Source organism: Arvicola amphibius, chromosome 1 (genome assembly GCF_903992535.2).
Source record: "Arvicola amphibius chromosome 1, mArvAmp1.2, whole genome shotgun sequence".
In the NCBI taxonomy this organism is placed as follows: domain Eukaryota; kingdom Metazoa; phylum Chordata; class Mammalia; order Rodentia; family Cricetidae; genus Arvicola; species Arvicola amphibius.
Window position 1 is genome coordinate 111,252,826 of NC_052047.1, and position 121,896 is coordinate 111,374,721.

The following is a 121,896-nucleotide window of genomic DNA, read 5'->3' on the forward strand; positions in this document are numbered from 1 at the left end:
TATGACTCTTTCATGTAGATCAGGGATCTTGAATGCCAGAAAGCCTTCCTTGACAAGTGTACATGCCTGTGGTTTTGCAGATCTCTTTACTAACATACTTCATTATGGTGAAATTGTGTTTTCATGTGAAAGCCCTGGATAAATCCAGGTTCCCCACCCCACCCCAGCATGAGGAAAATAGTCAGGAATCTAAGCAGGAAGAGAAGAATCAGAAATCTGGGATAAACTGGTTCAGTGACTGTGTTTCAGGAACTAGCTGAAGGTAAAGTTAGATTGTAATCTTGAGAAACAGGGAGTTTCCCCCCTTGTGATTATCATTGGTATTTTGGAATACTGTTTCAGGATCTAGCTGATTATGACCCTGAGAGTGATCTTGAGAGGCAGGGAGTTGCCCCCTTGTGGTCATCACTGGTATTTTCGGAATTTTCTGTGACACCCTCCCTGCCCCTTTCGGATCACTGGGCTGTGGTTTCTTCCCTTAAAAACCCCCTCTCCTGGTCACTCGGGGTCGAACTCTTCCCCTGCATGGGTTATGAGTCTTGGCCCCAGTGCACTGGTTCCCATCTCATCGATTAAACCTCTTGTGATTGCAGCAAGAATGGCCTCTCGTGAGTTACTGGGGGGGTTGTGTTATCCCGAGACTTGAGTGAGAGTCTCCCCACACCGGGGGTCTTTTCACATGTATGTCTTTGTGCTCCCACCCCCTACCAAAATCTTGTGGGCCCTTTGAGCACAGGAACCTTTGTCTTAGTATCTTTGGATCTGGAGACTGAGACCAGGGAAAGAGAAAGGGGAGGAAAATAAATTCCTTTAGTTGTCACAGTGATAATAGGTATACTCGAGTCCTTGCTAGATTTCTTTCTGACCCTGAGAGATGAGGCTGAGATGCCCAAAGTGCAAATGGCAGAACCATTGCATAGCTGGAGTAGATAAGGAAAGACCTCTGACCAGGATCTCTTTAGAGCCATTCAGCTTATACCGGCACTCATCTGAGCATCTGTCCTCCCTGCCTTTTTCTTGGATTTCCTGTAAGTAGGTTTTTCTACTCCCTTTCTTATTTCTATTGCCATGCTAGGGATTGAGCCCAGAACCTCACACATGCTAGGCAAGTTCTTTTCCACTGAGCTGCATCTCCAGCCCCCACTCCATTCTACCACAATATCTGAGTTCTCATCTCTTAGTAAAGCAAGAAAAAAAATTCTCTTGTAGGCAATGATTAGGAAAGCAAGAGAGCCGTCTCCAATCTTAAAGTCAGAATTTGAAGCCCAGGTGATCACTGTGCCATGTGCATTAGTCAGTTTGTGCTGCTGGCCACGTTGGGGCGGGGATGGGGTGGGGGAAACAGCAGGTGGCAGTTGAAGTTCATGGTGTCAGCCCACCAGGAGAAAACTCTCTAATGGGTCAATCTGGGTTAGGCAAGGCCCCCAGATCACAGACCCAGAATGTCTTTTGCTCCTACTGTGCCTGCCTTGAGTGTTTGGTGCTGCTATCTTTCTCTGGTATCTGGCATGGTGTGAATGTGGGGGGAGGGGCACCCGCACTGCCTGTAATTTAGTGCGTTTATCTCTTGGAAACATCCATTCTGCCAGGCATTTTGACCTGAGGCTTACTATGAAGATGATTCCTTCCTAAGCTGTACTCTCTAATTGATAATAATTATGTTAATTTAAATAGAATTTTTATGATTAAAAAATAAAAAAGGAAATGCCACACAACTAGAGCACATGAGTTTCCATTGAGGAGCCGTATAGACTACAGTTTAGGTTAATGATTAAGAAAAACAACTGAGTCACGGTAGCCCAGTTAGCTTAAATTCTTTAGCCTTAATGATGGGAGATGTGTTCACAGGTTTCGGAGTGCATCACACCTGAAAAAAAGTTTTGAAAATAACTTAAAATTAAACTAAGATGTTTTTGACAAATAGCTTTGAGGTGAAAACCCGAGAAGACAACCTGAAGTTTTAGAAAGATGCAGAGTTGGATGTGGAACTCATTAAGGGAGGAACAAGAACAGAGCAGCCCAGTTATCAGTACCTTTCTTACTGGGACTGGTTGATGACCAAAGGTGATGATTAATTCCTTGTACCCATTTTTGCCCTTAATCTCCTGATATAAAAAACTATTGATGAGTGGGGTTTGTACCCTAAAAATTTAAAGTAGAGCTATGATGGAGGAGGGTCATCTGTCTATGTGTTACTTTCATTGGTTAATAAAGAAACTGCCTTGGCCCTTTGATAGGACAGAAAATTAGGTAGGCGGAGTAAACAACAGAATGCTGGGAAAAAGGCAAGTGAGTCAGTCGCCATGCTTCTCCTACCCAAGACGGAAGGTGGCTAGAATCTTCCCGGTAAGCCACCACTTTATGGTGGTACACAGATTATTAGAAATGGGTTAATCAAGATGTGAGAGTTAGCCAATAAGAGGCTGGAACTAATGGGCCAAGCAGTGTTTAAATGAATACAGTTTCTGTGTAATTATTTTGGGAAAAGCTAGCCAGTGGCCGGGAGCTGGGCAGCGGGAAGCGGCCCACAGCTCCTTCAACATTTGGCGCCCAACGTGGGGCTAAATCCACTTAAAAACCTGAGAGGGCTTAAGAGAGAGAGAGAGAGAGAGAGAGAGAGAGAGAGAGAGAGAGAGAGAGAGTTTAACACAGCTTTTTGCTGTTTGTTGGCGGTGTGCTGTAGACAGATTTCCTCTTTCAGCAATAGCGGCAGAAAAAAAAAGCCACAATCATTTTAAAACGCACTTCCTGGGGTTGTGCTGCCAGTGCAAACTCTGGCTTTAAAGCATTTCAATGGCTTTTATGGGACTGGATGTTTGTGTGCCCACTTGGGATTGGGAAGAAAGTACTCTGAGACCATGCCAATGGCTCAGCGCTCCCTACCTGCACCTGGGCAGACTGGGATCAGGCTTAGGCAGGTGGGAGAGCATGGCGGATTTCTGCCACCATACAGAGAGATGTTTCCAGGCTGCACAGTGTTCTGCATGTCAGATTTGGCTGTAACTTGGATGAAAAGAGTTTCTATGCCGCACGCTCAGTCTCAGAGGTAAACTGCTGAGTGCGGCTCCTACCTGGCGGCACCAGAGCTAGTAGAAAATGTTACATCCTCCGTTCTGAAATTGGAGAAAGGTGGAGCCAACATCCAGAACAGCCCAGGGCCCTTTGACTCAGGCTCAACTGATTCAGAGTCACAAGCTGCTTTTCCATGTTAGCTGTGCCATGAGCATGGCTCAGAGGCACGAGCAGAGAGGCTCCACCATGCTGAACTATGCTGACCTCAGGCAGGAACTATTGTAATTACCATAATAACAGCACAGTTAAGGTTTAGACTGGGTAGAACACAGGCGGTACTGTATTACCTTTACATGGTGCAACTTAAATTTTTAAAAAGTGCTTAGCATTTTAAGAAGTGCTCCTGGATAATAAAGAATTACAGATTCACAATAGGACAGATTCAGACATAAAAGACCTTTAAATGGGTCACAGTGTTGGATGAGTGTACGTAGGCTTGGGAGAGAGAAGAAAAAGAATATAGAGAATAAAGTTAATGCCTTAAAATGGGTAAAGTCTTTAAAGAGACAGAGTACAGATAGTTATAGATTTAAAAAAGTAAAGAAAAGTAAGCCACGTAAAAATGGAAAATTCGGGGCTGGAGAGATGTCTTAGAGGTTAAAAGCGTTGCCTACTTTTCCAAAGGTCCTGAATTCAATTCCCAGCAACCACATGGTGGCTCACAACCATCTGTAATGAGGTCTGGTGCCCTCTTCTGGCCTGCAGTCATACACACAGATAGAATATTGTATACATAATAAATAAATAAATATTAAAAAATGGAAAATTCACAGAGTCTGGATTCTTTGTATTATTGTGTTTTCTTTGAATTTTTTGACTGTAAAGGAGCTAAGTACAGAGAGACATTTCATTATATGGGCTACCAAGCTAGACCAGAATGGATATAAGGGTATAACTTCAGAATTTGGATCTATTTGGAAAAGAGGGCCTTTTGTTTTCACAGAGGATGAGACCCTATGGATTGCTTCTATCCCAATATGGTATGATAGACCACGCCCTCCTGAAAGGTTGCTGTGAACACCCTCAAAAAATTACTTCACTCAACTGCCAACTGAGATGAACCTGGCACACAGGTTACACCATGAAAGACCTAAATAACAGCACCCCCATACAGCAGGAAGAAGTTTGAAGAGAAATAACTATGTTCATATTCCCAAATATTGTTTATAAATGTTCTTTTACATTTAAAGGGGGATATGATATAGATATGAATAATTTACATTGGTATAAATCTTGCTTTATTGATAGAAATTTAAGGTCAATTTTGTTATATGTATTTCTGATAATGATTAAGGTATCATGATTGTATAGTTCATTTCAAAATGTAATGTATAATTAGGAAATATAGGTTGTTAATGGATAATCATCAATAGTAGTCAAGCTTATAGTCATGTTAGATTTTCTAGATGTGCATAGATATATTTCAGATAGGCATTCTTCATATCTTTCAAAGACTACAGAATATAGCATTTAATGTTTTAATAACTTAGGGTTTTTTATGACAATGAGACATGTCTGCTCCTGTCAGCACCAATCTACTTCAAGAGGAAGATGGGCATCGAAGAGGCTCCTTATGGAGTTGGTTAGCCATTTCGGCAAGAAACTGCTCTTGCCTGGACTGTTACATAAACTGGACACAAAGAACCCGCAGAGAGAGGACTGCTGAACTTGCCCAAAGGTGAGATGTTCTTTCGGGGTTCCTGATTCATGAAAGAGTCTACAAGACATTCTGCAGGACACAGCAGATACTGACTGAACTGCTTTTGATTTCCTGCTTCATGGAAAAGTCTCCTGGATACTATGGGCCTGAAGGCTGAAGATAGATGCCCCAACGGTACAAAAGAACTTTGGGTGACTTTCCAGGCAGCGAGTTGTCTCTGTCATTTCTAGAGTTTTGGAAGTTGCTTATTTCTTGTTTGCTTAGGTAATATTATATCCTTCTGGAATCTTTGATGGAGCTGAAGAATAGATAGATAGCTATAGTTTTTCTTGGTTATGATAAGAGATAAAATATAAATATTGTAACTAATTCTTGCTTGATAACCGTTTTGCTATATGTAATTTTACTATGTTAAAATGAAAGCCTTTCTTTTTTGTTTAAACAGAAAAAGGGGAAATGATGGAGGAGGGTCATCTGTCTATCTGTTGTTTCATTGGTTAATTAATAAAGAAAACTGCTTGGCCTGATAGGTCAGAACATAGGCGGAATAGACAGAACAGGATGCTGGGAAGAAGGCAGTGAGGCAGACGCCTCAGGCAGACGCCATAGCTCTCCTCTCCAAGATGGATGCAGGTTAAGATCTTTCCCGATAAGCCACCACTTCGTGGTGCTACACAGATTATTAGAAATGGGTTAATCAAGATGTGAAAATTAGCCAATAAGAGGCTGGAACTAATGTTCCAGCAGTGTTTAAATGAATACAGTCTCTGTGTAATTTTGGGTGTAAAGCTAGTCATACGGGAGCTGGGCGGGAACGCAGCCTGCTGCTCCTTCTACAAATTGTTTTTCATATATAAAAGTTATTTGTAGCCGGGCGGTGGTGGTGCACACCTTTAATCCCAGCACTCAGGAGGCAGAGGCAGGCGGATCTCTGTGAGTTCAAGGCTAACCTGGTCTACAAGAGGTCGTTCTAGGACAGGCTCCAAAGCTACAGAGAAACCCTGTCTCAAAAAAAAGTTTAGGTTTGTAATTCCTTTAAGATTCCTTATAAGATTACCATTTGATATAAGTAATAAAGTGATTGGCCCTTTCTTTGTAACTGCAAAATGCAGCCTGCCAGTAAAAGACCTGATTAAGAATAGCTTGCTTGCCTACATGTTTATAACAAGTTGCTTGGGTTTGAATAAACATGGTTTCTTGGGATAATTTTTTTTACCTGTAATACATAAAATGTTTAATCATGCAAGGAATATGGAAAATTTGCTGTTTTTTACGGTTTGTTTTGTGTTCATTGTAATTATTTGCTTGAAAAACAGAATGTAACCACATTGTAATTTTTATATTGCCTGAAAGATTTTGCTGGGGTATATAAGCTGTAAGGGAAAGAATAAAGATAGAATTAGAGTTACAATGGGTTAGAAGGAAAACATCAAGAATGAGAGAAGGAAATCACCAGGAAAATAAAAAATAGAGAATGCAAAACAAGAATAAAGATCTGAAGGAAACCATTGAGAGAGTGTGAGTGCCTTTTCCTCTAACACCCTCAGATAGGAAAGTCTAGTGCACATAGTTGATCACATGTCCTTGTGGTATGAATGTGCCTCCTTTGGGTATATGCCTAAGAGTGGCATTGCTGGGTCTTGAAGTATATTGAATTCCAGTTTTCTGAGAACTCTCCATACTGATTTCCAAAGCAGCTGTACAAGTTTGTGCTTCCATTGTTCATAATAGCCAGAACCTGGAAACAATCTAGATGCCCCTCAACTGGAGGAGATAAAGAAAATGTGGTACATTTACACAATGGAGTACTACTCAGTGATAAAAAAAACAAAAACATATTGAAATTTGCAGGCAAATGGACTGAAGTGGAAAAAAAAAAACATCCTGAGTGAGGTAACCCAGAACCAGAAAAACAAATATAGTATGTACTCACTCATAAGTGAATATTAGGCATAAAACAAAGGATGACCAACCTACAGTCTAAATCACTAGAGAGGCGAGGTAACAAAGAGGGCCCTAACAGAGACAGACATGGATCTGCTAGGAAGAGGAAATAGACATGATCTCCTAAAACCTTCATCCAATAACTGATAGAAGCAGATGCAGAGTGGTTGGTTGTGTAATTAATCACTGGACAGAGCTCCGGGAGTCCTGGCGAAGAGAAGGATAAAATGAGCAAGAGGGTCAAGACCATGACAGGGAAGCCCACAGAGCAAGCTGACTCTGGGCAACTAGAAAACCTGCGTAAGACTGATCTAGGCGCCCCCCAAAGGTGACAGTGGGTGGCTTGCGGTTGGTGGGGGCACTGGCAGTATGACCAGGAGCAATTCTAATGAATGATCTGGCTTTTTGGAGCCCATTTCCTATGAAAAGTTGCTCAGCCTAGACATGAAAGGAAGGGCCTCGGTCCTGCCTCAATGTGGTGATGTGACAGAATTAGTTCACTCCCCAGGGGAAGTCTTGTCCTCTCTGAGGAGCAGGTGGGGGATGGGGTGAGGGGAAGGTGGGGGAGCTGGAGGGGGAACTGGGATTAGCATGTAAAAAAGAATAAAATTAAAATAAAAAGTCTAGTACACCCTGACACCATGGATTCAAGCCCTGTGCTGTCTGAAGGCTGGCCCCCCAGACAGCAGGAAGTTTGTCCTTCTTATTTAGTCCCCTGAAGTGTGAGGTTTTTCTGCACTCTGAAAAAGGGGTTAAGAGTGCCTTACCACACGTTATCACTGACTAGTGCCCATCATAGTCCCAGTAATCATGGGGCCAGAATATCATTTCTGTTCCTGTAGCTGCTGGTGCCACTATGGCTGCTAAATTCTTGGGTTCCTAAAATAACAAAGCAGCTGTAAGTGCTGCAGAGGCGGGCAGTGCCCAGAACCACTGACTGAGCCATCTCTCCAGTTCCCCAGCCTCTGTGATCTTGAAATCAGAGCAGCTGTGACTACCTGCTCCCAACCTTTCCAATAAGACCTTACCTTAAAGTCTAGCCAGACTCCTGTCCCCTCCCTGCTGCCAGAGGCACAAACCCTGTCCCAGATGATGTGGTTTGGGAGGCAGAGTGCTTGGAGAACATAGGTGGTGGAAGGTTGACCTGGGTTGGAACGACAAGTGACGGCTTTGGGGAATTTCAATTAGAGCCACCCCAAGTCATCCATGCTTCTCTGAGTCCCCACCATGAGCTCACGGTTCGCCAGCTGCTGGACTTGAGTTTCTTTGTGCTGCTGATGTCCTCTGGGGGTAAAGAGGTATTTCTGAGACCATCCTAAGAAAAGTTGCACATCATTAATTTTTATCCATGTAGTAGCGCAAGACTTATAATGAAAAGTAGCAGGGTCTGTCTGCTCGAGCCCTCTACACTTTCTCATCTCCAAAACTCTTTATATTGCCATCTCTGAGGTTTAGCTCTGTATTTCTAAACAGCATAGTTTCTGTTGCTGTTGGTGGTGCTGGGAGTTGGGCTGAACCTAGCTAGGGTCTTGTTCATATTAGTGCAGGGCTCTACCAACCCTCTTTTAGAGATGAGGGCTAATAGTTTGGGATGGTCTGGACTCGCCCTGTAGCCCAGATTTCAAATGTACCTTAAATTTGAAGTCCTGCCTCAGCCTCTCCTGAGTAGCTGGGATTACAGGCCAGTACTTTTATGACTATTGTTTTTGCCATCCATTGTTAAAGAGCCTGCTCTGGTAAACTTTGGACGTTTTTCACAATTAGGATAAAAAGCAGAAGCAATCTTTTGAGGTGGAGTGGCAGTGCCTCCTGAGCAGCAGGGCATAGTTCTAGACTGTGAGAGTCACAGCCACAGTTGAAACACACTGCTTGCTGGGCTTCTTCACCATATGTTTAAGTATGAAAGATACATACAAAATAAATAAATGTAAACTAAAAATGAAAAAGATACGTATCTCTAAAAGGTAAGTTTCTACCATGGGCAAAATATTTTTTTGGAATACCAACTAATGACACAATTATATAGTAAGATTAATTCGGCCCTTTCCCTGCCCAAACCTCTCTCATTTGTTATCCAAATAAACACTTCCTTTTCTAGAAGTAACTGTTCTCTCATACACTGCTAGTTGGTTCAACATAAAAGATTGTTCTTACACATGAAGGCTTGGTGACTACCCAGGACTTTATTTTGGATATTCTCACTTAACACTGTGAGTTACTTGTTTCTACTTGTTTCATAGACACAAAGCCAGGTTCAGTGAGATTCTCTAGTCTGTCCAGAAGGCCCGAAAGCAGAAAACCAATGCAGTCAGGCTGTGCCCTGGCTCCTCCACCTCCCAGTTTGGGACCCTGGCACAGACACCGTTAGACAAGCACACAGAAGGAAAGATTCCAGTTTATTGATACATCAGTGTCACAAATAAGCCAGTACAGTCAGAAACGCTGAGCAGATAGAGTGCTAATGCAGAGAGGCCTGGCAACAGAAGGAGGGAGGAATCCAGCTCATCTCCTCCACGTCCCCAGCCTGAAAAGGTATTTCTACTACACAGAGCAAGGGTAGCTGGGTAATCCAATCTATAGTGCTCTGAGCTAAGGAAACACAAACTCATACTAGTGGACTGTGTGCAGAGCCAGGAAAAGGAAAGTCAAAATATCCTTTCCTTAGACATTCCTAGACATAGAAATATCAAAGGTAATTTTTTTCAACTTCCTGGATGTGCTATCTATTAAGGAATGAGACAGGCAGCTCTCTGTGAGTTTGAGGCCAGCCTGGTCTACAGAACAACTTCCAGGACAGCCAGGGATGTCTACTACTTCCCTGGGACTCAGAACTGATGTAGCAGACACTTTCTTACACCCTTAGGAACACTAAATTCCTGACTAGGAAAAACTCATTTACTTCTTACTTTGCTAGCTCCCAAAAGCAGAGCCAGTATCCCCTGTGAACACTGGGGAGACAGAAGCTGTAAGAGAATTTGGCAGCATTTTAAAAGTGTTAATGACAGGAGGCAGTTGCAGATGTATTTATGAGAGTTCAAGGCCAGCTTCCTCTGTATGTTGAGTTCCAGGTCAGCCAAGGCTACATAATGAGATCCTGTCTCAAAAAACAAAACAAGTATTAATGAATATCAAAATTTCTTGTACTTATCTCAAAGCATTTTAGGCGTCTATTATGCCTGGGAATTAAAAATAACCTGGTTAAAGAATTCAGGCTATTTGAACAAGCTGAATGAACTGGACATCAAGTCCAGTTCATCCCAGTTGTTTCTATTTCCAAATTAAAAAAAAACATCACTGACTGATTTTTGAGACCAAAAGGAACACTAACAATCATCTATTGATCCTCATGACATACACCACTGAATACAAAAGGGCCAGCATCAATTGCATCTTTCAGGAGCCTGAGAATTCCTGGCCTCACTTGGTCCTCAGGAAATCCAAATAAGGAGACACTAGAAGGAGTCTGCAGTATGCTTCCCTTGCAGCCTAGAGTCAAAGCTTGAAGTGGAACTCTCAAATAGGGAAATAAGGGGTGATACTTTCCTGCTCTGTCCTGCAAGAAGCAGACTGGTGTGATTCTGTGATAAACAGAAGAGCAGGGAGGCCTCAGTGGGAAACGCACAGTCTTCCCACATATGGGAAGCCGCTCATAGGCAGGCTGACGGCTGGAACGCTAGACAAGATTCAAAGTTTGAGAACTGCTATGAGCCAAGGATAGACTTGGGAAAATCTTGAACTCATAGTTGGGTAGTTTTCTGACTTAGCCAAATACTTCTATAACTGAACTGCACAGGGGACATTCCATTAAAGGTACCTCTATGCCTGAGACAACACACTAGCAAAAACAAAATAACAACAACTACCCTGTGATGTCCCCAAACCACTGAGATGGGTCAGGAAATACTTGGCAGTTATAAAGCTTGTTCTGTTTTGTTTGTCTTTTGAGACCGTGTATTCCTGACTGGCCTGGAACTCACTTTGTAGACCAGACTGGTCTCATACTTGGGGATCTGCCTGCCTCTGCCTCAGCTTCCTGAGTGCTGGGATTAAAGGCGTGTACCACACCCAGCTCTTAATGGTTCTTAACATTGCCAGCTGCTGTTCCTTCCTTGTACTGAGGGGTTTCCCAATCGTCAATTCCCTACCTGGAGGTTTCAATCCCAGGAACGTTTCCCAGGTAGGCTTTCCCACTGAGTGTACTCATTCTCTTTGCCCCTACTCTGGTCCTACTTTGGCTTTTGTTTTCCTTTTTACCTCTCTTTCCAGCTACTTGAATCACTGTGACATGTAACAAGACAGACAGAAAGTCTGACTGGTTCTTAGGGTAATCAGTATCTGATGGTGACCATTAGATTATTAGTGGTATGTCTGGAGCTAATAACCCTTCCAATCTGTAGTTTCTTTCTCTCGTGTCCAGTTCACTGTGAGAGACTTGTCTCATTTTTGCAGCCTGTTTTTATCCCCTCACTCTCATTTTTTTCCTGTGGTGTAGAGCTGTGCACCTGTGCACGCTCACAGGCCAGAGGGACATGTTGGGTATCCACTATTCCTCTGTCACTCCCCACTTTGTTCCTTTGAGGCAGGGTCTCTTCCTGCCTTTCTTTCTCTCTTTCTCTCCCTCTCTTAGACCGGCAGCTACAAAGTCCCAGCAGTTATCCTGTCTTCAGCCCTTCAGTTCTGGGGTCACAGGCATGTGTAGGACTAGGTCCAGCTTTTGTTTGGGTACCGGGATCCAAACGGCAGTCTTCATGCTTGCGCAGCCAACACTCTCTACCTCTGGTGCTGGCGACTGAACCCAGGACCTTGTGCACATCAGACAAGCACTCCAACACCAGCCCAAATCCAGGACCTGTGCACATCAGACAAGCACTCCAACACCAGCCCAAATCCAGGACCTGTGCACATCAGACAAGCACTCCAACACCAGCCCACACCCAGGACCTGTGCACATCAGACAAGCACTCCAACACTAGCCCACACCCAAGACCTGTGCACATCAGACAAGCACTCCAACACCAGCCCACACCCAAGACCTGTGCACATCAGACAAGCACTCCAATGCTAGCCCACATCCAGGACCTGTGCACATCAGACAAGCACTCCATCGCTAGCCTACATCCAGGACCCCTCCTTTTTTTGCACTCTGACCTTGCTGCCTTCCTCTTAAGGCTTGGGGAAAATGAAGCAGCACAAAGCCTTGGTGTATATGTCAGGCTGATTCTGGCTGTCTTCTGCCACTGACTTAATATGTAAGTGTAGAAGATATGCTTGCCTGTCTCTGTATTCAAATGAAATGTCTGGACTATATAGATGATCTCTCTGAGACATCTTTCAGATCAGGTCACACTGGAAAAATCAATCACTTCATTAGAAGAGATTCTAACTTCAAGACATGTTTCTATATCTCTTTGAAATAGCTAAAAAGAGGTTCCTATTTACTATATGTTTTACTATTTAAAGAAAGCATTATCTGTGGAGAAATAGAACCTGGCAGCCCCTACACTGGACTAATAAAAGCAAACCCTTGTAATAAGCAGAGAAATAGGCCACAAATGAGACCTGGCAGTGTCCAAAAAGGTCTATAAATTAAATATTCAAAGAGGTAAAAAAACAACGGGTGTTTAGCCAGACAAGATCTCTAAGCACAGACTACAGTCTAGAAAGGTCTGAGTGGGAAGAAGCCCTGCAGGATGTACTGGAGGGAAGGACTTGGTCCATAGCAAGTTGCTACTGCATTTAATTCAAACCCAATTTTCTCAGTCTGTCAACCTGGTGTGTGTGCACATGCAGACACGCTCCGGGCTGCAATTATGCTTCTGAAGTGCTGAAATGAGAAAGAAACAAAGAATTGATAACAAATTCAAAGAAGTTAATCTGAAGGCAAATAAACTGGCTTAAGAACTTCTTGTGCATACACCTATAATCCCAGCACTTAGGGACTGAGGCAGGAGGCTTATGAACTCAAACCCAGCATGGGGTGCATACTAAAACCCTATCTCAGTGCCTCCACTTCCACCGCACACCCCATTCCATGCCTGGAGTACATACTGAAATTTTGTTTCGTGCACACGCGCGCGCGCACACACACACACACCTTAAAAAGCTGTTCATTTCTGCCTCTATTCGGTGTGCTATCATTTTTTATTATAGCATGTAGTCTACAGAGTTCTGTGGGACAGTGAGCTCTGCTCTGGGGAAGGACAGACTGAAAACTAAAGATGAGCTATAACCCACACTGAGTCCCCCAACTCATGACAGAGGGATTCAACTTCAGTACTCACTTGTCTTCACTCAAAGAAACTGTCTCCACGAAAGGGATTTCTTCTTTGTCTGTCTTCCCAACGATCAGCCGATGCTTATCCAAATTTATGATACACTAGAACAAAGGAAGATCCCTCACTGGTCACTTGTCAGTGACACTTCTCTCAGGTCCCTGCCTCTGAGAGGAAGCATCAAAGGGAAAGCAGAGTCGGGCCTACCTTCAGGGATCTAAGAGTCTGAAGACCAAGCGACAAGTTTTTTTCATTATCATCTATTAAAAACAAAACAGTAAGATTCAGACATTTCCATGTTGGCTTAGATGTCAGCCTAATCACTGTTAGGTTCATTTGTCCCATCCATCCATCCACCCACCCAACAAACCAGCCAGCTAAGTAGCCAATACACATCTGTTGAAAATCTATTATTGAGTAATTTCTCAGATCAATATAGTTAAAAGAAGGTAAAAGCCAAAATTAAAATCAGAGTCTTTTTTACTCTAGAGGACAGAGGCCTTCAGCAAAAAATAGGCAGGTAGTCTATCTTAGAACATATGAGAAGCACAGAGGGAGAGTGGGTATTTATGGCAGAGAAATAAAAAGATTGTGCCGTCACCAATAACAAGTTCATAAAAAGTGCCCTTGAGGGAGGGAGCTGGAGATGGCTCAGTGGTTAAGAGCACTGGCTAACCTTCCAAAGAACCCAGGTTCAATTCCCAGCACCCACATGGCAGCTCACACCTATCTGTAACTGTAGTTCCAGGGATTCTGACACCCTCACAAAGGCATACATGTATCACTGAGCATAAAATAAAAATAATAATTTTTTAAAAAGTACCATTGGAGGCATTAAAATATCTGGCTTTGGGCAGGTAAAACTGCTCAGTGGGCAAGGTGTTTTCTGCCAAGTCTGAAGATCTCATTCAATCCTTGAATCCACATAGTGAAGGGAAAGACCTGACCTCTGACCTCCATCCAAGTGTCATGTCACATGAGCATATCCCCCTCCCCAAACAAGTAAATAAGTAAATGTAGAAAAAGTCTGTTTCCTTGTGGCCTGTGTGCACAATGGAATTTTTCTTATCCCTAAAGAAGAATGAAGCTATGTCATTTGTAGGAAAATGGATGCAACTGGAGATAATCAAGGAAGTAAATTCAGTCAGTCCCAGAGACAAATACTTCATGTGTTCTCTCACTTGTTTGTCTTAGATTTCAGATGGACACATAAAGTCATAATAAACAAATAACATAAAATAGTGGAGAATCTGCCTAGGGAAACAATGGGGTCTAACTGGAAGAGGAGAGTGAGGAAGGGAAACGGGGTATGTTCAAAGTATATTTATATACTTGCATAAAAATAGCCTTATATTGTCAAGTATAATTTTTATTATTAAAAATTTAATTACATGTATTTATTAGGGGAACACCTGGTGCAGAGGATCACACATGGAAGTCAAGGGACAATTTGCAAAACTCAGATTTCTCCTTCCACCATGTAGTTCTAGGCATCAAATGCAGGCTGTCAGGCTTGATGACAAGCATCTTAATCCACTGAACAATTCCACCAGCTCCATTCTATTTTTAAAGATTTATTTATTTGGTGTTTATACATATGTATATATACCATGTGTGTGTACAGGAGCCTGAGGAGGTCAGAAGGAAGTGTCAGCTCTCGTGGAGCTGGAGTCACAAGTGGCTGAGAGCCATCCTGTATGGGTGCTGGGAACCCAACCTGAGTTTCTGCAGGGGCAGGAGACACTCTAAGCCACTGAGCCATCTCTCCAGCCCCCAGTAAATACATATTTAAAAATTAAAAAAAAATGTGCTGGGTTGAGCATGGTGATACATGCCTTTGATTGTAGCACTCATAAGGAGGGACAGGAGAACCTGTGAGTTCAAGGCCAGCCTGGTTTGTATTGTGAGCTCCAGGATAGACAGGACTATAGAGATAGACCCTATCTCAAAAACACACAGAAAATGTGCTGGGTATGGTGGCGCTTCAATTACAGCACTTGGAAGGCTAAAATTAGCACAAAGGTACACAGCGCAAGGAAACAGGAAGCTTGAATTTTTGAAGAAGTCAGGAAGGTTCATGTCCACAGGTCTAGTCCCCAGTGTAACTCACCAACCACAGCTGCTGGGCAATCCAGACGGAGAGAGCCCACTGTAATCAGCAGGTGCTCAATCTGGCCTACTACTTTGAGATGCCGTGGTAGAGAAAGTTTTTCTCCTTCATGCTTGTGAGATTTGACATGGTCCTTTAGTCTGAAACACAGAGAGATATCATAATCTCCTCAGCAAAGGCTTCTGATTCACTGTCGGGGCTCTCTTGGCACTTCCTGGGCTAGCCAGCTTGTGTTTGCTTCAGCCCTTCTTCCTAAACATGCCAGAGAAATACAAAAGAAACCACAAGACTTGTTTCCTATTTTTAAGAAGCTTACATCACTACCTGCATTTGTGAAGAGAGGAGCTGACACATTCAGAGAATTCTGCTTGTATCCTAACCTCCCCATATGTGTGTGAGATAGTTTAATTAGTGTGTCTTTTACCCATCTGTAGATAACAGATATCAGAGGACAAATTAATACTAATTTAGAAAAAGCTTCGTTCAAGGCCCCATTTCCCCCTCCTTTCTATTTCAGTCTATCCCTATCAGATTGTCTTAGGCTATAAGGCTAATGGGGCAGACATTTATTTGGTAAGTGCATTGATACTGGTATCATCAGAGAATATTATGGAGAAAATTCTCACTAATTTGACTTGGCTTTGCGGGGAAGGAACGAAAAGAATGGAACCAAGGGCTCATACAATTACATAAGCTGATTGGACTAGCTAGCACCCAAGCTATTATGGTTGGTGGATAAATGCTTAATTATGGACCTCTGTGCCAATACTTCTGCTCCCCTCCATTTCCTCTCTTTTGGTGTTTCAGCCCATCCAAAAGAGAACTAATTGCAGTTTTACAGACGGCTATTAGTTCCTCTAGAATCACAGCAGCCTGCTGCCTAATTGTGCACCAGGACCTTATTAGTCTTTCTGGAACCATCATATTGTACACACCTCATCTCTCTACCACATTAAAAAATAAGATTCTTCCCACTTGAGTCCCGGAATCTTCTTTACCCCAACGCTATATAGTAATCTGCAAAATTCACAGAGCCAACTCCAGGGAGTCACAGCAGTGATGGGGACTAAGAACAAGGCGGATGTAGAAGATATGTAATCCAATCATTAAGAATCCAAATGAAGCCCTGGGTAAGCCCACTTGAGAATATTCATGTCTTGGATGAAATTCAAAATAGGCCACTTGGTCTGTCTCAATAACTGTTTAATTGCAGAGATTTGGTCTGAGGAATGATTAACTATCTACAGGGAAATATGGAAAACAATACTAGGTTGATTCTGCTCATTTTAGGCCAGATACCCCCCAGGGGCCATATGGTATTTTAGAAGAAAGAGTAGGAAGAAGGAAAGAAGTAGCGGGAAAGGTTGAATGAAATGGCGGTAAGACAGAATGGCTTTCTCTGCCCAGGAGAGGGAGAACCCTGGGCTTTCTCTCTCACACCCACAGTCTAAAGTCTGCTCAAGATGTAGAAAGCAGGAGTTTGCAGAAGGCCCAAGGTGTCCTGGATCTCTTCCGCTGTCTGACAACCGCCTAGATTAAAAAACTTTGCATGTATCTCTGTACTTCTGTGGATTATATTCAAGCGTCTAACCTTAAACCAGAGTCAAACAAGGAATATAATTACATCTGACGTGCACCAGCACAGTGGCTGCTTACCCCAATCTGTCCACACAGGCCGAAGAAATGAGATTATACTGACAGCCGGTGTCAACCAACGCTTTCATGTCCTTTCCTGCACACTGTGGGAAGGAAATATGCTCCTTAATAGGATCCAGAGAATCAAAGAGGAGAGAAGCAAAGAGCAAGAAGCAGCAAATGTCAAATGGAAGGCATGGTCTGAGAGCCACCTTCCAACTGATCAGTCAGTGCTATCCCATTTTCTCTTGCTGCTAACTCTGTCTTTGGATGTTTTTCCTGCTAACTAAGGCTGATCCAATACCCATAAGGAACTTTTGGGGTTTCATTCTATATACTAAATATTACATACACAATCTTTTTAAAATAATTATTCTGGGGGTCAAATAGAGGGTCTTGAGTATGCTAGATGAGTTTTCTACCTCTGAACTACACCCCAGCTCTTTAAAAAGATCACACATCCTTTTGTAAATCTGAAAAACAGCTTTGGTACCTCTTTTCATTCAAATATGCACATATATAAAGTATTATATACATTTCTAATATATAGAACTTTAAAACACATTTATTAATTCTATGCTAAGACCCACTATCTATAAAGTTTTGAGGAGAGGACCTTCTGTTGGAATTATAAAGGGCCCCCAAATCCTATTTTCTAGAAACTTCTATAAAAGCTGTTCCCTGAACATTACCTGGCAGGACACTAAAATCATGTCATCATCTTCACACTTCTTTAGCCCTTCAGACTTTGACTGATTGAATTTGTTGGTCTTGGAGGCCCAAGGGACACGACTGCTCCGGAGCTTGGACAGGTTGGTTTCCATGAGGCGCCTCTGCAGAATGTTATGAGGTTGCTTGAGGGACAGAAAGCAGAGGCTTCTTACTGCCAGGCCAGTCGCTCCTCTCCCAACACCCCCATCTCTACCCTGGCTCCACAGACGTGATGAGGAAGCTCACATAACAGCTCCAGCTTTGCCTCATATCCTTCCCTCAGGTGAGGATGTCACTGGTATTGTCACGGCAGGTACTATAAACTAGCATGTAATAGACTCTGGAGTGTGCTTCTTAAGTTTTTTCTCAACCTGATACAAGCTCAGGTTATCTGAGAAGATGACCCCATCAGGTTGGCCATAGGAAAGCTCGTGGTACATTTTCTTGACTGACAATTGATGTGGAAGGGCCCAGTCCACTTCCCCTAGGAAGGTGATCCTGGGGTCTACGAGAAAGCAGGCTGAACAAGCCATGAGGAGCAAGCCATAAGAGCAAGCCTTTAAACAGAATTCACTCATGGCCTGTGCTTCCGTTTGTATCTCCAGGAGGTGTGGCATTGTGGGAGGAAGTATATCACTGGGGCAGGCTCTGAGGTTTTCAGAGCCCTGTGATAAACCCATGGTGTCCTCTCTGCTTCCTGTTTGTGGCTGAAGATGTGAGTTTTCAGCTCGCAGCTTTCAGCTGCAATCACCAAGCCTGCCTATCACCACGCTTCCCCACTGTGATGGTGATGGACTCCAGTCCTCTGGAACCCTAAGTTCAAATAAACCCTTCCTTTAGTAAACTGCCTTGGTCATGGGGTTCTATCACAGCAATAGAGAAGTAGCTAATACATGGATGTAGGGACCAACTATGGCTTAAGAGAACTGAAGAGCCCTGGCGATGTGGACTTCTGCCTTCCTCCCTATACAAGGGCAAGTCAGGACAAAGAAGCTTCTTTATTCTAGAATAAGTGATCTCCGTATTTTCCTGAACAACTCTAAGCCAGTGCCTTATAGAAAGGGCAGCTCATTGGCATGGGCACTCAGAAGCTCTGCTCACTGCTATGTTAGATGTCCCCCCATTTAGTCTTACTTTTCATATCTGTTTTGCAGGTGCCTTGTGGGCCTGGCTCTTCTGAAGGTGGAGTTACGAGCTGATATACATTTTGGAACCAGGCAAACTCCACAGGAACCATCCTGACAACCTGCAGCCTTGAATACTTGGCCTCCCATGTTATTCATTTATCCACTTTTCTCCTCTCCTCCTCCTCCTTCCTGTCTTCTGTCCCTCTACCTTCTCTTTCCACAGTTGGAGGATTTAACCTAGAGTATGCTATATTTGCATACCAGTCAAACACTCTACCACTAAGTTTAGTGAACAAAAAAGCAGAAACAGACACTGACCAAGAAGAGAACTTAACAGCCTCTATGTGTGTGTCAGGAGCGAATGCTAGGAAACAGATGACAGGTCTGCACTTCAGTAGAACTTGGTAGAGTTTCTAGATAGCGGTCCTCTATTCCTGTTCAAAGTGGCCTCCAGTCCACTTAGAACACTACTTCTTTTCTCTTTATAGTAGATTAAGTCATTTGACCTGAGAAATTTTCTATACACATGTATCTTGTGCCCATTTTACAATAATGTTTCAAAACTCTCAAAGGACAGCACTTAATCCAGATTCTAACCAAGCACATTCCTCCTCTGATTCAAAGAGTAAGAAGTTTTTCTTAGAAGTCTAGATCCCAGAAGGTCCTAGGGAAGGGGACAGCAGAGGGGAAGGCTTTATAATAAGCTACCTTGCAGAATTCAAAACAAAGGAGTCAGAGCTGTGACTCACTATATCTCTAGTGAGGAGAAGAAGTAGATTTCCAAAATACCCGATTCTTGGCAAAGCAAGTTATAAATTAGTATCCTTGAGGAAAGGAGAGGTCGAAGCACTGACGAAGGAAATGCTTGTTTCCTAGCTTGATAAGGGTGGCTGGAGAAAGTGCTAACTCCATCAGATTTTGTGATGCAATACTGAGAGAACACTTTGCTGCTCAAGAGAAAGAAATGCCTCATTTTTTTTTCTCTTTCGATAGTAAGATGGATCCTAGCTGAAGCCATAGTAAAGCAAGGTGGTGATTTCTCCAAATCCCACTTAGCGGGACTGTCCCAGACAATCTGAAGCCATCCTAAAGCAGGGTGGTGATTTCTCCAAGCCCCACTTAGCAGGACCGACCCAGACAATCTGAATTTGCAGATGCGGCTTTCAGGGCCACTTGATCAAGCCTGCTCACTCCACACTGCCATGCACACACAGCTGAGAAGTCTAACCACGGCCACTCTGAACTCACTCCGGGTGTCTCGTTCTTCCGCATTTCTTCCCCTTCTCCTGGAGCCTTCCTCTGTAAGCTAAGGAGCACACTTGACATTCCTAGACCCTGGGAAAAAACATCTCCACAAAACTCAAAAACATATAGTGGATACTGTCTTGGAACTCACTATGTAAATCTAGCTGGCCTCAAATTCAGAGATCTGCCTGCCTTTGCCTGCCAAGTGCCGGGGGTTAAAGGCATGCACCACCAATTCCTGATCTATCAGGTTTTTTTAAAAAGTAAAATATAATATGGGTCATAAATCTGGTTTCAGTTCTTAATCTAATAGAAAAAATTCAATACAATGAAATAATAAAAATAAGAGAGCAAGACGTAAGAAATATATATGATAAATTTCTACAGCAGATTTGTAGAAGCCAACTAACCCACATTCAACTCAGACACATCATTTTATTATGTCTACATATATTTTTACAATTTATTTATTTTTATTTCATGTGCATTTCTGTTTTGCTTGCATGTATGTCTGTGTGAAGTTGTCAGATTCCCTCAAACTGGAATTACAGGCAGTTATGAGCTGCCATACGAGTACTGGGAATTGAATCTGGGTCCTCTCAAAGAGCAGCCAGTGCTCTTAACCACTGAGCCATCTCTCCAGCTCCATGTCTACATATTTTTAAACTTTATTTCTTTGTTCATTTTTATGTGTTTGGGTGTTTTGCCTGCATGTATATATGTGAACCATGTGCATACCTGGTACCCTCAGAGGCTAGCAAAGGACATCAAATCCTCTGAAACTAGAGTGACAGATGGTTGTGAACCACCATGTAGGTGCTGAAAATATTCAACCCGGTCTTCTGCAAGGACAGTCCGTTCACTTAAGCATTCAGTTGCCCCTCCAACCCCAGGCCTAGACATTTTAGGAAGCTACAAAAAAGAAAGAAAAAAAAAGAAAAGAAAAGCCAAAATCCCACAAGAACAAACAAAAAAACAGTAAGAGAAAAAGAAAACAATAACTAGCTTAGACTAAGAAAATCTGAGTGCCACACACTATCTTACTTCACAGAGCACAGGAGCAGCAGGGGCTGACAGAGGCTTAGATCCTCCTTCCCTCCATCTTGGGCAGTTAACTTTCCCATGGCAGAGCCATGTGACTGAGTTCTAGAGGACAGAATGGGAGTAGATATGCAGGCCTTTAGGACTGGCCCATAAAAAGGCCCTGAACATATCTCTTCATGTGTTTTTTTGTTTGTTTGTTTGTTTTTTGAATTCTGAATGGCTAGCAGAGTTGCCTGCCATGGCAACCTTTTCAGAGGCCCCTGTCAACATGGGTCTCTGGAACTATGTGCAAAGTTACCTTGCTAAAGTCACTCGCAGAATCTATCTCAGGACCCTCTGCAGATATCAAAATGCATAGATACTTGTCTCTTATATAAGCTCATGACATTATTTGCATATGACCTGGTCATATCCTCCCCTATATTTTAACTATCTCTAGAATGCTTACAATACATAATACAATGTAAATTGTTGTTATACTATATTGTTTAGAGAATAATGGCCAAGAAAAAAGTCAGTCATGTTGGTACAGAAGCAGGCTTTTTTTTTTTTTCTTTTTAAAACAGGGTCTCACTAAGTAACTCTGACTGGCCTTGAATTCACAGAGATCTGCCTGCCTCAGGCTGAGATTAAAGATATGCACTACCACTTGCAGCTCACAGGTTTTGTTTTTTAAAAATATTTATTTTATTTTTAAATAATAATTTAATTTTAATTGTGTTTGTGTATATACACATGTGCATGTGTACACATGTACACACATGAGGACAGGAAAAGGTGTCAAATTCCCTGAAGCTGAAGTTATTAGGCAGTTGTGAGCTGGTCAAGATGGGTACGGGGAACCTAACTTGAGCCTTCTGGAGAGCAAGTGCTCTCAACTGCTGAGCCATTTCTCTAGCCTCTATAAACAGTTGTTTTGTCTGTTATTTTTTTATGTACAGTTGGGTGAATCTGTGGATACAGAACCCACAAATATCAAAGGCCACTTATACTGATACTTAAGAGAATTACATTTTAGCTATTACATGAATAATGTGTCTAGCTGCAAAAGCAGTTTTCTCAATCAACCCAAAAACCCCGGCAAAGCTGAGAAGCTAGAGGTATTGTAACTTCTACCATCTGAGGAAAAGTTTGCTTATTGAGACAAACAGCAGCCAGACCAAAATGTAGCATGAATTCTAATTTTAAAATGGTGTACTGAACTGAACAGAGAATTCTCAACAAAAGAATTTTAAATAGCCAAAAGACACTTAAGGACATGTTCAACATCCTTAGCTATCAGGGAAATGCAAATCAAAACAACTTTGAGATACCATCTTACACCTCTCAGATTGGCTAAAATCAAAAACACTAATGATAGCCTTTGCTGGAGAGGATGTTGAGAAAAGGGAACACTCATCCATTGCTGGTGGGAATGCAAACTTGTGCAACCAGTTTGGAAATCAGTGTGGCGGTTTCTCAGAAAATTGGGAGTCAGCCTACCTCAGGATCCAGCAATACCACTCTTGGGATTATAGCCAAAAGATGTTCAATCATACTACAAAAGTATTTGTTCAACTATGTTCATAGCAGCATTATTTGTAATAGTCAGAACCTGGAAACAACCTAGATGCCCCTCAACAGAAGAATGGATAAAGAAAGTGTGACAGAACACATTGGCACAGGAGACCACTTCCTAAATATAACCCCAGCAGCACAGACACTGAGAGAAACAATTAATAAATGGGACCTCCTCAAACTGAAAAGCTTCTGTAAAGCAAAGGACACAGTCAACAAGACAAAATGACAGCCTACAGAATGGGAAAAGATCTTCACTAACCCCACATCAGACAAAGAACTCAAGAAATTGGTCACCAAAAGAACACATAATCCAATAAAAAAAATGGAGTACAGACCTAAACAGAGAACTCTCAACAGAGGAATCTAAAATGGCTGAAAGGCACTTAAGGAAATATTCAACATCCTTAGTCATCAGAGAAATGCAAATCAAAACAACTCTGAGATTCCATCTTACACCTGAAAGAATGGCCAAGATCAAAAACACTGATGATAACTTATGCTGGAGAGGATGTGGGGGGAACTTCTGCCTTGCTGGTGGGAATGCAAGCTGGTACATTGTCAGTGTGGCGATTTCTCAGAAAATTAGGAAACAACCTTCCTCAAGACCCAGCAATACCACTTTTGAGTATATATCCAAAGGATGCTCAATCATGCCACAAGGATATGTGCTCAACTATGTTCATAGCAGCTTTGTTTGTCATAGCCAGAACCCAGAAACAACCTAAATGCCCCTCGACTGAAGGATGGATAAGTACTACACAGCAGAAAAAAATAACAACAGCTTGAATTTTGCAGGAAAATGGATGGAGCTAGAAAACATTTTGAGTGATGTAACCCAGACACAGAAAGACAATTATCACATGTACTCACTCATAGGTGGTTTTTAAAGATAAAGCAAAGAAAACCAGCCTACAAACCACAATCCCAGAGAATTTAACAACAATGAGGACACTAAGAGAGACTGACATGGATATAATCTACATGGGGAGTAGAAAAAGACAAGATTACCTGAGTAAACTGGGAGCATGGGGACCTTGGGGAAGGACTGAAGGGGGGAGGGGAAAGGCAGAGAGGGGAGCAGAGAAAAATGTAGAGCTCAATAAAAATCAATAAAAAAAGAAAGTATGACACTTCTACACATTAGAGTACTGCTCAGCAGTAAAAAAGAATGACATCTTAAATTTTGCATGCAAATGAATGGAATTAGAAAACACTATCCTGAGTGAGATAACCCAGACCCAAAAATATGAATATGGTATGTACTCACTCATTAGTGGATACTAGCCATAACAAAGTACATTGAGCCTATAGTTCATGATCCTAGAGAAGCTAAGTAATAAGGTGAACCCAAAGAAAAACATATATAGATCTACCTGGAAATTGGAAGCAGACAAGATCACCTGCCAAAATTTGGGAGCATGGAGATGGGGAATAGAAGGAAGGGAAGAAAGGGAAGAAGAGGCAAGAAGGGGAGGACTGGGGAGAGCTTGAGGGAATGGAATAGTTGAGATGGAAGAAGGACAGATATGAGAGCAAGGAAAGAGATATCTTGATTGAGGGATCCATTTTGGAGTTAGCAAGAAACCTGGCTCTAGAAAAATTCCCAGGAACCCACAAGGATGACCACAGCAAAGACACTAAGTAATAGAGGAGGGTGCCTGAACTGGCCTTGCCTTGTAGTCAGACTGGTAATTATCTTAAATATCACCAGAGAACCTTCATCCAACAACAGATGGAAACAGAGGCAGAGACCCACATCGGAACACCGGACTGAGCTCCCAAGGTCTAGTTGAGGAGCGGAGGGAGGGAGAGTATGAGCAAGGAAGTCAAGACCATGAGGGGTTCACCCACTGAGACAGTGTGCCTGAATTAATGGGAGCTCACCAACTCCAACTGGACTGGGAGTGAACGAGCATGGGATCAAACTAGTCCCTCTGAATGTGGTTGACAGTTGGGGCAGACTGAGGGGCTAATGACAATGGCACCGGGATTTGTCTCTACTGCATGTACTGGCTTTTTGGGATCCTATTCCCTTTGGATGTATACCTTGCTCAACCTAGATGTAGTAGGGAGGGCTTTGGACTTTCCACAGGGTGGGGTGTATTGCTCTCTCTTAGGATTGGAGGGGGTGGAGTGGGAGGGTGTATGGAGGGAGTGGGAGGGGAATGGGAGGAGGGGAGTAAGTGGGAATTTGGATTGGTATTTTTTTAAGTAATAAAATAAAATAATAATAAACAAATTTTATTTTTTTTTTATTTTTTTTTTTTTTTGGTTTTTTCGAGACAGGGTTTCTCTGTAGCTTTGGAGCCTGTCCTGGAACTAGCTCTTGTAGACCAGGCTGGTCTCGAACTCACAAAGATCCGCCTGCCTCTGCCTCCCGAGTGCTGGGATTAAAGGCGTGCGCCACCACCGCCCGGCTAATAAACAAATTTTAATGAACTTATAATAATGTATAGTTTTAGAGCATTTTACACTGAAAATTAAGTAAAGAAAAAACAAGAGAATTTTGGAAAAATACATAATAAGGAAAAATCATAGTACATTTGTCTCAACTCTGAACAATATGAACAAAAGTCATAAAATAAGAGTAAATACTGGTTTGTTCCAAAATAATAATTCATCAGAAAATTAATATAATAGGAGAGAGGATATGGTGGGAAGGTATAAGAGAATGAAAATTTTACTGATTCAAAAAAGGTTTGTTTTCTTTTTCAAGACAAGGTTTCTCTGTGTAGCCCTGACTGTCCTGAAACTCCTCTGTGGACCAGGCTGGCCTCGAATTCAGAGATCCGCCTGCCTCTGACTCTTGAGTGCTGGGATTAAAAGCATGCACCACACTGCCCACCTGTCTAAAACATTTTAAAGTTTACTGCATGTGTGTGCCCATGTGTTGCACCATGTATAATGGGGCCAGGGACAAACTTCAGGAGTGTGTTCTCTCCTTCCACTATCTGGATTCCAAGGAGAGAACTCAGGTCATCAGATCAATTGGAAGTGCTTTTACCTGCTGAACCACATTGCTGGTCCATATTAATCCATTTTTAACAAAACCAATTTAGTAGTATGTGCTAGTAAAATAAAAAAAATCTGGAAGTTGAGCATGGTGGTACATGCCTATGATCCCAGAAAGTCAGGAGGCTGGGGAAGAAGGAGCACACGTTTATGGTCAGCCTAGATAATATAATGAGACTTTTTCTAAAGAAAAAAGTTAGCACATCATCGTTTATTTAGAAATATGAATGACAGGTGGAGGAGCTGGCTGTCCATGAGAGCAGGAGGGCTGTCCCTGCCTCTCACCAGCCACAGCACTCGGGAGAGTGGCCCTTGCACCCAGCCTGGGCAACACAGTGGAGTTGGCCCTGATGGTGTAGGTGTGGGAGAGCCTACCCTGAAGGCAGGAAGGCAGGAAAACTGTTCCGCCCTTCGCTGCCGCTGGGGGCAGAAGCTCATCCTGGTGGTAAGGACAGGGAGAACTGGCAGGCTGACCAACCCTGCAGCTGCCCAGGCCCAGAACCGGGGTTATGACTTGGCCCACCCCAACATCCACCCCGTCTATGATCTGCTAGAGCACATGAAGGGGCCTGACCTGGAAACCCAAAGCTGCAGGATCTCCACAGCACAGGGCAACAACAGGATATACAAAAAGAGTCCCAGTAAAGGCCCAGCATTGATAGTGTAGTAGAAACCAGAGGCTTGGAAACAGACCAATGACTCTTTACAATGAACACTTGCAAGTAAAAATATATGGGCAAAGGGGTTGAAAATGAAGAAGAAATATGGTGATCCCATATCATAGGAAATAGTGAAGCCACGGGAAAGCCCATCTTACAGAGGTTTAAGTGGAGTGTTATTTTTCTAAAACAATACACCTGAAGGTGGACACTGTGTAGATTAACTCAGCAGGTTAACAATTTTGGTTCTCTTGCGCATGTCTGCACACTCACAGCAAGGTGCCCTAGCCCCAGGCATTACGTCCACATTCAAAGGAAGAGAGGAGGGGATGGAAACCGTACTGATACCATCCATCCCTTTTGTCAGGACAGCAAGTATTTTTTTAGAAGTTCCCTTAGCAGTTTTCCCCCTATATCTTATTGATGAAATTCAACAGCCATCCTCACTGCATGAAACCTTGGAACAGAATTTAGCTTTTCTAATCTCTATAGAAAGTCAAATAGAAAAGGACTGAAAACGGAAACCAATTCGATAACTATAGCATCTGCTCAAGCATGCAAAAACTATGTGTTTATATGCATATACGACACACTGTAATTTTTCAAGATTTATTTAATTGTTAAGTATATGTAATTGTGTATCATGCATTTGTGTGTGTGTGTGTGTTTGTGTGTGTGTGCATGTATCTGTGTCTGTTTCTTGATTGCAACACAAGGTCAAGGGCCTCAAGTTCTTACTACCTTGCCTTACCTGCCATGAGCTAAAATAAATCATTATTTCCTAAAGTTCCCTTAGTCAGGCATTTTGTCACAGTAACAAGAAAAATAACCGATATACCTGCTTACTATCTTTTCCCTCACAGATGTCCTAATGTGTCAGGGCAGGGAGTGCATGCACATGAGCGTAAGTGCCCTTGGAGAACAGAAGCTAGCACTGGCCCCCCTGGATCTGGAGTGGCAGGCGGTTGTAACCACTCCATGGAGGTACTGCTAAACAAACTGAGGTCTGCTGGACCAGCACTGTGTGTCCATAACCCTGGGCCTTCCCCCAACCCACACTTGGAGCTATCATCTGCAGACACTTGAGTTTATTACACAAACATATATCCATTTAACTACTTAATTACTAATGGATTTCTTGCATATTTTTGTCACCAGAAATTCCGCAGTAAACTCATTGTTTTCTTGAACATCTCTTCCAACTAGCTTCTAAAGCCATCGGTCTGTTTATTCTTAGCCTTGTCTACTGGTTCCTTTGCTTCTGCTCCTTTTTAAAACACCCATGTTCTTCAGGGCTCTATATTTGGCCTTTTTCTTACTCTATGCATTTGCTTGGGCAATTTTATCTGTTTTCATTGCATAAATTACTACCTTTTTAAGGACTCTATCTCAAGCTCTTGGGTTTCAGGCCCAGAGCCAAATGTACCCCCTACTTGGACATTCCACAAGCACTTCAGACTGGACTTGTCCTACCCATATTTACCAAAAGGTTTTTTTTTTCTTTATCCCCTATCCTGGTGAATGAAATATATTACTCTGTATTTCTACTGCTAAATCTAAGCATCTGTAACCCTAAAACATTACCTTCATGATCTCTTCCCTAATAACAGTCCCCTTGCCGGCTGGGTTAAACAAAAATTCTCAATTTAGCCGTCAAGATCTACCAACTACAGCCATCCTCCCTCCCCATCTCATCTATTTAATTACCCCTGCGGGAGGGCTTTCTACTTTTAGCAAATTGCCACTTGTCGCATATTACCTGCGGCAAACCACTAATCTAAGTCTTGATTTCTTTTTCTTTTCTTTTTTTTGAAGATTTATTTATTTTTATTTTATGTGCATTGGTGTTTTACCTGCCTGTATGTCTGTGTGAGGATGTTGGATTCCCTGAAACTGGAGGTACAGTTGTGAACTGCCATGTGGGTGCTGGGAATTGAACCCTGGGTCCTCTGGAAGAGCAACCAGTGCTTTTAACTGCTTACCCATCTATCCAGCCCCAGATTCTGCTTTAACAGTAACAGAGGAAATCTGAGCTCCCCATTTGGTCAGTTACTTCTTCCTGCCAACCTTAGCAGAAGACACCACCATCTGCTTGGATGAGTTTTATTTGACTAAGTTTTGAGATGGGTCTCACTATGTTGTCCAGTCTAGTCTTAAGTAGCTTGGAACTACAGGCAGTATACCCAACTCATACACATTCTTTTTTTTCTATTATATATTATGTGTATGGGTATTGTGCCTGCATGAATATGCAGCCAGAAATGTCAAAAGAAGGGAGGAGTTGGATCCCCTGAAAATGGAATTACAGAAGGTTATGAGCCAACATGTGGGTGCTGGGAACTGAACCCCAGTCAGTCACAAATATTCTCAAGCACCGAGTCGTCTCTCTGGCATCACACACATTCTCATTCCTTTCCTATTCTCCCCTTCCAAGTGCTGCTGCTCCTCCTCTAACCCACATCCTTTTCTCTTCTTTACCAACTCCAATCTAACCAAGCTACCATCTTTCCTACCCATAATGCAACAGCCTAACTTGTCATTCTGATTTTTATGTTTCAATTCATCCTGTATGCAGTGAGCATAGTAATTTTTTAATACATGTCAGAGGTTGGGGGTGTAGTTAGTGGTAGGATCCTCATCTAACATGTACAAGGCTAGCCAATCCCCAACGTGGCAGAAACAGATCTAGCCTTCCTTGTTTGTTGCTCTAGCCACACTGGCCCCTCTCAATTCTCAATTATGTGAAGCATCCTGATGGCCAGACTTTGCACCTGCTGTATCTTTTGTCCAGAAATTCTTTCCTGACACATTTTACTGCCTCATTTCCTTTTATATCTCCATAAAAGTAATTTTAAATAGTACTTTATTTATTGACAATCACATACATGTATACAATGTCTCTTGACCATATCCACCCTTGTTCCTCCCCCACTCTCTCCATCCCATCACAGTCCCCTCCAGAGGCTGGTATTATACTGGCATTTAACTCCTTTTCTATGGCTACAAAGTTCTCTAGTCCTAGACCTGTGGAGTTACAGGCTGAGCTACTCTACCTGACAGAAACCTGTTCTCCTCAGGTACTTAACAGTCAGTGTCCTGCACTGGGTTATACTATCCTTCCCCTGGCTTTAACCCTAGTTAGTTTGGCTAAAGTTTTTGGCTCTATGCAAACTCAAACATAGGAAGGAGAGAAAATTTCTTCCTCTGCTACTAGACAAGGAATGATATAGCCAGACAGGTCAGTAATAACAACATATGAGAAACACAGCATATCATTACATGACGTAACTACTTTCAAAAAATAAAGTCTTTAGTACAAGAACTTTTATTAGCATGATAGCCAAAACAAGAAAAATTACAATAGGCAAAACTCAAAATATAAGGATGCTTTTATCTAGCTCTGTCAGTTTTCTGTTTTGTTTTTGTGTGTTTGGTTGGTTTGGTTTGGCTTTTACAGACAGGGACTCTCGTTTTAGCTCTAGCTGTGCTGGAACTCACTCTGTAGACCGGGCTGCCCTTGCACTCACGAGATCCACCTGCCTCTGCCTTCCAAGTACTGGGATTAAAGGTGTGCGCCACCAATGCCTGGCTCTATCAGCTTTTTTTAAAAAGTCAAATATAATATGTCTCATAAATCTGGTTTTAGTTAATTAAATACAAAAATCCCAATACAATGAAATGATAAAAATAAGTGAGCCAGACACAAGAAATATGATTAATTTCCATAGTAGACTTTGTAGCAGCCAACTCCACACACAAAACAATTGGGTAAAGGCACTATCGTGGGGCCAAGAGAGCATGACCATCTTTGATTACCTTACAGGTGCCATCTGCCAAACCAAAAATGTTAATATCAAACCATAAGCATTTCAGAAACAGCATAGTACAAGATAGATAATTCAGAAAAGTTAGCACCATAATTCAAACACGGATACCTGTATGATAAAAAATAATCCACGGTCTTAACATTGTTCAAGCCTCAGAGTCAATAAAAGCTAAATTTGTATCCTCCTCTCAAGCCCCCTTTTTGTTCCTTCCTATCGGGGTTGTTTGGTAGCTACTTCGAATAAAAACTGCAGCTAATTCTAATGCCCTCATGGAAAGAAGTGGAGTCAGCATGATCTACCTTGTCTGTAAAGTGAGTTGATGAGAATGTGTTTCTGAGATCATGCTGAGGCTGTTTGTCAGGAGGCTGCTCCACCCCAGCACAGGTGGCTCTCCGGCCCTTCTTCAGTCAGCCTTGGTTTCTGGGATGTGTTCTGGTCCCTCCCTTCCAATAACTTTCACATTAAAGGTGTGAGAACAGTGAGAGAAGGAAATTATGAAAATGGGGTACAGAAAGCGTGAAATGTGGTTCAGGGTTTCACAGTCAACTGCTGGGCGCTATACCCATGGCTTTCCTCAGAAAGCCACCTCTTTGTAGCCATCAGCTAGGCTCTATGCTGTCCACTCCTCGTGCCTTAGCTGTGACAGAGGGAGTCAGAACAGCCTTACATAGTTCCAAGTAGTATAAGGAATGTTAGGAAGAAGGATGCTGTGGTTATTCTCGTTAGGGAATGCCTTAGCACCCGTCTCCCAGAGAAGCCAAACATCCATGCCTTAAATCCAGCACCTTACAAGCCCACATTTTAACTCTTCTCATAATACCCCCCACCTTACTGAATAAGATTACTTTGTTGTGAAGGAGAGAAGATTTGGACTGAGTTTGCCAAATGAATACTGGATGCTTCAAAGTGAAAGAAGGCAAGAGAGAGTTACCTCTTTGGTAGGGTACGTCTTAATCCCTCAGCACTCTGGGTTAGCACGACTAGATCAACTATACCCAGGCTCAAGCCGAAAAGCAGCTTTTAAAAAACAGAGTAAGAAACCCTGTCTCGAAAAATAAAAAAAAATAAAAAAATAAAACAGAGTAAGATAACTGGAGTGGCTCTGTCCCTTCGTGAGAGCATCTAACGAAGGGGACATCTTTAGTAGTGATGAATCATTAGAATGATTTTAAAAAAGCAGAAGCACTAGCTTCCACTGCCATACTGGGACCAGAAATAGCAATTTCAGTGAACCAAGGCTAACAACCACATTCAAAATTAAGTATTTCAGACGCTCAAAATATAAAAATACTAGAAAGATTATCTAGAGCATTTATTTCTGTTGCAAAGACATTTAATTAATGTTTCATAAATTTCTCCTTGGATAATAAGGAAACTATAGATACAAGAAAACAATCAAAGCTGGCAGTGGTGATGCATGCCTACAATCTCATCAATCATGCAACTGAGGCAGGAGATTCCAGAATTAAAGGCCAACTTGGACTGTGTATCGAGGGCCAAGTCAGCCTAGGTTACATAGCAAGACCCTGATATCTCATTTAAAAAAAATCAAAGTACAAACTCCAGATAAAACTACAAAATTAGATATAAATTTGTGAGAAAGGGATGAGAATTAAATATAGGTCAGATCCCTCAGTCATTTACCCTTATTCAATAGATGGAGGGCGATATGGTTTTGGATTCTGACCCACGTCCTGGACTTCTACTTAATACCAAGAATAATACGACCGGAAATAAAAAGCCTACACCAACCCCAGCTCCAACTGTGTACACGAATTAGTTGATCTGTGAGACGGAGCAGTCAGGGCTTCCTCCCTCTGCTCACTCTTTAGAGGGAAGACTGAAGAGGAGAAATCAGAGGGATGAGACGTTTAGGTTCTGGAAATATTCAAGCTCGACTCCCTTTCCACCCCGCCCGCCCCACCCCACCTCCACTCAGGGTACAAAATCAAAGATAGATTAAGGTCAAAACTCAGACTTGGGGCGGCAGGGAGGTGGGCGCAGTAGAAACAACCAAAGTCATCCAGATTCAGAAACTGTCACTAAACCTCGCTTTCCACTGTTCCCCAGTCACCCACTGCGAGTCACCTCTGTCTGGGACACAGGACTAGCCACGCAGCCTGCGAGGAGGCAGTGGGAGCTGAGACTTGGCTGCGAGGCTCCAGCCCCGGGAGCCAAATTCAAGATTCCGAATAAGCGGGAGGAAAAGAGATCGGAGGGCAATGGGGCAGGGCAGGGTCTCTTTCTTCCTTGTACTGGGGAGAAGAAAGCCGGGCTCCCGGGAGGAGGCTGCGCTGAGGGAGAACAGGCGAGGTCCCCAGGGGTGTGAGATAGGGAGGGTCCCTTCCGAGCACCCGCCGGGGAGAGGGCAGCGATAGGCCTGGCCGGTGACTCAGTGAAAGCGGCAGCGAGGGCCTGGGCGAGGCCCGGAGGCCGGAGGCAGGCGTGGCCGGGGGTGGGGAGCTCACCGTGTCCTTGGACGAGCCCAGCTTTTTGAGGCCGTCCAGGGGCAGCAGGTCGGCGGAGTCCTTGTGGATGAACTGCACCGCCTGCTTCATCCGGCGCTGTTGCCGCAGGGACGCCGCTTCCCGCATGTCGGTCTCCTTGCGGCCGCCCTCGGTGAGGAGTCCTGAGTAAAACATCGCTGAGGCGCCCGGCGGCCGGGTCTCCCCGCCCCGAGCACCCTCAGCCTCGAGCTCCTTGACAGCGCCGCGGGAGCCGGGCTCCCGCGTCTTTTATAGCCGAGCGTGACGTCACGGGGAGCAGCCAGTGCGCGCGGGAAAGGGCGTGGCCGGCACAGCGCCCCGCCCTCTCGCTCACTGTTGTGGAGGTGGGGGTGAAAGGGGGCGGGGTGTCCAGCGTCAGTCACCTATCTCCCCTCCATCATCTACCCTGAGGAAAAAGCCAGCCAGGAGCAGCCCGCGGTGGACCGACCAACCCCCGGCGCGCTGAGTGTCCAACCACTTCGCACAGTTGTCCCCTCTCCCGCATGAGTTGCCCTGAATGTCTTGCACCAGATGGGCTGTATGGCCCTGTGCTCCAGGAGCCTCTTCCACCCCAGCCGCCACTCCCGGACTCCCAGCTCACCTGTCCACGCCGCGGCCGATCCGGGAATCACTGACAGCTGAGCCATGCTCGGCTTCTCAGAGTCGTGCCTCCGTGCTCCGAAGTTGGGAGAGCTTCGGATTCCTTCAACTTCAGGTCGGTCCCCACCCACAGGGCCACGTGACTGAGGAAAGGGGGCAGGAGGACGGGCTGGATGGGGCCTTCCGGGGACCCTCCTCTCCTTGGCACCAGCACCAGAGGTGGGGAGGCAGGTCTGGTCTGAAACCTCCACCGGGCCGGGACTACACCTGCTCTTAAGAACACCAAGAAAGCGCCTGGGTTTCTCTGCAAACGCTCGGTTTTACCTTTGGGGATGGAAGTGGAATGTATCCTTGTGGGAAAATTGAAAGCCGTTTTTCTTTGAGACTCATTCATACTTCCTAGTCATTCTAAAAGGAGTATTCTGGGTTGCAGTCTTGACATATGACTTAATACAAAGCACGTTTCTACGTCTGGGAATCACCACACCTCTCTTCACCTCAAAGAAGCAGGCATGATTCAGAAAGATCTGCAGCCTGCGAGCACTATAAGTCCCAATAACGACACTTACCGAGCTCTTAGGGTTGCGAGCGGGATGCTGGAATGAACACGTACAAGGAGAGTCGTAGTGAAGGACAGCAGCTATGAGATAAGCATCACTATTCTCTTTATACCGGCAAACACCCAAACCACCCACTCTGCCTCTAGATTGCCCCTGATCCCTTCCTTCCCGTTGCTCTCCACACTGTTAAAGTATTCCCCAGGTAGCACCATCTCACAGTCTTGTTAGGAGCACCCCAAAAGGTGACTCTTCTTAATGAAGAGACCTATACACCCTTTTTTTGTGGTTGCATTCTGCACTTCAGCCCCCTGAGTTTTCTTCCAGTGCTGTGGAGAAGTCTCTCCCTGTGGTCAAGTGGCTTGCCTTTGAAGTGCTCTCTGAGTGGGCTTTCCCCTCTCACCCTCTTCGGTGATGTGTGCTTCTAGACCTCAGCTCAATTTTTGCTTCTTTCAGAGGACATCTTTGACTTTGGTGCATTCTAATCGCTTAGCATCCAATCCCCAATACCCGGAAAGCTATCAATAAACACAGTTAAGGTCGTGTCTGTGGAAAACAAAAAAAACAAGCTGCAGGGTCTCTCCTTCAAACCCACGCTGAACTTTCCAGACCTGGACTGACTGGCCTTGACCTCATGGAGCTGCTCATTTCCCTCTGCCCTCCCTTCAACACCTGCCCTAGATTTTAGAGCAAGACTGCTTGCAGGAAAACCAATCCAGAAAGCTTACCTAGCTTCAAGGAAGGCCCAGGACAGGGGGCTTTTCCACATGCAGAGAGCAGGTGGGACAGCTCATCTTTCAGTCCTCTGGCACACTTCCACAGCTGCTGTCCTGGTTCCTTTGTCCTGTTGTTTGGTCCCCTGCCTTGCTTGCTCCTCCAGTGGGTCAGCTAGGGAACTGGAAAAGACAGCCCTGCCTTGTCTCTCTAGGAGAGGTGCCTCCAAGACTGGCAGCTTGGCCAGACAGCCTAACACAGAGGGTCCATGTGGCTTGGATTGGAACGTCTTTCCTCAGAAGAAAAGCCAGGCATGTAGATGCTCTGGGAAAGGAGCTAGAATTCCTGAGACAGTTCAGCTCAGTGTTGCAGCTTTTGATTCTAAGGATGTTCTGAGAAGAAAAGGGCTCTTGTCATAGCCGGACTCCCCCTGGGAACACCCGGAAGCAGATTCTGTCTGGCTAAACTGGAATTTGGCCATATCAAGTGTTGCTGAAAAATCAGTGGGCCTGGCTGGAGCTGGGAACCTTTGTGTGCACACAGAGCTCAGTGCTGTAGCGGGGCTTGTGTTCTGCAACTGGATCTGTGGTACCCATTGGTCCCTTAGCTCTTAAAGACCCTGCTTGCCAGACGGAGTCCATCACTGTTCGTCTGCACGGTTGATATGATGAGGCTTGCTCCCCCATATCAGCACACACGCTGAGTTTCTTCACACTACACCTCAGGCTGAGAAGGCTCACCTTTGGGCGGGGTACTCAGTTCCCCAGTGACTGAACGAGTAATTTTTCTTCTTCTGGGGCTGTTTCCATGTGTACAAAAATGATTTAGTGATATTGAATATTTAATTTTGCATTATAAACTCTGAGGACTGCACTAACATGAAAGATTGATATTAATCCATCTAGCCAAAGCCCTCTGCAGCTCTAGACCATGGCTAATACATCGTGGTTAAAGGCACGGGTTTGGGGGTATGATGTGCTGAGTTAAAGTACTGCTTTGCCACTGCTGAGCAGTGTGACTTCCTGACTATGAGAATTTGATTTCTTCAGAAGCTGGTCTGGAAGCAGGGTGCCCCCCCCTCCAACACCACTCTTTCAGAACAAGTATATTTGTCTTAAAGTGCCCTTGAAGGCCTCTTATTGGAGGTGATCTGCCCACCCCAACTCTGCCACAAAGACTGGAGGAGAACAGCTCAGGAGTAAAGACACTATGTCCTTGAGAAGAACTGGAAGGGAAATGACTTCCTGAAGATGCTCCTATTGTGGGAAAGAGAAGGCAGAAGTTCATCCACAGAAGGCTCCCCCGTTGACAGCAGAGTTGGGAACTCCAGCTGACTGCCTCAACATTGCAGTCAGTTTCTGCCAGATGCTGTGAGCCCTCCCTCAGCTTGCCGTACTTACTTTTTGAGGAAACCTCATTCAAACGTGTTCATCCTGGACTCTATCAGTATCTCCAGCTGACTGCCTCAACAGGCTTCCCAAAGTCCATTTCTGCTGGGTAGTTCTTTAAATTTATTTATTTTTATCTTATGTGCATTGGTGTTTTGCCTGCATGTATGTCTGTGTGAGGGTGCCAGGTCCTTTGAAACTAGAGCTACAGACAGTTATGAGTCACCATGTGGGTGTTGTTTTGAGTGTACAATTTGATGATGTTTTTCTGTCTGTCTGCTGTTTGTTCTTTTATTTTGACTTGCTTTAAACTTAGTAAACTCACTCATTCAGAACGAGATCATTCTCTGGACTATCTGGAATCGTATCTAGAAAATGGTGCTGGTACCATCCCACCTATTAGGACTGCTGTGAGGGTTATGTGAAATTATCCAAATAACACCCTGGCTTGTGCCAGGAGCCCAGCAGAAGGGATCTACTATGCTAATTGGGGCAACCCCGAGAAAACCAATAAGCTGCTATGATATATGTGGGTCTAACTAACGCTCCTTGTGAAACACCAGGCACATAAATCAGACCTGAAAATCTCCCTTGATCTTCCGGTCTGAGACCTCCTGAAGCAGGGACTGGCCCGCTTGCTTCTTCTTCCAGGGTCACCAGATCCTGGATTTCCCATGTGTGCATGCTAGTTTTATGTCAACTTGACACAAGCCAGAGTTACTGGAAAGGAGGAAACCTCAATTGAGAAAATGCTGCTTTAAGGCGTTTTCTTAATTATTGATTGATGGGAGAGGGAACAGCCCATTGTGGCTGGTTCCATCTGCTGCTGGTGGTCCTGGGTTCGATAAGAAATCAGGTTGAACAAGGACATGTATGTGCTCAGCTATGTTCATAGCAGCTTTGTTTGTCATAGCCAGAAATTGGAAACAACCTAAATGCTCCTCAACCAAAGAATGGATAAGGAAAATGTGGTACATTTACACAATGGAGTACTACACAGCAGAAAAAAATAACGACAGCTTGAATTTTGCAGGAAAATGGATGGAGCTAGAAAACATTATTTTGAGTGAGGTAACCCAGACACAGAAAGACAATTTATCACATGTACTCACTCATAGGTGGTTTTTAAACATAAAACAAAGAAAGCCAGCCTACAAACCACAATCCCAGAGAACTTAGACAACAATGAGGACACTAAGAGAGACTTACAGATATCTAATCTACATGGGAAATAGAAAGTAGAAAAAAACAAGATCTCCTGAGTAAATTGGGAGCATAGGGACCTTGGGGGAGGATTGAAGCGGGGAGGAGAGAGGCAGGGAGGGGAGCAGAGAAAAATGTAGAGCTCAGTAAATATCAATTAAAAAAAAAGAAAGCAGCCTGAGTGAGCCATGGGGAGCAGGCTAGTAAGCAGTACCCTCCATGGTCTCTACATCAAGTCCTGGCTTCTGGTTCCAGCCCTGCTTGGGTTTTGATCCTGTCCTGACTTCCTTCAGAAATAAAGATGTGGAGGTGTAAGCCAAATAAACCCTTTCCCCCTTGGTCATGGTGTTTCATCATAGCAATAGTAACCCCAGCCAAGACACCACATTAGGGAACTTCCATCTGAAGTTCTCTGCACCCCACCTTGGCTGTTGCAGAGGGTCTGTACTTCGAACTTGTTGCAAACAGGCCAGTACTGTTCCGGTTAAGATGTTTTTTATGTTCTTCCTCTTTAAAATATTTTTACTTTTATTTTTGGATGTTGTGCCTGCGTGTATGTCTTTCTACAACATGCATGACGTGCCTGAGGAGGCCAGAAAATGGTGTCAGATCTTCTGGAACTGGCATCCCAGATGATTGTGAACTGTCATGCAGGTGCCAGGAATTAGACCCAGGTTCTCTGGAAGAGCAACCAGTGCTCTTAACCACTGAACCATCTCCCCAGCCCCCTTTTATGTTATTCTTATAGTTTAAAAAATGTAACTTTCTTAAATAAAAACTCAGATTTCTTTGTTACTTTCATTAAAAGATGCAGGGACCTCAGGCATGGCTGGCACTAGGAGCCTACATGGCTAATCTATTTCAGCCCTACTTTCTCCTGAGCCGCTATCTAGCCATGCACGTGGCTCCTGTCTTCGTTGTCAGCAGTTCCTAGCTTACTGTCTCTTCTTCCAGAAATCCTCTTTGACTCTCCAGCTAAAAAAGAAGGCTTTGATAATGGAATACAGGATGAGAACTGAGGCTGAGAAGCCAGGAAGCCCCTTTCCCACCCCCCGGAGCACTCTTATCTCACCAGACCTGTCCTTAGAGCAAGCTTCCTCCTGGGTGACTCCCTGTGGCAGGAAGGGTCCTCAAACATTTGACCTCCATAGGTATCAGGTGTGTGCCACCATGTCTGGCTACACAGCACCGAAGTCTTGACTCTAGCCTTGGAGACCTTTTCTATTTTGGCAGATTAAAGCAGAAGTAAGTTTTTTTTCCCCTTCAAAGACATTCTGAGCATCAACCCAGATTCAAAATACAGAGCTGATGGCAGTCCTTGTGGCTGCTTTCCAAAGTTGGCTGAGCCTGTTTGGATCTGTTCATGTCAGCATTGATTTGGTTTCATTTCTTGGTATGGGGGCAGATTTTGATCTCATATCAGACAGACAGCAAGAGAGACAGAGACACAGAGAGAGACAGGGACAGAGAAAGAGAGACAGAGAAAAAAGGACCTCTGCATCAGAAGCAATGGTCCATTTTGAAAATCAGGAAGAGAGAGAGAGGAGAGGAGAGGAGAGGAGAGGAGAGAGAGAGAGAGAGAGAGAGAGAGAGAGAGAGAGAGAGAGAGAGAGAGAGAGAGAGAGATCTGTATCAGAAGCAGTGGTCCATTTTGAAGGTCAGGAGGGGGCTGTCTAGGCTTGGCTTTAAGTTCTGCTCTCTGCTTGCTGTGGATCCCTGGCTGTGCTGCAGAAGGTTTTGAGCCTCAGCTGACCCATGTAGAGGTCTGTGTAGTTTTTTAGATCACAGAGGCCCCGCCAGAGTGGACCATCAAAAAATATAAGCCCTATCATTTTTCTTCCCCACCTTCAATACACAGAATCACAGACCTCTCAGAATCAAGTGGATCCTAGGCATGACCTGCCTGCTCGCGGGTGGGCAGCCAGAGTGCGCAGCTCACCCTGCAATCATGTCCGCCTCAGAAGCACCTCTAAGCATGCCGTCAGGGAAAGATGGTGGCAGGCCACAGGGTCTGGAGCAAACAGCAGGAAAATGAAGCACTCTGCATCACAGGTGGACTCCCAGCAGTGTTGATGTGTGTACATGGCGCGCACACGCACACACGCACACGCACACACAGAGGAAGAGAGGGGGGAGAATTCACTCTGACCTACTTTCATGCTCGGTTCTGCATTGCCCAGCGAGAAAAAGTCATTCCTAGCTAATCTTTCCCCATCTTATTCTCGGGTCTGATCCCCGGGGCTAGGCAGGTAAGTGTTCAGTTGCATTTCTAGAACTGCTCCTGGCTACTCAAAAAAAAAATTTTTTTCTATAAACAGTTCCAAATTTTCAAGTCACAAGCATAAAATGCTACAAAGAATACCTGAACACCCTTCCCCCAAATCACCTGTTGCTAAAATTTTATCAAACATGCACCATTTTTCTTGAAACATTTAAGGACAAATTACGTGATATTTAGCCTTTTACCACTAACTTGACATTGTGTAGTTACCGAAAGTTCAAGTACGATGGTGTACAGCTGTAGTCTACTCCTACTCGGGAGGCTAAAACAGGAGACTTGAGAGTTAGAGGTCAGCCGTGGCACGGTGGCGCACGTACTTAATCCCAGCACTTGGAGGTAGAGGCAGATGGATCTCTTTGAGTTCAAGGTCAGCCTGGTCTACAGAGCGAATTCCAGGACACTCTATAGTTAGTGAGGCCCAAGAGGGAGGGAAGGAGGGGGGGAGAGAGAGAGAGAGACAGAGACAGAGACAGACAGAGACAGAGAGAGCGTTAGGGGTCAACCTGGGCTACACAGAAAGTCCGAGACTAGTGAGGTTGAACCTCTAAAACTAAAAAGAGGGAAAGGGGGCTTTCCTCTCATGTAATCACACTACAGGCATAGGCTTCATAAATTTACATTGATATCATATTTTTATCTAAATTATTCGTGTTCCAGTTTTGTCAGTTGATGTGAAATTCTTTGTAACATTTTCCTCTAGCACAGAAGCCACCCGGGGTCATGTCTCGTCCGCCTCTTTGATCCAGGATGTTTCCACAGCTTTCCCTATCCTTCATGCCACTGACACGAAGAACCCAATCCCCTGTGTCCATTCTCTTCTCCATGCTGTGGCTGAATCGGCAATGAATGTCACTTAAGGAAGAAAGGTTTATTTTGGCTCATGGTTTATGAGGGTACAGTCACTTCCGCAGGGAAAACATGGCAGAGTTTGCAGTGGCAAGAGCATGCAGCAGGGCTGCCAAGCATGAGCACGCAGGGGGCCTCCGAGCACGCAGGGGGGGCTCTGAGCCCGCAGAGGGTCTCCGAGCATGCAGGGGGGCCTCTGAGCATGCAGGGGGTCTCCGAGCACACAGCAGGGCCTCCGAGCACGCAGGGGGGCCTCCGAGCATACAGGAGACCCGCTGAGCACGCAGGGGGTCTCTGAGCACGCAGGGGGTCTCCAAGCATGCAGGGCGCCGCTGAGCAGGCAGCGCGCAGGAGAGCCTCGGAGCATGCAGTCCGGCCTCCTCACATCTGCAAGCCCAGGAAGCGGGTACTCAGCTTGCTTCCTCATGTTTTCCTTTTTATTCAGTCCGGAACCCCAGCCGATGAGATGGTGCCACCCACATTCAAGGTAGGTGAATGTTTAACTCCTTGGTTAAACCTGTCTGGAAACATCCTCACAGATGCCCATAGAGGGGTGTCTAGTATACTAACAGCTGTATCACCATCACCCCCAAAGAAATCCATAACCTTATTGATCATTCCACATTTGCTCCAAATTACCAGCCTTAGACAACTTGTAATCTATTTTCTGTCTTCATGAATTTACCTACTCTGGACATTCCACATACCTGGAACCACACAATGATTGGTCTTTTGCGACTAGCCTCTTTTAATTGGTATAACGTTTTCATAGTTCATCTGTTCTCTAACACACCAGTGCTTTTTTGTGGTCAAATTATAATCCATTGTGTAGACATGACTCGTTTGGTTTCGCTGTTCATCTCTGATGAACATTTGAGTTGCTTATACCTTTTGTGTGTAATCTTTCTATGTTTATTTCTGTCTCTGCCTCTACCCACTGTGTGTGTGTGTATGTGTATGTGTGCACACATGCGCGTGCACACACACACATCTGACCAACTGAGTGGACATGTGTGGAGGCCAGAAATTGATACTGGGTGTCTTCCTCTCTCACTTTCTCTCTGAACCTACAGCTCATTGAGTGGCTGGACTGACTGACCAGCAAGCCCCAGGGATCCTCCTGTCTCTGCCTCCCAGCTATGGGATTATAGGCATCTTCTCCCAGTTCCCATGCTGAGTTTTTTTAGTGGGGGCTGGGAATCCACACTCAGGTCTCCGATCTTGCTGACCTAAGTTATTTATAACGTGCATAAGGTCACACAGCTGCTGCATATACTGGGCCAGCAATCCAGGAGCACAGGACGTAATGGGAGTGGAAGGTGGGCGTGATGAAACTGAAGCCTTGGAGAAAGACGGCCGGAGGGCTGCTGCCGCGCGGCAGGTGCTCCTTGAGTCACCCTGGTTGCTCTTAGGATGTCCCGACTGAGGGCTTATGGCTTTGCACTCTCACACCCACATGTGTGACGCAGCTGCTCAGAGCCGCCTTCCTCAAGCTGTCACCTGGAACTGTTCTGGTTGGCTCTCTGCCTCCATCAGCATCTTGCTACATTGTCCTCAATTTTGTACCCTGCTCAGGCATCAAACATGCCAGCTACATTAGCCCCTGTGCCTGTGATAAGTTGGTCACCACGGAGGCAGCAGGCCTGGCCAGGATCACCAAGGCTCTTCTTGTTATCACCATGCTCTTCCGCCATGTGTGGTATGTCACTGCCTTTCCTGGGCATCGGTTCCAGTTTCTGCTCAGTAACTATTGAGCTTTTCAACCTCCACTCAGGTTACAAGGCAAAGTCAGGACCGAAGCTCAGACTTGAGGTAGGTTTGTCTTTATGCTTCAGGAATGTTGTAAGGGGTATTAGTCAGACTTTTAACTGCTGGGACGGACTTCCCAAGGAAGGCAACTGTATCAGTCAGAGTTCTCTAGAGGAACAGAACTTAGTGTGTGTGTGTGTGTGTGTGTGTGTGTGTGTGTGTGTGTAGACAGACGACAGACAGGGTTTATTAGAGAGGTTTGGAGGCTGTGGTGTGGTTTAACAGCGGCTGTCTCCCAAGAACCCAGTAGTTGTTCAGTTGTCTCTGCTGGCCTTCAGAACATGCTGGAATACTGGAGAAGTAGGCTCCAATGCCAGGGAAGGAATGGACTTGCCAGCAAGAACAAGGTGAGCAGGCAGAGAGCAAGCTTCCTTCTGCCGAGTCCTTATATAGGCTGCCAGCAAAAGATGTGGCCCAGATTAAAGGCGGATCTTCCCACCTCGAAAGATCTAGATTAAAGGTGGATCTTCCCATCTCAAAACCCAGACTAAAAGTGGATCTCCCCACTTCAAATGATTTAATTAAGAAAAAGTTTCTCACAGATGTATCCAGCTGCTTGGGTGTCCGGGTGCTCTGTGTTGCATGGGTCAGTTAAAGAAAGAGGTCACTCCAAGATGAAATTTTAAGGCCTGTGACAGCAGGAAGGTCCAGCTTCTGGTGAACTGAACTGAACCTCAAACAAAGGCATATTTATTGATTGTTACACAAAGGGTTTTTTTACGGGGAGTGTTAAAGTATTTCCTCATACCAGGTCCTCTCTAATCTGCTTGTTTCTCTAGAAGAGAGGATCACGTGCACTCATGACTTTAGTCCTTTATTGTGTATCATTTACAATACACAATAATCTAAGAGCCTCAGATGTGCAAGAGGTGGCTTATGACCAAAGTCATTCGAAGCCTACAACAGCCCTTCAGAAAAACAATTCTACAAATCATGGGGGTGGGGGACAGGGTTTCACTGTTTTCCACAAAGAACTCACAGAGATCCGCCTGCCTCTGCTTCCTGAGTGCTGGGATTAAAGGTGTGCGCCACCACTGCCTGGCTCCACAAAGATTCTTAACTGTTTGCCACAGTGATTCTTCAAGGCCAAGTACTTCTAGAAAACAACTACTCGTTCTAATGTCTACTCCAGATACAGTGACTCTGTTAAATTCCCACAGCACTGGGTTTTAGTTAATTCCAGATGTGGTCCAGTTGACAGTCAAGAACAGTCATCACAGCAATGCAAAGGCAGGAAGCATTTTGCTCCTGGCTTTCAGAGGATTGCATCCATAGTTACTTGGTTGCTGTGGGACAATGGTTTTACCCTGTAAAGGTTTGTTTCTTGTACTTGTTTAATAAAATGCTGATTGGCCAGTAGTCGGGCAGGAAGTAGAGGCAGGGCAAGGAGAACAGGAGAATTCTGGGAGAAGGAAAGAGGCAGTCTGCAGTCCTGACCCAGCTGCAGAGGAAGCAAGATAGCAAGATGTGATGGCCTCACAGAAAAAGGGTACCAAGCCACGTGGCTAACACAGACAAGAATTATGGGCTAATATAAGTTATAAGAGTTAATAAGAAGCCTGAGCTACTAGGCCAATCAGTTTATAATTAATGTAGGTGTCTGTGTGTTTATTAGGGACTAAACGGCTGTGGGACCTGGTGGGACAGAAAACCTCAGTCAACCCTTGGTTCTGTGTCTCTGGACCCATCGTGAAGCAGAACATGTTGGTGATGAGAGTGTAGGGCAGGAGGAGGCTGTTCACCTAGGGACAGACAGGAATCAGCAAGCAAGGAAAGGACAGGAGAAACCTCCAAGGGCACACTCGTTGGAGGACCTGTTTCCTCCTAAAATGGTGCCACTAGCTGGGAGCCAAACACTCTACACCTGGACCTGGGAGGATGTTTCAAATCTGACCAGGGAAGAGACAGAAAACACCAGACTGTACCTCAGAATTGCCCTTCAGTCGTGGAAAATACTTTGGGATAAGAGAACAATCCAAGTTGGGGATGTCGTAGCTCCTAGAGCCACAGATGCTTCACATCTGACAGATTACAAATTGGGGGGTGACTTCCTCCTTTTGGTTATTTAAAAGAAAATGGCGCCCAAAGGGAATGGCATTATTAGGCATTATTAGGAGGTGTGGTCTTGTTGGAGGAGGTCACTGGGCTCCTGAGCTTTGAGGTCTCTTCTGAGGCTTCACTCAGTGTGACAATCAGTCAGCTTCCTGCTGTCTTCTGGTCAGGATGTGGCCAGCACCATGCTGCCATGCTCCCCACCATGGTGATAATGGACTGAACCTCTGAAACTGTAAGCCACCACCTCAACTAAAGGTTTTCTTTTTAAGAGTTGCCATGGTCATGGTGTCTCTTTACAGCAATAAAAACCCAAACTAAGACACTCCTCATTCACTTTGTAAAAATGATTTAAACTATGCACAGATGTATGGGTACCTTTGGATCCTGGAAGAGGATATTGGAGCCCTGGAGTGAGCAGCCAGATATTCAATGAGAATTGAATTCTGGTCCTACGCAAGAGCAGCAAGTATTTTAACCACGGAGCCATCTCTGTAGCCTCCTCTTTCCTCTTCCTCACCAACTCAGTAATATACATCCAGCCTACCCTAATGTCAATACTCTAAAAAAGAATGAGAAGCGATGATGGGGGCCGGGGGAGGGGGGCAGTATTGTTGATAGCTTAAAATCACCTAAATCGATGGCTAATTAGGCCAGGCCGAGTGAGGTTCTAAACCAATACTCTGTTGTCTATATCAAGTCAGCATGTAGTCAACCATTTATCAAAGATCAGCTCTGACCTTCAGAACCCTATTTGGTAGTGTTTTATTTTGAATTTTAGTTCCCAGGCAAATAGCATGGGCAACTGAAACAAAGGTCAACTCTGCTTTCCAACCACTAGGTGGCATCAGTTCCAGGACTTGCTTGTTCGCTGGTGCTGTGGTTAGCATGGCAATGCTAAATTCTTGCTGGGTGAGTCAAGGAGCTTGCCAGGGCACTGCTGCCAGGCTTCGTTTGGGGAGCCAGTGCACTTGATGGGCCTGGACTCACAACCCCAATGATTAGCTTGAGGACAGACCCTGCAAACTCACTGCCCAGCGCCAACACTTGCCACCTTCATGTTTGTTTGTTTGCTTGTTTTCCTTTCTCCAGTAGACTCAATTCACAAGGACAGAGATTTAGTCTCTAAACTGCTGAACCCCGAGCTCCTACAATGCCTAGTATTTCGCAGACCCTCAGTAAATAATGCATTGCACAAATCAAAGAATAAGCAAACCTGCAACAAAGAAGCATTAGTAATTAAGGACTGTATTTGCATTGCCCCAGGAAACAGAAAACCAAGCAATACTGAGCTGTCGTCATTGTGGTAGATGGGCTTAATTTGTATTGTTTAATTCAACTAGAACAACTTGCCTGTAAATTAAAGTGGTTTCATTTTCTAAATCTATTTTGCTCCTGCTGTTTGGGGAGATCCTCAAAAAGATACTTGTGTCTTTTATTATTTTCAGAGTCCTGTTCTGTAGCCTTGGCTGCTCTGATGGTTGCTTATGTGCCCAGGCAGGCCTTAAAAAGTCAGCCACACAGCTGCCTTCCCAAGTGCTGTGATTACATGTGAAAGCTACCCTATTCAGCTTACTTGTGTCTTTGGGGCTATATTCTCTGCCTCTAATCTTTGGAGTAGCCCTGCTGGGCCACAGTCATTCTCCGGCAGGCTGCTATGAATATCTAGAGAAAGGAGATGGGATACTAGGAGCTCACATAGAATAGGAGTCGGTCACAGAAAGAAGGACTTATGGGGACAGCTCATGGCTTGCCTATTAGGTAGCTATGGGTAAGAAGGCTCCGTCTACTTAATGAGGAACCATTTAGCCTCAGTTGATCCATTTACCTCTCAGATGCTCCTGAGAAGTCGTGTAGACATGGGGAAAGCTCTCAGGACCCACCTCAGTCTGGAGTAGGAAACGGGTGGAGAAGATTGTGGCTGAGCCTGGAGGAGTATCCCCGGGTGCACAGGTGACCAGCCTGTGCTGGGTGACCAGCAGAGGCAGTCTGCAGCAGGTCACAGCCCTGGTCCACCTTCCTGCCAAGATCTACCCAAGGGCAAGTGACTCCTTCCTTCTTGAATTCAGCCTTTGCCTTTCCCAAGTTCCTGCATGCCATGTGAGAATCATCTGCAAACTTAAATCCCGCAAACGCCTCCAGGCATTGCTCTTAACAGCTCAGAGGATGATTCAGAGGAAGCAATTTCCCCAGGGGAAGGTAATCATCTGTTGGTGTGAAAAGGCAGGCTCTCATTAGCATTGGAACCGGAGGAGAAAGTTGCTGGATCCACAGACGCTTTGCCGCAGCCTGTGACTTCAGAACAATATCCACAGCTGGAAGGTGGGACTCACAGACTCCTGTGCCTGCTCAGAACTCACCCACAGAGACAGCTCTAATGACAGGAAGGTGGTCAGTCAGCTTTGGAGCCCCACCAGCCCCCACACCCACCCAGGTGAGTGTTTGGTCTGCAGCACCAGCCTCCTATATACCATTTCTGTGCCTGCATCCTCAGAGCCAACCACAGAGTCCATGGTACCTTTTAAAAACAAAAGCCTGGGGGCTGAGGAGGTGGGTCAGAGGATGAAGTACTTGCTGTCTGAACGTGACGACCAGAGTTCCATCCCCAGAGCCCTTATAAGAAAAGTTAAACTGGGTGTGGTGGTGTGTGCTTGTAATCCCGTTACCTGGCAGGCAGACACAGGTAGATCCCTAGGTTCACAGATCACCCTAGCATACTTGGTGAGCTTCAGGCTGGTGAGAGTCCTGGTCATAACAAAAAATATGGACGGCACCTAAGAGTAACATCAAATTGCCCTCTGACCTCCACATACATGTGCGTAAAACTGTGTGCATGAAGGTGCATGTGCACACACACATACGCACACGCATTCTCACTCAAATATAGATCACCCCATTTCTCTGCTTAAGTCCATCACAGGCTCTGAAGGGTATTTGGAATTAAACCCACCCTCTCCTGATGCCACAGCTGATGGACTCTGGCCTATCTGTGGTTCTCCAGCCTGGTCAGATGCCTTTTGCCTTCTGCCTAGACTTCTGTGCACGCAGGCATGTTCCTGCTTATATCTCCACCCTAGGGGTGCCACTCTCTGGAATACTCTTCCCCTTAGTTTCCCCAGACTGGTGCCTTATCATGTAGTTTTCAGTTGAGAGGTCACATCCCCATATAGGCTCTACAGTCCCCAAACCTAAAGTAGCCACAGAGCCATTGTAACATCAGCTTTCGTTTAGAACATAGCAGTTACCACTAGTCAACTCAAGTTCATTGTCTCTGCCTTCCAAAATACAAGCTCTCTGAGGGCTAAGACCCTGTCTACCGTATTACTGAGGTCTTTGGTTAATCTCTACGGCCTAAAGTGGTACCTGGTACAGACTGGATATGCAATGTGGGTCAGCTTAGCAGGTAGACAACTGCCTGGCTAGCCAGACAGCTTCCTAGCAGAGCCACAGACTCCCACAGGGCAGCTGATAGGTCTAGAGTAGAAGCCTGAAGACCTCAGGGGCTCATACTTGTACCAGAAACATAGGTCTGGTGTGTGGTCAGCTCCTGGAGGACACTTCAAAGCTACTGTTCCATCCTGCCAAATCCCAATTATACCCACCCCAACCTTCTGGAAAGGCAATACAATATGCTCTCATGAACACAAAGTTACCAGACTCAACCATCTCGTCCTTATCAACTGGGTCACTAACTCAGGCGAAATCTGAATTTCCACTTTATGGTCAAACTCAGAAATATAGATCAAACTGTAGCATATAAAATGCACTTTAAGTTTTTTTAAAAAATGATTTATTTTATAGCCAGGTATGGTGGTGCACACTTTCAATCCCAGCACTCAGGAGGCAGGAGCAGGTAAGGGAGTTCAAGGCCAACCAAACCTACATAGCCAGTTCCTGGCCAGTCAGGGATACAAAATGAGACCTTTTCTCAAAACAATACAAGTAAAAATGCTTAGAGACTGGAGAGCTAGCCAACAGTTGAAAGCACTGAGTGCTCTTCCAGAGAACCAGGGTTTGGTTCCTAGCACCCATCTATTGGCTTAAAGTATGTCTCTGTAACTCCAGTCCCAGGGAACCCAACACCCTCTTCTGGCTTCTTTGGGCCAGGCATGCATGTGGTGCACAGACACACATGCAAACGAAACATCCATACACATAAAATAAATTTTTAAACATTAAAATCAAAGATTTATTATTTTTACACTGCATAGGTATGTGTGTGGGTATTATGTGCACCACATGCATGCAGGGCCCAAAGAGGCCAGAAGGGGGCGACAGATCACCTGGAAATGGAGTTACAGGCAGTTGTGAGTTCCCTAGAGTGAGCACTAGGAACTGAACCCGGGTCCTCTGGAAGAGCATCAAGTGCTCCTAACTGCTGAGTCATCTCTCTAGTCCCTTAATGATTTTTTTAACTGAATATGTTTAAAAACTTTTTTTGAAAAAAGGTTTCTTATAGCCCAGACTGGCCTCAAACTTTCTATGTCTGCTGAGGGTGTCCTTGAACTCCTACTAATCTTCCTGCTCACACTTCCTGAGTGCTGGGATTACAGGCGCCATTGTGCCTAGCAAGGAGCACAAATTCCTGAGGAGAAATTTCATCCAAATAAAAATTAAAAGTTCATTAGGGCTTCAAAAATGTCAGCGTCTCCTGACATGGTGGCACACACCTTCAATCCCAGTACTTCGGAGGCAGAGGCAGGTGGATCTCTGTGAGTTTGAGACTAGCGTGGCCTACATATAGATTCCAGGTTAGCCGGGGTTACACAGTGAGAAACTGTCTCAAAACAAAAAATTAAAAAGTTATTAAAAATGTTATTAATAGATTAAAAACATTGAGGTGGAAAACCAAGTTCGATAATAATGAAATATTCTGTTTTCTTTTTAAATGCTTATTAGACATTTTTTTAGTACTTTGGTAAACAGAATTATGCGCTATAATTGCCACAGAAAGAACAAAACCCTATGGCTGTGTGTAGTCAGTCCATCCATTAGGGAGAGGGAAGCTTGATTGACAGGTCTCTTTGGGGCGGGGGAGGGAGTTGTATTGAGGGCCAAGTCCAGGGCCTTGCACATCTTTGGCAGGTGCTCTACTGCTGAGCTACATCTCTAGGCCAATGGGCTCTCTTCTTTAGCCACTGTAGTGAGACTTTTGCCTGCTGGGAGGTGGGGGTGGGGGATTAAAATGTTTAAAAGCTCAATAATCTTGAAAAGTTTATTTGGGAGGGGATCACTATGCAGTCCCACTGCGCAGACCAAAGTGACTCAACCGTGGCCTGTGAACAGGAGTGTGGCCCACCATCAAAGGGTGACAGTGGCCTGCGTGATGTCACTTCCCTCAGACTCTCTCACTGGGGAGAATGAAAAAGAAAGACACTCGGGCCAGTCGCCCTGGCAGTGGGGGAGTCTTGCGGTACTGGCCTTCCTGGTGAAATCTCCCTTCGATGATGATGGATAACTGTCATGCATCGAGATCACATCCTAGAATTCTCCAAGCCAGAGCACAGTGCTCAGTGTGACTGAAGGCATGGGGAAGGCTGCTGCACCCAGCCCTCTGCGCTTGCTGTGCACGCTACTGATGTCTCCAGAGCACTGCTCTTGCCTTCTCATTTCTGATTCTTTCTAGTCTTTTTTAAAACTGTCACTGCTTAGAGCTCATGTATTTAGGATTAACCTGGCATCACAGAGGCTGAGGGATCAGAACCCTCCCATGACTCAGATGGCCTGTCTGGCCCGGTCATCTCTGCATGCGTGCAGATGTTCCCTGAGAGAGGACTGGCCTTGGAGGAAGTGGAGCTGCAGCCAGAGTGGCCCTTCTGTGGCTTCCTTTGCACTACAGACCAGAGGAGGCCATTTCAGCCAGCCCTTGGCACCTCCAGGACACGTGCCCACACAGTGAGAAGCTGATACTGCTTGAAGCCATCTGCCGTCCACATCTGAAGCTGGGAGAGAAACCCAAGTTCAGCTTACCAAGATACCTGTATTATCTATAAAAACTGAGCTGTAAGGAGTCGCTGAACTGGGCATCCTGTCAACCCGGTGACACTCCAGCCTGTGGAGGGTAGACGGCTTCAGCCCACTGCCCACGGTGGACACTCTTCTGGGTGGCACGTGGGAAGAGTCATTTGTAAGGCCTCAGAAACCTTGACACTTTGGAACGTAGCAATCGGATGAAGGATCTTGGAAACATCTCTCGGGACTCCTGGGCTGTGTACTTGAAATAGTTCTGGGGGTGTGCCAGGACATCAAACAGAGCCTTGATCAGTTTCTTATCCTGAAGAGAACAGAATGTTTGTTACCAGGCCAAAACACTCAAACCTTCCGGCACTTTGCCAATGAAATCATAATGACTCACTACTGACGGGAAGGTCACTAGCTAGAAACACTTGGTGAAAATTGGCTCCCTTGATTTTTATCTTCGTTCCAGGTTTAATTTTCCTTAATTGTTAATAATAAATATACATTACTTGATGAAACAAATTTTGACATATGACAATTGTTTTTTTTTTCTCAACTGTATGAGATCCAACATAGAAATTTGGAAAACAGTTTAGGGTTAGTGATAGGTGAGAATTTGGTATTAATTACTTATAAGTATCTAAAATTTGGTAGACTTTGAGTTCACAAACTAGGAGCCAATGGTCTTTTACCGTTCAGGCTGAACATAAAAACACTATATGGCCCTGACCTGGATTTGTAAGCAAGCGCCCTCCACAGATGCCCAGTGTAAACAGAGCCATTACGCTCATGAACTCCCGCGGCTGTGTTTGCTGACTCAAGACTAGAACAAGATCAAGCCAGAGTCCCAGGATGGCTGGGTGAAGAGCTCACAAAGCCCCGCCCTTAACTGAGGAGCTACCAGCAGTTGTTGGCTGCTGGAGGAGAGACACTCAGTGTTCTTCAGAGGTATAGTCCTTGGCAGGCTGCGCCCACTCCAGAGGCTGGCCCTACAGCCATGTACATACACTAGTTATATGTATTACATACAACTGGTCTAGTTGAACTCAGTGGTTATTTTAAAAAGAAGAGAAACCATGAAACTAGAAAGAGAATACCTTGAGCAGGGTCTGGCAGGAGTTAGGGGAAGGGCAGATAAGATCAAACTACATTTTGTGTGTGTGTTTGTGTGTAATACATTATATATATTGGGTATTATATATTTAATTCTCAAATATGTGTTATATACATAAAACACTAATGTTTTTATATATATATATATATATATATCACTAAAGACAGAAACTTGACATTTAATAAGTTAAATCACAGGAAAGGAGGGAGCTGATCTTGGTCTCCTTGGGCTCAGTGTCTGGAAGGAGGAGCTGTATGTGGGGAGCTCATGGCTACCTTCCTGTCTGCTGAGGCAGGTACTCACCTTCAGTATTTCCTGGTGGTTCTCAGACGCGTAGAGCCTGCCATCTCGAACTATATCTTCAATGAGTTCCTGGTAGTCTTCTGGTGAAATAAAGGACACATTTTGCTTCTCACTGTTTAATTCTTTCCAAACCCACACTTGTGTCCCCTATAAGCCCCGAGAAGCCGCCTTCAGTGGCTGCTCTCAGAGAACCTTTCCATTCTGACAGAGAGAGGACGAAGGCGTCCAGCAGCTCCACTCAGCTGGCATCTGCCCTGCCTCCCTCCCCTCCCTTCCGAGGAGCCTTCTGTGCCTCCAGCCAAGACCCATCCTCTACCACCCACACCAGATGCACCTTCCCTTCCCAAGTCAAGGACATTTATGCCAGTAATGTTACACATTTTCCTGCACAAAATCCTTCTGCTCATTCCCACCAGCGGGAAAACTGATCTTAAGGATACCTTGTTTAACTCCATCTCATGTCTCTCTTCCCTTTTGTTTCCAGAGCAGGATCAGCCCTCACAGTCTACAAGTGGACTTTTCCTCTCCTGAACCCATGGTGCTTGGTCTTGTCCCAGCCACTCCTCCAAGACTGCCTACTGAGGTTCACAGTGAGCTTCATGTTGTGTGTCCCGATGTCAAATGTTGGTCCTCTCTTTCCTCATGCATCAGTAGCCTTTGACCTGGCTGGTCACCTTCCTCCTTCATCCAGTTCCTCTCTCATCTTCAGAACACTGGCTTTGGGTTTCCTGCTATTTCCCTGGCAGCTCCCTGGGGAGTCTTTGCTCTCCTCTGTCCCTGGCCTTTTCCTGTAGGAGGCTCTTGGAACTCAGTGCTTGGTGATCTGCTCCTACCTATGCTCCCTGCACTGTGAGCTCATGTGGGATTTTCTTCCCTCTCTGGCACCTGCCACCCCCACTGTTTTCCTGTCCTTGCATTGGATAAGGTGACCAAGCATCTGAGAACCCAGAATGACTCTTCTCTTTAGTTGGAATAGGGCTGGGGATGGAGAACTGACTATCTGAGAAAGAAGAACGTCTTTGGGGCCTTCTCATTAATCATTTCTTTGGTCCTGGCATACACAGTAAAAGCAGTGCACACGGTATTCCTGCTCCAAATGTAGCCTCACCCCACTCTGAAGTCTAGCCTGCTTCCCATAGTCATAACTCAAACAAGCATATGCGGAGCACAGTGCTCTCCAAAGCCAAGACACATCAAAAACTGCTTCTCTGTATGCATACCATGTGCTGAGAAGCCACAGGAATTAGAAGAGCATCCGTGGAGGGTACTGGGAGCGCTCCCAAGAAGTTTCTTCAGTCCAGAGATGGTGACAGGATACCACCACTGCACAGTTAGTGCTTGATGCACACACGGTATCATTACACACACAGTATCATTATTGCACATACGGTATCATTGCACACAGTATCGTTGCACACACAGTATCATTGCTGTTGCTGTGGCTCCTTTGCCCTCACTGCTTTGTTCTAATGAATATATATCATAAGGGCACAAATTCTAGTCCAGCTTGGCCTGCAGGGTGACTCTGGGCTATAGGATCCTGTCTCAAAACAAGCACACCAACAGCAAAGCCCAAATCAATAAAACAAATCAAGAGAATAAGTTTTCTTATTTTTCTCTAAAAAAAAAAAAAAAATAGGGTCTAATGTAGTCCTGGCTGGCCTTAAAATTGCTAGTAACCAAAACTAGCCTCGAATTCCTGATGCTCCTGCCTCTACCCATCGAGTGCTGGATTACAGGTATGTGCCCCCATGCCCCATTTTAGTTTTAGTTTTGCACCCTTGTTAGTGTCTGGACATCAGAGGACTGGCTTCTCTCCATAAAGGGGATCTACTATTAGGAATAGAGGTTGTCATGCACTCTGGTGTAACAGAAATTGAGACTGGGCTTTGCCATTATACCAAATGCTTCCAGAATGTTGTCTTTAAAACCACACACACACACACACACACACACACACACACACACACACACACACCGTTTCTAAGAGTTCCTGTGTTTCCTGGCTCCCTTCTGCCTTTCAAAACACAGAGAAGTTCAGAGATAAAAACTCAGGCTCTGAAGTCCCTAGACCTGGGTCATCCCAGTTCTGCAACTTTGCCATGTCTGGATCTCAGGTCAATTATTTAAATCTCTAAACCTGAGTGGCCTCATCTGTAACATCAGGAAGTGACCGGGTCCGATTCATGGGATGACCATGAGGAATGTGCACCATAAAAGCCACTGTGGTGCATACCTGGTGCCCAGCTGGTGCTCAGGAATGCCTAGTGCCTGTCACCATGACCCTTGTTTGCCCTTCTCCAGAACATACTCATGTGCTGTGATCATCCCCACCCCACCCCCAGCTCCTGCTAGGATTTCAAATGCCCCCAGCATATATGCCAGGAGGCTGGGCATGGGCTTCATACACGTGCGAACAATCTGCCAACTAAGCTACATCTCCGGCCCTTGTTTTCATATTTTTTTCAATTAAAAAAGGGGACATTTCCACTGGTGTCTGTGTTGAAGTCTGTAGCTAGTGGCACCGCAGGAGGGCTTAGGAACTATGTGAGATAAAATCAGAGGGCTATACTGAGCCAATCCTGCCCTTCACTGCCCTGGGCAAGCTGACCTAACATCTAGCTGCCTGCTACAGCGAGAGAGCAGCCCCTTGCACTTGGAAGAGAGGGCTCCCACCCCTCACCACAGAGGGCATGCCTGTAGGGGAACTGACTCCACCACCACCAAGGCGGATAGCCCCAGTGGCTCTATCTAACCTGACTAGCTAACACCCAGGCCCACAACTGGGCCTTGGGTTGGCCCACCCTAGCATCCACCCCATCTAGGTTCTGCTGGAGCTCACAAAGGGACTTGTCCTGCAGAACAATACCCGCAAGATCTCCAAGACACAGGACACTCCAGAAGAGCTCCGGTGAGGATCCAGTGAGGGTGTACAAAACCCAGAGGCCTTGAGCCAGACCAGTGACTCACTGCAATGACACAGTTGCCAGTCAAGCTGATGGGACAAAGGTGTACACTATATGACACACCGAAGCCTCCAGTGCCACCAGGATTGATGAAGAGGTGATGGAGAGGCAGGAGAGAAGGAGAAACAGATTTTGCTGTTTCAGGTGTGTGTTTTTGTTCTGCTTTTATTTGATGGGTTTTTCTTTTCTTTTTTCTTGCTTTTGTTTGCTTCTTGCTTGCTTATTTTGTTTTCTTTTGTAGAGGGGGATGCATCAGGAATGAGGGGGGATATAGGCAGAAGGAAAACAGAATTGGGGTGCATGATGTGAAACCCCCAAAGATTCAATAAAGAAGTTTTAAAGGGGGCTGAACATTTTGGGGGTTGGAGATATAGCTCAGCCGTTAAGAACAATGGCTGCTCTTCTAGAGTCTGTAACTCCAGTTCCAGGGAATCTGACACCCTGATACTAATGTACATAAAATTAAAATTAATTTTTTTAAAAGGGACACTTAGGGGGCTGGAGAGATGACTCAGAGGTTAAGAGCAATTTCTGCTCTTCCAGGGAACCCAGGTTCAAATCCTAGCACATGGCAGTTCATAGCTGTCTGTTACTCCAGTTCCTGAGGATCTGACACCCTCACACAGACATACATGCAGGCAAAGCACCAATGCACATGAAATACAAACAAATAATTACTTTTTTAAAAAAGGGGGACATTTAATATATCACAGAGGCAGAATAGTGTGACATATGAAAATGTCTCAATGCCTTGATAACACTTGCCCAAGCCTTAGAGTCTACCTGATTTCCTCCCTGTCCCCACACACACAGGAGAGCTTGCTGGACATCTGCTTCCAGGCAGAACTGGGCTCAGTGTCTCTGTCAACAGAGTCCCAGCAGTCAGGCTCTGAGAGCCCTTGTCCTGGGTAGTACACGTTACCGAGGCAACTGCAAGGCAAAGCAAGAGCCTAGTCCTTGCCGTTCATTAGAAATAAACTACGTAAAGTGAGCTAGGAAAGCCGAGGGTGGGGTCTCTTGGCCTAGAAATCTTTAACGACTCCCTATAAAATTAAGTCTACTCTCCTGAGCTTGGCATTCAAGGCTACTCACTGCCTAGCCCCACCCTCATTTATCTTCCCTCGCTCCCTACCGACTGGCCAGATCGGATCCCCGCTGTGCCAGGTGCTCTATCCTTTGCCTGTTTCCTGAATGTTCTTCCTCTCTGCTTATATCCCAGTCCAATTTACATATTCTTTCAAGACCCAAACCTCTTGAGACTGACTTGTTCCCTCGAAGCCTACTCAGGATAATTGCTGTCTTCTGCCTGGTGCGGGAGGTCCTCCTCCTACAGCTGCCCTCTGCACTGGCAGTGTCTGTACCCACCCTATGAATCACCTACAACAAAATACACACATCTGTGTTTTGGCCACTATAAATATTTGTTGCCCAAGTCTCAGAATCTAAGGAGGTCCCCAGGGGTTAGAAGGATGCAGAAACACCATCTGACTTGTCCAAGATCACAGAGTTGACAGCAGGGTCCAGACCTGGAGTTAAACCTCTTCCCCTTCTCAGGAGCTGTCTAATAAATGTCACAACCTTACAAAGTTAATATACTTTTGAGCAATTGCTATCTTCCAGGAACGGTCCCAGTTTAAACTCTTAATGTTCATTCAATGATTTTCTTCATTACTCATTAAGAAAATACGGCTTGCAGGCATGGTGGTGCACACCTTTAACCCCAGCATTTGGGAGGCAAAAGGAGGAGGACCTCTGTGAGTTCGAGGCCAGCCTGGTCTGCAGAGCGAGTTCCAGGATGGCTTGACTACAGATATAGCTCAGAGTTAGAAGCCCTGGGTTCAGTCGCCACCGGAAATCAAGGAAAGAAGACTTAGAGATGGTTAAACCGTTTACACAAGTCCTGAAAGATATGGCAGGCCACCTGACTCCAACAGCCATGTTCTCACACCTGACTCCACGCACTTCCCCGTATTTCCTAAGCTGTCCTTTTCCATTCCTACAGTAAGTGTCCCCAAATGTCTGTATAAAATGTGGCCCCAGTGAGTCAGCCATGTCCTTTTGCCTCACCGTGCCTGGCTGGCTGATCGCGTGTGCTTGTTAGCATCTGCCAGCAAGCTCAGAAGCCAGTTCCTTCCGTTCAGAGCCCAGCCACACCATCCCTGCCATGGCCGCAGCCTGAGCTTCCCAGCTCCTGCTTACCATCGTACGTCACGTAGGGGACCTGGAACCCTCGGGCACTGTTCCCTTCATTGGACTTGAACTGAATCCACAGCTTCTTTGACCTGGAGGTGAAGGCGATGGGGCGTTCGTAGGTCTGGCAGGTTTCATATGTGGTCACAGAATTTGCTGAAGCTGCCAAGGGAAGTTGGAGGGTGTGGGGTTCAAGAGGCGTCATGGAGCCAGCAGTCAGGAAAACTTTGAAAACATGTAACCCACACTGTAAGTTAATCTCAAGAGCTCTTGGGCTGGGGCAGCTCTCTTGGTAGAGTGCTTGCCTTGCAAACATGAGGACCCGAGTTTGATATGCAGAACCCATGGTTTGTTTTGTTTTTATTTTTTTTAGGCCAGACAGAGCAGTTATGGGATAGCTGAGACACACAGACCTGAGGTTTGATGCCCAGACAGTCTAGTCTACTTGATAAATACCAGGCCAATGAAAGAACCTGTCTCAAAAGATGGATGGCATCTGAAGAGTGATGACTGAGCTTGTCCTCAGGTCTCCACAAGAACCCACATGTGCACACATGCTCTCTCTCTTTCTCTCTCTCTCTCTCTCTCTCTCTCTCTCTCTCTCTCTCTCTCTCTCTCTCTCTCTCTGGAATTAGAGGAGATTTGACTGAGGATTATACTTTACCCCAAGGAAGGGCTAAGTAAGCCCCACCTGCCCTCCGCAGACAAACAACCACAACCCAGGCCATCCCGTCCACAGTAGGAATAGAAAGATGGCCCCAGGATCCAGACCAGTGCTGATTCCCAGCAAGCGTCACCCCCTTATTGTAGCTGTCTGGGAGTACACTAAGCATTCTATGAGCTTGATCTCATTGATTCCTCTGAAAACCATAGAGGCTGACCAATAACTACCTCTGTTACAATGAGGGCTTGTGGTAAGGACAGAATCCAAACCCTCATCTGACTTCAGGCATTTGAACCACTAATAATAGGCATGGCACTCTTGAACTCAGAATGTGTAAGACTGAGCTTATCAACATTCCAGCATGGAGAAGGCAAGAGCTCATGACTGCACCACCCCCTGGGGCCTTTGTTCCCTGATCTGTACAATTCATGGTTGCATGGAAGAGAGACATTTTCTTCAGCTGTGTAGGTGCCCGTGTTCTATAAATAACATCTTGCCCACGTTCCTAGGTCAAAAAAACAAAACACTTTCTTCCCCAAAGACAAACATAGAAGAGAGACTAACTGGGAAGGAGAAGGGGATTACTTGGAGGGAGGATAATGGTGGGAGAATATGATCAAAACATATCACATACATGTATAAAATGTCATAATGAAACCCATTTTTTGTTTTGTTTTTTGAGACAGGGTTTCTCTTTGGAGAAACTTTGGAGCCTGTCCTGGAACTCACTCTAGACCAGGCTGGCCTCGAACTCACAGAGATCCACCTGCCTCTGCCTCCCAAGGGCTGGGATTAATGGCATGCACCACCACTGCCCAGCAAAACTCATTATTTTATAAAAGTAGTATATACCAGTAAATTTTTAAAAAAGAAAGGAAGGAAGGAAGGAAGGAAGGAAGGAAGGAAGGAAGGAAGGAAGGGGAAAACCCACATGGCTCCTTCCAAGCATTCTACAGCTTGAACTCTTTTTAGTCCTAACAACCCTACCAGGCAGCGACGGGATTTCTCCAACCTGACCCTCCCCGAGAGGACTGCAGTGAGAAGCTCAGAACGTCCACCCAAGGTCACGGACCCGGTAGGAGGGAAACCTGGGATTGAGCAAACTCTCAGCTCTGTCATCAAGCTGCATTGATGGCAGCAAGCTTTATAGACACCAGAGGCTGACTCGGGATAATGGGAGGGGTCGTCCTTCCTGGCTGGACCACATCTTTGGCCTTGGACATGGCTACCTAGAGTGAACCACATCAAGTCAGCCCCACTTAGCTATAAACGCATGTCCCTTCCCTGTTCTACTATGAAGGAAAGAATCTACTAGACCCGATCCTCACATTTAAAGCTGGGGGAGGGGCCAAGTCATCAGGGTTCCCAGGCTGCTTGGGAGGGGAGGGAAGCCCAGGGAGAGACGCACAGGTTTTTCGCATCACCAGGTAGTCACCGCAGTCATCTTCTATGGGCAGGAAGATCTCGGGGACCACGATCAGGATACGACGTTTAGGCGGTGGGTTGATGATCCAGGTGCACTCCGAGTTGGCGGGGTAGTTCCCAGGGTAGTTTGGGGACTCAATATACCCTGTGAAATCCCCCAGCTCCCCTCCACACTTCCTGTCTGGAAAGGAAGTGCCAGAGTTAGGAGCGCAAAACACTGTCATTGCTTTCTAGACACCGCAGACTCCCTATAGCAAGGAAATGACGCCACCTGGAGAATGCCTGTCCTTTAGTGCTCATGGCCTCTGTGACACCGAGGTCGACGCATTTAATCTTCGCTATTTTGTTTACAATTCTGTGTGTTAGGAGAACTTCAACACTGAACTCAGAACACAGCTCACAGCTCAATAGAGAATATTTGACCAAGACCTTTTTGATGAAGATAAAACTTTTTTTCACTTTTCTTTCTGTTTAAAGCCACATCTTATTTTTCAATGGAGAAGGAAGTTTCAATTAGCTGTTGGATACACTTGAACATGGAATATTTTTATAGCTGGCATCAAAGGAAAAGAGCTCATGGGTACACGCTCACAACTTCAGTGCTATTGCCAGTAACTGGCTCCCCTACATGTCACCCAAAGTTCTGGGGCTCAGATACAGACCCAGTCAGGAGTTCCTTGGGGAACTTACTATTTAATACTGTTGGGTAAACCTGTACTAGAGACTGTAACTTGGAATTATCAGTAGTACAAAAATAATATTAATAACTAGGCTTTTCTTCTGAGAGGAAAAGGGGAAGCGAGAGTCATGGAATTCAGCACTGCCTGGGAACTGTGTCTCCCGATGGACAGCCAAGGCCCAGGGAGAGGAAAGACTAGGAACAGAGTCATCTTGGTATAAGGAAGAACTCCCTAACACAATGAGTCTTCCCCAAATCTCACCTACCAACAGATGAGGCCCCGTGGACGGTAGTGAGATTGCTGTGGAAGCATATGTTCAATAGCAGTGTCTACAGATGAGGCCCCGTGGACGGTGGTGAGATTGCTGTGGAAGCATATGTTCAATAGCAGTGTCTACAGATGAGGCCCCGTGGACGGTAGTGAGATTGCTGTGGAAGCATATGTTCAATAGCAGTGTCTACAGCTACAACTACATAGACAGAGAGGGCATTTGGCGCTAGGGCTGAAGCTCAGCGATAACGCTGCTGCCTTGCGAAGCCCTAGGGGTTCAATCTCCTCTACTGAAATGAAAACAAAACACCAACCAACCAACCCGGGATAGAAAGCCAGATAACCTCTAACCATAAAGTAACACTGACTCCATGCTCCCCTCAACCCCAAGCGTCTCCAGTCTGGGGGTCGAGGGGCTTCCTCACTAGTCTGGATGGCGGTCACTATTAGGTGGCCTTCGCTACAGAATTTCACATAGACAGGCAATGCAGGAAATGCCCGCTTTAGCAAGCCCTTAAATGGCCCAGTTCCCCATTGCTCAAACTACAGATCATACTCAAGCATGACATCCCAGGCCTCCTTTTCCTGGCCTGCCAGCTCTTCCATGCTCAGGTTTGGAAATCTGCTCCCAGGAGGTTTTTTACTTGCTAAGCCACCGCTTCCCTGAGGGCTGTCTGGAACATGGAGTTCTCTCCTATCTGCCCCATCCTCCTTCCATGCTCTCCAAAGACCTTTCCTCCAGAGACCAGTCCCTTGCTCCTTCTGCATTCCTACAGCCTGGCTCCTGGCAGCTTGGCCAGGCTGACTTAGCAGGATGCTGGGAACAGGGCAGGCCCTCAGACAATGCATGTTGAGCTAGGTTGAACTAAAATTATCCTCCAGGGGCAAGTCCAGCCGTAAGTGTAGTGAGGAAGCTGGACTAGCTCAGGGACACAGGGTGCACTGTTTTAAGCGCTTGGTTCAATCCCCCGCCCCACACACATAAAAAAAGGTGAATACTTCTGGGTCCTAGCCCTAGCTCCCACTTTAACAGCCAGGACTGCATCCCTCTCTCCCAGAGCACTGGTCCAACATCATACACATGATCCTGAATGAACCCGGAACCCCAGCTGCCGCCTCCTCACACCCCCTGCCCAAATCTGATCCAGGCCCTTGCCCTCAAATGCAGCCTGCGAAACTCCTTAGAGAAAAGCCTACTTTTACACTGCGTTACGTTGGTAGAGCCATCAAAGTCAGTGGTAGTATTCCCCGGGCAGGAAACACAGTTATTTTTTCCGAATTCAGGCTGGTATGTCCCCAGCGGGCAACGGATACATCGGTGTGTGGTCGTGTTGTAGAAATGCCCAGGCGAACATTGAACTGTGAAGAAAAAGACTATTTATAATCAAACGCTTCAAGGTGTATGAAATAAATTATTATGCTTAACTGAAATACTGCTTTCTTGGCAAGCTGGGATTAATTAACACTCGATTCCCTCAACAGCCGGAGTGAGCGGGATTCATAACAGTCAAAATGCACTCGAATGTATGGGCCAGGCAGCAAGGGTCACCTCTTAAATCTTCGGGGTGGGAACAATGAGGGCACAGACTGAAGGTGACTTGGGTTTCCCTTGGGAGAGACAGGGAAGTGGGAACCTGGAAGGGGGTGGTAGGCCTGAATGGGGGTGCCATGCAAGCAGCTAGGCCAGGACATTGAGCTAGAGGATTAGAGGGTGGAACTCAGGTCTGTTTGTAAAACCTGCTCCTTGCTGCGGGGTCATCAGACCTGTGTCAGCAGCCTAGGTGGCTGGGGCGGCCCAGACTGGGTCACATCTTCACGGGACCCTTGGGAACTCAGGAGAGAAGTGGAGTCCAGAAAGGGGCAAGCAAGCACTCACCTCTGGTTTCACAATCCTGGAAGGAAGTGGCTCCCAGATGTTTAGTGGGAAGACCTCCTCCACATGGGAGGCACCATGTGCGGCCCACATCAGGCTGAAAGGTGCCCAGGGCACAGAGTTGGCAAGGGGCAAATCCATCTGCTGAATATTCACCTGGTTGGCATAGACCTGGAGGGAGTAATGGCCCTGGGTGAGGGAGGCTCCTCAGGGAGGCCATTCCCCACCCCTCTGCAGAGGTGATAGGCCTTTGTGAGGCCCAGTACCCCACGCTGACGTCAGTTCACACATCAATGAGAAGCACCCAGCCAGCCTCACCCGGATCCTCAGGAGGAGGCAGGCAAGTGCACACAGGCCCACAGAGCCCAGCACAAAGATGGGCATCAAGAGGTCTGCTATCTGCTTCTAGTATGAGAAAGGCCTAACGTGTGGAGCCTTGGCCTGCACCCTACCCAGGGATCACTTGTAATGGGGTGGGACTGGGGTGGGAATAGAGTGAGGCGGGATTAAGCACCCTCTGCTATGGAGTCCTGCTGGCTATGAGGCACAGAAGCCCACCTCACTTAGAAACTGCCAGGCCTGATTTAAAGGGCCTCCCACTGCACCGGTTACTCAGTTGTTTCTCCTTGCACAGAGGTGTGTCCTGGCTGACCTCAGTCAGTCAACCAAACCTAACTAATTCACCCTTCATGGATAGAGGGACCCAGTGACATTGGCTTTAAGCGTGGTTCCTTTTTCCCTCTCCAGATTGGGAAAGGAGGCAGACATTAATGAAGGACCCCCAGACGCTCTTGTTCATTAGGAAGCGGCTTGTCGTTAACAAGATGCTCTAGAGAGTCTGTGTCTCCTGCGGCCTCACTACATCCATCTTCTGTTTATTTGTGGGATTTTTGGTTTATTTGGGATTTGATTTATTCTTATTTATTTATTTGATTTATTTTAGGATTTTCCACTTAATTTTTTATTAATTTTGTATCAGGATGGATCCAATGTATTCCGATTACTCTCTCCCCCACATTTCTCTCCCTCTCACCCCTCTTAATGCCCCCTCATGACCACTTGTCCCTTTTCTAGATTTATGTGTTTTGGTATTGCTTTGTGACCCATTTCGTTTAACCATGGCCCTTTAGCCCAAGCGATGGCTGAGGTCTGCAGTGTGAAGAAAGCATGTAAGCATAGCATTCATATCGTTCTGCCCATGTCTTCCCCATATTGTTGTCTTTATTTTTGAGACAGGGTCTCATGTAGCCCAGGCTGACCTCAAACTTACCAAGGAGTCAAGAAAACCTTGAACTCTTGATCTTCCTGCCTTCACCTCCCAAGTACTGGGATTACAAGGGTCCACTAACCATGCCCCGCCGACGCAGGACTGGAACTCAAACCCTACCAATGGAGCTGTGTCCCCATCTTCATTCAATTTGTTCTGTGGGCATCAGCCAGGGGTCAGGTGCCAACCCAAGCACTAGAGGACTAATAATGAACATGGTCTCTGCTTGTGGGAAGACAAAGGTCTAGTGTGCATCATCCAGTCTTCGCGGTGCCTCCCGGCCTTCGTCTAAACAATGGCACTGGGGTTGGAGGAGTAGGAAGGGACAGACAGACTCCTAACCGCCGCCACATTCAGACACATTCCAGGCTTCTGGGATTTTTAGGGCCCCAAGATTTCCTGGTGTTGGGTATGGTTCACAAGTGACTTGTCCTTCCTCATTTTGGAAGGTTCCATTTGGACATAAAATGCAGCTTTCTTGTAATCCATCATAATACGTCCCAGCCCTGCACCCAACTAATAGAAGGGAAACAGCTGGTCAGTGTGGGCCAGAGGCTGAGGAAGCTGAGGTGAGTGCTAGAGATGAGGGTGTTCCGGGGAAGATGGACCACACTCCCCGTGCAAACCCCTTAAAGACAGAGTGTGCACTGTCTCTGGGTTCACATCCTATCACCCCCGTCTAATAGGCCGGTACTTCCCTAGTCCAGCTGGCTGCCTGGAGCCTAGCACTTGATGATGAAATATTGAAATATCGGGTTGATTAATTTGTTTTGTTTTTTGCTTGTTTGTTTAACTTCAGGGTTGCCCTAGTTTACAGGGCTCTCAAAGGAGAATAAAGGTGAAAAATATTCATTCTCTCTGTCTCTGTCTCTGTCTCTGTCTCTCTCTCTCTGTCTCTCTCTCTCTCTCTCTCTCTCTCTCTCTCTCTCTCTCTGTGTGTGTGTGTGTGTGTGTGTGTGTGTGTGTGTGTATTTCACCTAAAAAATTAGGGATTGGGCCTACAGCCTTACACATGCTAGTCAAACACTCTACTGCTGAGCTACATACAGGTCCAGCCCTGAGGAAGGTGTTCTGAATTCCGCCTGGCAGCATCCTGAAAGGCTTCCTAAAGGAAGTCATATTTGAGTCAGTCTTGAAGGATAGCTAGGATCTCCCCAGCAGAAACAGGCTGTCCCAGAGGTTCTTACATGGCCATATTGGAAGAAAAGGAAGGGGAGCTGGGAATAGGTCAATGGAGTTCCTGAATTCCAGACACTGGGATTTTATTCTTTGGGGCAGGGGTGGGGTAGTCACTGGAAGGAACAATCCCATCAGAAGCTGTGTTTTCCTTCAGCCACTGCATGGGTAAGGTCTTCAGGGTCTCATAAAACAGCATACTTCAGATGCACAATAAAATGCATTCCAAAGCATAAACCCTTGTAAATGTTCCAGAAAGAATAAGCAATAAGAAAATTCACGACTGTGCTTCTGATGGCTAGTTAAATAAGGATTTATGCCCTGTTCTACGGCTTGAAAATGAAGTAAATATACCCAATTTGGCTTCCTATTTCAGCAGTTAAACATCACCCTTGTGGTTGCCCCTAAATAGCCTTTCTGTGTAGCTGACATTAAGTACCTACTGTATACACGACACCATGGCAGGCGCTTCACCTGTTTATGCCATGTATCCCTTAGCATAACGCTGGAGAGCAGGTGGCATCACTAGCTCCGGTTTGCAGAAAGAGAGCCTAGGAAGAGGGGCCTACAAAACTGGGTCCAAAGTCTCACAGCCTCTGTGTGGAACACATCTTGTTTTGTTTTGTTTTGTTTTGTTTTGTTTTGTTTTGTTTTGTTTTTCGAGACAGGGTTTCTCTGTAGCTTTGGAACCTGTCCTGGAACTAGCTCTTGTAGACCAGGCTGGCCTTGAACTCACAGAGATCCACCTGCCTCTGTCTCCCAAGTGCTGGGATTAAAGGCGTGCACTGCCACCACCGCCCGGCCCTGGAACACATCTTTGGTGAGGTTTAGAGCTTTGAATCTAAAAGAGGGGGGTCTCCCTGGTTTAATGGTTAGCACCCTGAACTCTGACTGAGGAGAGGAAAAGGTGACTTCACACAAGAGGAGACAGAAGCTCAGGCCTTTGTTAAGCAGCTAACGGGCTGATGAGAACATGTTCTTTTTAGAACTTAAATCTTCCAGGAAGTAGAAGAGAGAAGGCACAATGTTGACTATTGCATATCTCAGCTGTCTGAGGGAGTGCTTATCCTATGTTCGAAGGGCAGCTTGAGCAGGGGAATCTTAGGGTTAAACAAGGTAAATAATCTCTCATCAAAATGTTCAGTGCTAGGGACCCCAACTCTTGAGAGGCAGACAGATCTCTGTGAGTTCAAGTCATAGCCAGTTCAAGGCCAGCCTGGTCTACACAGCAAGTTCAAGGCCTGCATAGTAAAACCCAGTTTCATAAACAAACAAATGAAAATCATTTATTTCACACTTTTCATTATTCTCTCAAAAATATTATTAAAAATGAGGTTTTATTTTTAATCAGAATTAGGCTATGCAATATTTCAGGTATTATTTCTACAGTTAGATGTATGCAACCAATAAAATCTACACTTACATTTAAATCTTAACACTTTTGATATTGTTCATATTTTTCTCTTATAATATTTGTGGGTTATTTTTATATGAGTTTGTGACTTGTCAAATTTTATATGTATGGGTGTTTTGCCTTTATGTATATTTGTGCACCGTGTGTGTGCCTGGTGCTTATAGGAGCCACAAAGAGGTGTCAGGTGCCCTGAAACTGGAGTTTCAAATGGTTGTTACCATCATATGGGTGCTATTAATCAAACCTAAGTCCTCTGGAAGAGCACTGAGCTCCCCAAAGAGTTTGTAATTTTGTTATAACTGAAATCTTAGCTGTGAACCCACCTTGCTTCCTCGGCATTCAATATTATAATAAGCAGGGTGAGTATGTCCGTGGCAGAGTCTACACTTGGGACTTAACTCTACACCACAGCCTCATCTGGTTTCTACCACCACGCCTGCTTCTAGCCCATGGCTCATGAAAAGCTGGGCTGAGTTACAGACGAGGCGTTCCCGCGTCATGCTGGATATCACCCGTCCATCCCCGTGTCTATAGTGGGCTGGTAAATAAGAGAGTAACTCTTATAGATTTCTCCAGCCGAGCTGTCATGGAGGCTGGCGGAAAGCAAATCAATGCCGGCCTGACCAGAGTGCCTCCGACCTGCACCATTTCCACAGGAGGAAGAGCCAGCGGCAGAGACCTAAGTTATAACTGTGATCCTAGCGGCAAAGTCAATCCTTACGTGGAGGCAGATCAACACGATTGGCACCAGTGGCTCCTCTGGAGGAAAACAGTGCCCATGTTCAGGCCTAGGCCTGTGTCTCGCTGCACAGGGTACCAGGATGGACACAGGACTGTCTGCATATGGCTCTACCTTGAAGCTTACCCCACCCCCATCCCTTGTCAAGGTTCCACTTGAAGAGGCCTCACATCCTCCCACATCAGTTGGGATTTCTTAACTGATCAAAGGGCTGCCCTGTGGTCAAAAAGACCCTGTTTCTTTCTCCCCACAGTGAAAGGCCTGCAAACAACCCCATCTTGTCAGTCACGGTTTCCAGACAGAAAGACCTAGGGACAGAATCCATGCCACACACCTTCCAGATACACTGGCTTCCTCCACAAGGAACACACGGTGGAACCCTGACTACCAGGATGGACGCATGGGAACGGCGCTGTGCGTGTGCGCTGGATGGGACCTCGATCACATGGCCCAGTTGCTTCTCTCTTCCCCTTGAGTGGCCTGCTTGTGCTGCTGCCCTCGGACAAAGGAGGCAATTGCCCCCAGAACACTTCACCGACACAGTAAAGCTTTTGTGTGCTGTCAGTGACCATTAAAATCCTATTCTCAAATCCCACACAGCTGTTTCTCCTCCTCTTAAAAAAGGAGGAAAAAATACAAGAAAGCCTTTCTGATGCAAAAGGGTAGAAAGCAGCAGGGACCAGGATTAATGGTGACAAAGGGGCCTAAAGCCTTGCCCTCTTTTCAGCCCCCTGGGCTTTGAGGATTTCAGGCTATGGGCAAACACTATGGTCTCTCTGCAGCTAAGAGCGCGAACCTAATAAAAGAGGCCACTCTCCAGCGCCTCACCGTTGTCTTAAGGATTGAGTCTTGACTTCTGATGGAGAGCCACAAGCAGCCCATGCAGATTCCCAAGGCATCCCGGGGTGGCTGCTTTGTCCCAGCTCACAGGCAAGTCTCAAGGCTCCCAAGGCAGTGCAGTGGCCACAGGATCCTGGCTAGAGCCTGCTTTAAAAGAATACCCCAGGATAACAGGACACAGCAACTTATTGTCTTTGCAGGATATTGGGGTGCATTCAGGGTTGCTGTCTGAAAACATCCCCATGGTTTAGGTCTAGAAATGAGCCCAGCTGGGTACCTCCCTTGCGGGGAACCCAAGTGTATGTAACGTTCTCTTCATGCCTAGTTAAGTGGGTCCAAAATTTCACTTCCTTTAAAGTGACTTTTTGGTCCTCAGTTTAAATCCCCCCACCCACTGGAAAGCTGTGCTGGGCCCTCTCTGTGTATTGTCGCCTGATCTTGGAATTTCATTCTTTCTTCTTAAATTTCTTTTACGTTTTATTTACTTTGTGTGTGGAGAGGAGTACAGGCCAGAAGACTACTAGGGGCAGACAGTTCTCATTTGTGGTTTCCAAAGACTGAACTCAAGTCATCAAGCTTGCTGGCTGGCACCTTCACCCACTAAGTCATCCTGCTGGCCCTGTCCTTCGGTGGTGCTCATGAAGAAACATTATGTCTTCATTTAACAATGATACCAAACAAGAACTATGTGTCTAGCATTACTCTAAGAGCTGGAGATGCAGCAGAGAAGGGGATAGATGTGGCCCTATCCTAATAGCGCCCTTGTTCTCATGGAGAGTATGGACAGTAAATAGGCAAAGGAACACAGGGAAGTGCCAAGCAGGGGCATGGTAATGCAAAGTAAACAGTGTCCTGGGACCCAGTGTCTGCGTGTGTGTTTCAGTAAGGTGGCTGGGAAAGACAGTCCCGCCATGAGAGTGTTCAGTACAGAAGACCTGTGTCATAGGAATAGGGGGAGAGGGGTGGGGTGAGTGGAGATGTATTTTAAGGGGCTGAAACAAGACAATTACAGGTTTGAAGACAGCCTGTGCTCAGTGAGACTCTATCTCAGATAATAAAGATAATAAAGAGCGCACACCTCTAATCCTAACACTTGGGAGGCTGAGTCAAGAAGAGCACTGTGAGTTCAAGGCCGGCCTGGGTTACATAGTAAAACCCTGAAAAGCAGGCAAACAATCAAAAACAACAACAAAAAAAAACATAAACAAAACCCAAACCAACCAAACAATATAAAACAAGCAAGGCAGATTGTGTGGGCTCTCGAAGGCCATGGTAAGGAAAGAAGGCTTACGGTGTGCAGAGGTCCTGAATGCACAGACGGTATAACAGAAGTCCTGTCTCTAAGCCATCTTTTGGCTGATGTATGAGAACAGATTGAGGGCAGGAAGGGGAAGGAGAACACTCAGAGCCTGTGAGGACAGACAGGGGAAAGGAGGGTGGTTTGGAACCCAGCCAGCAGTGACAGTGGAGGAGGGGACACTAACTGGGCTCAGGAGCCTACCTGCAGGCAGGGCTGACAGGATTTATCCGTGGGGGAGTGAGGGGTGTGGCAAGGAAGATGCCAGAAAACTCCAGCTTTGGACAGGAGCCACTGTATGAAGAGCAGGGCCGTTTCCTGAGGAGGAAAGGCTGGTGTGGTTGGGGAGGAGGAGGAGGAGGAAACAGGGAGTCTGGTATTCATCCAGTGTTGATCCTCAGGACACCAGCTAGCTCTCTGTGCTCTCCAGGGGACACAGTGCACTTTGAGGGTTTACTAGATGACTCAGAAATGAAAAAAAAAACATTCTTGGATCTTTCTGTATTCATTTCTCCGTATTAAATAAGAAACAAGCCTCCACTGATTATGTATATGGTGTAAGACCGGCCCTCAGTCAATCCACCTGTCCAAGAGTCATGAGACAGTGGCGGGGATGACGGTTCATGTCTCAGCAAAGAGCACTGTGGGCATCACACGACTCTGGCTATGAAGACTCTGGGCATCCCACGACCCTGGCTATGAAGACTGTGGGCATCCCACGACCCTGGCTATGTAGACTGTGGGCATCCCACGACCCTGGCTATGAAGACTGTGGGCATCCCACGACCCTGGCTATGTAGACTGTGGGCATCCCACGACCCTGGCTATGAAGACTGTGGGCATCCCACGACCCTGGCTATGTAGACTGTGGGCATCCCACGACTCTGGCTATGTAGACTGTGGGCATCCCACGATTCTGGCTATGTAGACGGACTGATAAATTCACTTCTTGCCACGCACTCTGAGAAATTACGGTTTGACTGTGTCTAGTCAAATCGATTTAATTGATTATAATATCTAGTTTCAAACCAGGTGATTAAAGACAGGAACCTGTCAGGGTGGACACGTCTTCTACCGCTACTGCTAGCTCTTGGTTAAGCCGTATCACAAGCAAACAGTCACGAACCAATCAGATCCGACAGGAGTTCACATTAAGCATTAGCAACAAAAGTCTGCTTTTGAAACGGATTTACACCAGTGTAACCAACGGTGAACCTTGCCAAGTTGGAAAGAGTCTACCTAAAGAGGAAAGCCAGTTCAAATTATGTGTATTTAATCTCTGCCTTGTTCTATCTTTTGCCACTTATTGTTTATATTAGCTAGTAGTACCAGAAAACAGTCATAAATTCAGATGCATATTAAAGAGACAGAAAGTTACACATTTAAACCATAGAAAGAGAGGAGTGGGGAAAATGAGAGAGAGAGAGACAGACAGACAGACGTATAGCTGAATAGGTCAGTTAGGGAGTTGTCACTATATGGTGGCATTTACTTATCTATTTATTTATTGTGAGCATGATTTGCTCATTTTGTACATGTAAACACCTGTGTCCACACATGCGGAGGTCCGAGAGGGACACCTGTGTCCACACATGCGGAGGTCCGAGAGGGACATGCTGTCTTCCTTAGCACTATCGCCCTGTTTTTTGAGGCAGGGTCTCTCGCTAAACCTGAAGCTCACTGTTTCAGCCAGCCTGGCTGGCCAATGAGCTCCTGGGCTCTGCTTGGCTGTTTTCCAACACTGGGTTGATGCCATATGCAGCCATGCCCAGTTTCTACAATGTGCTAGGGATTTGAACTCAGTAAGTCCTCTCACCTACTGAGCCATCTGCCCAGTCTCTCTGGTGGTATTTAAAACAGAGGTCAACTAAGAAAGCAGGAAGAGAGAGAGGAAGGAGACAGGACTGAGCCCTGGACCCCTGATGCTAGGTACTAGGAAGCTGGGGAAGAACCAGTACTGAAAATGGAAAGGGAGCTGCCATCCAGGTAAAGGATCAGAAGTCTGCAGCCCACAGAAACAGCTTGTTTGCAGTGGGAGGGGCGGTCTGCAGTATCACAGAGCAAGCCCGCATGCGCAGTGAGAGGTAAGGACGGGAGGGGGGGGGGGATCAACAGGAATCCTGGGAAAGCTTCCCCAGTGGTGAGGTTGGGGAAAAACCCAGACTGAGGGAAAGATGGAAGGCAAGGAAGATGGTACAGTCCTTTCAAAAAGTTCTGTTCCTTGGCACAAAGAGGGAAGGACAAGCAAGAAGTCAGTGGAGGGTGGAATGTTTCCTAAGAGGACGTTATATGATGCCAGCAATGATCTCACAGAGAAAGAGGACTAGGGAGGAGGTGGCACACAACAGCAGAACCACATGGGTAAGGAACGGAGGGTGTAGGCCTGGTACTGGCCTGGAAGAGCAGGCCTCAGACACAACAGGAGGGAAGCTGGGGCACGTGTGTAGGGCATGTCAGGAGGGTTGGACAGGGACATGGAAATCTTCCTGCATGCACAGATATCTGTGGACACCTTCCCCAGTTAATCTCAACTCTCAGCTTGACAGAGTGTGGCATCACCTAGAGATGCACCTTTGACTATATCTGTTGAGATGTTTAACCAAAAGGGAAGGCCTATTTTAACTGTGGGTGGCACCATCCTCTGCACTGGGGTCCCAGAATAAACAGAAGAAAGTGAGCTGAGTATCGGTGTTTATCTCTTCCTGCTCCCAGCTATAGATACCATGTGACCTGCTGCCTTATGGCCCTGCCACCACCCACCGTGGAGTGCGGGCCCCAAACTGTGAGCCACAAGAAGCTCTTCCTTTAAAACCTGCTTTTGTCAAGTGTTTTGTCACAGCAGCAGGAGGAATAAACAATGCAACACCTCGGCCTGGAAACTCAGCGGTCCTGGTCCGGGGAACTGTTTCCTTTCCGAGGCTCTGGCTTTGCTCTTTTATTAAGTGGCATCTCTTCCCCCCTGTTATTAATGCTCCAGACCACAGCTGTCCCTCAGTCTCGACCCCATCACTCAGCTGCATCCTCCTCCCTGCCTCTCGCCCATCCCCGGTCCCCATCTCCAGAGCACCCATATCCCTGAGCTCATCATCATCTCTTATTTGAATTATTACAAGAAATTTCCCCCTAGTTCTCCTTTTCACTATACCCCTAAATTCATCTTTATCCTTTTAATTTATTACCTATCTGTGTATGCCTCTCTGTGTGTGTTTGTGAGTGTGCACGCACTTATGTGCAAGTGCATTCAGAGGCCTGAAGAGGGCTGTGATAACCTGGAGCTGGAACTACAGGCATTTGTGAGCTGCCCAATGTGAGTGCCAGGAACTGAACTCCTGACTCCTGGAAGAGCAGCAAGTACTCGTAGCAGCTAAGCCATCTCTGTCTCTAATGGATCCCTCTCTGCCTCACTCCCTTTGACTCCATATTGAGCGTTGAGTCTCCTCGGCATCTGAGTTTCAAGCTTCATCGAGAAGCTTTTTTCCCCCTGCTTCTACAAATCTTGTCTTGTCCAGTGACCACATTCATTCAGCCATTCGACCAACCCGCTGGCTTTTGCTCAGCACCCACTACATGTGGAGCATGGCTGGGAGGGGTAAAGGGACACATGAGGAATGAGTGGCAGGATCAGAGCTGCATCGGAAATGGCTGAGCTTCCCCCAGAACTTTCTCTTGGTGGATCCTGATTCACTCTCTTAACAAATGCCGCCCCTCCTCCTAATGTGCCTCTGACCTGCTGTGTTCTTCCTCCATCAGTACTTTAGTGACATCAGCACCTCTTGTGTGATACACTGAAACTCCCCAGCCAGCCTTTCTGCCTACAGTCCCACCTCTTCCCATGCAGGCAGAAAGATTTTTCTCAAATACACATATCACTCGGACACGTCTTGGCTAAATCTCAGTTCATACAAACCTAGACATATCTGGGAAGAGGGAACAATACCTCTATCGGATTGGCTGGTAAGTCTGGCATCTTCTTGATTAGTTATTGATGTGGAAGAGCCCAACCCACTATGGATGGTGCCATCCCTGTGTAGGTGACCCAAGGGCATATGAAAATGCAAACTGAAGGTAGAAGAGATGACTCAGACATTAAAGGTTAGCTCGATAACCAAAGAAAGAAAAACACCAAGAAAGCAAACAGAGCAAGCCATGAAGAGCAAGCCAGTAAGCTATATTCCTCTCTGGTCTCTTCAGTTCCTGCCTCCGGGTTCTGCTTTGAGTTCTTGCCCTGACTTCTCTTCAATAATGTCCCAATGTGATTGGGACACATAAGCAGAAAGAAGCCCTTTCCTCACCAGCTTGCTTTTGGTGGTGGTGTTTATCACAGCACTAGAAACCTTAGCTAAGACCAACACCATGGTGTGGAAAGGTGGAACTGAAGCTCCTTATCAGAATGTTTCAGGTCTTCTGTGATTGGTCATGCCTCCCCTGAGCCTAATTACCCTACCTGGATCTCCAGGCTCCCAAGGCTGATGTGCAAGCCTAGCTCTGTGCACAACCTCTCTTGTGATTCTCCAGGCTGTGCCACTGTCTGAATGCTCCCCCACCCCACCCACCATCAACAGCGCCTCCCTCCAGACTGGGCTTAGGCATCCTCTTTGGGGAATACATCTCTGTCTGACCCTGCACTGGAAAGACTGTGTGCCTCTCACAAGACGGCTTCTTATTTATCCAGAGCTCCTTTCTATTCTCCACAGTGTGGACACTTAACTTTCTGAGTACAGTATGAAGGGATGACCCAGGGCTCAGCCCTGTTCAGGAGGATACTCAGACTGGAGAGTCAGAAGCATAGGCTCTTGATTCAGACTTGGATTTAGTCTTGTCTCTGACATTCACTTGCTGGTTGAAATTAGCAGGGGAAAGCTTGGCTTCTATGCCTTCTACTCGTCTATAAAAGGACATAACATGATCTTGGAGGGATTAAATGCAAAAATATATACAGAGCACTTAACATAATATGGAACACATCGTAAATCTTTGATAAATGTCAACAGTTTACTAAATTCTGTTCTTGTTATTGTTGAGACAAAGTCTCTCTATATAGATCTCACTGGCCTCAAACTTTTTAATCTTCCTGCCTCAGCCTCCTGAATTCTGGTGTTAAAATCATGTACCACCATGTCTAGCTTATCAAGCACATTTCTTTTTTTTAAATATTTATTTATTATTCATTCATTTATTGTGTATGGGTATTTTGACTACATGTGTGTCTGTGAACCATGTACATGCCTGGTGGCCTTAGATGCCCTGGGACTGGGGTTATAGACAGTCATGAGCCACTCTGTGGTGTTGGAATCAAATCCAGGTCCTCTGGAAGATCAGGCAGTGCTCGTAACTGCTGAGCCACCTTTCCAGCCCCTCAAGATCCATCCCAGGGCCTCACACATGCTCAGCAAGACTCTCCTATGAGCCACAGCTTCAACCCAGGAATCTGTAGTTTGTAAAATAGAATTGCTTTCTTATTTATTTGTTTGTTTTATTTCTATGTGTACATGTTCATGTGTGTATATGTATGTTATTATATGAAGCATATGGGTGTATGTATGTATCTTTGTCAATTGCTCTATACTTTATTTTTTGAGAATGGATTTCCCACTGAGACTGAGAGCTTACTAATTAAGCTAGACTGGCTGATTGTGAGCTCCAATGACCCTCCTGATTCTGCTTCCCCAGAACAGAGATTACGCACACACGCCACCCACCTAGCTTTTTATATGGGTGCAGGGGACGCAAACACAGATCCTCATTCTTGCACACTTTACTAAGTCATGTCTCCAGTCCCAGAATTGCTTTTCTTTTCTGACATCTTGATAAAATTGATCACAGATGGTCTAAAGGTTACTTGAAGAACAGGCTGTCCCCAGTGCCAAATTCATAAATTCACAAATTCATTACAATGCCGGATGTACAAATGACAATAAGAAAGTTTTTCTATTTGACCAAAAGTGAATCTTTTCTTTGGTGTAACTTGTGACTTTAAAATTTATTTTAAAAATTTCTTAAATTATTTTATGCGTGTGCATGCACACGCCACAGCATGTGTGGAAAACAGAGGACAACCTATGGGAGCTGGTGCAATCCTTCCACCGTGTGGAACCTGGGGACGGAACTCAGATCATCATTTCCAGTGGCAAATACCTCTACCCACTGTGGTGGTTTGACTAGGAATGGCCCCCACTAGACTCGTGGGTTTGAATGCTTGACCATAGGAAGTGACACTATTAGAAGGTGTGGCCTTGTTGGAGGCAGTGTGTCACCATGGAGGAGGGCTTTGAGGTCGCACATGCTCAAGCTACACCCAGTGTAAGACCCACTTTGCCTCTTGTTGCCTGCAGATCCAGATGTAGAACTCTCGGCTCCTTCTCCAGCACCACGTCTGCCTGCGTGCTGCCATGAAGATAATGGGCTGAACCTCTGAACTGTAAGCTGCCACCCCAATTAAATGTTTCCCTTTAAAAGAGTTGCCGTGCTCATGGAGTCTCTTCACAGCAACAGAGACCCTAAGTTATCCACGGGACCATCTTGTCAGCCCTAAGCTCTATTTTATTTTTTATTTACTGTTTTGTTTTGAGATAGAGTCTCAGTGTGTAGCTCTGGATATTCTAGAACTAGCTGGGTAGACCAGGTTGGCCTCCACTCACAGAGAACAGCCTGCCTCTGCCTCCTGAGTGCTAGGATTAAAGCTGTGCACCACCATGCCTGACTACTTTTTTTTAAATGATCTGGGGAAGACAATTTAATGTAACTAGACAAAACCTATAAATGTTCTTAGAAGAAGAAATACAATTAATTTAAGACAATGTATTTGTGTGTTCTTACTGATCAAAAAAGTTAGTAATTTTATTATTATTTTCGCTTATTGTGCTTGCAAACATTAAAAGGACCAATGATAAGTAGTTCACGAAAGTGAGGATGTGGGCACTGAACATTCTCATGTAGTGCTAGAAGCAGTGTGCCTTGAGGGGGAACTGGGAAGGTGAGCTGGCAGTATCTGCCAGTGTTGACATATGAGTTACACTTCCAAAACTCTAGGCTTTGAGAATATTGGTGTTTGCACAAAGAAGGCTGGCTATCCACAGTAGCTCTGCTTGTAAAAGGAAAATTAGGAATCATGTCAACATCAACCCATGGACCAGGCTAACAGATACTGCTGTCTTAGATACAGACTGGGACTGGAGAGTGTGTGAGCTTCTGGGCTGAGCCTGGGAACTATGGGTAGGAAAACCCACTGACTTCTGTCCTAGGATGAACTGGGCCACTGCTATCGCCCTGAGGTCATTCCCTCAGCTCCCAGCCCTCACCATCCTGTGCTTCCTTCTAATACCTGTAGGGGTTTTTGTTTTACTTCTTATTCTTTTGCCTGGAATGCTTTTCTTCCAAGCATCCCCATGTTTTCTTTCTTTCCTTTGTGTGTCTGCACCGTTGTGCTTTGCACTGGGGTCTTCCCTGAGCACATCTGCATGCTGGGGAACACAATCCCTCCCTGCTCCTCACCATGCCAGGGATCCTTCTGTTTCCCTTCCCAAGTGACCTGTTCTCCATATCCTTGCCATTGTTTGGCCATAATCTGTGTCCTTGCTTATGAGGTAACCCACCTGCTTCTTCCTCCAAAAATTGTAAGCTTCAAGAGGGCTGAGGCTTTTGCTAGATCCACAGTGGTACCTAGTACATACACAGTAGGAGTTTAATAGATAGCTATCGATGAATAAAAGAACGGTTCAGTTTTATAAATGCATAAAAACGTATAGCCAACTTTAGCAGTGCTGGGAAGCAGGGCTGAGATGGGAAGAATGCGCCCTGCTATTCATTGCTGTACCATTTGAGGTACACAAGCATGGTGGCTTCCATTCCCCTGTCAGGCCGTCCGAGACAGCTTGCTGGGCCCTGCTATGGTCTGGGTATGGTTTAAATGACACGTGTTGAAATGTAATATTAATTAAGAATTAAGGTAAAAAAAAAGCTAAGCTAAGATCTTTAGAGGTGGGCTTTGGGGAGAAATGATTAGAATTATATAAACTCATGAGAATGGGGCCCACGTGATTGAACACTGCTAGCTAAACAAGAATGGGGAGAATAATGTCAGCTACAGGAGGCTGAGGCCGGAGGATCAGTTACATTCATAAGTTCAAGGAGCCAGGACTACACAAGACACAAACAAAACAAAACAGGAAAAAAAGAGAAAATTCAAGAGCTCCATGTATGCCCAGATCTCCTGCCATCTGAGGCCTGGGCTCCTGAGACTACGACCAGAAGAAAGCCATCATCAGATGTGGCCCTTTCACATCTGAGATGCAGAAGCATAAGCCAAAATCAACCCTTTTCTTTGTAAAGATAACCAACCTCCAGTGTTTCATTATAGTAACAAGAACAATAATAAACAGAAGCTGAAAATACTTTCTAAAAAAAACTAAGGCCTTTCATTGATAGGCTTGTCTCCATTGCATGTGCCAACGGGAGTTCAGACATAGCAATAAGCCTGGCAATTTTTAGGGGTTCTCTTCTTCTACCACGTGGATCCCAGAGATCAGACTCAGGTCTTTGGTCTTCGCTACAAGTGCCTTCACCTGCCAAGCTGTCTCACAGTCTCCCAAATCCTTTCTAATTAGTATACCTGACCCTTCTTTGTACCCGGATCTTCCCTTTCAGACCACTTCTGTGCTGTGTCTGCCACAGGAAAGTCTTCAACATTGTTGTCTGACTTGGTCCCATGTTGGGTACAGGATTCATTTTCAGTGTTAGAGGAAGCTTTTGAGGAGACATGCCATGCTTCCTCTTTAAGAAACAAACCCATGCTAGGTGGTAGTGGTTCATACCTTTAATCCCAGCACTCAGGAGATAGAGGCAGATGGGTCTCTGAGTTCAAGGCCAGCCTGGTATGCAGAGCGAGTTCCAAGACAATCAGGGCTACACGGAGAAGCCCTGTCTCAAAAAAAAAAATAAAATAAAATAAGAAAGAAAGGAAGGAAGGAAGGAAGGAAGGAAGGAAGGAAGGAAGGAAGGAAGGAAGGAACCTAACCAAATGTAGCTGATAGGCATGCCAGGGACACATTCATATACCATAACAACTTAACTCTATTTGGTGTTCCCCCCCCCCCCCCGTAGGCTTGTGGGCCCAGAGGCCTGAGCTAGTAAAGGCCTGATCCTCTTCTTGGGCCTTTGCTCCCCTAAAGCACACCCAGTCGTAGTACTGCAAACAAGATCCCTGAGGGGCCACAGGCCTTGACTCTAGTCTTCTTGAATTCCCGACTGTCCACAGTCTTCCTGACAAAGCCACAGTCCTTACTTATCCCAACAGGCCTGGAAACGGGGGGCTGCTACTCAGCTTCCAGAGACCAGAAAGAGGACCTGCCTGGATGCTTGCCCAAGAGTTCATTCCACTCACCCTGGAAAGCAGGGTCACAGCAGCCAGCTCTTGTCACTAATTTTGGTATGGAGACTGGAACTCTGAAGAGTCCAAGTGAGAATCCAGCCAGCTGGGTTTATTACCCTCTTTTCTTCTTAAGAAAATCAGCTGGAATAAGAGTCAAGATGATCTGGGAACTGGCCCCTTGGGGGCAGTTACATTCGGTGTTCTCCAAGTTTTGGCGAAGCAGCAGATTGGAACTGTGGCTCTGGCTGAGAGCTCTCCAGAATGAAGCTATTCAGCCATATGCATACAGAAACACCAGCATCCTACCCTTTACCTATGCGCCATCCCTCAGGCCCAAGCGTCTCGAACAGATGTCTGCTTCTGGGGGGATCTCCTTACTGAACTTCACCTCACACATGGAGTGAAAACGAGCTTTGGAATTAGACTACAAATTCAATCTTTAAAAAGAAAAGCTAGCCGGGCGGTGGTGGCGCACGCCTTTAATCCCAGCACTCGGGAGGCAGAGGCAGGCGGATCTCTGTGAGTTCGAGGCCAGCCTGGTCTACAAGAGCTAGTTCCAGGACAGGCTCTCAAAAAGCTGCAGAGAAACCCTGTCTTGAAAAACCAAAAAAAAAGAAAAAAGAAAAAAATAAAAAGAAAAGCTATTATCACTTGGGGGCATGCACAGGGTATGTGTGGGGTGTACATGTCCATGTGTGCTTGCGCATGCGTGTGCACATATGTTGGCGGTCAGAAGACAACCTAGAGTGTTGTTCCTCAGATAATATCCAGACTCTCCTTTCGAGACAGGGTCTCTCAGTAAGACCTGGGGCTTCCCGGTTAGGCCAGGCTGCCCAGCCAGCAAGCTCCAGTGATTGTCTGTTCTGCCTCTCCAGCACTGAGAATACAAGAAGATACCATCAAGCCTGGCTTTTTATGTGAGTTCCGGGGATCAAATTCAGGTCCTATGTTTGCATGGCAACTGTTTACTGGCCCGAGGTATTTCCCACCAATGAGACTTTCAGCAAGAGAACATAGACCTCAGCGTTCAATCTGTTGCCTGTAGGAGATGCTGGTCCCTGCCTGGTAAGACTATCACTCGATCAAAGGAGCTGGGGCAAGGTTGTGTTCCTAGCAGATAAGAACCAAGTCAATCATACTTTATAAGAGCCCCCAACTTCCCTCTGCAAGGCTTCTCAGGCAGTCTCTCTTGTAACTGCACAGAACAAACCTCACATCTGACCACCCTGGAGTCTCTTGCTGGATTTAGAGACTGGCATTTGTTCTGAAACACGCAAACACAGACCGACAACACACCATGCATGGAACTGAGACTGCTTGGAGCCCTATCCCAAAGCCTGGGTATCTGCAAGGCACCTGCGTGACTTCTGGCTTTGCCTTTGCACAAAACTGTGGACAGAAATGAGTTCACTCGTTATCACCAGGGACCAATCCAAAGAGTAGGAGCTACAGAGACCATGACGTTAGAGTTGTCTAGAGGCGCACACCAGCCGGGCAGTGTTGCCAAGCCTGCATTTGTTTTTCTGTCCTTTGGTTCCACAGACACCACCTACCACAAGCCGGCAAACATGCCAAATATGAGGGAAAGACAGGTAAGTCCCACCTCAGCTCCCGGGGAGCTCCAGGGCTGGTGAAAACACAGCAGCTAGCAGATGAGAAAAAGCATCCCTGGCGTCTCAGGAGTGAGACCAGAGAAGGAAGGTGGCCCACGTCTCTCACTGGCTCCCTTGCTCACAGGCCTAGCACTCCCGATAGGCCTGTCAGTCATCACCTTGGGCTACTCACCACACTGGTTTTCCTCTTGATTCTGACCCACTCCACAGGACTCCTCCCGCTGTTCAGATGCTCGGAGGGACTTTTTAGCCATGTTGAGGTCCATGCCCAAGAGCTGCAAGTGAAATTGTTCCCTGTGGGCAGCCTTCTTGAGCGTGCGGATGGCTTTCCGTAGTCGTTTCTCAGTCTGTTTTACCAGGCAGCTCAGATTGCAGGAGGCTGTGGAAACGGGGACAGGTCCTCAGGCTGCAGTGAAGATGTCCAGGCTAGACCCACCGACATCACAAGTCCCCTGGAGCTGCGAACCTAGCAAGCTGGGCAGCATTCGATTCAAACACAAAATTCTGAGAGCCAAACGGTAGCTTTGGGTTTTATGAAGTGGAGGGGAAAATCTCTCCATCAGGTTCTAGACCAAGTGAGTGTTATTTGTGAGGGTAGAATCAAACAGGATATACTTGAGGGTTTACACTAGTTTCTGCCCCCTAGGAATGATGGAATGGAAGGCAAAGAGAGAAGAAATGAGTCTCGAGAAGCCTGGCACCGCAGACGGCTTTCAGACCAACCTGTCACCTCCTTTTTGTAAGTTTCCCGTTCAAACTCAACCGTGATAAACATTTCCTTAGGGGCACTCGGTCGGCCCAGGGCTCCTGGGACTTGCTTGCCAGAGCTGCACGTGAGGTTTGCGTACTGGAAGCTCTCTTTTACTGAGCTGTGCCTCTCTGTATGAAGAAACAAAACGATCGGAAGCCAAGTCCTGACAGACCACTGAGCTGAGCATTCGCTGGGGCTCAGTAAACATTTCATTACAACCCTCTGGGGACCGCGTGATTCACTCCACATGCCGAGCCATTGCCAGCCCCTAGCCTGGAGCCCTGAGACATTTTCATTACTGTGTAACGTTACAGTCTAGTTCTGGAACAGTCTCCCACTGGCCAGCCACATAGGCGGAGAACAAGAACCAGAGGGCAGCAATTGTTCTGTATTTTTGATGATGGTTGGCGAAGGTACTAGATGTTCTCAAAGCTGGACTGGGATGGCCTGATGCTGAAGCTTCAGACAGGAAATGAAACAAAACCAACCCCTCCTTCCTGTCCAAATGACCTTGGTGCAACTCCATTCCAAAGGAAGAGACAGAACAGACATTAACAGTAATGTCTCATTTTAAACAATGACAAAGTAAATGGCACAAAGATTCAACAGAACCAAACAGTATCCATGTAGGGTGATGGTGGAAGGCTTGCTCTAAGTCAGGCTTTGCAGCCAGGTGGTGGTGGCCCATGCCGTTAATATCAGCACTTGAGAGGCAGAGGCAGACGGATCTCTGGAGTTTGAGGCCAGCCTTGTCTACAGAGTGAGTTATAGGCCATTCAGGGCTACACAGAGAAACCCCGCCTCCAGAAAAAGGAGATGGACCTTGTACGTCCCTATTCTTGATTTTTCGATTTTCATGGTGTCCCCTCTGCCCAGTGCTTCTGATGAATCTGTTGATTCAAAAGACAAAACTGAACCAAACCAAACTACAAAGCAGGACCACATATACACAAAACCTTCTTGCATCTCTTCTAAAACTGATTTCATTGAACTAAAGGTTATCTGTGCTATAGTCTTTAATGACAAAGCAATAGACCATTGTGGTCAGAGGAAGAGACAAATTCATTTTCTACCTATATTTTCCCCCAAACTTTTATATATATATATTTTTTTCGAGGCCCAAAACTTATATTTAAAAAGCATTTTTATTTGTGTGTGTGTGTATGTGTGTGTGTGTGTGTGTGCCACATGTGTGCAGGTGCCTACGGAGGCCAGAAGAGGGCATCAGATGTCTTGAGCTCAAGTTACAGGCAGTTGTGAGTTGCCCAACATGGGTGCTGGAAACTGAACCTGGATCCTCTAGAAGAGCAGCCAGAGTGCTCTGAATCTGAGCCATCTCTTCAGTCCTATTTTACATTTTTAAATAGCTAACCTCAAAGCCTAAATGGATGTTAAATTTGAATTTGTTTTCCTTTCAATTTTCATGTGTGCGTGTGTGTGCGTGTGTGTGTGTGTGTGTGTGTGTGTTTCCAACAGAGTTTCTTTCTGTAGCCCTGGCTGTCCTGGAACTTGCTGTAGACCAGGCTAGCCTCCAACTCTGAGAATCTCTTGCCTCTGTCTCCTAAATGCTGGGATTAAAGGTGTGTACCATCCCTGCCTGACTTCCCATATCTATATGAAAACTACTTTTACCTTACTTATTTATGCTGTGGTTACACTTTTGTGTGAGTGCATACATGTCACGGCTCACACGTGCCATGGGGGTGCGTATGGAAGTCAGGGGACAGTTCTCACTACCGTATGTGTGGGTCCTAGGGATTAAACCAGGCTATTGGCTGGTAGCAGGCTTCTTTACCTGCTGAGCCATCTCACGGCCTAACACTACTTTATTTATTTTGTTTTTACACAAATTTTGCCCTGTGTTCCAGGCTGACCTGGAATTCACTGTGTACTCAGAGCCAACCTTGAACTCACAACAGTCTCCTTCCCCGGCCTTCCAAGTGCTGGGATTGCAGGTGTAAGTCACCACGTTTAGTTTGACACTTTGTATCTTGAAGTAAGTTTAGATTTACAGAAGAGCTGATGAAAAGTACAGCCTCTTTGCACACCCTCCTCTGAGTTCCTCCTAGTAGTTAACATCTTCAGCACTGGTCCAATCTATGAAGTAAGCTCCAGACGGAGTCTGTTTTTTAAATAGTACTTTCCTGGGCAGGAGAGATTGCTCGGTAGTTCCTGCAGAGGCCCAGAATTTGATTCTCAGCACCCACACTGGGTGGCTCACATCTCCCATGGAAGTCCAGCTCCAGAGAGAGCTGACTGGGCTCTGCCGGCTCCACACTCACATGCACACACTCTTCACACACGTGTGCATAAATAAAAATCACTTTCTAAAAATAAGTCATACAGCCTGGCTGTGGTGGTACACGCCTTTAATCCCAGCACTTGGGAGGCAGAGGCAGGCGGATCTCTGTGATTTGAGGCCAGCCTGGTCTACGAGAGCTAGTTCCAGGGCAGGCTCCAAAGCTACAGTAAAACCCTGTCTTGAATAAAAAAAAGAAAGAAAGAAAAGAAAAATAAGTCATACTGGGGCTGGAGAGATTAAGAGCGCTGGCTGTTCTTTTAGAGGACCTAGGTTTGATTCCCAACATCTACAGGGTGGCTCAGAAATGCTTGTAATTCCAGTTCCAAGAGATCAGACACCCTCTTCTGGCCTCCTTGGGCACCAGGCACATATGTGGCACAAAGATACACATGAAGTAAAAACACCCATACACATAAAATAAAATTTAAAAAATAAAAATACTTTCCTAATTTAAAAGTAAAAAAAAAAAATTGACTCAGCCCTAAACAGGACATTCATATCAGCCGTTAAGACTAGGTAGCATCTCAAGAGAAGAGATAAAATGAAAGTAAGAGCCGGAAGATGGGGAGGAGGCTGTGACATACGGAAGACGGGGAGGAGGCTTTGATGACATACTTTCTTTTGGCCATGACACAGCCAACGTGAACATGATCTCACTGCAGCTGCGGCAACCTGCAATGGGCCGCATGGAGCTCAGAGGGGCTCATGGGGCTCAATCCCTCCCTACAGAACTATGTACTGACAGATTCTGAGGGAGGACAGCCATTCTCCTCAGCTCTGTACCAACTAATGCATCCTCAGCTTCCAATGTTTACTCCAAGCCTATGGGTATACGGACAGCCCTGGTTGAACTCAGTCACAAAGCAAAGCAAAAGGGCTTGAATGTGGGAGATCAACTCACAAGGAAGGGGACAGGGGAAAGGGACAGGAGGGAAAAGAGGGTGGAGGGGCGTCAGTCATCAGGATGCAATATATGCATGTATGACATTTTAGAAGAGCAAATTTAATAAAAGTTAAAAAAATATAAATATGAAAAGAGAACATGAAAAATACAGAAGAAAATCAGAATCACCCACCATATATGTCTTACCCAGACATAATCACTACTAATAATATAGTCAGCTTTCTGGGGCTTTTTCCTTCAGCTCCATTTATATACAATTTCGATTAGTTAGACATATAGAATTCTACTATCCCCCTTTCTATCACTCTTTTTGTTTGTTTATGTTTTGGGAGACAGGGTCTCTCTGTGTAGCCTTGGCTGTCCTGAAACTTACTCTGTAGATCAGGCTAGCCTCAAACTCAGAGATCTGCCTGCCTCTGCCCCCTGCCCCTGAGTACTGGAACTAAAGGTGTGTGCCACCACACCCAACTACTATCTCGGCCACATAACAAGACACCTTCTTACGCCATTAACTTCCTTTGAATACATATTATTAACAGGTGTACATTTCCATCAATGGAGGCACCAAAATGCATCCTGACTGTACACCAGTCAGCAGTCAAAATAGCTAGCATGACCTTTAGGTTCATTTGTTTCAGGGTAGACTGGGGGAATAATCTTCCTAATCTATGTCTTGATTTATCTTAAACTCCACGAGTATTCTCTGAGGTTCCCATGGAAAGGAAAGCTAGGGAAGAAAGCAGCACAGTTCGCCTGTTCCAGTAAGCGTAGCCATCCTTGGAAGACATTTGTTTTCCTCCGAGCCCTGGGGCCACAGTTTCCAAACAGCAGAGCAGCCAGAACCCTGGACATTCTGTCTGTTCACCGGTGTTGGCATTCCCAAGTCAGTCCCCTTTTATCATAGCTTACGCTTCAACCAAACCCTAAGATCAGAAACATTAACCCAAAGCATCACAAGTGGCTGATTCATCTCAAGCCCCATTGACTCGGATGAGCTCCAGTGTTTCCCCAGAGCCTCAAGAATGACCTCACAAAGGACTTCCTGGGATAAGCCCAGAACCGCACAGGGGTTAGTGCAGGCTCCACTCCTCCTGGAGAGGAATGTCCCCGCAGATCCTGAATGGCTCAGTGCCATCTGACATGTGCTTGCATCAGCTGGACAGCCATCTCCAGCTCAGCTGGTCGCAGGTCCCTCACCCAACATGCAGGCAAGCTCCCTGCACCAGCCATCCAATTCCGTACCTGGTAGCGTTGGTCGCGGGCCCTCGGGAGACAGCTTGACCTTTTGCAGACTACACTTGCCTTCATTTAGCTTAAAGGTTACACTTGTCCTGACGGTGATGACATCTTCAGAAAGAAATAAGTAAAAAGAAATTACCTTCACAGGCAACGGAGGGAACACCCAGAGGGTGGTGACAAGCTCCTGCTGGCTGGGCCTCATTACATGTTATAGATGATGAACCCCTCTTAAAATGACCCAATAAAGGTTTGGATCATGAACTGTCCATTGGCACGCACAGGTTCACCTGGAACCTCCTCAGAGTTAAACTTATCTCAAGAGAGAGATGGCTCCAATGTTTAAATGTAACAGAGAAAGGGCCCCAAACAGTCTCCACAGCCAGACGAAAGATGAGGTCATTTTTGTGTCTCCCTGAGAAGGAGGGCGAGAATCCTTCTACTTGAATCTGGATAAGACTGCTGGGGGAAGTCTTCCGTGTGTGGCTTCCCAGAGAGGACAGGGCTGGCGGGGCTGCCAATCCAGATGTTGCTACCACTTCTGAGTCTGGGATGGAGTAATGCAGAATTCTGTTCTCCCAAAATAGATCTTAACTATATGCTTTGCTGGAGCCTATGCCTCTAATCAAAAGCCCTCTGATCTGTGAAAACTTCAGCACATCCCTTAATCTTCCCCATCTCAGGTTGCTCAGGTGTTAAATGCACACAGTTAAGCAAACACCTGTTTTACCTGGATATTGTTAAGGATTAAATGAGGTAATGGCAAAAATAAATGTTTAGCTGGTTTCCTGGTACGTAGTAAGGCGTAGTAAGGACTGCTAGCTATTTTCTTACCGGTGCTTAGAGCATGCCAGATGAACCAGACCGTGTTTCCTCCTCTGCCCTGATCCTAACATCCATCAGAATGGGCAGCAAAGAACAGCACTTAAGACTCTGAACTCAAAACTGCTTGAGTTCAAATCCTGGCTCCTCTAATTTCTTTTCTGAGTCACTTTGAGTAAGTTCTTCCATCCCTCTGGGCCTTGGTTTCTTTGGTTAATGAGGATAATAATAAAACTGATGCAGCCAAGTGTGGCAAACTCACGCCTATAATCCCAGCTCTTAGGCAGCTGAGGCAGGACTATTATGAATTCAAGGTCATCCTGAACTACAATAAGTTCCAGGTTAGGCTGGGTTACAAAGTGAGACCTGCCTCCAATATTTAATACATAAAAGTTTCAAGTGGATTAAACAGCCTGTACTGTGGAATATAGTGTATAGGGTCTGGAGTATTTTAACTTCTAAACTACCATCTTGCACGATATTTCAAACTTTCGACATCTTTATAATACAGACATCAAGATATAATGTAATTCTCTATTTGGACAGTTTTGTAACAAAACAGCAAACGTGTCCTTCTCTGGGAAGACGAGGCCTCCAGAAAACAGTGAACTTTTATTCTTAGTACTGTGACAAACTGGGATAGGTCCGGGTTTCTTTCTTACGCCAGAACCCCACTTCTGCTAGTCTGTCATGCCACCTCCACCAATGTCACATGTCCAGGCATGGTCCCTGTACTGGGCCTTTAAAGTGCTCTGGGATAGAGCGGATTTGGGATCCTCGGACTGTTCTCTCTGTGGCCCTCTTTCAGTACTGTGACCCACCCAGGTTGAACAGGACCTCCAAGTACACAGGGGACACTCAGTAAGTATGGTTTCCACAGGTAGGTGAGAGATCAGACACCACAGCTGTGGACAAGAACACCCTGTGATGTGCTCAGAGCATCCAGATAAGAAAAGAGCCAACAAAGTCACCCCCGTGAGCAGCACCCCAGAAAAGAAGCCATTGAATGCAATGAGCCCCTACAAGAGCACAGTTTGGTAATTACCCCCAAAATCAGAGTCATTTGATTTTTGCTGTCTGCTTCTGAGAGAAGAGGAAGAGCCGCAGGTGACAGAGTAGGCCTCTTGCAGTCCTGACAGATAGAATGTGGAATTGTCAAAACGTGTAAGCAAGATGACAGGCTATCCTGGTAGCAATTAAAGTCACCCCCACCCCACTCCACATAGGCCGCTAGAAAAATACCCAGGATATGGGCTCTCAAAGCGTGGGCCTCTGGTGGTTCAAGACCCAGATGCCCTTTGAGTCTATCCAACACCTACACCTACAGGCCCTGCCATGAGGACTATGCCAGGATCCACTCACCTGAAGAGAGGTGGATGCCAGAGTGACATCTTAGGAAGCACCTGTCACCTCCACCACTCTTACCACAGTGCAGGGACACACTGGGTGTCGTGCTGGCGGGCAGGAAGCCCTTCACTTCTAGACAGGACAAAGAAGCACGCACGCAAATGTAATGAGAGCTGAGGACACCAAAGGCCCCAAGGAAAGACGGCAGAGCTGACCTCCCTCCCCAGCCTCGCCTCCCACCGAGGTCAAGGGGACACTTGTCTGCTGTTCATGCAGAGAAGCAACCACGAAACAGAAGCAAGCTCCAATCTAGGCAGAAGCACAGAGCTGAATGTCAAGGAGCCTGCAAGGTACCTCCTGGTTTCGGAACTTATTAAAGACCAGCTGCTGCCGCTCCAGGGAGGGGGACTCCATGGGAAAGGTGCACTTTGGGCCCAGTGTAGTGTGTGGAGCATACAGAGTCTCAAATCCTGGACTCAGGGTGAGCCTGTAGCCACGTGGGAACTAGGGAGGATGGCACCTCTTACCCACGCAGTCTTTGTCATTCCAGTGGAGCTTGTACCCTGGATGACACTGGCACTCGTAGCCACCCACTGTGTTGACGCAAACTTGCTGGCAGCCTCCATTGCTGACACTGCACTCGTTGGTGTCTGTGGAGCCAAAAGGGTCCCCTGTCACAACAGTAACATCAAGGGCTGACTGCACTCCCCACTGGCATATGAGCCTGGGTTGGGAGGTTTGAGCCACTGACAGGAACACCCAGGAGGAAACACACCACTTTCGGATGTCCAGACTCAGACCCTACATGGGCTTTGAACTTAAAACGCGTCATCCTCTGGGCTACATAGCAAGGGAGACACAGAATTAAAGCTCCCTATTTGACTCTTTCCATAGCTGAGAGAGAAGAAAAGTTGTGTGCACCTACCCGTCCCCAATAACTTGGGACTGAACTCAAGCTGGAAGGTTGACATCTGACATCTGTGTTCAAGGGGTGTCTCACTGGGGTCTCATGATAGACGGGGTAAGGTCAGGGATGCTTTTAGATGTGCCAAGAATGTGTGGAAAGAGAGAAGGGAGACACTATCATCTACAGCAAAGTAAGCAAAGTACCATTATCTGTTTTTCTCAAACACAGGGCATGAGAACTGGCAGGAAGTGTTCCAGCCTGTGGTCCTCAATCCCACAGATACCTAGAATCACCATGGTGACCTTAGACTACTAGGTCTGGAGTCTGGATCTGTTCTCAGTGACTGCTGATTGCTGGGGAAGTAGAGTGAGAGTCAGTTGGCACAAAATCTGACTTATCTATACCACAGTCTACTTGACCGTGAGGGTGTGAGCCATGAGCACAGACTGTTAAATGGGCACAGAATGAAGAGACAGAGTCAACGCCACCTTCCAGATCCAAGCCTAACACTAGGGCTTGAACCAAGGCTTTGCAGCCCGTGCTCGGGCAGAACAGAACTATGAGTCTGCTTGGTGCCCGGCCAAGCCTCTCTGAAGACAGCAACATTATCTTCCGCTGGAAAGAAGGAGTTATTGTCTCAGCTCCTGCAAGAATCCCGTTCTCCAAATAGGAGCACAAGTCAATTCACTGATGAATCCACAGCTGACAGAGCTCAAGTCCTCTGTGCCCCATTCCATACCCAATGTGCTAATGGGGTAAATATTAACGTATTTCTTTAGTGGCTTCTTTTCTTGTTGCCACTGCCCATGAATGCACTCTTTGTCCCGTATAAGAAGATAAACCTCAATGGTGGCCCTGCTCCCGAGCTCGGGCTCCCATAGAGGGCTGGTCCACTCACCTCCACAGTGGGTGAAGCCATAGAGTGTGTAGCCTCTGTTGCAGGCACAAACAAATGTACCAGGGTGGTTGATGCAGCTGTGGTCACAGGTTCTTTCCAAAGAGCATTCATCCACATCTGTAATCATCAAAGAGAGAGGGGAGCTGCTGATGCCAACTCAGCTGTGTGGGTAGAGGCGTTTGTAGCAATCACAAGTTGCTGACGAACTTGAAAACAACACAGGTAAAGAAGACTGATGAACCCATTGCTTTGCTCATCTGTATCAAAGACTGTCGAAGAGCCGGCATAATTACAGTCCTTCCCACGTTCCTTGGCTGTGAATTCTTTTTCAAGATTTATTTTTATGTGCATTGGTGCTTTACCTGCATGTATATGTCTGTGTGAGGGTGTCGGGTCCCCCGGATCCATGTGGATGCTGCGAACCAAACTGGGTCCTCTAGAAGGGCAGCCAATCAGTACTCTTAACCCCAGTCATCTCTCCAGCTGCTTGGTTGTAAATTCTACTACAAACTATACTTGCTTTGATGTTCATGTGATCTTTCTCACTCACTCATGTGCAGGGATGAGAAATTTAAGTTATATAAATTGTGGTTGTTTTCGTTTTTATCAACTTGACACAAGCTGGGTCACCTGAGAAGAGGGACTCACAACTGAGAAAGGGTCTCTATCTGACTGGCTGGCAGACAAGTCTGTGGAGCATTTTCTGGATTAACAACTGATGCAGGAGGATCCAGCCCACTGTGGGTAGTGTCATCCCTGGGCAGGTGATCCTGAGTGGTATAAGAAAGCTAGCTGAAGGGCTGGAGAGATGGCTCAGTGGTGAAGAGCACTGGCTGGTCTTCCAGAGGTTCTGGGTTCAATTCTTAGCACCCACATGGCAGCTCACAACTGTCTGTAACTCAAATTCCAGGGGATCTGGCACCCTCATACATACAGGCAGGCAAAACACTAAAGCACATAAAATAAAAATAGCATTTAAAAAGAAAAAGAAAGAAAGCTAGCTGAGCAAGCCACAGGGAGCAATCCATTAAGGAGGATCTCTCCATGGCCTCTGCTTCAGTTCCTGACTCCAGGTTCCTGTCCTGACTTCCCTCATTGATGGGTTGTGATATGACATGTAGGCCAAATAAAGCCTTTTCTTCCCAAGTTGCTTTGATCACAGTGTTTAATCACAGCAATAGAAAGCAAACTAACATAAATGAAGGCAAATGAGATGCCTAAAAATAGGTTCACAGTTGGGCAGTGGTGGTGCACGCCTTTAATCCCAGTACTCAGGAGGCAGAGGCAGGCAGATCTCTGTGAGTTCAAAGCCAGCCTGGTCTACAAGACAGCTTCCAAAGCTACAGAGAAACCCTGTCTCGAAAAACAACAACAACAATAAAAAAAAAAAAAAAACAAAGCCAGGTGGTGGTGGCGCATGCCTTTAATCCCAGCACTCGGGAGGCAGAGGCAGGTGGATCTCTGTGAGTTCGAGGCCAGCCTTGTCTACAAGAGCTAGTTCCAGGACAGACTCCAAAGCCACAGAGAAACCCTGTCTCGAAAAATCAAAAAAAAAAAAAAAAAAAAAAAACCAAAATAGGTTTATAGCTTAGTTTGTAAATAATAATTTATAAACTAGCCATTCATTATCATTTTATCTATTTATGTCTAAATGGTGAAACAAAAAGAGAAAACGCTTTGGTTGGAGACAGTTCTGGCTACTACCTATTTCTCATCTTACAGAACTACTCTTCTGGCCCCCAGAAGCTTGTTGGTCCTGTGTCTTAATGCCCTCTGTGTGATTTTTCTATGAAAGATGCTGAAATCGGGTCGGTTAAGGCACAGAGTGGATCTACTTGGAAAATCTCTTGTTCTGTTACTCCTCTATGGTGGAGGATTACCTTGTTACTCTTCCCAGTGTCCTCTATGTCCCTGGCTCAGTGGGGATATATCCCTAACAGCAAGCAGAGCCATGCACACTGACTCTGGAAGCTGCATCTGTGGACCTCACCATGGGTTTTTCTGTCTCACTCCTAGAACTCTTGGGACTGTCTTAATTGGTACCTCCACATGGATAAACCTGGGTCAGTCAAATGGATAAACCTGGGCCAACAGCCACAGCATTGACTAGACCACTTTGTCTACACCAAACACGCCTTGAAAAGCTATAGTAATAAAAGGCAAACACGTTAGCCAGATGTGGTAGTGTGTGTCCAGACTTGGGAGGCACTTGGGAGGTCAAGGAAGTAGGATCACCGTGAGTTCAAGGTCATTAGCTTAAGCAGTTTCCAGGCCAATCAGGATTCAATTCAACTCAAAATAACAACAGTGAGCAGGGATCGGGGGTTCGTGGATTAAGAAAAATGAAAATGCAAAATACAGAAGGGGAATTCTTACAAAGCCCTTCTTTCCTGGATTTTCCCAGCAATCCTGACAGTTTCTTCAGCAAATTCACTCTGCGCAAATATTTGTTCTACCAAGAGCAATGGTGGAAAACGAGAAAAAGTCGGTTCCTTCCTGGCACTCGATGCCATTCTGTGAGATCGGTTAACTTCAGCCAATTGCTGACGAAGGGCCCTCGTTCAGTAGCTGACTTTGGCTGCTCACTGTGGACCTCTGCTTTGCCAAAAATAATGAGATCACTTTCCTAATTCCTTTTTAATGTGTTTACACAGCTTAAACATATTTCTTGCCCTATACATTATGAAACATTGTATGGAACAGCAAATTTGCTTTCCAAGTCAAACCAAAGAAAACCACAAAATAATTATCTAGAATTAACTCACTGAATTTAAAGGAGAATGTATTTGAACTGCCTGGCAAATTATATATTAAAATCAAAGGGAAGGCACTCTGTAAAGTGTCTTTCTTAAAAATTGTTCCATCATTTGTCTTGTGTGTGTGTGTGTGTGTGTGTGTGTGTGTGTGTGCGTGTATGTGTTCATGTGTGCTATGAAAGCTCAGAATCAGAGACTTCCTCGATTGCTTCCCACCTCATTTTTTGAGACAGGGTTTCTCACTGAACCTGAAACTTGCTGATTCTGCCAAACTGACTGGTCATTCAACTCTAGGGATTTTCCTGTCTCTGCCTCCCATGACTAGAATTACAGGTATACACTGCCCGCATCCAGCTTTGTAGGTGGATGTAGGTGGGTGTTAAAGACCCAAACACAAGTCCTCATGCTTATATGGTAAGCCCTTTGCCCACTGAGCCATCTCCCCAGTTCCCAATATTACATTTTATATCCTGATTTTTATATAGTGTTGGGCTTCGGTTTGAGGTTTTTGTGGTTTTGTTTGTCTGTTTTGCCTGGGTCTCTAGCCAAGCTGTGTTCAAACTTAATATGTAGCCAAGGATAGCCTTGAATCTCTGGGCTTCCTGCTTCTAGTACAACTGCCCTAGTACAACAGGTGATTACAGGCGTGTGCCACCATTTACAGTTTATGCAATGCTGAAGGTCCAACCCAGGCCTTTGTGCATGCTAGGCAAGCATCTACCACCTGAGTTATATTTCCAGCCATCAATGAGTCCCCGATGCTCAGATGTCTAATGAAATAAGTAAACCAGCCCTTACTCCCAGAAATGGAACAAGGTAAATGACAGTGTATCTATCCTGAGAATTTCTTCTTATGTACTGATAAGGCATGAAAGCTGTTTATCTAAAAATAGAAATGAAGCTTGTCCTAAATCAGTTGTTAACATTGACAACTGCTGCTCACCTTATGTGGGAAGGATACAGTTGAAAGGGAGTCTATTGGGGCCAAAGAAATGGGTCAGTGTTGAGAGCATATACCAACCACTCTTACGGAAGACTGGATGGGGTTTAGCTACCAGCACCCACACCAGGTGGCTCAGAACTACCTGTAACTCCAGCTCCAGGGGATCTGATGCCTCTGGCTTCTGTGGGCACCTTACATGTACCTGCCCACACACAGATACACACAAACACATATTTAAAAATAACTTTAAAAACATAAGTCTTCAAGTAAAAGAAAGAAAAGAAAAGGGGTCGGGTCTGTAATCTTCCTACGAGCCAAGCAGTATTTCTCCTGTCACCCCCTTCCACCCACCTCAAAGTGCACAGAGCAGTCATCCACTGGAAGGGTGGGTGGAAAGGTGTAAGAAGGGACCAGCTGGTTCTGGATGAACTGACCGCGGCTTTTTGCTAGGAAGAAGTATTATCCAAATGCACAGATTTTTGCCAACTTTTCTCAAATATCTAATTGCAGTAAAATAAATTTTAGAAGAGGAAAATGATCTTTAATCTCAAGATCCAGCCATAACTCTGATTGATCATGCATTGTTTCCTTTCAAGCAGGGCTTTCTGCTGTAGTCAAACCGGATGGGCTTTCTGTGGTAGTCTCTGATGTCAACAGCTTAGTTTCCAAGCATATGTGAGCTACACCATGTTTTCACTCATCCTAAGAAGAAGCAATTGACATCCGGATTGGAGAGTAGAGTTCACGACACCATCAGGAGCAGGGCTCACCCACACCGTCTCTATCCCACCCGGCGTTCCCCGCAAACCCCAGCTACCGATTCAGCACGCACCTTGGCAAGACTTCTCATCTGTTAATAATTTAAATCCTTTTCTGCAGCTGCAGTCAAAACTGCCCACGGTGTTTTTGCAGAAATGATTACAACCTCCATTCCGGGTCTGGCACTCATCGATATCTGTAACAGGCAAGCCCTAGAATCAGAGAGCAGTAGCTGCCTGGCTTTCCCCGGTCCCCAAACTGCTCCCGTGTGTTTCCCTTATCCTCAGAAAGAAAAGCAGACCCATGTGAGCATTTAAGAATGTTCACTTAGAGTTTCAGTCGTACAAGCATCTTCCTGTATGGCTGAAAGACAAGTCCCTCGTCCAGCTAACCATTCTGACCGTCCATGACATTCATTGGAAGCATTAGGAAAGAAACCTTGGAAAGGAGTGGTGATGTCATGTTCGATTTATTCTCATCTTCTAATGCCCTCCAAAGATGAGACAACCACCATTCGTACACTTTCTATTCTAGCGTAATGACTAAAGCCATAAAGGACAAGAGCTTTTGTTTCTGGCAAATTGCACAATGACCAAACAGTCTCAACGTTTCTTAATGATTCCTGATACTTAATCTTATCTTTCCCCAGTTTCATCCCATAACCAGTTTATCTGTCTTTTTATCATGCTAAAGAACTAAGAAACCCTTTGTACTCTTGCCCATGAAAGACCAGCAAGTCCTTAGGGTCTGTCTTCATTAGTAAAAGTTAATGGTACAGTTATTCGTTAAGTGCTCGGGATAATAATCTCAGCCGTTATTTACACAGTAATCTCGAGGCTATTATTTATGATAGGTTGATGTTATCTGCTGCCAATGAATGTTCTATGAACCGCCTTTTGCTAAGAAGGCCACTTGTCTGAAATGGATTATCTGGTGCTTACAGAGGCTGACCTTCTCAACAGTTAGTGTAATTAAGTCACTTCTAATTAAGCTTACTCAATTACAACCGTCCACTCGCCCAAGGAAGAAAAGCTCCCATCAATATGAATCATAAGCAAAGCTGGGAGCACAAATGGTATGGAGGCCTCTATCCCATACATCAGCGGTGCAGGCTCCCTCTGCCCAGGCCTCGGGCCCACAACCCCCAGCTGCAGGACAAGAGAAGGTTACCTTTACATGTCTTCCCGTCCAACTGGAGGGTGAACCCAATGGGACAGCTGCAGTGAACCCCCGTCGATGTGTCCCTGCAGGTGCGATCACAGCCTCCGTTGTTGACAGCACACGTTTCTGACGAGAGGGCGAAGGGCGGTTAGCTTCCTAAAAGAGTGTGCTGATACAGATATTACTGTCTGACACCCCAGAAAGCACAGAGGGGTGCTCACGGTCACTCCCCAAGCCTCTGCCACCTGCAGGTGTCACCTGCATCTCCTGCCCCTCAAGAAGGGCTGCTCCGAAAGCTGGTGACCAGAGAGATAAAGCTACCTCCCCATCTGGAGAAAGATTCTCCATCCACGACAGGTCCCTGGTGACCCATGGCCAACAGCTGCTAAGTGTGACCACTTAATCTGGCAGGCTAGACCAAGTGCAGAACAGGGCAAAAGAGGATGCCTTTCTTATTCCAGAGGCTTCTCTTTCATCTGCGTGATGGGCTATCCCCAATCCCAACCATTCCCTTGCTACACACTAATGGCTTTGTCCTTGCAAATGCCAACTTACTCGACGTCTCTGTGATAGGCCTGTGATAACCTACTGAAAATGAGTTCCAGAAGCTCTTTATTTCCCACGGCCATGCTCAGTGATAGGTAAGCACTAGCCAACATCACTCAGCACTAGCACCCAGAAATCCAGGAACGTCCATAGCTACCTCATTTGAAAGCCTGAGGGACAAGCTTAGTACTAATTAAACACAATAGCTCTCTCTCTCTCTCTCTCTCTCTCTCTCTCTCTCTCTCTCTCTCTCTCTCCATATATATATATATATATATATCTTTGCTTCCTCTCCAAATTTCACTTCACTGAGATTAAATAAGTGTTTAAATGTGTAGCACCTCAGGGACAAAGAAAATGGAAGAGAAGACAAAAAAGATGTCAACTGTTAGGAAGTGAATATCAATGGACCAGAAAGTTAATCCCTCGCCTCTGCAGAGGGGCTGCTGAAGGGGCAAAGTCATAGGAACCCCAAAATCCAGGAAGGCCAGGAAGTGGGAAGCTCTTTTAGAAGCAGAAGTGGGGATGGAGTTTAACAAAATAGATTGAGTTTCCGGGGAAACAGCACCCCTATGGCCGTCCCATCCTCCACACCCCCACAACCCCACACACACAACAATGCCTCATCACCACCACAAGTTTTTATTTCCAGATAGCCAGGTGACACCAGGTCCCAGCTCTGGTGCAGTTTCCACTCTGGGGAAGTCAGGGAGCATAGAGGAGGAAAGAAAAAGCACAGTTGATGAGATGAACGTCTAAACCCACACCCGACTCAGCCAGGGATGCTGGGAGCTAAGTTTCTAGCCCCAAGCAAAAGGCTGAATGATTCCTCAGAAACTTAACCAACTCATCCAGATGAAAAGACTTCAGATGTGAAGTCACACAGACACAAAGCCGTCAATTAATATGAGAGCCAACTGGCTTTTTAGTTTTTCACTGCTGAATATGAAAAATCAGTCAAGGTTTACCGAATATTTAGAATATTTAGTATTTTAGGTATACACCCAAAAGGAATGACAAGAGAGAGAGAGAGAGAAAGAGAGAGAGAGAGAGAGAGAGAGAGAGAGAACCTTAGAGAAGACAAAGATAACAGAGGAAGGAACTGGAGAGATGGCTTAGTGGGCAAAAGTGCATCGAACTCCTGCAGAGGACCTGAGTTCAGTTCCCGGTACCCACGCTGAGTGGCTCACAACTGCCCATAACTCCAACCCCAGGGCAATCTGAAGCCTCTGGCTTCCAGCCTCTGCAGGCATCTGTACTCGCATGCGCATGCACAATGACAACATCCATTTGTTTAAAGATAATATTGAAAAAAGTAAAACACAATTTCTTCAGGGCAAGCGAAGCGTCCATGAGATGTGAGCTGGTCCCTGTCACAAAGACCAACATAAATGCTGGAGAAAACAGGAACGTGGAAATTTTTAAAAAGAGTCTTGCAGGAAGATTAGAACGTAGAAAAAGTGAGCAAGCTAGAAAGTGAAACAAAAGACACAGAGAAGAAAACGAGAGGATCTCTGGAGTTGCCACTGTCAGCAGGGAAAGGACATAGAGGACTGTGAAGCAGGTCAGAGGCCTAGTGAGCCCAGAGCGCACCAAAGGGGACACTGCCTGAGATCTCAGATCACCAAGGACAAAGACAGGGCCCTGGAAACTCCCAGAGTGAAGCTTTTCAAGATTTCCCACCCTGGATCAAGAATAAGAGAAAGAGGGAGGGCTGGGAATGTAGTTCAGCTGGGTGAGTGTTCCCTTAGCATGCATGGGGCCCTGGGCTCTATCCCCAGCACTGTGTAAACTGAATGGGGTACCCCGTGAAATCCCAGCACCTGGGGGGCAAAGGTCATCCTTAGTGCTAGTGAGTTTGAGGCTAGCCTGGGCTACATGAGATGAGAGAGAGAGAAGGAGGGAGGGATGAAGGGAGGATGGAGGGGCAAAATGAAAACAATGAGCACTGGTGTCAAAATTCTGATGATAGAAAATTCCTTCCAACTCTGAATTCTGTAATGAGCCAAGTTCTCGATGAAGGCCAGAGGGAGAATGCATGCAAAGGCATTTTGAGGGACACGAGGTTTTTAGAAACCTTTATCTCATCCACACTATAAAGTGCCAAACAGGAGATCACGAAGGGGGTTCCTAGGCCCCTGGGAAAGGCACAGCTGATGGAGCTGCAGGCCAGGAGTCAGTCAGACCCTCCCACAGCAGCGGGAAGCCTCAGAAGAGACCGACTGACAGTCAGAGAAGAGAACAGAGCTGAGAAGTGCTGCTGCCTCTGAGCACGCTGAGAAGGGCTTTAGAAAACCCTGCCAAAGACTCCCAAAGGAAAAGGAACCGGTGGGTGGTTTTCAGAAAACAGCTCTCCTGTTTGCAATCAAAGGAAGAATAAGAAGGCAGTTCACAGGACTTGGGCGCATTGTGTGTAGGTGCTCACAGTAATGTAAACACTTAATATTGACTTAAATTTTGATTAGCTATATTAAGGGCATGGGAGAAGTGCGTGTGTGCGTGTGTGTGTGTGTGTGTGTGTGTGTGTGTGTGTGTGTGCGCACTGCTCACCCAGGCACACAAGCATGGAGGACAGAGCTCTATTTTGTGTGTTTGCCTCTGGCACTGTCTGCTTTATATTTTAAGGCAGGGTTCTCTCGCTGAACCAGGAGCTGGCCAGGATTTGACTAGACTGGCTGACCATGGGATTCCTCGGGCCACCTGCTTCCTCTTGTCTCCCAAATAAAGGCTTCTAGGGATTCAAACTCAAGCAGCAAGAGATCAGAAAGGGCCCCTGCTTGGTAATCAACGGCTGGTCAATATCTTATCTGACTAGCAAACTAGCTATTAGATGAACAGTTTTATTTAAGTCAAACCAAATCTCCATAATAACGCGCTGAAAGATCTGCCTGGCCCCGTCCCCGTGGCCACTGCCTCTTCTCCCTCATCTGTGGGGCTGTGGGGCTCTTCTCTCTTGACTGCCAGGGCTGTGGGCCAACGGTCCCATGCCCCCCAGCCAAGGGCCACTCTTCTCCATTCAGCTCCTCCAGCACTAACAGTGACTGAGTCACAGATGGGAGGCCGGTGGGCACAAAGACAGACAAACTGCCATGCGAAGCTGGAGGCTGCCCAGAACACTGCCACCACGGCTAATCAGAGAGGAGAGAGCTGGGTCCCATGGCCACCCACTGCATCCCACAGCCTGGATGCACTCTGGGCGCTTCTGCATATTATTATCTTTGTAAAAATCTATTATTCCTATTTATGTACGTAGGTAGGTAGGTGTGCATGTGCCAGAGCACATGTGTAGAGGTCAGAGGACAATCTGTGGGAATCTTTCCTCTCCTTCCACCACGTAGGTCCCAGGATCAAGCTCAGGTCACCACGTTTGACAGCAGGCATCCATACCTATTGAGCCATCTTGAAGACCTCATATTATTATCTTAATTGAATTTCCTGATAACCCTAAAATATTTCACTACATTCTATTTATTTTTATTTATTTATTGTTCAGCTGGGGTCTCACTATGTGTCCCTGACTAGCCTGGAACTCACTCTGTAGACCAGGATGACTTCCATCTCACAAACATTTGCCTGCCTCTGCCTCCCAAGCGCCAGGGCGTGTGCTGATGATGTGGGATGTCCTTCTGTATATGTGTTGCTCCTATTAGTTAATAGATAAAGCTGCTTTGGCCTATGGCAGGGCAGAATATAGCCAGGCTGGAAGAGATATATAAAGAGAGTAGGAGGAGTCAAAGAGACGCCGTGGAGACAGACACCTGCTGGAACCTTACCAGTAAACCATGAGCCTTGTGGTAAAATATAAAATAAGAGAAATGGGTTAAGTTAAGATGTAAGAGCTAGTTAATAAGAAGCCTAAGCTAATAGACTAGTCAGTGTTATAATTAATACAGTTTCCGTGTGATTATGTCGGGTCTGAGCAGCCGGGAAATGAATGGGCAGCCTCGGCCTGCATGCCACTCTTCCTACCTTACATTTATTTATTTTCAGACAAGGTTTCCTCCTCCTCCTCCTCCTCCACCTCCTGAGTACTATGGCTTTAGTCCTGTGACATCAAGTTCAGTTTATGTCGTGGTGGGGGTCAAGCCCAGGGGCTTTGTACATGCTAGGTAAAGACTCTGACTGAGCTCCATCCCTAGCCCTTACGTCTGTTTAAAGAGAGACCTACAGATGGGGAGAGTCTCACTGAGGTTTGCCACGTCTCACAGCTGGTTGGGCAGTGCTAGGGCACTAACCTGATTATTTAATGGCACAGGGCCAGGGGGTTTGGAGTATGATTAAAGGACTGTTTGGGGAAAGAGAACAAAGCGTATCCTGGATTCAGAGAAGCTGCTCATCCCAATCCAGCTGGCCTTGGGACACGCGGGCTCTAAACTCAGGACAGGGACGGGGACAATGACAGGGCCAAGGAGGAGAGGGTTCATACCCATGAGCAGCCGTCTCTTCACCCGTTTATCTCCATCTGCCACTGATGTGGCATTGCTCTCTGTCCCCTCCAGGATGGTGCCCTCTTTCTCTACAAGAGAAACAAAACCACACTCGTCAGGCTGAACGATCAAATTACTCATTCTCCGAGCAACCATTCCTGCTGCAATCTCAGGCATGAAACATGTGAGCAATGACACGTGTGAATGTCCACACCATAAGAACAAGCCATTATATGGCGCTCTGGGAAACAGCATGTTAAATGACCGAAGACCCTTACAAATACTAAGTATAGAAAGAGTTTGGGAATATAATGCACCGGCCAAAGAGACTCCAGGAAATACAAGCTTCAGGGTGACTGCAGAATTCTCGGTTCAGGATAAGAACTCCAAGTGAGCTGGGCTGTGGTGATGCACCTTTAATCCCAGCAATGGGGAGGCAGAGACAGACTTGTCTCTGTGAGTTCAAGGCCAGCCTGGTCTACAGAGCAAGTTCCAGGACAGGCTCCAAAGCTACAGAGAAACCCTCTCAGAAAAAAAAAAGAACTCCAAGAGAGCCAGCAAGGTCGTGTCTGAAAGGCAGGGCAGACTTTGACTGTAAAGGTCGCTGGGCCGTCATACACAGACAGCTCTAGCCTCTGTCACCCTCTTCCTTCGTAATACATTGCCCAGGTCTCTAGAATACCAGCTTTCAGAACAGCCCAGTCCATGAGAGGAGGAAGAGCTCTGCAAAGAGAGAGGGACTCCCACCCAAAAGTAGACCCCTCCTACTACAGCTTGTGAAGGGGCCTTGGGTATTAGCCATAACGTGCATCTGCGGCTAAACACTATTAAGGGTTAAGGTTAAGAAGAGCGTTTGGGGTAGGGGTGGGCAGGCTGAGAGACAAACCTTCTGCTGGAATGAGGGAAAATCACTTACCAAGGCAGCTCCTCCCATCAGCGTGCAACCTATACCGTGGATGGCAGCTACACACGGGGCCTTCAGCTGTATCTTCACAAAAGTGCTGACAACCACCGTTTCCATGGTTACAAGTCACTGAGATGGAAATGAGTCAATACATGAAGCACTGAGGTTTCCACTCCCAGGGCTAGGTTTGTTTCCAAAGAACTTTTCACTTTTAAAAACAGGGTCTCACTATGTAGCTGACCTATGTAACTCACTGTGTAGCCCAAGCTGCCCTTGAACTCACAAAGATCCACCTGCTTCTATTTCCCAAGTGCTGAGATTAAAGGTGTGTACCACCATGCTTCCCCCCAAAATTGATTTTTGCTCTGCAAGGATCTGAGCACGTAGTGCACATCCGACCTTGACTCGAGAAAGACCTTCCACTCAGACACTGTCCGTGTCTGTGCATGCAGTGTCACCATGTCACAGAATAAACCACAGGAGTGCAAAGACAAGACTCAAGCAAAGTATACGGAGTCGGAGATAGGAAGGCTGGGTGGGGAAGAACTCACTATGTGGGGGGAGTTAAACCAAGGACTCTGGCCTCTGCTTCCCTCTCTCTGCTGAGGTGTGCCTGCTATCCCTGCTGTACCCAGGGCTTTTGGAAATTCTCAGGCACTTCGTGTCTGGAACAAACTGACAATATTTAATTTGCATGTCTCGGTTAGGGCAGCTCTCATCAAAGTTCACCTGGTTTGGTTACAAGGGAAGGTAGCCAGAGGAAACGGCAACTCTGCACACAGTGATTGCAACATCATCCAAGAATTATGAAGACTGTGTATGAAAGCACTGATGGTGGGCCAAAATAAAATTTAAAAAGTCAACTATAAAACTATGTGATTGCAGCAGAGGAGGAGGCACGCCTTGAATCCCATCACTCAGGAAGCAGAGGCAGGTGGATCTCTCTGAGCTCCAGGCCAGCCACACAGGGAAAACCTCTGGCAAAGGAAACAGGAGGGGGAATGCAGGTTTTCACTACATGCCTCTGAGTGCTTTTTTACATATGTAATATTTCTAATTTAAAATAACTAATTATATATTTGTGCTATAATCACACCTATGTAAAATTTGGGCACCCATATGAATGATGACTAAATAGGAATATGGAAAAAAAGAACCAGCTATACTATGTGATCCTGGGTTATATTCCCCCCACTTTGCTTGGCATTTTGAGATAGGGTCTCATGTGGCCTAGGTTGCCATCTAACTCATTCTAAAGCAAGTATCCAAGGATGACTTTAAACTCCTGATCCTCCTGCCTCTACCCCCTAAGTGTTGGGAATCACAGGAATGTGACTTTTTAAAAATTTCTTCAAATGTTATAACAAACAGTGCTTAAGCATTGAAATCTTAAAAAGACATTTAATTAAAAAAAAGAGTTGAGTGGTAGTGGGTACACACCTTTGACCCCAGCCTTGAGAGGTAGAAGCTGGAGGATCTCTGTGAGTTTGAGGTCAGCATGGCCTACAGAGCTAGTTTCAGAACAACCCTGTCTCAAAAAGGAAAAAAATAAAACAAAGTAAAAAAACCTTACTGGTCTGGTGAGAGCACAAAAGGCAAGAGCACCTGTTATGAGTCTGATGGCCAGAGCTTGATCCCAGGCCTCCTACAGGTTGCTCTTGTGTCCTTGACTTGTGGTTGCCTAATGGTTCTTTCTCTGACCCCACCTCAGCCAAGTGACAGTTTGTACTTACAGATGCAGTCTCTCTGGTTCTTAGCCAGCTCAAAACCAGGCCTGCATTCACAGGCAATGCTGCCCCTGGGGGCCTCCTTGCAGATGTGATGACAGCCATGGTCCTTGTTCATACAGCTCAGGCCCTCTGCAAGACAACAACATGGAGCAGGTGACACAGGAGAGAGATCTGCAAGGATGGACGCGGGGACGGCCACAGGCGTGCCCTCCGGGATCCCTACTGGCTCCATATCTCATTCGTGTTTATTTTTGAGACCGGATCTTCCTAATATCCCAGGCCAACCTTGAACTTATGTTCAGACTTAGCTACAACTCATTATGCTCCTGCCTCTACCTCCCAGGTACTGGGTTAATAGGCTTGTACCACCCAGATGACCCCAGCCACACTTTTTAAAGACTGGCTGGCTGCTGAGATGGCTCAGTGGGTAAAGGACGCTTACCAACAAGCCTGACCAACTGAGTTTTATCCCTGAAACCTACACAGTAGGAGAGAATCAATCCCCACAAGCTGTCCTCTGACCTTCACAATGGCCTGTGGGTATACACAGGCGTGCACACACACAAACACACACACGCACAATAAATAAATAAAAAGAATATGTATTAAAATCAGGCTGGGACAATTAACAGAGACATGAAAGATTTCTTTTGTCACCTAAGAGATGCAATGCCTCAAATTTTCCTGAAGAAGAGGAGCTGAGGCTAGAGAGATGGCTCAGCAGTTAAATTAGCGGTTCTCACCCTTCCGAACGCTGAGACCCTTTAACAGTTCCTCATGTTGTGGTGACCCCCAACTATAAAATTATTTTCATTGCTACTTCATAACTGTAATTTTACTATTTTAAGAATCATAATGTAAATATTTTCAGAGACAGAGGTTTGCCGAGGGGGTCATGGACCACTGCTCGGAATGACGGTACAACAGCAGCAGCAGAAGCGTCTGCGTGGGCTTATCAGCAGCCTGTCTCATGAGGAGACCAGCTCACAGAGACCGTGCTGCCTAGGTCCCAAACCCAAGCATAAGCCTCTGCTGTCCTCCCAGTCAGGACTGCATTAGTAAAGGATGCGTGCACATGTTTTTTCTTGGCCTTTGTGTAATACAACTCTGAAACAGCCCTGGAAGAGGGAGGGGCTTGGTTCTCAATGGTTAGAAAGCCCACCAGACTTTCTAAATAGAAGTAGGACTGTCTTAAACTTGAGTTCTGGAAGGTCTTCTTCGGCTTCACTAGGACTGAATACTATTCTGTATTCTACTCCTAAAACCATAGACTCTAATAAAGTGAGGGAGTGTCCTCTCTGCCTGCGTGTCTGGGGAACAATGGCTTCCAAAGACATTTCTCTCTCAAAAGACAAGGCAGCAGTGAAGGCATCCTCTACTCTCTTGGGTCTGCCCAAAGACCACCTTGTTTCTGTCTGACAGCTCTGAGCTGTATACCCCACACACAGTCTGCTTCATGCTGCTGGGATTCAAAGGCTGCTGCCAAGGGTTGCTGTCAAGTAGTAGAGAAAGAGGTTTGCACTGGGTTTCTGCAACAGTCTCTCCGCTCTGGCTGGTCCTTTATGAAGATGTCATTCACACCCCAGTACCGAAACAGCACAAGAGGTGAGAGCTGCCCACGGAGGGAGTGTCCTTCCCTCTCCCAAAAGATGCAGCAAGCCTCGTATTTGCCTTTGGGTCAGTGGAGCATTTGAAGTAACTGACGCAGGGTGATACTTGCAGGTAATTGTTAACAGTGCTCGAAATCCAGGGGTAAGAGCCCACAGAAAGTCCATCCCCAGACAACTTCCCTTCACCTTCTAGATCTCTCCCTCAGTTTATGTGCCTAAGGCATTTACAGAGTGGCCTTTGCTGTCCCAGAGTTCATTTATACAAGAAATATTTCATACGAAAGACAAGAAGTCATCAGGATACACAAAGAGACTGCCCCTGGTGTCCCCTCATAGCAAACTGGGCCTGAAGTCACCAGGAGGTGATGAGGATTGAGAAAGCTCTAAAAATGCAGGTGGCTTTTTAAGAGGTGACCCCCAAAACCCTTCCCAGCACCCCAACTCAAAATATGGCCACAGCTAGAGGAGGCAGATGGATCTGATTCAAACCAGGAAGGCCAGCCAGGGCCCTAACTCCCCTAGGACCTGGTCTGGTAGTCATGTCTAAAGCTAAGGATTTACCAAAGGGAAGATGCTCAGAAATCATGGAGATTCCCCAAACTTTTGCTCCCTGGCCAGGCTTCCACTGTAGGATATTTCTGGAAACTTAAAACAGAATAAGGAGCCAGTCTGGTCTAAGAATAAGCTCCAGGACAGCCAGGACTATACAGAGAAACCATGTCTTCAAAAGCCAAATAATAATGATTATTATTATTATAAAAATAAGACTATTCCTTGAGAATGTGACAGAAAATATATAAAATGAGAAATATGCACTGCTGAAGGCAGTCTTCCCTGTGGCCCCGATGTCTCCCAGCAACTTGGCCAGGGCATCAGTACACTATCCAAATACCCTCAGAGCAGCCAAGACAAAAGAGAAATGCTCATTTTGAGAGCCTGAGCACCCTTGAATAGGAACAAAGGCGGGCTAAGGTTGATGCTTCTCCCCAGCCCACCCTCCATTACATGGGTGAAAACACACATTCTCTTTATCACGGCTCTGGGCTTTCTAAAGATTTTTAACAAAAATTCTGTAGCTTGAGTTTCCATCAAAATCAGCTAGTAGTTCCCCTTATTGAAAACTACTTAGTAAATATTTTTTTAAAAAAGCAGTAGCAATAGAAAATGCTAGCCTGTGTCATTAACTCCCTTTCACCCGCTTTCCATTGTGGATTTTAAGGTCTACTTGAACACAGTGTCCAGAAGGATACTGTACACATGAAGGAGGGAGTCCTAAGGAACGATTGTTTAGAAGTCGTTTGGTTGAAAGAATGAAATCCTAGGGTGAAAGGGGGTCCCCACTGCACACTGCTGTAACCTGCTGGCTTGCACTGGCAGGAATCTTCTCAGCAGTCAGGTTGAAACACAACAGACAATCAGATCACTTCCAGACCACAAAGGCAATTCTTGGATTTGGGTTTCAGTTCCAGACATCTATGTTCGTGTTAAGTACTCATCAGGGGACCCAAGAATGTCTGAACTGGGGAAGAGCTAGAATTCTAATACAGCTCGCAGAAAGAACCACACTGGTGTTCACCTCTGCTCTGAGAAGCCTCTAGGGGCTTGTAGGAGGAGAGGAGACTGCGCCAAGGGTCTGGAACATAATGTAAGTAGGAGACCGGAAGCGCTGCAAGCTGCTGTGGGTGGGTGGAGTCCATCCTGGGGGTGCTGAGGCGATGGCTTTACCAGCAGGTCATTGCCTCCCTCCTCAGCCACAGCAAAGGAGAGGTGCTCTGAGATTGTCATTCTCTGCCTGCCTCCTTAAATAATTCCTATCTCCAGTTCTGACTTCCTGTGAGACCATTCAATGCCACCAGGATCCAGAGACCCCAGCAGGAAGAAAGAAGCCATCACTACCCTTCAAGGGCCACAGCTGACAAGAGGAGAAATCAGAACCAGTGTGTCTGACTCCCCCCACACCCCCCGACACACACACGTGAGCACTGAGACTGGGTGACGAAGCTGTCAAACCCGCTGCCCCACCCAGGCTTCTCTGACAAGCGCTCTAGTTGAGTGCAACCAAAGGCACACTCTGGGAAAATGGGGCAAAATCATCTCCATGAGGAAACCTTGAAAAGTCCACTAAAGCCATGAGAAACAGTAAGTTTGTAATTAAATAATGGAAGAACTTTTAAAGAGACTTCACTCTTAAGATGTGGGAATCCATAAACCATATGCTAAAATGAATTGCCTAATATTTGGGCTCCCAAATCTAAAAACAGGCAGCTGTAACACCATAGAAATAGAACCACTAAGAAGTGCCTATGTGGCTTAAGAAGAAGCAGAGAATTAAATAGATGACATGCAGTTAAAAATAACTGATTAGAAGCCGGGCGGTGATGGCACATGCCTTTAATCCCAGCATTTGGAATACAGAAACAAGCAGATCTCTGTGAGTTCGAGGCTAGCCTGGTCTACAGAGCAAGTTCCAGAACAGACTCCAAAGCTACAGAGGAACCCTGTCTCAAAAAACTCAAAAAGAAGAAGGAGAAAGAAGAAAGGGGAGGAGGAGGAAGAGGAGGAGGAGGAGGAGAAAGGAAGAAAGAAAGAACTGACTGATTAGTTACTTGCTCTTGCCTCTCCCTCTCAAGACTCTGTCAAAGTCATGGGAATTTAAAAATAATAATAGAGGACATAAACTCAAAGCAAAGAGTATGACAGGGAGACTATCAGAGGAAGGTAATGGCTAAATGGGCGAGAGAAAGGGAATACAGAGAACTCTAGTCCAGAGAGGGGAATCTTACCCCCACCACACACACACACACAAACACAGAGCCCTAGAAGCATAGAAGGCAAGAAATACAAAACTCAGAGCAGGGCCTGCTGTGGCTTGAGGCTGCAAGAGGCTAGACCCAGGGGGAGGGTCCAGCTCCCACTCCCGCCCCCACCCCCAGCACAGAGCAAGGGGCAGGCTTGCACTGGTGCTGTGGCTTCCAACGTCCTTTTGAAAAACTTAGCAAATAATACACCTAATTTCTCCAGAACCATGTTCTGGTGTCTGAAAAGCACTCTATTTAGAGATTAGGATCAGAGGGTGTGAAAGTTTGCAAGGACCTGAGATCCCACAGACTGTCACGTTGCTAGGTGATGAAGATGAAGGTAACAGAGCTATGTCCTTCTACCAGCACATCCTGGACTTGTCCCCAACCTCCAAAACTAACACTCTGCTTTCCTGATAAAGTCATTGTGTGTGTGTGGGGGGGGGGGGGCTCTGATAACTCTGCCTCCCACCCTCAGCCAGGCCGAGGTACCTTCTGAGCGGTGAATGCAAGTGTGCTGATTGTCACTCAGAAAGAAACCTTCTTGGCAGCGACACTCATAGCTCCCCATGATGTTGAGGCAGGTGTGTTGGCAGCCACCATTGTTCTCCACGCACTCGTCCACATCTGGAAGGAAAGAGGGATCAAGAGTCACTGCCACGGCTGTTTCAAAACCCCGCCCAGCTAGGGCGCTCAGGGATTCCTGCTAAGAGACACCCTCTTGAACCAAAGGAGCTGGTGGTTGGTTCGTCCAGCCCCCAGGGGTCTGGGGCTCAGCTAGACAAGCCCCTGGGACAACACAAAATAATCGGTTCATTAAAAACCACGGAACACCTTCACTTTCTAGAGCACAGGGCCAGATGGGCAAGATAAGGCTTAGCTTCCTGAGAATGCCTTCAGGACAGAAAAAAAAAAAATGCTGTTCAATGGGTCCTAAGATAAGAGGAGGGTGGGACAGGAGGAAGAAGGGAGGGGGCACATGACTGTGTGCTATCAACAAGGCCTTTGTGGGAAAAGCCGACAAGGGCTGGGCCCTTAGGAGTCCTTCAGTTACAAACCTGGAGAAGAGAGATTCCAGGCTGGAGGGCCAGAGCCCTCCCCTTGCTTGGAGGCTGGGAAGCTTTGAGCTAGGAGTGTATTGGATAGCAGTGAGTCATGCCATTTGGCTGGAGCCTGGGAGACGTGGAGGGAAGTCACAGGAGGTACATTCAGGAAGATAGATTAAGGTCACACAGCCAGGCCCCCTCTCTGGGAAATCTAAGGCAGCAGTAGAGATGGGGGAAAGCCTAGGGTCTGGCGCACGGTGCACCCGAGACAGTCCAAACCAGTGCTGTGGGTAGAAACGAAACAGAGCAGCTGCCCTTGGGGCAAGCTGGAGAGGCCACAGAGAAAACTGCTGGGTTGACAAGATACCCCAGGGATATTGTCACTTTTTCAGTGCTCCTTGGAGGACAGGAAGGAGGCTTTCTAGAAAGACTAACACCGGTCTCAGAAACAGAAACGGAGACCTGTTGTTCCCTTCCCCCAAGGCAGAGAGAGATCTCCCAACATGCTGAAGTGTGAGGGCCCAGCAGACATGAGGGAGCAGATGGATACTATGGGCAGACAACACTGTGGGGTGGTGTGAACACTGTGGGGTTGTATGAGCACTGTGGGGTGGTATGAGCACTGTGGGGCGGTGTGAGCACTGTGGGGTTGGAAGAACACTGTGGGGTGGCATGAACACTGTGGGTGATGTGAACACTGGGGTGGTGTGAGCACTGTGGGGTGGTGTGAGCACTGTGGGGTGGTGTGAGCACTGTGGGGTAGTGTGAGCACTGTGGGGTGGTGCAAGCACTGTGGGGTGTTGTGAGCACTGTGGGGTAGTGTGAGCACTGTGGGGTGGTGTGAGCACTGTTGGGGTGGTGTGAGCACTATGGGGTAGTGTGACCACTGTGGGGTGGTGTGAACACTGGGGTGTTGTGAGCACTGTGGGGTAGTATGAGCACTGTGGAGTGGTGTGATCACTGTTGGGCTGGATGAACACTGTGGGTGGCGTGAACACTGTGGGGCGGTATGAGCACTATGGGTGGTGTGAACACCATAGGGTGACGTGAACACCATGGGGTGGTGTGAGCACAGCTTTGAACATCTTTCGCTTACGGATGATGAGAGGGCCAAAGCCAAAACTGTGGAAAAGCAGAATGGCGCAAGCGAGGTAGAGAATTCTGGACAGTGCCAGGTGTTATGGTTTTGGTTCCTGTCCCCTTAAGAGACAAGCCACGCCCATTCCCTCCCCATCTGCTGAGGCAGGCTGATCTTCAGCTTCCGGCCTGAGCTCACTCTCTTTTCCATCTTCCTCTCGGAGAGGCCTCTGCCTCTCTCCCCACTTCTCTGCTTCTCTCTCTCTCTCTCTCTCTCCCCCTCTCTCTCTCTCTCTCTCTCTCTCCCTCCCTCCCTCCCTCCCTCCCTCCCTCCCTCCCTCCCTCCCTCTCCCCCTCCCTCTCCACCCTCCCTTCCCCCTTTATAACTCCCCTGAATAAATATTCAACCTCATTCTGTAAGTCATGTCTACCCATGTCTCTGTCTTCTGCCCGCCTGCCATGTGTCTCCCTGCCTGGGACCAGCCACTGCTCGGGGACCGGCAGCCATCTCTGCCTGGGACTGGCTGCTCCCAGAGCCCACTGCCTGCCACCACGTGGGCCGCCACCACTGCTCAGGCCACCGCTCTAAGACCTGCAGCCTTCTCTGCCTGGGACTGGCTGCTCGCAGGGCCCCGCTGTCTGCTGCCACATGGCCTGCTACCACCATTTGGGACTTCATAGCATTTGCTGCTTGCTTACAGCTGCCGCCTGGGACTCTGTAGCATTTTTAAGAACAACACCAGGAGTAGGGAAGATTCAGCAGAGGAGTGGGCAGGAGTCCCCAGAACCTGGGAAGACACTGGCAGAAAGGAAGTACTGCTCCTTTCCTTTCACCATGGCCTGAGACCCTGCCCCAGCCGCGCTGAGCCTTCTCGCTACTCTTTGTGGGTCCCCACTAAGTGTGCACGCCTGGCAGATACATACAGGTTTTTGTTATATAATACAATATAAAATCGTATTAATTAGTAAAGCACTGGACAGGTTAGTGTTCCTAACATCAGTGCATGAGCAACAAACAGCACAGAGCAGATGACCAGAGTCAAGAAGAAAACTTTCAGAACCTCAGATAGCACACCGGCTCAAGAACAAAGCTGATTAAAAAAACAAAACAAACAAACAAAAAAACCACTGCTCCAGCTTAATAGTCACGTGCCTACCACCGAATCCTGGGTGTGTCTGTAGTCTGAAAACTCACATTTAAATGCCTGTTATCTGGTTTCAAGCTTCAGTTCTTACAGGCACGGGTCCTCCTACACTAGCGAGCAATGTTCTCCTAAACTGATGGGACTGCAGCCATCCCCTGAAGCCTAACAAACTTGCCCCGTCTATGCCAAAGGGTGAAGGAAGCCCATTCCAGAAGAGAAGCCCATGCTGGGACACCTGGCCTAGGCATTCTGCAGCGAGGGGAGGGCGCGGCGAGCGGGAGAGATCCATCTCCCTGGCATGCCTGAGGGCAAGCTCTCCTGGGTCACAATGGCCCCATTCCCTGTGCCACTTACTAAGTCTCCTCTCCAAACAATCGGCAATGTGTTATTACGTTGGTGACACACTGAGATGGAATAAATACAGTGTGTGCCCACATGACAAGCATGGGTCAGTAGCTAGTGGGTGTCTTCAGACTCCACCTTGTAGCAGTCCCCAGAGGCCTGGCTACATCCTCCAGAGACATCAGTGTAGCTGGACTCGGGTAAGGCCAGGGAGTGGTACTGTTAAACCTCTCAGAACTGAGGTCTGGTGGGTGGGCTGCAGGGAAGAGTTGTGTTGTGTCCCATGTATTTGCTTCCCAGACTATGGCACTGAGGGCCTTGGAGCTGAGAGGTGTCTGTACTCTGCATGCTACCGGATATATTTGTAGCTAATGTGTTTACAGGGCTGGCCACAGGGAAGGAATGACCCCAGAAAACACAGGAACCTGCCACTCAAGAGGAATCTGGGCTTTGAGTTCTTTCTTGCCACAAGCATTTTGTCACAAAGTGTGCAGGCCCAAAGAAGTCCCTCTGTGTGCTCCTCCTACTCTTCCAAACGGACAGCTTTCCCTCATGTCTTTCTTCCTCCTCCTCCCTCTCTTCTTGCTTCTCCTCTTCTTCTTTAAGACCAGGTCTCATGTAGTCCAGGCTGGTCTCAAACTTGCTATGTAGCTAAGGATAACCTTGAACTCCTGATCCTCCTGCCTCTGCCTCCAGAATACTGAAATTACACGTGTTCCCCATATTTGTTTTATGGGGTGCTGGAAATTGAGCCCAGGGATTTGTGCAGGCTAATATAATTTTCTACCAATTGGCTGGAGAGATGGCTCAGAGGTTAAGAGCACTGGCTGCTCTTCCAGAGGATCATGGTTCAATTCCAGCACCCACATGGCAGCTCACAACTGTCTATAACTCCAGTTCTGACACCCTCACATAGACATGCATGCAGACAAAACACCAATGCACATAAAATGTTAGAAATTAAAAAAAATATATTCTCCCAACTGAGCTATACTCCCAGTCCTCTACTACCTTCCCTTAGGATTCTTTAGCCCTTACATACATGCTCAGTGGACACCTAGGGTCTCCACAGAATTCATGTCCCTTGTGGGTGACAAGGACATTCAGCTGAACCATCTGTTATTGCCTAAGACTCTAGGCCTGGAAATCTGTTCAGAAAGCCCCACTCAACCTTGGTTGGCGTTGTTAGACCTTGGATTGTCCAGCTTGTTGCTCTCGGGGAGCTCTCTCCCCACAGTGATGGCCAGGTCAGCCATCAGATATCAACCCTCAAAATGACACTTTCAGCAAACCACAGGGAAATCTTCCTCCGAAGATGGAAAACAAACCAACAGTAACAGCAAAACCATAGTGTGTATGCTGTCCCACAAACTGAAGCCTTGTCTGAATTTTCAACTCATTGTGGTTTATTTCTGCTCACAGGGTTCTTTCTCGATGCATTCTTTTGAGGAGCTACCTGCTTAGGAGTTTTTGCACCCCTAGCCACCCATGATGTCTGACTGACAGCTGCAGGCTTGGAAGCCCACAGGCCTGTGCACTCAAACATGGCCTCTCTCATGGGCACAGACAAGAAAGGTTCATGCCAGGTAATACTGAAATGTCATATCAGGGATGAATCCCAAATGGAATGTTCTCCACTCTGCCCCACTCCAGAGTCCAACCTTTCAAACACAAGTTCAGCCTGGATTTGGAGAGAGGGAAGGAGTGTTCACGTGGGTGTCTGCACGTGTGTACGTGTGTGAGGTCAGAGATCACGGTCAAGTGCCTTCCTCAGGTGCTCTCCAACTTACATTTTTGAGTCAAGGTCCCTCCCTGGACATGGAGCTCATTGACTGGGCTAGGTCATCTGGTCAATGAACTCTAGGGATCTGACTGCCTCCGCCTCCCCAATGCTGGGGCTGCAAGTGCATACTATCATGGCCAACTTTTATATGGGTGCTGGGGATCTGAACTCAGGTCCTCAAACGCGTTCTGCAGGCACTTTACCAAGTGTGCCACCTCTCTGGCACTTCTAGGGCTCTTCAAGCTGATCACGTGACCATTCCTACCACACCATAAAGGAAGATCTGTCTATCTGTCCCCCAGATACAGAGCCTGGCTCAAGTTGCTCCTTAGTTGGCCAGTAGGTCAGCCCCAGAAAGGGTCACCAGCATACTGCCCTCCTGCAGGGCTGACAGTGTGAGCCCAGCAAAGCCAACCGCCTAGGGTGCTGCTTCCTCCCACTCTATGTGACCTCAGCACCATCCTCCCAGACTTCTAGGTTCTGACCTAGAGCTCTCGTGAGGAACTGGTGGAGACACTGCAGTCTTCACTTCAGGGGGATGTGCCAGGGAGTGTTTCTGCCTTGTGGAAATCCTGGAGGATGCTCACAGAAAGCTTTTGTCTTTCATTAAAAAAAAAAAAAGTATGGGAATCTTCCTGGCTATGACCCAAAATATATCTGAGGCAAGAATAAAGACATAATACTTAAAGGATAGTTGGATCCTTTCAACAGAATACCTAAGATATTAATGGCAGTAAGTCAATGTCAGAAAAATTAATAAAGCTGGGCAGTAGTGGCACACACCTTTAATCCCAGCACATGGGAGGCAGAGGCAGGTGGATCTCTGTGAGTTTGAGGCCAGCCTGGTCTACAAGAGCTAGTTCCAGGACAGGCTCCAAAGTCACAGAGGAAATCTATCTCGAAAGACCAAAAGAAAGAGAGAGGGGGAGGAGGGAGGGAGGGAGGGAGGGAGGGAGGAAGGAAGGAAGGAAGGAAAGAAGGAAGGAAGGAAGAATGGAAGAAAGAAAGGAAGAAAATTCAATAAATAGTAATTTCAATGGCCACTCATCCCTTGGACTAAAGTAATTTGCAATTTACCTACCCAGTTTTCTGTCACATAGACTAATGTCTAAGGGGCCAAATCCCACCTTTCCCTGATCTTTTGATATCTTTTTGTCTTTTTTTGTATGTAACCAGGGTCTCATGTAGCCCAGGCTGGCCTCAAATTTGTCATGTAGCTAAGGATGACCTTGAATTACTTATCAGTCCGCCTCTATCTCCTAAGTGCTGAGATTACAGACCATTATGCCTGATTTTGCAGCATTGGAGATGGAAGGCAGGGCTTTGTGCATGCTGGGCAGTACCCTGATGACAGAAATGTACCAGGTAAGTTTTCAAAAAGAAAGAGGATGCTAGAGTGATGGAGGACTCTCATTGGTTAATAAAGAAACTGCCTTGGCTTTTTGATAGGGCAGGATTTAGATAGGTGGAGTAGACAGAACAGAATGCTGGGAAGAAGGGAGTGAGGCAGATGCCTCGGGCAATCGCCATGCCTCTCCTCTCTGGGCAGTCACCATGAAGCCAGCCACCAGGTCAGACATGCTGAATCTTTCCCGGTAAGACACCACCTCGTGGTGCTACACAGATTATTAGAAATGGGTTAATCAAGATGTGAGAATTAGACAATAAAGGGCTGGAACTAATGGGCCAAGCAGTGTTTAAATGAATACAGTTTGTGTGTTGTTATTTCGGGGCATAAGCTAGCTGTGCGGGAGCCGGGCAGGATGAAAAGTAGGCCTGCCCGCAGCTCTTCACTACACTAGAGGGTGGGGAGAGGAAAACGGCTATGGTCAAATGTTTTTCTTACCGAGACAATTACGACCATCATGAGCCAACCTGAAGCCATCGAAACAGGTGCAGCGGTAGTTGCCTGGAATGTTTAAGCAGTCGTGGACACAGCCTCCATTTAGCTCACTGTCACATTCATCCACGTCTGGAAAGTAAAAGAGAGGCGATCCAGTAGTTACTGTTTCTTTAGGAGACGTGGGTATGCATTTACCTGGTAGCCAGCCACCCTGCTTCTTAGAAAAATAAACAAGCGCTAATCATTCACTGTTGTATTCTCTGAAATTACAAAATACTAGAAGTAACCTAAAAGTTCATATTTAGGACAGCAGTTTAATGGCTTGGGTATGTGCTGACAGCCTGTGTTAACTTGACACACAAGCTAGAGTTATCTAGATGGAGGGAATCTTAATTGAGAAAAATGTCTCTATAATATCAGCTGCAAGGCATTTTTTTAATTAGTTATTGATGGGTGAGGGCCAAGCCTATTGTGGGTAGTGCCAGTCCTGGGCAGTTTCCTGGGTTCTATAAGAAAGCATGTTGAGCAAGCCACGAAGAGCAAGCCAGTGAGCAGCACCCCTCCATGGCCTTGGTTGGTATCCGCTCCAGACTCCAGGTTCCTGCCCTGTTTGAATTCCTGTCCTCACTTCCTTCAGGGATGGACCATGGTATGGAAGTGTAAGCCAAATAAACGCTTTCCTCCCCGAATAGCTTCAGTCATGGTGTCCATCACAGCAACAGAAACCCTAAGTCATGGTACATTCACTTGATGTAGTCTATGCAGCTCTAAAAGAGAATGAAGATGATCGCTATGAAATGATTTGAAGTAATTAATAGAATATACTGCTAAATGAAAAAAAAAATGCAAAAGAGTGCCTAGGATATGTTAAATCCAACACATCAAAAAGCACACATGCATACAAAATTTCAACATGCATAAAGTTTACGTGGGAATAAAGAGTCTCAGAAGAGCTAACGCCATTCAGAAACATCCAGAGGAAGTTACTATAAAGCTGTCCTTATTAGGACAGCAGCCTGAGGATAAGTAGATCATGGAACAGAACTAAGAATGCAAAAATGAGACCAGAGACCCACAGGCAGACATGCAGAAAATGACAGACCTGAGAACATCCCTCCCCTCAGAGGTTGGGGAACCCTGCAGAAGAGGAGGCAGAAAGAGAAGACACCAAGAAGACAAGGCCCTCTAAATCAACAGAATCAACACACATATGCCTCACAGAGACTGAGACGGGTAGGTCTGCACCACATGGAGTCCTGGCGCTGAAAGGCAATGTGGACACATTTCCCATCCCTAATCCTGAATAACCTCCAATTGATAACCACTTGCAAATGAAATTTTTAGTTTGCTCAAGGGAATCTCACGGGGGGAACAAACTACTCTTAAGGGTAGGCTGCTGGCCTAGCAGTAGATGCCAACAGAAAAGGAACTCGATGGCATCTTTGGGGTTCCTTGTCTCATATTCCACCCCCTCTCTTCCTCTCTCTCTCTCCTCTCACCCTAAAGGTCCTTTGAGTATATACTATGGCTTCCAATTTTGTGTTTTTATGGGATTTCTGAGTGTGTAAATGAGTGTGTCTCTGCATCTGTATCTGTTTCTCGTGCCTTATCCTGGGCTCTTTTCCTTCTGATTGTTCTGTCCTATCCCAATGTGTTCATTTTTATTTTATTTTACTATTATCCTTTAAGAAGCCTGTTTGTTTTCTAATGAAAGATAGAAAGGGAGTGAATTCAGATGGGAGGAGAAGTGGGGAGGAAATGGAAGGAGTAGAGGGAGGGAAACTGTAATCAGGATATATTATGTGAGAAAAAAACATTTTCAATAAAAGAGAGAGAGAAAGAAAGGTTGCAAGCTTGAAGCCGGCACAGGCTGTATGATGAGTGTGGGGACAGCCTGCAAGACTCTGTCTCAAGAACAAAGTCCATGGCAGATCTGCAGCACAGACTACTCATTCTCTGATTTTTAAAAAGAAATGAAATATGGATAAAGACTACAGCAAGAACTGCTTCAAAAGCAGCACTAAGAGCAATAATCCAAACACAAGGAGCTCATCTATATGAGGCATCCAGGAAGGGAGCTAGAAATAGGTTGCTGGTTAGCGGCTGCTGAGACCAGGAAGGTATCAGAAGCAGATCACTGGTTAGCTGTTGCTGGGGGAGGGCTGGGAATGAAGTGTGCACAGTAAATCTTACTGAGAAAGTACAATGTTTGAAAACTCTGTATATGTGGCTGTACAACTCAGACAATTTATTACAAGCCTTTGATTTGTATATAAAAAATCAGTGAAATTTATGGTATATACACGATGCATCTGAAAAGCTGTTAATAAAAAGAAAATAGGCATCTGGACAGCAGTGGTGCACGCCCTTAATCCTAGCTCTTGGGAGGCAGAGGCAGGCGGATCTCTATGAGTTCGAAGCTAGCCTGGTCTACAGAGCAAGTTCCAGGACAGTCAAGGCTACACAGAAAATCCATCTCAGAAAAAAAAAGAAAAGGAAGGAAAGAAGGAAGGAAGGAAGGAAGGAAGGAAAGAAAGAAAGAAAGAAAGAAGAAAAGAAAGAAGGCATCTATTTGTTTATTCGTACAAAAGACAAAGGAAGAATAAACAGGATACCACAGATAAGAGGGAAAGAGGTAGAAAGAGGAATCATGGGGCAGGGTGAGGGGAACAAGAAGACACAGCACCTGTTTGAGGACTAATTTGGCACAGCCTTGACTCTTAGAAATGCAATGACATTCCATTTATGTTCATAATACAAACAAGTAACCAGAAGGTGTAGGGGTCAGGTGGGATATAATGGATACGTGACACACACACACACACACACACAAAAAAAAAAAAAAAAAAAAAAACTATATTATAAATTAAAACACAAGCAAGACTCATGGGTAAAGTACTAACCCCTCTCCCCCATTCTCCATCCCCGCCCTCACTCCATGCCTAGGCTGAATAAGGTGTCTGTCTCTCCATAGAGAATGGGCTCCACAAAGTCAGTTCATGCCTTAGAGTTAGATCCTGGTCCCACTGCCAGTGGCCCCATCTACTGCCCAAGCCACAGCATTGTCACCTGCATTCAGGGAAGGGCTGGCTTCTTACTGTGGGAAGAAAAAACTGCTAGTGAAGAAGGCTGAAGTGACAACAGAATTCAAAATGTCAGCGCTACCCACAGTTTTTAATATATATATATATATATATATATATATATATGCATAAGAACAAGAACAAAGAATAAATAAGTCAGGCGAGGTGATACACACCTGTAATCCCAGCACTCAGGAGGCAGACAAGTGGATCTCTCTAAGTTTGAGGCCAGCCTGGTCTACACAGCAAGTTCCAGGACAGCTGGGACTATATACTAGAGAGACCCTGTCTCAGAAAAACAAACAACAGCAAAAATGAATAAACAGTATACATGCCTGGACATGCTAACTGTGTGCACAGAGGAACCCTTGAAACAATGGCAGCCCTGGGTTCTGTATACTCTGGTCCTTTTCCACCAAAGAGACCAGAGCTCACTGTGGGAAGGGTTTGGTGCCAGGGCAAGCAGAAAACATAACGAAGGTGTGGAGGAGCTTACAATAAAAAATTAGAAAATTCTAAGAAAAAAAACAGGATGTGAAAAATGACACAGGCAACAGCAAGAAGGAGCTTTCAACAGCTGGAGCCAGAACAATCTGAAAATAAACAATGTTATAAAACCAATGAAGGAATGGATGGGCAAGCAAGGGGCAGATCATCCTTAAAGAACCCAGTTTAGAGATGCATAGGCGGCTCAGTGAGAAGTCTCAAGGAGGTGCACACCACAGTGATACCTGCTACAGACAGGATCCAAAGTCAGCACACCACAGTGATACCTGCTACAGACAGGATCCACAGTCAGCACACCACAGTGATACCTGCTACAGACAGGATCCAAAGTCAGCACACCACAGTGATACCTGCTACAGACAGGATCCAAAGTCAGCACACCACAGTGATACCTGCTACAGACAGGATCCACAGTCAGCACACCACAGTGATACCTGCTACAGACAGGATCCACAGTCAGAGGCTAACATCAATGAACAAAGACTTGAGGGACAAGAAGGATCCTGGCTCCCCCAAATATGTGTCCACTATAAATGGGAGGGATAGTAACTTTGCAGTAGAGAAGCCAGTAGACACCATTTTTTGTTTTGTTTTTGTTTTTGTTTGTCAAGACAGTGTTTCTCTGTATAAGCCCTGGCTGTCCTAGAACTCACTCTGTAGACTTTTGCCTTCTGAGGGCTGCAATTAAAGGCATGCACCACATGCCCAGCTCACCAGACACCATCTTAAACCAGGTGATGATTAGCATCATCCGAATGGCACGTAGTGACATCATATATCGCTGATGTGGTTTCCTGGAAAGGTCACTGTGACAGCCTTCCTGCAATGCCACCAAGTCATATCACGAGAAGACATGATACATTTTCTTCTGACTGGTTTTAAATTCAGTGTATAGCCAAGGCTGAACTCAAAATCATGGCAATCCTCCTGTCTCAGCCACCATGCCTAGCTCTATCGATTCTTTGCCTCTTCATACAAGGCAAATGAACATAGCACAGTGTTCATCGGAAGTGTCGGTGTTGGGGCTGGAGAGGCAGCTCAGCAATTAGGAGCACTTGCAGCTCTTGCAGAGGACCCAGGTTCAGTTCTCAACACCCACATCAGGCAGCTCCAAGGGATCAGTCACCCCTTTCAAGCCTCCACGGGCACATGCATATGTGTAGCATACGTACATATCAAATAAATCTTTTTAAAGTATTGATGTCATGGCTGGAGATGCTGGCCTAGCATTAATGAGACTCTGATTTCAACCTTCAATATTACATAAACCAGGGGTGGTGTCCGATGCCTGTAATCCCAGCCCTTGGGAGGTGGAGGCAGGATGATTGGGAATTTGAGGGCATCATCTCCTCAGCTACACAAAAAGAAATCTACAAAGAAAGTTTGAGGCCAGCCTGAGCTACAAAGACCCTATCTCAAAAACAGTTTCTATGAGAGACAAAGAAAGAGTGGAAGCTGGGAAACACGAGAGGAACAGATGCTGACTCTGTGGGTTGGGACCTGGAACTGGATTCTGAAGCGGTAACAGCATCAGGGAGAATCTGATGACGTTTGAATGATGTTCACAGCTTGGTTTTTAAATGGCATCGTGCCATTGCTAATTTCCTGGTTTGGGTGACTGTACTGTGCTTTTGTAAGCTGACAACATTGGGTAAGATGAGCGAAAAAAATCCATGAGCTTTGCATGGTTTTATAACCTTTCTGGTCTAAAAGTATTTCTAAATGAAAAGTCTCTTAAAAAGAAAAAAAAACAAAGACGGGGGCTAGAGAGATGGCTCAGAGATTAAGAGCATTGCCTGATCTTCCAAAAGTCCTGAGTTCAATTCCCAGCAACCACATGGTGGCTCACAGCCATCTGTAATGGGGTCTGGTGCCCTCTTCTGGCCTGCAGGCATACACACAGACAGAATATTGTATACATAATAAATAAACAAATAAGTAAATATTTTTTAAAAGAAAGAAAAAACCCACAAGTTTTAGAAAAGTAAAAGAAAAATAGTCTAATCTCCAAGAACACCTGCCCTCACATGCACATACCTACATACAAACACAAGCAAACACATAATTAAAAATATAAATAAATAAGGGGTTGAAGAGATGGCTCAGTGGTTAAGAGCATTGACTGCTCTCCCAGAGGTTCTGGGTTCAATTCCAACACCCACATGGTGACTCAGTCCTCTCTAAAACTGTAATCCTATAGGATCCAATATCCTCTTCTGGTATGCAGATATACATGTAGACAAAACACACAATACATAAAATAAGTAAATCTTATATAAATAAATAGAAAATACAGCTAGGTGTGATGGCACACACCTATAATCCCAGCACTTAGAAGGCAGAAACAAGAGGATCAGTCTTGGTTATATGTCTGAGGCCATGCTAGGCTACATGAGACCATGTCTCAAAAGAAACAAAAAAAATTCAAAATCCAAACAAGAGCAGCAAACTCCAGAAATGAGTGTATACCACACACACCAGTTACATCTGGGTGTTATATACTATCCAACACCAAGAACTGGACTTCTCAGAGACAGGATCATTTGAAACATCAAGACATGAATACTTAGTCAAGTCATCAAATGCCAGCCAAACAGACATGCATTAAGGTTTTCTCCTGCCTGAAGAAGTTAATGCGGTCTTCCAAGGGCTTAGACAGGACTTTCTCACTCACTATGTAGATTTTGTTTCTGTGGGCATTCAGATCAACTCCCACCAGGAGTTAAGCCCAAATTGTAAAGATTTTAAACCTCTCAGTGAAAGAGGCCTCCAGTATGCTCATCAAGGTTGGGTCCAGAGGCAGGAGAAGCTTCAGAGCTGAGCCCAAACACCTCTCATCAGTTTAATGGGGATGTCTTATCCAACCAGAGAGGCAGCTGCAGACTGGGACAGAAAGGGGACGAGGGTGTGATTTTTGCCCACAGGCTAATCATGTGTTTATGTGCCCCAAGTCCTCAGTGTTTCCATCCATAAAAGGAGCAATGGAAATGACCCAGAGTTCCCTGAAGAGCCCTGCCATGGCTAAACTTGGCTCCCTCTTGGGAGAGCACTTTCCATTCAGTATGATCTGTGGTTCAGACAGTGAACTAGTCCCCAGTGGGCAGAGTCCAGACTTCAGGGCCTCAGGTCTAGAGCACCAAAGAGCTAAATTCTCCCTCTGCACATATTTTTCCAGAGTGAATCTGTCACTCAAATAATGCAGTGCCTGGGTATAATTCTAAAGTCTAGTAGGTCCCAATCAATCAGCCCAAAACCACAGACAGGATAGATCCTCCAAAGACAGCAGAAGGCAGGACTCCAGTCCCTGGTCTCCAGGGAAGCAGGATCCTTGCAGTTCTGAGAGTCTGGCTCTCCCAGCGAGTAGAACCAAAAGACCTTTTCCAGAAGCTACACCAAAGAACCTTTTGGAGCCAGATAAAACTGTATCCAATTCTGGGGAGGAACTAATGCCCCAACCCTTTGAGGATCTGAAAATCATTTCCAAGAGCAGGTGGCAGTACCCTAGGTAGAAGTGCTCATTTAACCAACTGTGAACTACGAGAGCCAAGGAGGGGCAGCCTCCCTGCTGCCCACTTACCCAGGGCCCTGAGACACTTACCATCACATTGCCTGCCCTCCCCTTTGTAGCCAGGCTTGCAAGAGCACTTGTAGGACGTGGGTGTGTTCTGACACAGCGCATCAACATGGCAGTCGTCTAGCCGTTGAGCGCACTCGTCCACATCTGCAAAGAAACACAGCAAGCACCTGGTATGGTTTCCAAGCTGTGAGCGATCTGGCTCTAGTGTCATCTCCCACCAGCCCGCCCCACTCTACTCCTCCAAAGCCCATACTGCTAGGGCACCCCAGGATAAACCACACCAAGTCCAGGCCCATTTCCAAATGCCCTGTTCTGAGAGGAATCACCCAAGCATCCCTTAAAGGCCTCCGAGACTCACTTCAGATCTGCCTCCTCTTGGAAGTGAGCCCTGATCCCCTAAAGTCGGGTAGATGTTCGCACCACGTGCTCCCATATATTTAGCTCAATCCTAGCAGAGATTATACAGGGTTGTCACTGTCCGCTCTCACCTGGCTCTCCACAGTACCCTTACAACGGAGCCAGGTTCTTGATGCCAAGCCAGCACTGCGCATGCGCCTAACACACGAGTATATCATAGACTGCCTGCTAGAGCAGAGGAGCAAAGAGCAGGGCTGGCCAGAAAGTTCCAGAAGACTGCCAAGACAGCTGTCCCTCAGCCTTCTCAGAGTTTGGGATGTAGGTGGGGGTAAAAGTTGGCTCGGTCTCTGAGCAAACAGTATCTCTCAGGCTGTGCAATACAGGAATGATGTTCCAGAGATCCAACCCCAACCCTGCAGATCCTCTCAACCCACCAAAGCCAAAGCATTTCCGGGGTCGACACCGCTCCGGGATATGAAGATAAAAACGAAAGTTTTGAAAGTACTTAAGTCCGGTTAGAGCAGACTATCCTACTGGTTTGGAGCGTGGCTGCTCCAAACCTGGAGGCTTAGGACGACAGTCCCGGTCTTGGGACAGTAGCTATTCAGTGCTCACAGAACTCTCTGCAGTTCATCTTGGAGTTGGCAGAACTTAACAGCCCCAAAGGAGAAAAATGAGCCAAATTGCCAGGAGCCCGACCTCAGTTTCCCTTATTTACACAAGGGGCAACTGGACGCCAGACTCCAGTTCCCGCTACTGCACTCAGCCCCTGACAATCTGGTAAGCAAGCATTCTCAAGAAACCCTGAAAACGACAGGTACAAGAGCAGAAGTCAACAGCCCAGATCAGGAGCCTCCTCGACGGTGAGGACGGGCGGGTGAGGACTCCCAGAGGCGGGGGACACCGCGAAGGGACCCGGGGGACCCTGCCCTACGACCTGCCAGGTGCGCCCCGTGCCTGCTCACTCACCCTCCAGCGGCCGGTCGGCGCGGCCCCGGACGGCAGCAACCAGCAGCGGCGGCGGCAGCAGCAGCAGCAGCAGCAGCGCTCGAGCCGCCCCAGGCCGACCGCGGCCCGCGACCCCCATGGCAGCCGCAGCGCGCGGAGCGGCTGAAGCCGGCGGCCGAGGCACGGGGAGGCGTGTGCGGGCTCCCGGCCTCCGCGCCCGCCGACACCCCCCGGCCCCGCCCGCCCCCGAGCCCCGGCCTCAGTTTCACACGGTCCTCGGTGCCGCCCCGCCCGCCTGGCCCCTCCCCGGCCCCGGGCGGAGGGGGCGCGGCCGCCGTGGCCCGAGCCGCTGTCAGCAGCGCCCCGCGCTCCCTGAGCCTTGGCTCCTCTTCTGCGGAGCGCCCTCCAACTTGACCG

The 121,896-nt window shown here is 46.3% G+C and overlaps 2 protein-coding genes across 5 annotated transcripts; both read right to left on the reverse strand.

Moving 5' to 3' along the window:
• Nucleotides 1-9,051: 9,051 nt before the first annotated feature.
• On the reverse strand, nucleotides 9,052-32,572 carry Nrip3 (nuclear receptor interacting protein 3). 2 transcript variants are annotated; one of them, XM_038335434.1, is made up of 7 exons: nucleotides 32,347-32,572; nucleotides 17,386-17,526; nucleotides 16,715-16,797; nucleotides 15,059-15,198; nucleotides 13,156-13,208; nucleotides 12,958-13,052; nucleotides 9,052-12,500 (listed from the first exon to the last, which is right to left on the reverse strand). In XM_038335434.1, the coding sequence occupies exons 1-7, from the start codon at nucleotides 32,518-32,520 to the stop codon at nucleotides 12,485-12,487; spliced, it is 702 nt and encodes a 233-aa protein (XP_038191362.1). In that variant the 5' UTR covers nucleotides 32,521-32,572; the 3' UTR covers nucleotides 9,052-12,484. The 2 variants fall into 2 exon arrangements, with proteins under 2 accessions (XP_038191362.1, XP_038191354.1); XM_038335426.1 differs by having other exon boundaries at nucleotides 17,386-17,547.
• A 15,719-nt stretch (nucleotides 32,573-48,291) lies between these two features.
• On the reverse strand, nucleotides 48,292-121,618 carry Scube2 (signal peptide, CUB domain and EGF like domain containing 2). 3 transcript variants are annotated; one of them, XM_038332494.1, is made up of 22 exons: nucleotides 121,501-121,618; nucleotides 120,196-120,318; nucleotides 113,011-113,136; nucleotides 106,264-106,398; nucleotides 101,367-101,492; nucleotides 99,646-99,762; nucleotides 98,729-98,818; nucleotides 93,766-93,882; nucleotides 92,669-92,791; nucleotides 88,138-88,254; nucleotides 86,860-86,982; nucleotides 86,348-86,464; nucleotides 86,031-86,117; nucleotides 84,170-84,274; nucleotides 79,694-79,849; nucleotides 79,143-79,349; nucleotides 61,261-61,428; nucleotides 60,582-60,743; nucleotides 58,418-58,615; nucleotides 56,355-56,507; nucleotides 51,190-51,269; nucleotides 48,292-50,088 (listed from the first exon to the last, which is right to left on the reverse strand). In XM_038332494.1, exons 1-22 carry the CDS (start codon nucleotides 121,616-121,618, stop codon nucleotides 49,936-49,938), a joined length of 2,901 nt encoding a protein of 966 aa, XP_038188422.1. In that variant the 3' UTR covers nucleotides 48,292-49,935. The 3 variants fall into 3 exon arrangements, 2 of the variants coding, with proteins under 2 accessions (XP_038188422.1, XP_038188430.1); XR_005285691.1 differs by having other exon boundaries at nucleotides 50,031-50,088; nucleotides 56,355-56,437; XM_038332502.1 differs by lacking the exon at nucleotides 86,031-86,117.
• Between the last annotated feature and the right edge of the window lie 278 nt (nucleotides 121,619-121,896).

What these genes read in the sequence shown, in the direction of transcription:
- Nrip3 (XM_038335426.1), bottom strand. Translation starts at nt 32,520, where the DNA reads ATGTTTTACTCAGGACTCCTCACCGAGGGCGGCCGCAAGGAGACCGAC. An exon ending in TGATTTTAGTGTCCTGCCAG is followed by an intron (nt 16,798 to 17,385) that starts GTAATGTTCAGG and finishes TCCTTCCCACAG; the next exon opens with TGTGCAGGAAAGGACATGAA. An exon ending in GCCTGTGTGGACAGATTGGG is followed by an intron (nt 15,199 to 16,714) that starts GTAAGCAGCCAC and finishes TCTGTGTTTCAG; the next exon opens with ACTAAAGGACCATGTCAAAT.
- Scube2 (XM_038332494.1), bottom strand. Translation starts at nt 121,618, where the DNA reads ATGGGGGTCGCGGGCCGCGGTCGGCCTGGGGCGGCTCGAGCGCTGCTG. An exon ending in TTGCATTCACCGCTCAGAAG is followed by an intron (nt 101,493 to 106,263) that starts GTACCTCGGCCT and finishes GTTGTCTTGCAG; the next exon opens with AGGGCCTGAGCTGTATGAAC. An exon ending in GGACGGGAAGACATGTAAAG is followed by an intron (nt 92,792 to 93,765) that starts GTAACCTTCTCT and finishes TGCCTGTTACAG; the next exon opens with ATATCGATGAGTGCCAGACC.